At 39.0% G+C, this 121,256-nt stretch overlaps 3 protein-coding genes across 4 annotated transcripts; 1 reads left to right on the top strand and 2 right to left on the bottom strand.

The window, feature by feature from the left end:
• The first annotated feature begins 13,903 nt into the window (after positions 1 to 13,903).
• On the top strand, positions 13,904 to 38,883 carry prkg3 (protein kinase cGMP-dependent 3). Of its 2 annotated transcripts, none has more exons than XM_059499147.1 (21): positions 13,904 to 14,040; positions 14,124 to 14,186; positions 14,574 to 14,700; positions 15,217 to 15,383; positions 22,121 to 22,234; positions 22,322 to 22,427; positions 22,607 to 22,670; positions 25,295 to 25,372; positions 25,582 to 25,670; positions 25,874 to 25,939; positions 26,057 to 26,104; positions 26,431 to 26,472; positions 27,971 to 28,082; positions 31,019 to 31,155; positions 31,247 to 31,336; positions 31,673 to 31,814; positions 34,770 to 34,933; positions 37,472 to 37,588; positions 37,712 to 37,774; positions 38,004 to 38,079; positions 38,421 to 38,883. In XM_059499147.1, exons 1-21 carry the CDS (start codon positions 13,947 to 13,949, stop codon positions 38,505 to 38,507), a joined length of 2,046 nt encoding a protein of 681 aa, XP_059355130.1. In that variant the 5' UTR covers positions 13,904 to 13,946; the 3' UTR covers positions 38,508 to 38,883. The 2 variants fall into 2 exon arrangements, with proteins under 2 accessions (XP_059355130.1, XP_059355131.1); XM_059499148.1 differs by having other exon boundaries at positions 31,676 to 31,814.
• A 19,781-nt stretch (positions 38,884 to 58,664) lies between these two features.
• smyd2b (SET and MYND domain containing 2b) lies at positions 58,665 to 101,039 on the bottom strand. Its single transcript, XM_059499150.1, has 12 exons — positions 100,785 to 101,039; positions 99,817 to 99,880; positions 96,306 to 96,416; positions 96,166 to 96,226; positions 69,638 to 69,762; positions 68,676 to 68,743; positions 65,834 to 65,936; positions 61,988 to 62,098; positions 60,619 to 60,739; positions 59,969 to 60,143; positions 59,763 to 59,871; positions 58,665 to 58,929 (listed from the first exon to the last, which is right to left on the bottom strand). Exons 1-12 carry the CDS (start codon positions 100,958 to 100,960, stop codon positions 58,849 to 58,851), a joined length of 1,305 nt encoding a protein of 434 aa, XP_059355133.1. The 5' UTR covers positions 100,961 to 101,039; the 3' UTR covers positions 58,665 to 58,848.
• A 4,070-nt stretch (positions 101,040 to 105,109) lies between these two features.
• Positions 105,110 to 112,796, bottom strand: si:dkey-121j17.6 (uncharacterized). Its single transcript, XM_059499151.1, has 4 exons — positions 112,575 to 112,796; positions 112,312 to 112,477; positions 112,107 to 112,222; positions 105,110 to 106,056 (listed from the first exon to the last, which is right to left on the bottom strand). Exons 1-4 carry the CDS (start codon positions 112,737 to 112,739, stop codon positions 105,253 to 105,255), a joined length of 1,251 nt encoding a protein of 416 aa, XP_059355134.1. The 5' UTR covers positions 112,740 to 112,796; the 3' UTR covers positions 105,110 to 105,252.
• Positions 112,797 to 121,256: the final 8,460 nt, after the last annotated feature.

Raw genomic sequence — 121,256 nt, forward strand, 5'->3', positions numbered from 1 at the left:
AGTAGATGACGGGATTCCTCGTAGTGAGAGGGTGTGGGACAGTGCTCATGTACGTCTTCAAAGGGCAGTCAGGAACCCAGAATTTCAGGCTAATAGGCGACGTCCCCAACACTCTCCCTACCAACCTGGACAGAGGGTCTGGCTCTCTACACGGGACCTCAAGCTGCGGCTACCAAGCAGGAAGCTCACCCCAAGGTATGTACAGTCGTGGCCAAAAGTTTTGAGAATTACATAAATATTAGTTTTCAAAAAGTTTGCTGCTAAACTGCTTTTAGATCTTTGTTTCAGTTGTTTCTTTGATGTACTGAAATATAATTACAAGCACTTCATACATTTCAAAGGCTTTTATCGACAATTACATGACATTTATGCAAAGAGTCAGTATTTGCAGTGTTGGCCCTTCTTTTTCAGGACCTCTGCAATTCGACTGGGCATGCTCTCAATCAACTTCTGGTCCAAATCCTGACTGATAGCAACCCATTCTTTCATAATCACTTCTTGGAGTTTGTCAGAATTAGTGGGTTTTTGTTTGTCCACCCGCCTCTTGAGGATTGACCACAAGTTCTCAATGGGATTAAGATCTGGGGAGTTTCCAGGACATGGACCCAAAATTTCAACATTCTGGTCCCCGAGCCACTTAGTTATCACTTTTGCCCTATGGCACGGTGCTCCATCCTGCTGGAAAATGCATTGTTCTTCACCAAACTGTTGTTGGATTGTTGGAGGAAGTTGCTGTTGGAGGGTGTTTTGGTACCATTCTTTATTCATGGCTGTGTTTTTGGGCAGAATTGTGAGTGAGCCCACTCCCTTGGATGAGAAGCAACCCCACACATGAATGGTGTCAGGATGCTTTACTTTTGGCATGACACAGGACTGATGGCAGCGCTCACCTTTTCTTCTCCGGACAAGCCTTTTTCCAGATGCCCCAAACAATTGGAAAGGGGCTTCATCGGAGAATATGACTTTGCCCCAGTCCTCAGCAGTCCATTCACTATACTTTCTGCAGAAGATCAATCTGTCCCTGATGTTTTTTTTTTGGAGAGAAGTGGCTTCTTTGCTGCCCTTCTTGACACCAGGCCATCTTCCAAAAGTCTTCGCCTCACTGTGCGTGCAGATGCGCTCACACCTGCCTACTCCCATTCCTGAGCAAGCTCTGCACTGGTGGCACTCCGATCCCGCAGCTGAATCCTCTTTAGGAGACGATCCTGGCGCTTGCTGGACTTTCTTGGACGCCCTGAAGCCTTCTTTACAAGAATTGAACCTCTTTCCTTGAAGTTCTTGATGATCCTATAAATTGTTGATTTAGGTGCAATCTTAGTAGCCACAATATCCTTGCCTGTGAAGCCATTTTTATGCAACGCAATGATGACTGCACGCGTTTCTTTGCAGGTCACCATGGTTAACAATGGAAGAACAATGATTTCAAGCATCACCCTCCTTTTAACGTGTCAAGTCTGGCATTCTAACCCAATCAGCCTTACATAATGATCTCCAGCCTTGTGCTCGTCAACATTCTCACCTGAGTTAACAAGACGATTACTGAAATGATCTCAGCAGGTCCTTTAATGACAGCAATGAAATGCAGTGGAAAGGTTTTTTTGGGATTAAGTTAATTTTCATGGCAAAGAAGGACTATGCAAGTCATCTGATCACTCTTCATAACATTCTGGAGTATATGCAAATTGCTATTATAAAAACTTAAGCAGCAACTTTTCCAATTTCCAATATTTATGTAATTCTCAAAACTTTTGGCCACGACTGTAGGCTTCTGTAATGCCACATCAGCAGAGGGAGCCCTCTCCTGAGTATTGACTGTGTTCTGCTCCCTCTTCTGCACAGGTTCACTTCCTGTTTTGCTATTTAGCTGGACCTGGCTAACAGGCCAGTGCGAAGTATTGTCAGATTTCAAAGTGAGCAAGCAAACCCTCTAGTACCCCACCACTATGTCCCCATCTGATCCTGCAGATAAATGTCCAAATCTACTCTAACACTTTTACAAGCTAAAGATTAACTATTTCATCCAGTACTCCCAGTTGGTGCAGCCTCCCAAGAAAATATTTTATAGGGATTAGTCCTAGATAGAATTACTTGAATATGCTTCCTAGACAAAGCATCACTGTTCATCAGACTCAGAAACAATGGTTCTTTTAAGCACTGTACTTCAGATTCATATTTTATGTAATATTAAATGTTTAATGTGTAATCACAGGATCTTTAAGAAAACTTACATCTTAAATTGAAGGTCATAATTTATGTGCTATTATATCCAAACTGAATTACAGTAAAAACTAGATCTTTTAACTTCTGCAAGGTGTCTGCAAGTCATATATAAAAGTCATAGCTACTATCTCTTCATTAATCTACACAGTTTGAAGCATCATTGACCAAAGTATGATGCAAAGTAGAAACAAGTAGGAGACTTGATAATAGTAATTCAAGCACCACTAATGACTCATATAGAAAATGTTTTATCAATACTCCCCTCATTTGTCACTGAGCAGAGAAACTGATCAGTCCTGCCTTAATCTAATGACATTAATAAAATCAGAAGCTGACATGTCAGATGCTCAAACAGACCATTGGTTTTAATTGAATTAAGAGAGCATTAAACTTATTAGTGTAACTCTTTTTACAAGTTGTTGCCTAATGGTTAGAGAGTCAGACTCGCAATCGAAAGGTTGTGAGTTCGAGTCTCGGGCCGGCAGGAATTGTAGGTGGGGGAAATGCATGTACAGTTCTCTCTCCAACTTCAATACCACGACTTAGGTGCCCTTGAGCAAGGCACCGAACCCCCAACTGCTCCCCGGGCGCCGCAGCATAAATGGCTGCCCTCTGCTCCGGGTGTGTGTTCACAGTGTGTGTGTGTTCACTGCTCTGTGTATGTGCACTTTGGATGGGATAAATGCAGAGCACGAATTCTGAGTATGGGTCACCATAATTGGCTGAATGTCACGTCACTTTCACTTTCACTATTTACTGATTCATTTTGGTGATTTGTGAGCTCCCAGATGATGGTGCCGGTCTGCTCCGCAGCAGACTCAGTGTCTCATCTGGGACCCCTGAGGAGGATAAGATGTTGATCACAGCATCAGAGGAGGGGCTATTGTCCCCTGATGCTGAAGACTCTACTGAGCAGCCCCCAGCTTTGGCGGCTGCACAATCAGAGTCGGAAGCAGAGTTGATGGCCATGCTCTTTGGCCTGCCAAGATCATCGGGCCGGAGATTAATTCACCTCCATCCCCTGAACGCTCAAGGCTGGACAATTGTTATCTGGGCTCCAGGCGTGAGTCTCAGCCACTCTCCATAACAGTGCCCATTCAAGTTGTTGATGCAGAAGTGCATTCTTTCATGCATTCTTAACCAGGATTCCTCCATTTGCTTTTGAGGGTCGACATATCAGTACAAAGTCCTACCCTTCGGACTGTCCCTATCCCCTGTATTTGCAAACGCTGCGGAGAGTGCCCTGTCCACACTTTGGGAAAAGGACATCCGAGTCCTCAACTGTCTCCAAGACTGGCTTATATTAGCTCACTTGTGAGATCTGTTGTGCGAGCACAGGGATATGGTGCTTCAGCATCTCAGCCAGCTGGGGCTTTGGGTCAACTGGGAAAAGAGCAAGCTCTCCCAAGTGCAGTGCATCTTTTTTCACAGAAGAGCAAGCTCTCCCCTGTGGAGAGCATCTCTTTTGTTTGTAAGGAGCTGGAATTGGTCAACATGACAGCACGTCTCATGAAGGAACATGCTCAGTAGGTGCTGAACTGCCTGAATTTGTTCAGGGGGGGGGGAAGCAGTTCCTCTAAAACAATTTCAGAGGCTCCTGGGGCATATGGCATCTGCAGCTGCAGTTATTGCCGATTTGGTTGTTAGTCGCATGTCACAGCTCTCCAGCCATCAGATGCGTCACAAACCACTCCTTGCCATTCATGTTCTGGGGTAACTCAATCGTGCAGCCAAAGTGCTCTCACGACAGCTTACCTTTATGGGAGAATGGAGACTTCTTCCCAGATGGTCCAGCTGGTTTGGAGTCAATTCAGGAAAGCCAAGGTGGACCTGTTTGCTTCCTAGGATTCCTCACACTGCCAGTTGTTCTACTCCCTGACCGAGGCCCCACTTAGCACGTATGCACTGGCACACAGCTGGCCTCGGGGTTTGCGCAAGTAATGCTTTCCCCCAGTGAGCCTCCTTGCACAGACTGCAAGATCAGGGAGGACAAGGAGCAGGTCCTGCTGGTTGCGCCATATCAGCCCCCCCAGGCCTGGTTTTCCAATCTCATGCTCCTTAAGACAGCCCCTCTCTGGAGAATCCCCCTGGGGAAGGACCTTCTTTCTATTTGGCACCCATGTCCTAATCTGTGGAACCTGCAAGTTTGGCTTCTGGACAAGATGCAGTGGATCTCGATGGCCTCTCACAGGCTATGCTAAGGTGGAGGAGGCGGGGTTGCAAAAGAGGAGGGGGTTCAGAGTTCATTGGTGCCTGGGGCAAAAAAGGGGAGGGGGGCAAGTTAAGAAGAGTGTTCAGCTTCTTGACAGCCTGATGGATGAAGCTGTACTTCAGTCTGCTGGTCCTGGCTTGGAGACTCCACAGTCTCCTCCCTGATGGTAGCAGACTGAAGAAGCTGTGTGTTGGGTGGGTGGGATCACCTGCAATGCAGAGGGCTTTGCGGGTGAGAAAGGTTCCATAAATGTCATGGAGGGAGGGGAGGGAGACACCAACGAACTTCTCAGCTGCTCTCACTATGCGTTGAAGTGACTTATGACCAGACACGTTACAGGCGTCATACTATACAGTGATGCAGCTCATCAGAATGCTCTCCATGGTGACTCTGTAGAAGGTGCACAAGATGGGAGCCAGGGCTCATCATGTTCTCAGTTTACAGAGAAAGTAGAGATGCTGCTGTGCATTCTTGGCCAGTGCTGTGGGGTTATCAGTCCAGGAGACTCTCCACAGTTACACCAGTGGCGGTCAGAGGAGCATGTTAAGTGTGCACTCTCCTGAAGTCAAGGAATCACTGGTTGTGCTGCAACCAGTCTCACTATCACATTCCTATTTGTATGTGTCTCTGCACCCCAGCGGAATGGCAGGACAACCTTTTTCCAGCTTCCCTGGTAAGCCTGTATACTTGATATGTGATCTGCCTTATGGGGAATTGGGTAGGTTACAGATTGAGGTGCATCTCACAGTTCTTGCAGATACAACAGTTCTGGTTGTGGCACTTTCATAGGGAACTCTAATGTCAGAGTCTATGCAACCTTGAACTTGACTGATTGAAAGGGAACGTATCAGAACTGTGCTTAATCCTCAGTGAACTGTGCTTAATCCTGGGATGCTCTCTGGGCTCTCGAGTGGATCCATGCCGCCATTTTGGCATGCAAATTCCACTCACCAATTGTCATTTGCTTTCTTATAAAGATGTGATTGGGGCTCTCAAGTGAGACCCCTAACGTTAGTGTCAATGTAACGTCTTCAGGGAATGAGAGTTACATACATAACCAAAATGTTTTCTAAAGAAATTGTGTACTTAGTAATTTTCTATCTTTGCATTGTGTTTTGCATAAGAACATTTTGTGTTTGTTTGTGTGTGTGTGCATTTTAGATGTGAAAATGCATATGAATGTGAATATATATATGCATCTGTGTTTGTGCTTGGGACATGCAGCCATGTCTGTGTGTGATTAACAGACTACTCTCTGGATTAAGAGCCTGATTCTACCACAATAATCTGGTGTCAGATTAGCAGATTTTACTAATCTGGTAAACTGTCTGTAATGTAGACACACCTCCCACCTGTGCAAAGACAAACAGCATTAAGACGAAATGAACAAAAATATATTTTTCAGTCATTTACTGCTATACTGTGCATTATATGCTACTCAAGACTATATACATATATATATATATATACACACACACACACTGTATATGATTTTACTAAAATGACATTTTAAATGATTATGTCTTAATGTACTTTTAGTTTTTGCACTTTTTGATCAACAATGTAGTGTACCCAGATAGCAACATTGTGTCGGCCCAGATCCGGCCCACATCTGGCACCCATGGAAAGATGATCTGGCCCACATGTAGCGTGGAATGATGGCACTTGGGCGGACCGCTCCTGTTTGCCAGAACTGAGCCACAAGCAGGCCATAGCAATGCCATATGTCAGCCAAGAGTAAAGAAATTAACCAGAACTGGACCTTATCTGAGCCACAAAATTTGTGTGTATTAAATATGAAGTAATTTCAGCCTTAATAAGCCTGTTAACAAGCAGAATCACTGAAGGAAAGAAGAGAACAGAAAAACAGAAGAGCAGAAACACAAGAACTACAACTGACTTCAGCCACAACCTTAGATGAAATCAACTGAAGATATAAGAAGACATGAAATCTCTCAAGATCTCAGCATAGGAGGATTAAACTACTCCACAAACAGCTTTACCAGCTTCTCTTATTACTAACCAGATTGACTTTATTTATGTTAGACATCTACAAAAGTTTTTTATTGAGAATTAACAGAGGTTTAACTCTAATGTGTTTCACCATAACAGTGATTAGTGTTTCCATTAGTTGGGCTCTTAACTCTTATTATATAGTTTGTCTTTTTTGGCCACTGTGACAGTGTGTTTGTTAAACACATTTGCAGCTTCAAAGAAAGCTAGAGCGACATGATATCAAGTGTCTGTTATCAAGTGGCTGTTATCTGTTGATGGTTTTTTAATCGTCATGAAGTACACTGGTTCATTGATGTTTTTTTTTTAATCGAACAATTATGTTGTTCCAGTAATACATTCATATTACAAACCCTGTGTTTCTGCCGCATGAGATCCAGCAGTATTATAACAATCAGTTAAAATCTTTTAACAAACATGAGTTTAAAAAACTTAACCTATGCTGACACACACAGATATAAACAATCAACACATGAATCTCAATAATGGTTACAGTCAAAAATATTTAGATAAACTGATCAATTCAGAACTTCACTGAAAAGCTACTGTCACAACAAAAACAACAGCAAAATATAAGCAAATATTTAGAATTAAAATAATAGGACAATTCAGCTGCATAATTTATTCATGTTGCAATGCATGCTGGGAGTTTTGTACTATGCTAATACCCAGCATGCATTGCAGCAAGGTACATTTGATTGTCACCATTGTTGAGATTCATGTGCTGATTGTTGATGTCTGTGTGTGGCATCATAGATTGAATTCTTTATAATCGTTAAAAACTTCTAACTGATTGTTGTAATGTTGCTTGACCTCATGCTGGAGAAACTCATGGTTTGGGATGTGAATATATTAATGAAACAATTGTTAGATTTAAAAAAAAAGTAGCAAATCAGCATGTTTCATGAGGATTATAAAACCATCAACAGATAACCGCCATCACCTGACCTCAATTCTCTTTAGCTTTCTTTGATGCCGCAAATGCGTTTAACAAACACACCATCGCAAAAACTAAAAAAGACTAAAGATAAAATAAGAGTTAAGAGTGCAACTAATGGAAACGCTAATCACTGTTATGGTGACACACATTAGAGTTAAACCTTTCTTAATTCTCAATAAAACTTTTGTAGATGTCCAACAGAAATAAAGTCAGTCTGGTTAGTAATAAGTGAAGCTGTTAATGCAGTTTGTGGAGTTGTTTAATCCTCCTCTGGTGATATCTCCAGAGATTTAATGTCTTCTTTTATCATCAGTTGATTTCATCTAAGGTTGTGGCTGAAGTCAGTTGTAGTTCTTGTGTTTCTGCTTATCTCTTTCTCTGTTATTTTCTTTACTTCAGTGATTCTGCTTGTTAACAGGCTTATTAAGGCTGAAATTCATATTTAATATATAAACAGATTTTGTGGCTCAGATAAGGTCCAGTTCTGGTTAATTTCTTTACTCTTGGCTGACATGTGGCATTGCTATGGCCTGCTTGTGGCTCAAATCTGGCAAACAGGAGCGGTCCGCCCAAGTGCCATCATTCCACGCTGCATGTGGGCCAGATCATCTTTCCATGGGTGCCAGATGTGGGCCGGATCTGGGCCGACACAATGTTGCTATGTGGGTAATTTTTAGAAGAGATAATTAAATGTTTGTTATTTAGGAGAGAGAAATCATCTCGTCTTTATTTTATTTTTGTCTCATCTTTTTTTTGTCTCATCTTAATTATTTAATTTAATTAAATTATAATAATTTTTTTTCACTAAGCAAAGTCGTTTTAAAAGTTTTAAGTTTGCAATTATGTTAAGCTATAGAGTTAGGCTTAAGGTTATGATAACTATTGGTACAGACAGTGTTTGTTTAATCCTAATCATGTGGTACAAAGCTGTAACCATATAATTAGTATAGACATAATTAATTTATCAGCACTGAATATATCCTGAATCTACAGTAAATATTTGAAGTCCCTTTGTGTGCTGGTTCCCTCTGGGCAAAGTTACGTCCAGTGGACGCCTTTTTATGTCTTTGCAGAGGTTGAAAAGGCGTCCACTGAGGAGCCAGAATGAATGTTTTTATGACTTTTTTTTTTACATGTTCTGTACGTCCGATTTAGACGTTCACAGAACCTCCTTACAAGGTTAAAAACTAGTTCAAAAGTCGTCAGTGGAAATATTTTCAACATCATTTAAGGTTCACTTGTACATAATTTTTACTCAGGACACTCAGGATGCGTTAACTTTATACTCTGAAGATCTCAGCAGAGGAGGATCAAACATCTCCACAAACAGCTTCACCAGCTTCATTCATTAGTTTGACTATTTCTGTCAGACATCTAGAGAAGCTCATAGTGAGAATTAACAGAGGTTTAAATGTTGATATTTGATTCATTTGAAGTCACCATTGCGGTGGACAGTGTTTGGTTTAGTTGGGATCTTGGTCCTCATACCTTTTACGTTAGCTTGTCTCTGGCTGTTGTAACTGTGTGTTATAAAACACTCTTATTGTGGCAGAGAGCGTTGAAATCAAGTGTTCACATCTTGCTCTTATTGGTGACAAAGTTATAGCAAAATATGATCTTAATGTTTTGTTGCAATTATGTATTTATTTTCCATGGATAATCCTCATAAGGCTGCGGTTCTCTCGGTTGGTTGTGCATCTTTTTCTTCCACACTTTTTCCTTTTACTCAACTTTCTGTTAACATGCTTGGATACAGCACTCTGTGAACAGCCAGCTTTGGCAATGAATGTTTGTATCTTACCCTCCTTGTGAAGGGTTACAATGATTGATTTCTGGACAATTTTCGGTGAACTAACATTTTAACTTGTTTGCCATTTGTCGTTTGGATAATTAGCTGTAAATTTGAGGCATGGGTAGCTTAGTCTTTTGTTCATCACCACTCACCTCCACACCAAGACAAACACAACTGGAAAGGGAGGGAGTTCTGCCTGTCTGTGATGTGCATGTGCCGATCCATCGTGCTACACTGATGTGTGCCTGCGCCTGCACAAAGACAAGGAAGGCATCAGAACTCTCAACATTTCCCAACCTGACCTGATATCTTATTTTATTATTTGTTTGACAAGGAAAGCTGCATGCAAACAGAAACACACACATGCACACATATATACATACATTCATTCATTAAATAAATTAAATAAATAAAAACTTCTCTAGGCTCTCGAGGAAGAAAAAGGGCAGGTGCTCAAGCCCCCTTTGATGTCTATGTGTTGCTCATGCCTGGCCAGCTTCTCTGTTCTCTATTGTACAAACCTGTCCTTTGAATTGATACTGTATATATTTTGACATTGAGTAGAATAGATAAGACAACCTGGAAAGCTGCCTAGTTGTTGCAAGTGGAAATACAGCTGGTCAACTAAGGTAAAATTAGTCTTGTGAATACCAGATTAATTTTATATATATATATATATATATATAATCACAGGTTAGTAATATTTTAGAAGCATTTCTGTTCTCTATTTTACAAACCTGTAACACTAACTGTCCAAAGCTGCACGTATGTATATGCTAATAACTTTTGAACTATTAGGGCTAGAAACTAAATTTGGTAATACTTTAGTTAAAGCCTTTATGTAATGCATTATAAAAGTAGTTTGAATAAATTAATTTTGCCTTGTAATGAACCTTATAATACATTGTATGATCTCATGAATAATTGTAACCAGCTATACATACAATCATTGTTACATCAGTAAAAAGTACAATGCATTAAAACACGACAATCAAACCTCAAAATATTATAATGCATTTTAACTTTTCATTACAATTGTTCATAAAAAAATATATAATGCATTAGTTATGGAAAAAAAATATTTATTTGTCAGCCAATCTTGAATAATGCGCAAACAGATTCAACAAAGAGCAAGTTAAAAAGGATGTGAGGGAATATCTCTGCAATGCTTTAGCATATTGAGACCAAACTTGGGTGTGACATGCCAACCATGACTTCCCTGCACACTTTCAGCACAGCGCCACCTCATAGTCAGGAGTTAGGAAAAATTGCTATTTTTGCTCATAACTCCTGTACTGTTTGGCCAGAAATATATACAGTATTACAGTAATATATAGTATTATTATGCAGTATTAAATATTGGGTAGTATAAAGGCAATAAGTCAATTTTATAGAGATTGTTTTAGTTTCATGTGTTTATAGTTTATTATTATTGTTATTATTATTAATAATTTTGTTATTGTTGTTATAGAACCATAAAATCATTTTAATGAGGAGTGTGGTTTTTGCCTGAGCCATGATCTCACTAACACTATACAGTACATTTAACTCTAAGGTTAATTAAGGCAGCTACAAAGGAGATAGTAATAGTTCCAATAGTTTAATTGAAGTAAAATATTAATTCAACAATTCTAAAATTTTGCCTGCAATATAATGGAATATTAATATTGATAATTGCGTTTCCAGTATATTAAAAAATCTATAAATTTTTAGTTTTTGTCATTTATTTATTGATGCATCATTTATTTATTCCATTTTTGACTCCAGGAAAACATTTATGGGGTTATGCTGTAACTATTCTACATTCTTGAGCTGATTTATTGCGGGGGTATTTAAATATGCCATTGCAGTATAACAAGCAGAATGTGAATTTGCTATTTGTCATTGTAAAAAAAAAAAAAAAAACGCCCTTCTGGACAAACCTAGTGGAGTACAGGAAACTTACTTTCACTGTGGAAAAAAGTGACTTTTGATCTGCCAATAAAAGTGATTCTTCAGCGAATCCCAGAGGTGTTTTCAGACAAGCTTAGTGCTGTACAAAACTTTAAACCATTCTTAATTTTTCTTTCATTTCTATATAGTATTCTTTGTTTTAGGCACATTTGAAAATTCTCCTTTACAATTCTGATTAGGGACTGTTTTGGCTGATGAGATGCTGGCATATTTAACTCCTAGTGTTTGCATGCCTGCATTGCTGTGTATAAGGGTACATTATAATAACACTGATGGATCATTTCTCAATAGCCTTCATTACTATTCTTGGACTCCTTTATTTTACTTCTCTTAAATGTACTGTTAGGAGACACATCTGAAGTTGGTAAAACATACCTGAAAGCTACAATAAATCTGCTGAAAGTGTAATGTCTAACCATGAAAAAATTTGTAGGGTTTTGTTCTAGCATTCCTTTTTCACCTGTGTAAAAGGGTGGAGCGTCAGGTTAATGATTTATACCCCGCCAAGCTGATCTTTCTGCCAGAACACACATCGATCTGGAGGGAGTGAGAGCGTGAATGTTCAGGTAGGTTTCATTAAGAAATTAAACAGAGATTTGATTATGGTCAGGAGAGATGACAAACTGGTATTATTTGCACAGATTAGAAGTGTGTATCTGTAGCTGTGCTGTTTCAAGGACCTTTCATTTATCTGCTATGCCTTACAATTGGCAATTTTCTAGACACGTGACAGGACAGAGAGCTTTAATCCAAAGATCATTTTATATCTTTGCACCAGTGTAAACAATAGTGTTACCACCAGCCCTATCTAAACCCTCCAGTTTTCTTTAGCAATGGTGATGGCTGGGCACCAGCAGGATTTCAGTAGACCCTGACCGCCTCTTCAGTCATAAAGTGTACAGCATAGAGGGTAATAAGGCTAGCTAATCATTTCCTCAAAGGTTAACGATGGTTTTGAAATGCTGCTATCAAACACACTGCTTTATAAAATGGATGAATGGAAGTCATTCCTAGTTAGCCTTACTTTTTACTAGCAGCATAAAATCTGGCCCATTTTGTAGCTTATTCTGGCCAAGAACTGTCCACGTCAACAGGAAGAGACTGTCCGAAAGTGTCCATTTAGAGTTTGTTTTGTTTCTACACTTAGAAGTAATTTTAGTTGAAATAGACAATACTTAAATAACAGACCTGCATGGGGAAAAAATGAAACCCAGAAATTATTGCAAAACAGGGTCTTTTTGTGACTGGATGTGTAAAAAAATACATAAGAAATTAGAGGAAATGTGTCCTTTGTAATTATAATTTCTGTCCATCTGGTGATGGCTGATGACATGCTGGCTGATGTAATGAAGGAAAATAAACAAAAACATTTTCTAATTGAGTTGTCAATAAATTTATTCAAAGAAGCTCCCTATAGCTAAACTTTTACGGAATGCATTCAAAATAATATATATATATATATATATATATATATATATATATATATATATATATATATATATATTTTTTTTTTTTTTTTTTTTTTTTTTTTTTTAAATACAATGCCTATAATTGTATCTTTTTTCTTTTTTTTTTTGACAAGATGGGATTTTTAATTTTATCCCATCTTGCCCTATGATTATTTCACGAAATGTGTCTGAGCTCTTAGGTGGATCCCAGCAGCCAATAAGTGAACCAGGAGATCCACCTGCTAGTACATTAACTGTACATTAATATTTAATCATTGAGCAGACGCTTTTATCCAAACGACTTACAAGTGAGGACAATAGCAGCTATCAAACCAATAAAAGGGCAACAATATAACAATATAAATGCTGTGACAAGTCCCAGTTAGTCTAACGCAGTACATGCAGCAAGGGTTTAGTTTTTTTTTTTTTTTTCAAATAGAATAGACAGAGCTAGTGTTAAAGGGTCATTTTGTGTCTCTTTGGGTTGGCACATAATGCACTGTTCACTTCTGGGGGTGGGGGGGGACATATAAGTCTGAAGTAGTGATTTAGGTAAAGGGATGCAGACTCCAGAGCAAATAAACAGAGCCAGTGGTGTTTTTGTAGGCAAATATCAATGGCTTAAATTTTATGTGAGCAGCTATTGGTAGCCAGTGCAAATTAATGAACAGAGGTGTTACATGCATTTTTTCATCTTTCTGCCACATTATGGATTAGTTCTAGAGGTTTGGTAGAACTAGCTGGAAGACCTTTATGTTGTGCAGTATGTTTTGCTTTTAAGCACAAAAGGTAATTAGTGGATTTTATCATGTGAGAATCCATGATATCAGTTCATTCTGAATGGCAATCATTTAATAGTATTCTTGCTTTTTGGCGTTTTTTTATTTTTATTTTTTTATTTTTTTTAATCCACTAACTACGTATACTGTAACTACTACAACATAAATCCTAAATGCTCCTGAATCTGGTTTCATATTGGCAATGATTGCTTTGCAAAGACTTATTGATGCAAATTGTATACCTTTTATATGAATCTATATAACTTAGTCTCTAAATCAATATCGGGTCAGAATAAGAGGTTAAATCTGTGTTCCGCAGATAAACTCATTTCAATCCCATCCATTTGTGCAAATCCTGGTAAAAAAAAAAAAAATCTCCAATTAGAAATTAGAATACTAGAATGTGTTTTAATTTCACTCTCTTCCTAAAACATTTTTGTTGTGTGTATTTTTGTCACTGTAACGGATGGTCATTCATCATTTTGAATTTTTTTATTTTTTATTACATGGCAAAAGTTTTCTGTGTGACGTGTGAGTTTATACTGCTCTTTGTCAGTGTCATGCTGCTCTAGTAAAGGTGAATCTCATCATGCCAATGGAAGCACAACTGAAGAAATTACGACAAATGCTGGAGAAAGAATGCCAGCTCAACCAGGAACTCCAGAACCAGAACACAGAGCTAAGTAAGACCAGATCTGAGCCATGACTTTTTCACTGTTAATCTGATGTGAGTTGTGCACACTAGAATATTGTTTTCTTATTACAGAGCGACAGCTTGAACAGAAAGAGAGATTGTTACAGAGGCTGCAAGGACAACTGGATGAGCTTGGTAAGACCCAATAGACTAATGACTATATCTGCATCCTCTTTTATCTGCTTCCTTCATATGTTTTTAATAATAGAAACGTATTATATATATATATATATATATATATATATATATATATATATATATATATAAATGACAAAGGTTTTTGCCTAAAGACAGCACAAATCATATTTCAATACATGTCAATGATGCCCATTTGGTGATCAAAATACATGGACAAAAAACTAATGACAAGAGCAAACTGTGTAGCATCTGCCATTCTGTATATCCTAATGTTAGAAACATTCAGCTGAAGTAGATTTTTCATAATATCCCTGAACATTTCAGTCTGATCTTTAGTTTCTATAAAATATTATACATTGAATACCTTCTAATGTTGTCTGTCAGATTGTGCACCTCAACGACACAGTAATGAAATGCCTGAGGTTCGACAGAGTCGGGCAGCTGTCATGGCCAGGGAGCGCGTACCAGAGGTCCTGGAAATCACTGCCAACAGAGTCAATAAAACTGCCAGGTTACTTTATACACATACTAATCAACAACCATGCGAATCCAAGGCTATGTTCAGACTGCAGGCAAACTGGATTTTTTCTCAAATCAGATCTTCTCAGGCAGACTGTCCAGCACATAATTGCATATGATCAAAATCAGATTTGTGTATCCAGACATAACTGACTTATCTGCATGGGTTACTCTGGTTACAACACAGACGTACCCATGTATGTGACGAAGCTTTCAAAACAGATGCAGGAAAAAAATCATCTCAATTTTCAGATATGCGCCTGCAGAGTCGAGAACTCCTCTGTCACACAAGGAAAACTAGTGTGTATTGTGATGTTAAATGCTGTCCAGACTTTCAAAATCTATTTGGATAATATATGGATATACAAAAAATCAGATTTTTACTGACAGTCTGAAAAAGGCATAATTAAACAGCAGTGGTATAATCCAGTCTCAAAATAACTTAATAAATTATTTTGTTTTACTAACCCCAAAAGTTGTGCTTTGTTCATATGTGTCTGGCCATCAGTGAAAAAGCTCAGATCGTGAAGGCCATTGGTAAGAATGATTTCCTCCGTCGTCTGGATGAGGAGCAGCTCAGTATGATGGTTGATCTGATGAAGGTTATGGACTGTCGTCCTGGCGAGGACATCATACGAGAGGGCACAGAGGGAGACAGCATGTACATTGTTTTTGGTGTGTATGTATAAAAAGACATAAGAGAGTTAACTGTTAATTCAGAAATGCATACTTGCATAACACCCTTACTATTTTTGGTTCTAAATATTCTAAGATTTTTAAAATAAGTCTCTTATGCTCACCAAGGCTGCATTTATTTGATAAAAATACAACAAAAATAATGTTATTGTGAAATATTATTAAAATTTTAAAATGTATTTTCTTCCTGTGATGGTAAAGCTGAATTCTTCAGCAGCCATTTCTCCACTCTTCAGTTTCATATGATTCCTCAGAAATCATTATAATATGCAACTGTATGTTCTGAATATAAGACAGTGTTTTTTTTTCTCTTGAATATACATCTGCATTATCTTATATTCACTGTCTAGACCAGGAAGAGTTTTGCTCCAACTTGGCTCAACACACCAGCCTGGAAGTTTCTAGTATGCCTAGTAATAGCTTGATTAGCTGGTGCAGGTGTGTTTAATTAGGGTTGGAGCTTAACTCTGCAGGACACAGGCCCTTTAACAGGGCCGTGGACAGGGTTTTAAAATACCAAGGTCAGGTTAGGTCCCTAACCCTATTGATATTGGGTTACTGACACATTAATTTACATTACTGAAGGCTATCAGGAAAGCTACGTATTTAAGTTTAATAAATTCCAAATTCATTATTAATCATATGCCACATTACATGATGCCAATATAGGGCTATTTTTAATTCAAAATGGCTAAATTAGACAAGTTTATTAGTTTGCATTGCTGATTATTTTGTCAGTTATTTAACATTCCTATAATAAAACAGCTGACAAATTCTGAAATGTTTGACTACTTGCATCTTATCTCGCACTTTATGAGAAACTTAACTGAAGTGTTGCTTTGAAATTTGCAGCTTCTGTTTAAAGCCTGTCTACTTTGATTTGATTGGTTATCTGAAATATTGTTTATACATGGTTATCTCAAATACTGTGACAAACAACTGTTTGGAGACCCCTGGCCTTTTACATGTCAATAATACACCCGCAACAATAGGTGGCGCCAAACATGTGTAAAACAAGATGTGCCCTCCAGGATTGAAGCTGGCCATTTAAACTAGTTTAGAGTGCTGGGGACTGCTCGCTGGTGGGGGAAAGTACTGAACAGAGCGGTTCAAAAGTCATTTCTCCAGCAGTTGTACCTGCACTCACATCATTAACACATCCCTCCTGGTGTTTTTCCCTCAACATTTAGAGAGGCTCGTATAACTCCACTACTTAAGAAACCCACCCTCAACCCATCTCTTTTAGAGAACTACAGACCATATTCCCTTCTTCCTTTTATTGCAAAAACACTTGAATGAGCTGTGTTCAACCAAGTCTCTACCTTTCTCACCCAGAACAACCTCCTTGAAAGCAACCAATCTGGCTGCAGAAGTGGACATTCAACTGAAACTGCCTTGCTGTCACAGTGTCTGGTCTCTGTTTCCCTGAGTCTCCACTAGTGGTCTCACTTCCCCATAGGCACCTCACCGCAGGCACTACAATTCCCCACAAAGCCTTGTCCCTTCATCACAGTAATTGCACTCCTGTTATTTGCACTCAGGTGTCTTCACTTGATAGTCATTACCGTGCCTTTATTAACCGGTCTGTTTCTGTTTGTTTTCATGGAGTCCTTACTTTCCGTCACCCAGATTCCTCGCATTCCTAGTTTCTAGTTCCTATTCCTATTCCTTTTCCTGTTCCTTTCCCTGTTTATTTGTTTGTTTTGGATGGATTTTTGATTTTGACCCTCTGCTTGTTGGATTCTGAATTTGGATTACCCATTAAACTCACACTGCGTTTGGATCTCTCGTCTCCTGTGTTCCTGTGTTCCGAACGTTACAGAAGGACTCCATCATGTCGAGATCCAGCGGTGTGGGACTTCATTCCCGCTCCCCAGCCAGTATGGTGGAGTGGAGGGCAAAATTCATTAAATGAGGTGGGTGGTATGGCACAAGTGTTCTGGACCCTGGTGGATGGTATTGGATATAATGATGTGGCCCTGAAAGACATTTTCAACACCGGTCTGGATGACCCGGTGCCAAGAAAGGAAATGGATCAGTTAGACGCTTTTGATTTCTGGCAATTCGTTTTCTACCGACAACATCGGCCTCCGTGGGATACCCCAGCCACACCTGTCTCTCCCGGTGGGATGGACGACTCTAGACCGGGGTCTACAGACAGGAGGACCGCCAGCCCAGCACCACTGCACAGTATGGCCGCCAGCCCAGCGCCACAGCACAAGGTGGTCGCCAGCCCAGCGCCACAGCACAAGTTGGCCGCCAGCCCAGCGCCACAGCACAAGTTTGCCACCAGCCCAGCGCCACTGCACAAGATGGCAGCCAGCCCAGCGCCACAGCACAAGGTGGTCACCAGCCCAGCGCCACGGTGCAAGATGGCCGCCAGCCCAGCGCCACAGCACAAGGTGGTCGCCAGCCCAGCGTCACGGCGCAAGATGGCCGCCAGCCCAGCGCCACAGCACAAGGTTGCCGCCAGCCCAGTGCCACAGCACAAGTTGGCCGCCAGCCCAGCGCCACTGCACAAGATGGCCGCCGGTCCAGAGTCATGGCACAATATGGCCACCTGTCCAGCGCCTCTGCAAAAGATGACAGCCACAGTTGACCCTCCAGAGTCGAGTCAGGTTTCCGTTGACCCTCCAGAGTCGAGTCAGGTTTCTGTTGACCCTCCAGAGTCGAGTCAGGTTCCCGTTGAGCCTCCAGAGTCGAGTCAGGTTCCCATTGACCCTGTTGGAGTTAAGCACTACCACAGTTAGACCTCAGGAGTTAAGTCAAGTCACCGGTGATCTTCAAGGACAAAATCAAGTCACCAGTGTTCTTCATGGGCAAAGTTAAGTCACCAGTGTTCTTCATGGGCAAGGTCAAGTCACCAGTGTTCTTCATGGACGAAGTCAAGTCACCAGTGTTCTTCATGGACGAAGTCAAGTCACCAGTGTTCTTCATGGATGAAGTCAAGTCACCAGTGTTCTTCATGGGCGAAGTCAAGTCACCAGTGTTCTTCATGGGCGAAGTCAAGTCACCAGTGTTCTTCATGGGCAAAGTCAAGTCACCGACTATCTTCATGGGCAAAGGCAAGTCACCATTGATCTTCATGGGCAAGGGCAAGTCACCAATGATCTTCATGGGCAAAGTCAAGTCACCAGTGTTCTTCATGGGCTAAGTCAAGTCACCGACTATCTTCCTGGGCAAAGGCAAGTCACCATTGATCTTCATGAGCAAATGCAAGTCACCATTGATCTTCATGAGCAGAGTCAGGTCACCAATGATCTTCATGAGCAGAGACAAGTCACCAATGATCTTCATGAGCAGAGTCAAGTCACCAATGATCTTCATGAGCAGAATTAAGTCACCATTGATCTGCCTGAATCCAGTCTTAATGCCACGGAACTACCAGAATCTCTCCACGTCTCTGCCGAACTACCAGAGCCTCTCCACGTCTCTGTCGAACTACCAGAGTCTCTCCACGTCTCTGCCGAACTACCAGAGCCTCTCCACATCCCTGCTGAACTACCAGAGCCTCTCCACGCCTCTGCTGAACTACCTGAGCCTCTCCACGTCTCTGCTGAACTACCAGAGTCTCTCCACGTCTCTGCTGAACTACCAGAGCCTCTCCACGTCTCTGCGGAGCTTCCAGAGCCTCGTCACGTCTCAGCTGAACTCTATTACCTGGCCCTCCGTCCCTCCCCCTGGTCCTCCGCCCATCCACCTCCCTCCTGGTCTCAGAGTTTTTGTTTTTTGCACTTCTTGTGTCTGTTTCCCTATATCACCTGGCCCTACATCCCTCCCCCTGGTCCTCCGCCGCTCCACCTCCCTCCTGGTCTCTGTGTTCCTTGGTCTGTTCTTGTGTTCGGGTGGAGCATCTGGTAGCTGCTCCGTGGAGGAGGGGGTAATGTCACGGTGTCTGGTCTCTGTTTCCCTGGGTCTCCACTAATGGTCTCACTTCCCCATAGGCACCTCACCGCAGGCACTACAATTCCCACAAAGCCTTGTCCCTTCATCACAGTAATTGCACTCCTGTTAATTGCACTCAGGTGTCTTCACTTGATAGTCATTACCCTGCCTTTATTAACCGGTCTGTTTCTGTTTGTTTTCATGGAGTCCTTACTTTCCGTCACCCAGTTTCCTCGCGTTCCTAGTTTTTAGTTCCTATTCCTGTTCCTGTTCCTTTCCCTGTTTGTTTGTTTGTTTTGGATTTTTGGTTTTGACCCTCTGCTTGTTGGATTCTGAATTTGGATTACCCATTAAACTCACACTGCGTTTGGATCTCTCGTCTCCTGTGTTCCTGTGTTCCGAACGTTACAGAAGGACTCCATCATGTCGAGATCCAGCGGTGTGGGACTTCATTCCCGCTCCCCAGCCAGTATGGTGGAGTGGAGGGCAAAATTCATTAAATGAGGTGGGTGGTATGGCACAAGTGTTCTGGACCCTGGCGGATGGTATTGGATATAATGATGTGGCCCTGAAAGACATTTTCAACACCGGTCTGGATGACCCGGTGCCAAGAAAGGAAATGGATCAGTTAGACGCTTTTGATTTCTGGCAATTCGTTTTCTACCGACAACATCGGCCTCCGTGGGATACCCCAGCCACACCTGTCTCTCCCGGTGGGATGGACGACTCTAGACCGGGGTCTACAGACAGGAGGACCGCCAGCCCAGCACCACTGCACAGTATGGCCGCCAGCCCAGCGCCACAGCACAAGGTGGTCGCCAGCCCAGCGCCACAGCACAAGTTGGCCGCCAGCCCAGCGCCACAGCACAAGTTGGCCGCCAGCCCAGCGCCACTGCACAAGATGGCAGCCAGCCCAGCGCCACAGCACAAGGTGGTCACCAGCCCAGCGCCACGGTGCAAGATAGCCGCCAGCCCAGCGCCACAGCACAAGGTGGTCGCCAGCCCAGCGTCACGGCGCAAGATGGCCGCCAGCCCAGCGCCACAGCACAAGGTTGCCGCCAGCCCAGTGCCACAGCACAAGTTGGCCGCCAGCCCAGCGCCACTGCACAAGATGGCCGCCGGTCCAGAGTCATGGCACAATATGGCCACCTGTCCAGCGCCTCTGCAAAAGATGACAGCCACAGTTGACCCTCCAGAGTCGAGTCAGGTTTCCGTTGACCCTCCAGAGTCGAGTCAGGTTTCTGTTGACCCTCCAGAGTCGAGTCAGGTTCCCGTTGAGCCTCCAGAGTCGAGTCAGGTTCCCATTGACCCTGTTGGAGTTAAGCACTACCACAGTTAGACCTCAGGAGTTAAGTCAAGTCACCGGTGATCTTCAAGGACAAAATCAAGTCACCAGTGTTCTTCATGGGCAAAGTTAAGTCACCAGTGTTCTTCATGGGCAAGGTCAAGTCACCAGTGTTCTTCATGGACGAAGTCAAGTCACCAGTGTTCTTCATGGACGAAGTCAAGTAACCAGTGTTCTTCATGGATGAAGTCAAGTCACCAGTGTTCTTCATGGGCGAAGTCAAGTCACCAGTGTTCTTCATGGGCAAAGTCAAGTCACCAGTGTTCTTCATGGGCAAAGTCAAGTCACCGACTATCTTCATGGGCAAAGGCAAGTCACCATTGATCTTCATGGGCAAGGGCAAGTCACCAATGATCTTCATGGGCAATGATCTCCTGTGTTCCGAACGTTACACTTGCTCTCAGTTGTTGATGCTCTAAGACTGGCAAGAGCAGAATCCAAATCTTCAATACTTATCTTGCTTGCTTGCTTGATCTATCCGCTGCTTTTGACATGATTAAACACCAGATACTCCTGTGAACCCTACTGACAAAGGGCATCTCAGGAACCGCGCTCCAGTGGTTTGAATCTTACCTATCAGATAGGTCCTAGATAAGATAATGAAGAGAGACGTGAAAACGGACATCGCGTTGTTTTCATATGGATTACTTTATCACAGAATATTTGTTTTCGGCGACACTTGTTTAGTTTAAAAGTAGACATGTCAAGCTTTCTATAGATATATCTCTATTAGTTACAGTTCATTTTAATGACAAGTTTTTAAATGAAGATCAGCGCAGACAAAGGCTGCAGACAGCACACCTTGTTTGTTATCTTTATTTTATAAGTGCACAAAGTTTTGTTGTTATTATGTCTGTATACAAAAAAATTAGACCCTTTACAGATTCGATTGATGTATTGCCCTTATCTGTACGATTAAAACTGAAAGTGTAATTTAAGTTCTTTTCGGGGTTATCAGGAGAAAATGACTCAGATTTCTTGATTCAACATCAAGAAGATCAAGCCCTTTCTTTCGGAACATGCTGCACAACTCCTTGTTCAAGCTCTTGTTCTTTCCAGGATGGACTATTGCAATGCTCTCTTGGCAGGTCTTCCAGCCAGTTCTGTAAAACCTTTACAATTAACCCAGAACACGGTAGCAAGAAAATTTTTTAATGAGCCGAAAATAATACACGTCATACCTCTGTTTATCAATTTGCACTGGCTACCAATAGCTGCTTGCATAAAATTCAAGGCATTGATGTTTGCCTACAAAACCACCACTGGCTATGCACCCCTTTACCTAAATTCATTACTTGCATTCTGCAAGTGAACGTCGCTTGATTGTGCCATCCCAAAGAAGCACAAAGTCAGGCATGGGCTGCAGTGCCTCAAAAGAGCATTCTCAATGGCTTCAAAAGATGCTTCATCTCTCATGCTTTGGATGAGAGCGAGGATGACCTTCTGTGTAAATAATTGATGAACCTAAATTCCATTATTTTTCTAGAGGGTGAGCTGAGGGTTACTCAGTCTGGACGTGATCTGCGAACTTTGAGCCCCGGTGATGTGTTTGGGGAACTGGCCATTCTATACAACTGTAAACGCACAGCATCTGTCAAAGGTCAGTTAGTATTTTGGAGTGATGGCTGATTTTGGTCGCCCTCTGCTAGTGTGGTACATTAGTGTTTTGATTCTCTCCTTCCCACAGCCATCACTGCAGTAAAGTTATGGTGTATTGAGAGACAAACATATCGAAGCATCATGACCAACAAATCCAAGAAGAAAAGAGAGCAACTCATGTACTTCCTGAAAACGTAAGACATTCTGGCATCACTTTACATCAAGGCTGTAGTAGTAATATATCAGATGCTTTGTGTTTTGTGTGTTTTGGATTCTTAGACAACGAAGTTGTCCTTGTAAATGTGTTTTGTGTTTGTATATATTAGTGTATTATTGCTGAGTAAGTACTGTTGTTTTTGATTGTTTCCACCAGGTCTCGCACTTTGAAAGCCCTGAATGATGTTCAGCTGTCAAAGATCATTGATTCCATGGAGGAAGTCAGTGTGATTTTACCCTTATAAATAGTAAAATATAGAATAGAAGAATATAAACCAGACTTTGTGTCAAATTAAGACATGTTTATTTAGTTGTAGTCATGTCTTTAATTTTGCTAACCTATTTATGAGATATAGTGCAGGGGCGTAGATTACACGGGGGACACGGGGGACGTGTCCCCCCACTTTTAATATCACGGAAATTCGTCCCCTGCACTTTTTCGGTCAAATGTGTTCACATTGAGGTTTTCCAGAGCTGGTGTGAATAAATATAGATTTAAACTCAAAGAGACAGGATAGTCTGTGCATGACCTGATATTTTATTCGGACCCAGAATACAGCGAATACAGGAAACTTTTGGAAACACTAAGACATTAATATATGCTTGCGACAATATATGGTTTTACAAGTCATCTCCAGCAGGTGATAAAGTATATGAACAATGCAGTGCTAATTGACATAGCATTACAGTATAGAAACTATTCTGCTTTATTATGTGATAAAAAAGTGTTTGTAGTATATAAACAAATCATTATTATTTGTTATTGTCCAGCAATAATAGATTTCTCAGCCAATTACAAGCTAGACATTAGAGAAAATTTAAAAGTTGCCTATAGTCAAAAGTTTTTGAACAGAAGCTTGTTAATATTTTTTTAAAGAAGCCTCTTCTGTTCACCAAGCCTTCATTTATTTGATCATAAAGTACAGCAAAACAGTAAAATCATTACTCCAATGACTCCATACACACAATCCTTCAGAAATAATTATGTTATTCTGATTTGCTGCTCAAAATTTGTTTTATTTTTTATTTTTGATAAATAGAAAGTTCAGAAGAACAACATTTATCTGAAATATAAATCTTTTGTAAAATGATGTCTTTATCATAACTTTTGGTGAATTTAAAGAATCCTTGCTAAATAAAAGTATTTCTATAATTTCTTTAAATATATATATATATATATATATATATATATATATATATATATATATATATATATATATATATATATATATATATATATATATACTGACCGTAAGTTTTTGAATGGTATAGTGTAATGTTACAAAAGCTTTTTATTTCACATGAATGCTAATCTTTGGATCCTTCTTTTCATCAAAAAATACTGAAAAAGTTTACTATTATGTTTCAAATATGGCTAATCAGCAAATCAGCATTATTAGAATGATTTCTGAACGATGTGACACTGAAGACTGGAGTAATGATGCTCGAAATTCACCGTTGATCCCAGAAATACCATATATTCAAATCGAAAACTTATTTGAATTAGTAAAAAATATTTCACAATATTACTGCTTTCGTTGTACCTTGGATCAAATAAATCTTCTTTAAAAACATAAAAAATCTTACTGTTCAAAAGCTGTTGGCTAGTAGGCTATATAGATTACAGAAATGGTATATTGTAATGTTTTATATTATATTGTAGTGTTTATATATATATATATATATATATATATATATATATATATATATATATATATATAAAATTTCTGTCCCCCTCACTTCTGAAAAGATGGCTACGTCCCTGATATAGTGCATGTTTACATGGAAATGTCAAATCTCCTTCACACTGCCAAAAGTGACAGAAATCTTTGCATCGTAAAAGTATTTAAACTCAAATGAGACGCTGTAGTCACTCACTGACCAGCTAGGATATTATTTCCGTCTTTTCAGGGGGCGCACTTCGTCAGAAAAGAGATGTATTTGCAAGGGGGAGAAGGAGATGTTTTTCTTTCTTTTTTTTATTACTATTAAAGATATGAGGGCACATGAATTCTAAAAAATAAAAAAATATATATCAATAAAAATAATGATGTGAACATATAAATCATTTATAATGAACTGCAATATTCGATAAAAATAATTATCGTGTTTCACTTTAAGCAAAGCCTGCTATGCACAGCACAGTTTTTTGGAATCCTGTTGTGTAAGAGAGATAGACAAGGCAGATGTTGGGATTTGTACAGACTCTTCAGTAAATGGTATCCAATATATCAAGAATATATCAAGCCATGATTCAGCAGTGACAGCCGGTCGCACACCACACACTTCATTCTGTACTTGTGTTCTCAAATTCGAGCGACACTCCAAGACTGTGAATCTATACAGGCAAGTCTATGCAGCAGGATTTTGTACAGCCTCTGGAGCCCGATGTGGTGTAGAAGTTCATTAATTATGAAATTAGTTCAATTCAGTTCAGCCCTATAGAAGACAGTAGTGTAGTTATTCAGCTCAAGTCAGTTATTCAGTTCTATAATGGTATTGATGTAGCACAATTCTTAAATTATTAAATGCAGCCAATTCAGCTATAAAGCAGCTCTACAGAAGTAAACAGTGTCATCATGCAGCTTAAATCAGTTTAATTCTCATCCAGTGGTGTCAAGGCATTTAAATCAATAATGCAGCATTACTGAATATTAACTGAATATGTTACTGATTTTGTCTTGTGAGCCCAAAATAGAAAGCTAATTTTACATGAAGGCCTCAATATTTTGTCACAAAGAACAGTTAAAAAAAATCTTATTTTGACACAAAGTCCAGTATGTTTTCTTCTAGCAAAGCATGATATGATTACTCAAAGTCTTTTTCATGTTTGTTCCCTTCCAAGGTGAAGTTTCAGGACAATGAAGTGATTGTCCGGGAGGGAGCAGAGGGCAAAACGTTTTATATCATTCTCAAAGGAGAGGTTAAATATGTGTTTTTTTAAGCACTTTTACAAACACAAAATATGCAAGAATCACATTTGCACATATTTCTGAGCTTTATTATGAAAGATGCTACAAAATGATTTGTGTGTTTGTGTTTGTATTAAACATAATACATTTAAATAATGTTACTTACAAAAATAAATCTTAACTTACAACAGCTGGTCAGGATTTTGTCAATTTCCCTTAGGTTTTAGTGACAAAAAAAGTGAACGGACAGCAGAAAATCATTCGTACGATGAGTGAGGGGGAACACTTTGGAGAACTGGCTCTAATACGGTAACAGTGGTCCCTTAGTGATAACATGCGATCATTAGAAATACAAAATCAGGAATAAATATTTGTTAAACTGATCAGCTGGTCTCTTTAAATGTTTATCTTTTCTAGATACAATTATCAGGTAAACATAAACAGTTCTGAATTATGATATCAAAGTCTGGTTTAAATGTAAAAGTCAAACAGATCTTCTGTGTGTAATCCAGAGATATCCTTAGGACAGCCACATGCACAGCTGTGGGAGCTGTCACTTGCTTTTCCATTGATAAAGAGTAAGTTTGATGTCAGTGATGACAATATTGCTTTACTTAATTTGTACAAATGTAATTGTATAATTCCCTTGATTTCGAATTTTTGATAAATGATCACTGTCCCTTATTTTCTCACAGGGTTTTTGAGGAGACCATTCCTTTTGAAAGCCTTGAGCTCCATGACGAGTGAGTTTTCCTGCTTTGTGATATCTACATTTGTAAAGATTTTTAGTATAGTCTTCGACACGGTCACTTTTAACATTCTTCACTAGTTATATGAGTGGTTATAAAGTGTGACATATCTGTCAGGCATTAGAAAAGATTTGTGCCTCTCCAGTGACATGTTTCCAGATGGCTATTGTGCATTCTGTTCTCTGGCTGGATTCATGTTTTAGATCGCCGAGCGTATATTGTTATTCTAGTGTTTTGCCACAGCGGTTTAGGTTATTTTGGTACTGAAGTATTGTTCTTTATCAATAAGGATTTTTTTTTTGTGTGTTTTTTTTTTGTAGTGTTGATTTACTGGAGGATGATGTAAAGCCAGAGAAGGTTGGGTAAGTTGGGTATTTTGTAATATTTATAATAATATTTGTTTATTATATATATATATATATATTATATAAAGCGTGTTTCATATACTGTTTTAGAAACTCTTTTTTTAAGAAATTTATAATTTTATTCATTGAACTTATAAAAAAATGACAAGTAAGACATCAACAATGTTAGATTTCTGTTTCAAATAAATGTCGATCCTCAAATTATCTGTTCGCCAAAGAATCCTTAAAAAGACACCGCATCACAGTTTCCAGACTTTCCAGGTTTCCAGAAAACCATTAAAATAATAATAATAATAATAATAATAATAATAATAATAATAATAAAGGCTTCTTGAGCATATTAGAAAATAATCAGCGAATGGTTTCTGAAAGATCATGTGATACTGAAAACGATGCTTTGCATAAGAATAAATTCATATGAGAAGCGGTCTCATATGAAGCAACCCCAGTGGCGTAACTGCCACTGCAGCTGCCATATTCCCCAGGAGCCTTTGAAACTATTTTAGTGGGACCACTCTTCTGCTCTTGAACATATTCAGGCAGTTCTGTTTGACCAAATCCAACTCCATACCGAAAAAAAAAGAGATCCTCTGTGACAGGGAAAGTTTGCTCTTTTCCCAGTGGACCCGAAAGCCCAACTAGCTGAGGTGTGAGAGAACCAAATTCCTGTGTTTGCACAACTGATCCTGAGACTGAGCTAGTATGAGTCAGTCGTTGAGGTAGTTGAGAACGCAAATGCCCTCTTCTATCAGGGAACGAGGGCTGCCTCCGCAACTTTCATGAAGACACAGGGTGACAGGGATGCTCATCTGGTATGCTTGCCCCTCGAACATGAATCACAGGAATAGACTGTGTCGCAGAAGGATTGAAACATTAAAGTATGCATCCTTCATGTTGATCGCTGCAAACTAATCTCAGGGATGGATGCACCTGAAGATGCACTTCTGTGTGAGCATCTTGAATGGATTCAAGATTGTGAAGGTTGTGTAGATCCAAGATTGGCCTTAATCCACTGCCTTTCTTGGCCACAATGAAGTAAGGGCTGTAAAACCCTGCTTTAATATCGGCTGCAGGGACTGGCTCCATCACATCCTATGCTAGTAGGACTGCAATTTCTGCACACAAGAAGTGAAGTGAATGCATAAGAATAAATTATATTTTGAAACATTTTAAATTGTAAAAATATTTCGCAATATTACTGTTTTTTTCCTACTTTTGAATGATAGTTTAGATGCTACAATTAATCTCCATACTAAATCCAAACTATAAAGACTTAGGAAATGCTAATTTTTGCATAAATGTTCAGTGGCATTTTTTAAGCCTTTCATTTGAGTTTTCATGAATCTGAGTTTTTCTATTCATACAGCCTGTGTGCTGCTAAATAAAGCCTTATTGATTCTTAGTTATAATTCTTATTGAACTTAGTTATAATATGAATTATATATTATGTTGTGATTTTTGTTGAATTATGTATTACAAGTATTACTGTCTCCAGGCCAGAAACATCTCTAAAGCTGAAAGATCTCGTCCCTGTACTGTACCAGGAGGGAAGTCATCAAGGAGATCCTGTCACTCTCGGAGTCGGGGGGTTTGGAAAAGTGGAGCTGGTATGAGAGGAGAGCATAGATGATGGAGTCCCTTTAATGTTACAGTTTTTTACAATCGCTATGACAGATTTTTCAATACATTTAACAAATTTCCTAAACTCTTAACACACCAACACACCTAAAACACACAATTGGCAAAACGGTTAATTTCATGCTCAAAATCACACATTGTAAACTAAACTCCAAATCTAATTTTCAAAATACAATAATACACTAACACAATACACTATGTCTACCAAAACACTGCAAACATGTTTCAAAATCAAATAATTATTCAAAACACTAACACATGTTCTCTTCCAACAGGAACATTTAGTCAATCATAACACAATGACAAAAAAAAACACTATCATCAGCTGAAATTACAGAAACTGCATTATTTTATGTGACAGGTCTGCCCTTATACAATGGACAGTACAGTATATTGTATTGATCAGAGATTGTGTTTTGCACTGTAGTTTCTTTTGAAGCCTCTCTACATTTTTGTTTTGTTGGGTTTAGTAAATGCATGCATTTTGTCACAAAAAATGAATGACCATCTCAGAGTAGCTTTATAGAATGTACAGTTACAGTTCTTAAAAAAAGACAGAGACAGAATTGCTGCAGTAAAGACTTTATTTGCAAAAGGACATTACTGCAAGATATACAAACAGAAAAAGCACCGGAATAATAATTAAAAAAAACAAAGTAAACTTCTAATCTGCCCGGTCTTCTGCATTTGGCCACATGTTCTCATCCACATCACACCTGATATCTTCTCTGGCAAGGCATCGTGGGAAGAATCTTTTTGCATGCCTTATCCACCCCTGGCAGTGTTCAGCTGTGATGTCTTGGCATGCAGCATCCATTGCATCCAGGAGGGACATTTGGTCATGTGGGCGATGGTCAAAAACCTTCCATCTCCAGGATGAGAAAAACTCCTCAATGGGGTTGAGGAAAGGGGAGTAAGGAGCAAGGAAAAGGGACACCATCCTAGGATGGGCGTCAAACCATGCTGTGACTGCACGGGAATGGTGGAATGCCACATTGTCCCATGTGATCACATATATTGGCAAGTGGTCTCCCACCTGTCCCCTTTCTACCTCTGGCACCAATCTTTCGTGCAGGTCTTCTAAAAATAGGAGAAGGCGGTCGGTGTTGTAGGGGCCAATCTCACATTTATGCAGGAGTGCACCATTGTTGGAGATTGCGGCACACATGGTGATGTTGGCTCCTCTCTGGCCCGGCACGGTAACTGTTGACCTTTTGCCAATTATGTTTCTCCCACGGCGACGCCTTTTCGCCAAGTTGAAGCCAGCCTCGTCAACATAGATTATTTCATGTGGGACTTGATTGGCCTCCAACTCCATGACTCTCTGAAAGTAATTAGACACAGTGTATGTACATGCTGTGCTGTACTGTATATCTACTGTATGTCCTAATGTACTCCAGGTTTATAGAGTAGTTTACTGCAAAACACACTGTGTATAGTACAGTAATGACTGTATTGCATAACCTTACCTGGACGTATTGGTGACGGAGTTCTTTGATGCGCTCACTGTTCCTTTCAAAAGGAACTTTGTATAGTTGTTTCATTAGGACTCTGTGTTTAGCTAGAGTCCGAGAAATGGATGTTATGCTGATTGCTGCAATGTTCCCAAAGACAAGGTTGTCCTCTACAACTCTGGACTGAATGTCCTTCAGTTTTATTTCATTGTCAGCAATCACCATGTTGACAATAGCAAGTTCCTGTTCTTCATTCAGGAGCTTTCCTCTGCCCCCTGAGGGAGGTAGACGTTGAATCCTTAGAGGAACAAAATACAGTTACATATTAGAGACCGGAGGCATACAGTCACTCTAATACTGTAAATGGTAATATTACAGTATTTACAGTACACTTTGCTGTAGGAGAAGCAATATCCTACCTGTTGGTTTCTCTGAAAATACGGACAATGGATGCCACTGTGTCCCGGCTGAGATTTGGTTGTACTCGTTCACCAGCCTCTCTATATGATAGCCCATGGTTTATGACATGGTCAATGATAGTTGCTCTTATTTGATCAGTTACCCTAGCTCTGGTCCTTCTTTGAGCGCCACCACGCATTCTAACTCCTCTCCCTCTCCCTCGCCCCACTCCTCTGTCTCGTCCTTGTCCTCGCCCCACTCCTCTCCCTTGTCCTTGTCCTTGCCCCACTCCTCTCCCTTGCCCTTGTCCTTGCCCCACTCCTCTCCCTTGCCCTTGTCCTTGTCCTTGCCCCACTCCTCTCCCTTGTCCTTGTCCTTGTCCTTGCCCCACTCCTCTCCCTTGTCCTTGTCCTTGCCCCACTCCTCTCCCTTGCCCTTGTCCTTGCCCCACTCCTCTCCCTTGTCCTGGTACTCGTCTTCCTCTCCCTCTTGCAGGCATTATTTCTTTCTTTCTTTCTTTGTGTTGCTCTATATTGTTTCTTTTCCACACAAGATCAGCCCAAAGAGTCCTCTTTTAGAACATATGATCATGTGATTGAAAGAACCTCAACACCTGAGTGTGCTTCCTAGATGGGAATAAGCTGTGATTTATATATTTGCATAACTTCAATAAGCTGTTTCTCATTAGCAAAGGAATAAAATACAGGGAATATATTTGTGTTTCAATTCACAATATGAACAGCTGTTTACCTTGACTTTAGCCTGTAAGGTTAGGTTTAGAACATGGTGTTATCTGTTCTGACATACAGTGTTAAATCATTGGTAAATTTGGCAGTAAAAATCCATTGTTTTGGTCTTGTTTGAGCTTGTGTGTAAAAGAAGTTCAAGCATTTTAAATTTGTGTTAATTGTATGCATTTTGTGTTAAAGCAACAAGAAATGTGTTAATAGTATAGCTTACACAGGCGGATGTAGTGCTAACTGTGTTAAGAGTTTTGGAAAATTGTTAAAAGTATTGAAAAATCTGTTTATTTAATCTTGTTTATTTACCAGGTAACTACCTTGCAGCACAGAACGTACTTTGCTGTGAAGAAGATCAGTAAACAACACATTGTTGCAAAGAAGCAGGAAGCACACATTATCCTAGAAAGGAAAATTCTCCAAGCAATCCAATGTGACTTCATTGTCAGGTTAGTGCTGTACCTAACCTATAATCATATCAGATTTTTTTCAAGCCGTTCACATATAAAATTCAAGTCTGAATTTTCTGGTGTTGTTCAGGCTGCATGCTGCCTTCAAAGATTCCCGCTACATCTATATGATAATGGAGTTTTGTCCTGGTGGGGAAATCTGGACCAAGCTGAAACAAGCGTAAGACATTCACAAATGCATTAATGTTGTTTGCTAAGGCAAGCATCCTTATGACAGCTGTTGTTACTGTGTTGTTGTATTGCATAGAAACTAGCAGGAAAACCCTAGCAACCACATAACAATGCTTAAAATATGCATGGCAACACTTTGGCAATTAACCAGAGCATATTAGTGTCATCTTTCTTGCTTATTTTGCTGCCCATAACATGGTAGACCCTAAATTAGAATCCAGTTCATGTCTCTGTCAAATGTTTGACTGCAGAAAACTGATATTACATTCCCTAATTAGAGCTGTTTGAATATCTGAATGTGGGCACATGTGTTGTCATGTTTCAGAAGACGCTTTGAGGAGAATATATCTGTGTTCATAACAGCGTGTGTGGTTGAAGCTTTTGCATACCTCCATAACAAAGGGATCCTGTATCGAGACCTAAAACCGGAAAATCTCATGCTGGACTCCAAAGGATATGTGAAATTGGTAAAACAAATGAAATTCCCTTTTCCTTGCTATATCTAGTTATAATGTGATGCAGCATGCAACTGTGTATTAAAACAAGGATCTGTTTTTCCACAAATATAGCAATAACAACAATTTACATCGACAAGCTGTTAATAATACATTTAATAAATTTAATAATAAAATAATTTTCACAATTTAATATGGCCACTGAAAGATTATTATTTATATTGTATTATTATTATTTATATTATTAATAATATTATATATTATTATTTAATCAGTCCTCATTCTGCCAGGGTGTCACAGGTCCCCGTTACCTTAAGGAAAAAGGATGGTATACATTTATATACTGTAAATATACATGATATATTGATACATTTCAATAAGATTTGAAGTCTAGGTTTGACACCAAAACATTACACATGGCATCTGAATTCATTGAGAACTTGATTGGGCATTTTTTTTCTTGCCTTTCTTATTTATAAATTCAATTAAACTGAATATTGTTATATTTGGTAGGAAGAGCAGAGTCATACCCACTTCCACTGATCAACCAACTGTCTTTGATGATTGCTAATTGCTTAAGAAGACCTGTCTGAATAATTTATTTGTATCTCAAAGAAGGCTGTGTAGCTGAAAAGCATAGATCTACTTTTTAAACATTTATTTTTATATATATAATTTATCCCAGAAAATGCCTTGGAGTATTTCATCTTCTTTATTTAAATCTACCTCCAATTTATCCAAAGAACACCGGTGGCTATATGAAGAGTCTAGTGCAGTATTCTCGTCTCCTGTTGTTTAGCAAATAATTTTATTTTTACTTTTTACTTTGAAACAATATAGTTCAGCACAGTGTTGGGGAAAGTTACATTACTTTTGCATTATTTTTTCTCATCTGGGCTTGGCTTGCTTGTTTGTTTTTAATATAAAAACTTTCTGTTTTTGGCAAATGTAAAAGCGGTTTCAATCCAAAAAAAAATGAGAAAAGGACACAGATGAAACACACCTTTCAGCTGTGCTGCCATTTGGGACTGCATGAAGAATAGGACACAGAAGAAGAAAGTTCAACACTCTTACTTCAGCAATGAAACACATGTTAAACAAAAATCATGTTTGCATTAAACTTTTTTTTATTCGTTTTTATTTATTCTGTTTTTGTGTGAGTGACATGAGTAAATGTTCACAATTTGTCTAAAGCTACAGAAAGCATCATGTTTCCACCATGCACACAACACCGCTGCACTTACTCCTGATTTCTCTCAACATGGGGACAGGAGAGCTGTCAGTCAATAAATGGGAAAACAAAGTAACATCTCGCTTTTGTATTGTAACCCTTGTTCCCTGAAGGAGGGAACAGAGACATCACGTCGGGGACTGACAAATCGGAAATCTTGCTAGCGAGACCAATCTACTTCAAATATAAACTAAACGAGCCAATGCACACTGGCTTGTGATGATTACATCCAGTTGCCACTGGAGAAGCGGTCTCATATGAAGCAACCCCAGTGGCGTAACTGCCACTGCAGCTGCCATATTCCCCAGGAGCCTTTGAAACTATTTTAGTGGGACCGCTCTTCTGCTCTTGAACATATTCAGGCAGTTCTGGTCTGTTTGACCAAATCCAACTCCATACCGAAAAAAAAAGAGACTGAGCTAGTATGAGTCAGTCGTTGAGGTAGTTGAGAACGCAAATGCCCTCTTCTATCAGGGAATCCTTCATTGTTGATTGCTGCAAACTAATCTCAGGGATGGATGCACCTGAAGATGCACTTCTGTGTGAGCATCTTGAATGGATTCAAGATTGTGAAGGTTGTGCAGATCCAAGATTGGCCTCAATCCACTGCCTTTCTTGGCCACAATGAAGTAAGGGCTGTAAAACCCTGCTTTAATATCGGCTGCAGGGACTGGCTCCATCACATCCTATGCTAGTAGGACTGCAATTTCTGCACACAAGAAGTGAAGTGAATGCCCCTGAACTTGGGAGGATGCCGGGCGAACTGAATCACATAGCAAGTTGGACTGGGGAGCTCTAGTCACGCTCCCAGATACCAGAGGAATGTTTGATCTCACTCTTGAATCACCCACAGTTGCTCTGGCGAGAGAGAAGGGTAAGTGTGATCCGAGACTTGCGAAAACCTGAGTATGCAGTTCATCTGCTGCCTATGTATACTCCTGCTGTGATCAGTGGCAGCTGGATGCAATTATCGTATGCCAATATGCATTGGCTTGTTTAGTCTACACTCAAAGTAGAGTGGTCTCTCTAGCGAGATTCCCAATTTGTTGGTCACCAACGTGATGTTTTAGGGTGACCGGCTGAAAGGGAACTGGTGTTACTAATTTGTAAAAGAAACTCAGATATTTTTCTTGTAAATCAAAAAAAATGTATTGAATTTATTTACCACTGTAGTAACTTGAAAAAAGTAATCTGAATGGGGCAGTTGTGGTTAGAAAGTCAAGACATTTTAGCTGGTAGCATTTTAGCTTGACTTTTTACAGCTAAAAAGTCAAGACATTTTAGCTGTAGGTTCAAGTCTCAGCACCAGCAGAAATTGTAAGAGTGAATGACTAGTGCTCTCTTCCACCCTCATTACCCACATCTGAGGTGCCCTTCAGCAAGGCACTGAACCCCCAATAACTCCTCGGTTGCCGCAGCAGAAATGGTTGCTCACTGCTCTGTGTGTGTGTTCACGGTGTGTGTGTGTGTGTGTGTTCCCTACTCACTTCTTTATGTGTGCATTTGAATTGCAGAAGGCCTACATATTTAAATGCAGAGCACAAATTCTGAGTATGGGACAGAATACTTAGCCATCACTTTTAACTCATGTTACTTGTAATGTGTTACCCCCAACAGCAAATATTCTGTAAATAGGTGACAAGCTTGTCAGAGTAAAAACATTCAAAACAGTAAAATTCAATATATTTGATGCATTAATTACTGAATGTTTTACTTTCTTATTGTATTATTTTCAGGTTGATTTTGGTTTTGCAAAGGAGCTTTCTTGGGGTGAAAAGACATATTCCTTTTGTGGTACTCCTGAGTACATCCCTCCAGAGATCATTCAGAACCATGGCCATGACTTCGCTGCTGACTTCTGGTCACTTGGCATTCTAATCTACGAGCTGCTCGTGGGCAGGTATCAAAGTTTTCTTATGTAATCCACATGTGCTGAATTATTATTTATTTTATTTTTTTAGTAAAGAAGTTAAATTGGGTGAGGGGATTGTTTTACAAACTCAAAAAATGTGTAGGAAAGGTATTTAATAAAGAAGCAAAGTAAACAAATGACAAGGAACACTGGGAAAAAATGAACAGAAGCATAGGTAAAAGTATAGACATTACGTTCAGACACTTACAAAGAACAAGTGAAACACTAGGGCTATATATACACACAAAGGGGTAATGAGATAAGACACAACCGAGGATACTAATCAAAGGCAAAGGCTACAAACTGACTACAAATACAGCACAAAAAAAATACAAAATAAATGTCAAAATAACAAAAGGAACCTACACAGAACACATGTAACAGAATTTGAAAAAGTGGAGATGGGGTTTTCAGATCTTTAAGTTAGACTACTTGTGCAATGTATCAAAGTTTGTGTGCATTTTGTGAGATACATCAGTATCATTGCCTTAACAGCGTTGAAAATATTCAAATCAATTGTCGATTTCGCGATTGCATGCGCAATATGTAAAGGGAGCACATGCTAAAATATATTTATCAATGAGCTTGGGATCTGTTGAAGGGAAATCCTCCAGCATCTTGTCTGTTATCTCTCATATCTTTTGACCCGTGATCAGTCAAATCTGACTTCTTGTAATGACGAATGGAGGTGAGGAAGCAAGTGCAAGTAAATTGGATATTTAATAAACACAGTCAGAAACACGAGTAACATAAAACAGGATAACAGGTGGGTGAAGCGAAGTCTGATGGCGATCCGGGAAGTAACAATGTCCGATGGTGATCCAGGAAGTGGCGGTGAGGAGATGCAGCAGGATAGCGTGACACAGGAATTGAGAGGAGCGAGCCGTGGGGGTGAGAGGTATAATCCGTGGGTGGTGAGGAGTGGATGGGATTCCAGAGACACAGACGATCCAACGAAGAGAAGAACACAGAGAACAGGAACGAGAGACCAGGCATAAACACAGGGAACTGCAAACAATTCTCTGACAAACACAAGACGAAAGACAGGGCAATAAGTAGGGATGGAGTAATGAGTAGCAGCTGGTGTAGATGAACAATTAACGGAGACGCCCACATGAAACAATCAGTGCTGACGCGAGACACACACAAACTCCATCCACATAGTGCAAATCCCGAGGCCACGGTTTACCAACCGTGACACTTCTGCAGCTCGTTTTGGATGCATGAAATTGGACTGCTTTTAAACTATTGCCATGGGTTTATTTTCTCCAGTTGGTTAAAGGTTTGAAATACTGCATAAATTACATTTAGTTGAAATGCATGTAATGAATCATTTTGTATTCTACCTGTAATAAAACTGTGCTAAATGTTTTGGGCCACACTGAAGCATTTGAGCTGTGTTTATGATAAATGTACATAACAGTGACTGTAAAATATGTATTTTAGGAATGAAAATGACATGTTTATATTAGGACATGGACTGTAATTGCGCTACTTTGGGCTATTTTTATTTATTTATTTATTTTTCTGGCATTGGCTTGGAATGTACAATTAAAATGTAATAGTTGTGATCATTATTTTACCTTCCATGGTCAGACACAATCAGGTCCAGTATTACTGACAGTCTGTCAAGTCAGCATCAAATCAAGCACTCCGTAATCAGGTAAACTGTCTGATCATCAGTCAGATGTTTGTAAAGAGAAGTGTTCCACAAAACAGCTATGGTTTGCAGACAGTTATAAGAGTTGATGTTAGAAATACATCTTTTGAATTTACTGTGTGTGAACGCATTGCCCCTTTAGCTCGGAGAGGTTTATTTTCCCCCCTCAAATTGTCAGTTGTTTTGTTTATTGTTCGAATTCTTTTTTCTTGGGTTGCATTGGATAATCACTCAATTAATTCATTTGTGCTTCGTTCCCTGTTTCTGAATTATGTTGTATTGATAAGGAATTATCACAAAGTAAGTCTGTTTAGTTGTGTTATCTTACAGTCAATATATAGTAAATGTAAGTTAAAGTGTGTACGATGTAATCATTTAAAACTTGGAGTGGTGATGAGTTTTTAAAATGCATGGATAGAGTCTTAAAAAGGTATTAAATTTAACTCCATGATTCCTGTATATACTGTACCCTGTTCAAACTTAAATAATTTTGCATCACATTGCATAATCAACAAACTGCATTTTGCGTGTGAATAGAGCAACACACTTTAAGAATGCAGTCCTTAGTCCTGACAGTTACTACAAAAGCTGTCACTGGGGCAGGACCTTTTCAAAAGGCACACCTTTGTACCTAAATAGTCCATATTGGTACCTTAAAGGTACATATTAGTACATTAGTACCTAAAAGGTACAAAAGTATACCTTTTTTTCTGAGTGTCCATGTTCTATCAAGTTTGCACTTGTTATACATTTTTAAGCTAATTAATAAGTTGTCACATGTCATCTATTTATGTTTACATTTGTATTTCTCTTGTTTATGGCAAAATTGAATTATTATTAATAATAATGTTTTATTTGTCCTAAAGTCCGCCATTCTCTAGTTCAGACCCACAGAGGATCTATGCCAAGATCTTGGATGGTGTGCTGAATTTCCCATCATATATGGGGGAAGGTGCCAAGTCTCTCATCAGTAAATTGTGCAGGTTATTTCTGAATCCATCTAATCTTAATTTATTTATTTTTTTAATTTAGATATCACCCCTAAATGTCTTTAAGGTATTTACATTTTTAATCTTCAGTTTATGTGTTGTTTACATGGCATGCAGGCCACGTCCTGGACAGCGTCTGGGCAATACAAAAAATGGAATCAAAGATGTCCGACATCACAGGTAAGCTTTATGAACGTATATTGGGCTTAGTTCAGTGTGTATTAAATTTAAATGTGCGTGTGTGTATATGTGTGTGTGTGTGTGTGTCTGTATACACACACTGAGTAGTACTGAGATGAGTATGGTTATGGTATTGAGTATGTTTATGTGACCTTTGTGCCATTTTTATTGTTATTAATGTTTTTTGCTGTTATGTGTGAATTGACATCTTCTATCCATTATTTCTCAGATGGTTTAACAGCATTAACTGGCATAAATTAAGAATGGGGCAGATGGAGGCACCTACTATTCAGCTTATAAGAAAGGTCAAATTTTAAACAAAAATTATGTTCAATTCAGTTTTAGCAAAAGTGTAATGTCTTACTGTTTTATAATGATTTGAACTGTAATGATATATTAGCCATCCTGAGTTGTATGTAGCACTTTTCTGGTGTCTTACTCTGCCACAGTGGAAAAACATTTTGAACATGTGGTAACTGTCAAAATTGTAATAATTTTATCTTGCAGAACATCAAACAAATACAAGATAATGTCTTCTTTTTAAAAACTGCTTCAGGATGAAACAGCTGTATATCTCAAGCCACCAAGTAACAAAAAATGCAAACTGTTTTATTGATTGGATCTTTGTGGGTTCTTTGGTTTACAGGGTCCCTGCTATATAAACTTTGACCGCTTTCCCTATGATACGACCCAAGCAGAGGAGGAATTTTCAGGCTGGGATTGTGATTTCTGAACAGCTGACAAATCTTAAGGTTCCTGATATCTAAAGGAAATGTCTACTTCCCAAGTTATTTACTCCGAAATATACTCACAGTTTAATCTATAATCTAATTTAAGGGAAGATAAGCTCTTTTATCTTCTTCAGTCTTGGCTTATGACTGAACTTTAGTATATATATATAAAAAATAAAGTCTTTCACAGAGAGTAAGTAAAAATGACTTCAATAAAAACTATTTTTGAAGGGAACTCCCAGAGCCCAGTCACACTAGAGAATATTTTATTAGTAATGAATATTATGTATATTACTTAATTCAATTTAATTATGAATATTTAATTTAAATAAATGTGATTGTAGTTTTGTACTGTTATTGCCAAGGTATTATAATAAAGAATTATAGCTAAAAATTGAATGGGAAATGTAATTGAAAGAATGTTAAATGTCTTCTTGAACTGAAAAGCAATATTTTTACTTGCAGTTATGGAACAAATTAAGTTCTTACTGTGATGTTATAAGGAATAATCAAATCAAGTCATCAACAGCATCTTTGAAGAAACTCACACCATTACATCTATAATTTACCACAGAGCAAGTTTGAGGTTCTGGGTGATATGACAATATGTAAGGATGAAACAAGTGATCCTCTGGATTTTAGATCTAGCTATATTGTAATCAGTGTTCACATACATCAGTGCTTAAATGCATGAACAAAACAATGCATTCAAAATGTTTCACAAAATGAAATACCATTAATTCCCATTTACTGTCAAGATTTATTGCCACAGAACAGCCACTGAAAACAAATTGAATGTATGTGATTAAGTTTATTTGAAAAGGGCTGGTGCAGTTAAGAACCCATTATTATTAGCTTTACTCCCTCTGTTTTGGCTTAAAGATGCAGAGCATCAATAAACAAACAGCATGTACTGTATAAGCTACATACAATCAATTGTCAACTATATAATTTTTCTTATTTCATCCCTAAAACATTTGACCTTTGCCATGAAGTGATCAAGTGTAGAAAGTCATATACTGTAGAAATACTAGACATACAGTATAAATTCTTACTGCAGAATTTGCATGCATACATATGGTAGATTTCTCAAAGTATCTTTGCTTTTAGAGAAACTTGATGGACATTTGGTAAATAAAAGATTCAGTCTGCAATAAATTCCATCCAAGAACAGGAATGTATATGCTTCGAGGTCAATTTCACATGTCAATATGTTATGATAACACTTTTCTAACCTATGCTTTTCACTGTTTGATGCTTGAAAATGCTCACTATGATCATCATCATCATAATTGATTGTGAGGGTTAAAACCATCTTAGACGTACAACCAATATCACAAAAATTAGTCTCTCAAAAGCCTTCAGAAACTAGTTGGGCTGCACCTCTATGACTATGATTTTCAGTACGTGAGTTTGTCACTAACAGAATCTGGTTCACACACAACAGAAGTGTAAAGTCCAGGGATCAGAAAGTAAAGTCCTGCCATATGTTTATTCCACCTAAGAACTCAGCAGCTGATTACACTAGATGCGGAACCAAGCCGTTCCGTTCAAGTCACAAGCAAGTCTCAAGTCAAATCCCAAGTCCCCAAAGAGTTAAAGTTAATGAGATAATTAAATCACTATTTAAAATGATGATTGTGCCTAGGTGTTGAACACCTGCTTTTATTGAGAATTACAGATGATGAGATTTTGATGTTTTATAGGGTAAAATGTTTCCACCATCATGGAAATCAGTGTTTGCTTTATTTGGGCTCTTGACTTCTTGTGTTAAATCTCTCTCAGGAACACTTCATGATACAGTGACGAAACTATTAGCTGTTTTATATGAGTTAATTCAATTCAATTCAAGTTTATTTGTATAGCGCTTTTTACAATACAAATCGTTACAAAGCAACTTTACAGAAAATTATGTTTCTACAATATTTAGTAGTAGCTAGTAGTTTGTGCACGTTTGACAGGATTTTAGAAAAATAAAAATAATAATAATAATACAAGACGTAGTCAGCTAGATGATGAACTATCAATATTATTAATTAATAGTAATTATATGATGCAGTCACACATGTAGCAATAATTGTTAGTTCTGTTTGTTGATTCAAGGTTAGGATCATCTGGGGTCCTCTGAGGGTCAGCATCATCTCTTCTCAGGTGTTCTGGATCCAGACTGGAGCTTGTGTAAATCCTAGTTACCACGGGATGTAAATCCCGTGGCAAAACATAGAAACAAAATAGAGACATCATTAGCATAGCTGCTGATCCAACAAAGTAAAATTAGTTTAACCCAAGCTAAAGAATAAAAATGCAGATGCAACTACACTCACAATTTAAGAGATACATTATTCGAATGCTTGGCGAAAGAGATGCGTTTTTAATCTAGATTTAAACAGAGAGAGTGTGTCTGAACCCCGAACATTATCAGGAAGGCTATTCCAGAGTTTGGGAGCCAAATGTGAAAAAGCTCTACCTCCTTTAGTGGACTTTGCTATCCTAGGAACTACCAAAAGTCCAGCGTTTTGTGACCTTAGGGTGCGTGATGGGTTGTAGCGTGGTAGAAGGCTAGTTAGGTACGCAGGAGCTAAACCATTTAGGGCCTTATAGGTAAGTTATGATAATTTGTAACAGATACGGAACTTAATAGGTAGCCAGTGCAGAGACTGTAAAATTGGGGTAATATGATCATATTTTCTTGACCAGGTAAGGACTCTAGCTGCTGCATTTTGGACTACCTGTAGCTTGTTTATTGACGAAGCAGGACAACCACCTAGAAGTGCATTACAATAGTCCAGTCTAGAGGTCATGAATGCATGAACTAGCTTTTCTGCATCAGAAACAGATAACATGTTTCGTAGCTTGGCAATGTTTCTAAGATGGAAGAATGCAGTTTTTGTAACATTGGAAATATGATTTTCAAAAGACAAATTGCTGTCTAATATAACACCCAGATTTCTGACTGTAGAGGAAGTAACAGTACATCCGTCTAGTTGCAGATTGTAATCTACAAGATTCTGTGTGGTGTTTTTTGGTCCAATAATTAATATCTCTGTCTTATCCGAATTTAATTGGAGAAAATTATTTGTCATCCAATCTTTTACATTTTTAACACACTCTGTTAGCTTAGATAATTGGGAAGTTTCATCTGGTCTCGTTGAAATATATAGCTGAGTATCATCAGCATAACAGTGGAAGCTTATTCCGTATTTTCTAATAATATTACCAAGGGGCAACATGTATATTGAAAATAGAAGGGGACCTAGGACGGATCCTTGTGGCACTCCATATTTTACTGATGATAAATGAGATGACACCCCATTTAAGTAAACAAAATGGTAGCGATCGGACAGGTAGGATCTAAACCATCTTAGAGCCTGCCCTTGAATACCTGTATAGTTTTGTAATCGATCTATGAGTATTTCATGATCTATGGTGTCGAACGCAGCACTAAGATCAAGTAAGACTAGAAATGAGATGCAGCCTTGATCTGACGCAAGAAGCAGGTCATTTGTAATTTTAACAAGTGCAGTTTCTGTGCTACGGTGGGGCCTAAAACCTGACTGAAATTCTTCATACAGATCATTTTTATGCAGGAAGGTGCTCAATTGAGCAGACACAACATTTTCTAAAATTTTAGACATAAATGGAAGATTTGAAATAGGCCTATAATTTGCCAGTACACTAGGATCTAGTTTTGGTTTCTTAATAAGAGGCTTGATAACCGCCAGCTTGAATGGTTTTGGGACGTGACCTAAAGATAACGACGAGTTAATGATATTGAGAAGCGGTTCTTCGGCTACAGGTAACAGCTCTTTTAGTAATTTAGTGGGTACAGGATCTAATAAACATGTTGTTGGTTTAGATACAGTGATAAGTTTATTTAGCTCTTCCTGTCCTATATTTGTAAAGCACTGCAGTTTATCTTTGGGTGCGATGGATGAAACTGTGTTAGACGCTGTAGAATCTACATTCGCTATTGTATTTCTAATGTTATCTATTTTATCAGTGAAGAAATTCATAAAGTCATTACTATTTAACGTTGGTGGAATATTTGAATCAGGTGGCGTCTGGTAATTTGTTAATTTAGCCACTGTGCTAAATAAAAACCTTGGATTGTTTTGGTTATTTTCAATGAGTTTGTGGATATGCTCTGCCCTAGCAGTTTTTAGAGCCTGTCTATAGCTGGACATACTGTTTTTCCATGCAATTTTAAAAACTTCCAAGTTAGTTTTTCTCCATTTGCGTTCAAGACTACGAGTTACTTTCTTGAGAGAGTGAGTATTACTGTTATACCATGGCACAGTACGTTTTTCTCTAACCTTTTTCAATTTGATGGGGGCAACAGCTTCTAATGTATTAGAGAAAATAGTGCCCATGTTGTCAGTAATTTCGTCTAATTCATGTGTATTTTTGGGTACAAATAGCAGTTGAGATAGATCAGGCAGGTTATTTGCGAATCTGTCTTTGGTGGCTGGAACAATAGTTCTGCCCAGACGGTAACGCTGAGACATATAGTTAATATCAGTTATACGCAGCATGCACGATACAAGGAAATGGTCTGTAATATCATCACATTGGGGTACAATATCTATAGCAGTAAGATCGATTCCATGCGATATAATTAGATCTAGTGTATGATTAAAACGATGAGTGGGCCCGGTGACATTTTGCTTGACTCCAAAGGAGTTTATTAGGTCAGTAAACGCAAGTCCTAATGTATCATTTGCATTATCAACGTGAATATTAAAATCTCCCATGATTAGCGCCTTATCAACTGTAACTAGAAGGTCTGAGAGGAAATCTGCAAATTCTTTTAGGAATTCTGTATACGGCCCTGGTGGTCTATACACAGTAGCCAGAGCAAGAGATACATTAGATTTCTTTTGCATGTCTGACAGTGTAACATTTAGCAGAAGTATTTCAAAAGAGTTAAACCTGTATCCTGTTTTCTGGGTAACATTGAGAATATCACTATATATTGTTGCAACACCTCCTCCACAACCAGTCTGACGGGGCTCATGCTTATAACAGTAGTTTGGTGGAGTAGACTCATTTAGACCAAAATAATCATTTGGTTTTAGCCAGGTTTCAGTCAAGCAGAGTACATCAAAACTATTTTCTGTGATCATTTCATTTACAATAACTGCTTTGGGTGTGAGTGATCTAATATTTATGAGCCCAAACTTTAAAAATTGTTTTTGTTCATTTACTTTACATTTTTCTGGTTTAATTACGATAAGATTTTTTCTAGATCCTACATTATATTTTGACCTCACTATTCGGGGAACAGACACAGTCTTAATAGTTTTTACAGCACAAGTACTTTTATCATTTAAGCGGGTGGAACAAAACTCATCATAATAGTTATTAGAGAATTGTCTTACTAGTCACATGGAGCGAAGTGTCCTGGAGATGTTGTCAGAGAGCAGCTCCGCTCCGATTCTGCTGGGGTGTAATCCATCAGCGCAAAACAGCCTAGGACGCTCCCAGAAAAGATTCCAGTTATTAACAAGTAGCAGTTTCTGTTCTTTACACCATGACAACAACCATTCATTTAAAGCAAAAAGTCTACTGAACCTTTCGTGTCCTCGTCGATACGTGGGCAGTGGTCCTGACACGACGATCGTCGTCGCGGGCGTCGTGCTGCGAACCGTCTCGATCAGGCTGCTGAAGTCCCTCTTCAGCGTCTCCGTCTGCCGCAGCGTGGTGTCGTTAACCCCGGCGTGAAGCACGACCGCTCTGGGGCTCTCGTCGACCTTCAGGATCGCGGGTATCTGCGCAGAAACATCGAGAACACGAGCACCAGGCAAACAATGAGTGTGCACTTTACCTTCGGCTAACGTAGCACTTACGTGTCGGACGATGGAGTCTCCGATGATCACAGCGTCGCGTCCTGTCTCGCGGAGGGGAGCGAAGCGGTTCCGGATGGAGATGTCGAAGGCAGGAGGGGGAGAAGTCGTCGCCCGGGACCCGGCTCGCGTCCTCCGCTGTGGATGCACCCAGGGTCCGTGGTGTCCCGGCGTCGCAGTGAAGGACATCTGGGAAGATCGCGTCCTGGGTGCACCGGGCCTGTGCAGAGAAACACACGGAGTAGACGTGGTGGGACTGTTAACAGATCGCTGTATACTTACCCCGGACTTGTGAGCGTCAGCCCGGGATGATTCCAGCGCGGTTCTCCGCTCTCTCAGCTGGGCCTGCCTCACCTCCAGGTCGCGAATCTGCTTTCCCACGGCCTCGAGCTCGAGCTGCACAGAGTGGAGACATTCATCCGCCATTAAAGCAAGTAACAGTGAGTACAGCAGTGGTAATGTGTGTGAATAGAGTATTAGCAATGTTAGCGCAGTTAGCTGCAACCACGCCGCTGATGCTAACGGGCTAAAAGCTAATAGCGGACCCGGGAGATCAAAATAAAACTAGTGATAGCGAGGCGCTCTGATTGTTTTTGTTGTAGAATACAATAGAGGATATATTCACACGTTATATAAACGGAAACGATGATGTATACAATTGTTTTTTGAGTTAAAAATAGTCAATGAAAAGAATATAGTGACGGAGCTCAAACGCAGTACAGCCGCCAACAACAAACAGGAAGTGACGTCAGCCAAAGTGACCACAAAGAGTTAATCATTATATCATTATATCATATATATATATATATATATATATATATATATATATATATATATATATATATATATTAGCCATTATTATGTTTAGGCTTTGTATTATAAATCCTTTAAACTACAACATGCAAGCAAAATTTTGCTCAAATAACTATAGTAATATTTTATTTATTTTTATTTTTTTGCTGTATTATTTAGATACACACAGACATCAAGAACCACGCATACAAATCTCAACAATGGTGACAGTCAACAAACTGCTTCATGCTGAAATGCATGCTGGGCAACGGCATAGTAAAAACTCCCATCATGCACTGCAGTATGAAAAATTATTGTAACCACTGATGAAGATCGAATGATAAGTGTTTAAAAATGGTTTAGAGTCAAGTGACTCCAGTAAACAAGATCCAGATCTTCATAATGGTGGCATCATTTTAACCAATACAACATCAACATCCAATACTCTGTAGTTCTCAGTAACAGCAGATGTTCATCACTAATGCACAATAATCATTTAATTAGTTACTTAAAAAGGTTAATTCACCCAAATAACAAAATTATGTCATTAATAACTCACCCTCACGTCGTTCCAAACCCGTAAGACCTCCGTTCATCTTCAGAACACAGTTTAAGATATTTTAGATTTAGTCCGTGAGCTCTCAGTCCCTCCATTGAAGCTGTGTACGGTCTACTGTCCATGTCCATCCAGAAAGGTAAGAAAAACATCATCAAAGTAGTCCATGTGACATCAGAGGGTCAGTTAGAATTTGTTGAAGCATCGAAAATACATTTTGGTCCAAAAATAGCAAAAACTGTGACTTTATTCAGCATTGTCTTCTCTTCCGTGTCTGTTGTGTGAGAGAGTTCAAAACAAAAAACAAAGCAGTTTGTGATATCCGGTTTGCGAACAAATCATTCGATGTAACCGGATCTTTTTGAACCAGTTCACCAAATCGAACTGAATAGTTTTAAACGGTTCGCGTCTCCAATACGCATTAATCCACAAATGACTTAAGCTGTTAACTTTTTTAATTTGGCTGACACTCCCTCTGAGTTCAAAAATATCTTAAACTGTGTTCCAAAGATAAACGGATCTTACGGGTTTGGAACAACATGAGGGTAAGTTATTAATGACATAATTTTGCTATTTGGGTGAACTAACCCTTTAATTATCTAATTAACTTGAACTCTTTGAGGACTTTGGATTTTACTTGAGACTTGCTTGTGACTTGAAAGGAATGACTTTTGGTTCCACCTCTGATGAAATCAACTGCTGAGTTCATGGGTGGAATAAACATATGGCATGATTGTTACTTTCTGATCCCTGGACTTTACAACTCTGACACACAATAAAAAATAAAGAAAAAAAAAAAAAAAATCTTAAGATCTTAAATCTTAAATCTGAAGATCTTAATCTCTTCTTTTTTGTGTGTTGTTATTTAAGAAGCGATGAAACAGAATAGCAATTTAAGATCACAATCTAATTGAAATCAGTGTGTTTTGTTCAACCAGAGCTACAACGGGGCTAGGCAACTTCAGTCCTTGAGGGCCACTGTCCTGCAGAGTTTAGTTCCAAACTAAATCAAACACACCTGCCCTCCAGAACCGAAGTTGCCCATCGCTGCTTTACAAGAAAAAGACATTTGAGTTCCCTTCAAAACAGTGTACAGCCTTTTTAGAGAGAGAGAGAGAGAGAGAGAACAGTAGAATTCATTCCAGAATGCTTTCAGCTGTGAGTCTACTTCAAGAGAAATATCAATTCCTGCCTCTTTCAGAGTGCCTATGAGACCATTGGAACCTCAAATCATCTGAGGACACATTTAATCTGTAAACAGTCTTGTGTCTGATTTGTCTGTCTCTCTTCATTCCCTGAATAGGGTCAAGTGGGTACAGGAAAGACAAAATCTATGGTCACCATGGCTTGGCAACCATAGTTTTCCTCACAGCAGAGTGGAGCTGTGGCTTAAAATGTGTCTCAGATCTCCATGTTAACTGCAGTCTCTGCAGTCACAGCCCAGTGATCTGGATGTCAGAGGTTGCAGCGCTCTGTTTTCATGTTTGTTCATATAATGTCAGCCAGACATCTGACAATAAAATATTTACTTGAAATATAATTCAAGTAATTTAACAACACATTTGCATGTTTATAATTTTGAAATTGCCATGTAGGCAAATTTTGTGTTCAAGTGTTTCAATAATTTTTTTATTTGACATTTTTATGGTTTAAATTAAATATTAACTTTTTATCAACTCCCTATTCTATGGAAAAGGATTAGGGCCAAGCAATATAACAAATAAAACTATCTTGAGATTAAAGTCTTAAATTTTAAAAGTTAAATTTCAAGAAAATAAAAAAAAGTAACTTTCAAGAAAAAGTTGAGATAAAATGTTTGGATTAAACTCATACAAATTTGAGAATAAAGTTATTATTATTATTTAGATAAAACTTGTTAAATTTAGAGAAAAAATTGAAATAAAAAGTTGAGAATAAATTAATTGAATTACGAGAAAAAAATATTTTACAATTTGAGAAAAAAACTGTCACGGCTGGAGTAAGGACAGGAAGCAGTTGCGAGTAATAGATGTTTATTAAGAGAAGTATCTTCAGGCTCGATGATGGTGGGTGATGCAGGGACCTCAATGGCAGCACAGACAGGTGAGGAGATGATTGAGTGCGCTGGTGGTGGTGGTGAGGAATCCGCGTGATGACTGGTAAATCCAAAAGCGACCGAACAGGAACAAGACACAATGAAGCAGAGCTGGTGGAACACAGACAAGAAGCACGGAGGACCTCGAACAACGATCTGACAAACAAGAGACGAAAGACAGGACATTAAGTGGGCTGGTGGAATGAACTGCAGCTGCTGCTGATCAGGTGATCAGATGTCCAGGGTCTCGAAGGGACCGGCAGAGGTTGAAGTAACCCATCAGGGGGTCGATTGGAAGTCTTACCAGTGGCACAAACCGAGCAAGCCAAAATAAAACTGTGAATGTCACGAGCCATAAGTGGCCACCAGAATCGTTGCTTGACTAAGAATTTAGTACGGTTAACTCCTGGATGACAAGCCCCATTAGAGCAATGCCCCCACTGGATGACGTTGGACCGTAATCCCTCCGGCACAAATAATCGATTCGGTGGGCACCCGGGCGGAGGCATTACCCCTTCTAAGGCCGTCTTGACCTTCGATACGATCTCCCATGTGAGTGTGGAGACCACTAATGTATCGGGTAAAATACACTCGGGAGTAGACGGCGTTCGGAACGGTCAAAACCCTTGGAATTAATTTAGCTATTTTTGCTCTTGGAACCCGGGCTTCGGCTGTGTCTGACCACCTGAATGTAGTTTTGGGGGAGGTCAAGGCGGTCGGAGGTGCGGCTAGTTGGCGGTAGAAGTTGGCGAACCCCAGAAACCTCTGTAGGGCCTTACGGGAATCTGGACTTGGCCACTCTACCACAGCATTAACCTTCTCGGGATCCATGCGTATTCCCTCAGTCGACACGATATACCCAAGGAACGGAACAGACTGTGCATGAAACGCGCATTTCTCCGCCTTGACAAAAAGCCCATTCTCTAGGAACCTCTGAAGCACTCGTCGAACGTGCTGCACGTGTTCCTGGAGAGAAAAGGAAAAAATCAATATGTCGTCCAGGTAGACATATATGAATTAATCGATCATATCTCGCAGCACGTCGATGACGAATGCCTGGAAGACCGCTGGGGAGTTGGACAGCCCAAAGGGCATGACCAAGTATTCAAAGTGCCCCCTGGGGGTGTTAAAAGCGGTCTTCCATTCATCCCCCTCCCTGATACGGACCAAATGATAAGCATTATGTAAGTCCAATTTCGTGAAAATCTACGCTCCCTGCAACCTCTTGAAGGCTGAAGACATCAACGGCAAAGAGAAGTATTCTTTACCGTGATGTTGTTCAGTCCCCGGTAATCAATACAAGGTCGCAGCGATCGCAGCGATCTCCAGCGGGGGCGGGTTGAAGAGCGGGGTGAAGAGGAAGGGCGGATGAACTTCGAAGCTAGAGAATCAGAAATATATTTCTCCATAGCTTCCCTTTCTGGGACAGAAAGTGAATATAATTTGCCTTTAGGCGGAGACTTACCTGAAAGTAAATCTATGGCACAGTCATAGGGATGATGCGGAGGAAAAGAAGCAGCACGAGACCTACTGATCACTTCCTTCAGGTGGAGGTACTCCGCGGGCACGTTAGACAAATCCACTGCCTCCTCCTGAAACACAGACATAGAAACAGACGGACAAGCAGACACTAGACAAGACTCATGACACTTGTTACTCCAGGCCAGGATGGTATTTAATTGCCAGTCTATTTTGGGGTTGTGCAGGAGGAGCCAGGGGTGACCGAGTACTATGGGTGCAAGAGGAGAGTCAAGGATGTAGAAGGAGATGGTTTCTAAGTGGTTGCCTGATGTGATGAGGGTGATGTTTTCAGTGATGTGTAAAATGACCGGCAGTCAGGGACGGCTCTAGGTTATTTGGTGCCCAAGGCGAGAGAGCCCCCCTCCCCCCCCCAAGGGAAAAAGAAACTCCACAGTTATTCCATAGTTATTCATTTTTTATTTTAAATGTTCACACAACAACTCTTTAAAAACAACAACCTGAAGGATACAGTAGAAAACAATAGAGAAGCATTAAGATCAGAGTGACTAGGATTGTAAATCTAGTAAAAGAAATGGACAAATACAAGCAGTGTGTGGACAGTGCACAGTAAAAGTGTACAGCGTGTGCGCAAATTTCATAATACGATACATACATTTAATTAACTTTTTTTTTTTTTTAATTCTGCAATTTTTCGCCCCGTCCAGCAGATGGCGCCCCAGGCGGCCGCCTGTGTCGCCTGTCGGCAAAGCCGGCCCTGCCGGCAGTCTCTGTCCATTGAGGGCGTGAACCGTGATGTGGTGCGTGAGGGGTCTGAGGGGAATCTGAAGTCTGCGTGCTAGGGCATTGTCCATGAAGTTACCTTCAGCCCCAGAGTCCAGAAGTGCTTGACAGTCGTGAGTCTGTGCTGACCATCTTAGTCTTACCGGGGGGAGCGTAGATGATGATGAGGTCTTCTCGGTGGAGATCCCACCCGATAGTAACCTCATACTTACTACCAGGCTTGGCCTTTTACCGGACAGATGTAAGCGTGATGACCGGTCCCCCCGCAGTAGAGGCACAGACCCAGGGACCTCCGCCTCTCTAAGCTCTATAGAAATTCGGCTCACCCGAGTAGGTCTCTGGAATGGGGAGGCGTGGTTCCGGCTGGGAGGGGGTCTCCGGTGGTGTGGGAGGAACGGGCGGTGTGAGCAGCGCAGTGGGAGCTCGTACAAGCTGTAGTTGCTGGGTGAGCTCGGACACCTGTGCCACCAAAACCTGAACAGCGCGACCAGTGTCTTTAAGATTCCGTTCCTGGGAGTCCATCCTTCGAGCACTGGCGCTGAGGATCTCTTCCAATGCTGTTGATGGGTTACATGCTGCTTCCATGGGTGGTCAGATCGTTTTGTCACGGCTGGAGTAAGGACAGGAAGCAGTTGCGAGTAATGGATGTTTATTAAGAGAAGTATCGTCAGGCTCGATGATGGTGGGTGACGCAGGGACCTCAATGGCAGCACAGACAGGTGAGGAGGTGATTGAGTGTGCTGGTGGTGGTGGTGGAGGTGGTGGTGAGGAATCCGTATGATGACTGGTAAATCCAAAAGCGACCGAACAGGAACAAGACACAATGAAGCAGAGCTGGTGGAACACAGACAAGAAGCACGGAGGACCTCGAACAATGATCTGACAAACAAGACATGAAAGACAGGGCATTAAGTGGGCTGGTGGAATGAGCTGCAGCTGCCCACCCACATGAAACAATCAAGATGACGTAACATGAGACAAGCAGGAGACGGTGCATTCATGAACCGTGACAAAAACTTGTTAAATTTTGAGGAAAAAAATCTATTGTTTAATGACTGTTTAATAATAATGTATTAATTAGGTAGGTTTAGTGTTACTACAGTAAATCCACTGTAAATATTAATTTGTTTATTGAAAACTATTCTAACTGATTGTTGTTGCACAATGTCTTCCACATCAGTGTTGTTGAGCAGCACTCCAAAAAGAAAGGAAAAATTTAAATCACATCATATGACCCCTTTAAACACATGTTTATTATATACTAGTCCATTACTCTCCAACCTCTGCCACTACAGACTTTTTTCTCTAAACATAATGACTTTATTATCGAAATTTAATGAGTTTTATCTCAACATTTTATCTAGACTTTTTTTCTTGAATTTTTTTTTTTTTTCTCTCGAAATTTAACAACTTTAATCTTGAGATGGTTTTATTTTTTATAATTGCTTGGACCTAATCTTCTTCCATATGATTCACTCACTATCAACTCATTAATGTATTGTTTAATGCATTTTATGATGCTGATATATAAAGTTAAATATATATTTTCTTTCCCTTTTTATATATCAATATGGTACGTTTAATGGGAAGTTTAAAATAAGTTTGATTTAAAAAAAAAAAATTATCAAAAAAGTAGTCTGAATACATCACCTAAAATGAGTAACCTTTCATCATGTGATCTGTAATTAGTAACAGACTACATTTTGTTAGTAATCTACTGAGCTCTGCTGGTTACAGAGGGATTTTGGAGGACTGTACAGTATATATTTTAAAATATTGCTTATTACTTATAAAACCCTAAATGGTTTAGCACCTCAGTATTTGAATGAGCTCCTTTTACATTATAATCCTCTACGTCTGCTACGTTCTCAAAACTCTCAACTGCGGGCGGCAGATCCTTTTTTCTATTTGGCGCCTAAACTCTGCACTAACTAATAAGACACACTCTTGCAGTTTAAATCTAGATTAAAGACCCATCTCTTTAACCTGGTTTACACATAACATACTAATATGCTTTTAATATCCAAATCCGTTAAAGGATTTTTAGGCTGCATTAATTAGATAAGCCTAATTTTTAGGCTGCATTAATTAGGTAAACCGGGACTGGGAACACTTCCCATACCACCCGATGCACTTGCTACATCATTAGAAGAATGGCATCTACGCTAATATTAGTCTGTTTCTCTCTTATTCCGAGGTCACCGTAGCCACCAGATCCAGTCTGTGTCCAGATCAGAGGGTCACTGCAGTCACCCGGATCCAGTACGTATCCAGACCAGATGCTGGATCAGCACCTAGAAAGGACCTCTATATCCCTGAAAGACAGTGGAGACCAGGACAACTAGAGCCCCAGATACAGATCCCCTGTAAAGACCTTGTCTCAGAGGAGCACCAGGACAAGACCACAGGAAACAGATGATTCTTCTGCACAATCTGACTTTGCTGCAGCCTGGAATTGAACTACTGGTTTCGTCTGGTGAGAGGAGAACTGGCCCCCCAACTGAGCCTGGTTTCTCCCAAGGTTTTTTTCTCCATTTTGTCACCAATGGAGTTTCGGTTCCTTGCCGCTGTCGACTCTGGCTTGCTTAGTTGGGGTCACTTCATCTACAGCGATATCGTTGACTTGATTGCAAATAAATGCACAGACATTATTTAAACTGAACAGAGATGACATCACTGAATTCAATGATGAACTGCCTATAATTGTCATTCTGCATTATTGACACTGTTTTCCTAATGAATTTTGTTCAGTTGCTTTGACACAATGTATTTTGTTTAAAGCGCTATATAAATAAAGGTGTCTTGACTGATTGAGTGAACTGACATTCAGCCAAGTATGGGGACCCATTCTCAGAATTCGTGCTCTTCATTTAACCTATCCAAAGTGCACACACACAGAGCAGTGAACACACACTCACACTGTGAACACACACCCAGTGGGCAGCCATTTATGCTGCAGTGCCTGGGGAGCAGTTGGGGGTTCGGTGCTCAAGGGCACCTCAGTCGTAGTATTGATGGCCCAAGACTCAAACCAACAACTCTAGGGTTAGGAGACAAACTCTCTAACCACTAGGCCACGCCTTCCCGGTTAGGGTGTGTTACTGTTAGGCAGTTCGTGTCAGGATTGCCCAAGATGACTTTTAGTCCAGGGCAGCAGAAATATGCAAGTGACCAAAAGAAACAGTGAAGAGTAAAAATAAATAAATAAAATAAAACCCTTTTGAACGGTAGTTTATGTAGGTTTGTTATGTAGTTTGTATGTAGTTTGTTTCAATGTATTATCTCATAATATCAAAAGAGCTTTAGTTGATTACATACTGGAGGGCCTTCTGTGAGCCCGTCACTGATGCCATGGGAAATATTAAATAACCATGAACTGAAGGCACCTGTTTCCAATTAAACACATAGCATAAGAAGCAGCAGGAGAAAGGCTAGTATATTCTCCCAATGACATTACTCTCCTCATATCCTTCTTCACCTTGTCTTCATGGGAAAAGGTCAATGGTTTGAGCTTGTCAAATCTGCATATGTTGAAGCTGCTTATTAACTCTGGATCAGCTGAGAGTTGGGGGATATATATCAGCAAAGTAAAATTTTATTTTTTATCCAAATTCATTTTCAGTTGAATCCATTGCAATGCACAGTAAAGTTGATTTGGTAACACTTTAGAATAGGGAACATACTGTATACTGTATTCACTATTGATTAAGACGAGTAAGAGAGTCCAGAGTCTGTTGTGTACACTGTGAATTTTTAAAAGCATAAACGGCTGTTGAGAGTATTCTCACTTAAAATTGAGTCTTGGCCCCAGAAACAGTATTCAATTTGCCATGATGCAAGGACACAGTAAAAAGGGCCTGGAGTAGTCATGCAGCACATTGTTCAAATCACTCAAACTGAAGCTGGACTGTCACAACAAGCAGTGTTAAAAGCTTTGCTGATTATATTTGGAGCAATCTGGCTTTGCTCTGGGAATATGTTACATGAAAATCACTTTTATAGCTGAACCCGCCTTCACAATGACCCACTACTCTTGAGGACGCTGTGCTCAGATAGTTTTGAGCACTTTAGACCTCAAGTCACAAACCAACAAATCCAAATTGTCTGCTTTAGCCCCCAATAATGGCGCTTTTCCACTACACAGTACCAGCTCGCCTCGGCTCGCCTCGACTCGGCTCTGTTTGGTTTTCCACTGTGTAAAAGTTGTACCTGTACCGGCTTCCAGGTACTTTTTTTCGTACCACCTCCGGCGAGGTTCCAAGCGAGCTGAGGCGATACTATAATGTGACGTGAAAACACAGCAGACTGCTGATTGGTCAGAGAGAATCGTCACTATTCACTGCGTCATCATTACACGCGCCAGCAATAGTATCCAGATAGTTTTTTCAGTAGTGTTTCGTTTTGCTGCCCTCAGCCTCTCCTGAAACAACGTTTGTCTTCTTGCTGTGAGAAACAGCCACATCCCAAGGATCAAAAACAACATGCACTCGATTTCCTCCATTGTCCTGTGTGTGTGGGTAGCGGGTGTGTGTCGCGTAGAAGATTACGTCACGGCAGTTTCCTGCAGCGTCGCTATGACAACCAGGTACTATTGTGGAGGTACTATCTGCAATGGAAAACGGAGCGAAAAGCGAGCCGAGCCGAGCCGAGCCGAGCCGAGGCGAGCCGAGTCGAGCTGGTACTGGTAATGGAAAAGCGCCATAAATTTCAGTCATTTGCATTTTTATAAATTTTGGTGACCTAATCAGATAAACAATCTAAAAAAAAAAAAAAAAAAAAAAACTGGCCTTCATTTGATGAGTGGTCAAGAAGAGGCACTCATTGGCTGTCTGTGGTCAAAGTTGACAAATCAGAGGAAATCAATAGGAAGGACTGTAACAGAGAAATATTTAATTATGTTGAGTAAAATCTATATATCATCAACACTGTTGAACAAACACAAATGAAAGGGTGAGATTTTAAAACATTTAAAAGAGTGTTATGGTTGGCTTTGGCAGAATGCATTAAGTTGAGTCAAATTTATGTGCATAGTATTTTTCACAATTCACAATTTCAAAGCAGCTTTACAAAAATACATACTTTTATGTCTGAAAAAAAAGTGTGCGTGTGTGTGTGTGTATATATATATATATATATATATATATATATATATATATATATATATATATATATATATATAAAATCAGGCTTTGTAGACATTGTCTCATAGTGTGGTAGACACTCAGGAAGCGAGCTTTCCGGTAGCATTCCCATAAGACTATTCTTGCAGCAGAAAGACTGTCATGCCTCGTAGAGCCTTGCCACAGAAAACTTGTGAAACATCTACAGTATATTAATCTGTAAGCATGTAAATTAAAATAACACTATATGTTGCTAACATAAATTAATAATTAGAATACATGGCTACTTTTGCATGACTATCAGTGGAAAACAATTATTTTTGTCCACATTAGAAGTTAGGATAAACAGTATATTGACTTTATATAACATTTAAAGTCTATTGCTTGCATCCTAATTTTTTGTTTTATTATTTTTTTTAGACGTCTTATCTTTCCACAGTTTATCTGTGAACATTTTCAGTTCCAACTCATTTTGTTTGTATTTTAGTGACATCTCAATGGTCAGCGCAATCTGGGATAAGACCGTTGAGGAATAAGCTTCCGTTTCGTACAAGCGTGTATCCCTACGCCTCTCTCTCATCTCCAAGGTTAACTGAATGTGCACGTTTCCCTGCTGTCATCTGCTGATTGATAGGTAGGCTGAGGTTTATTTCAGCAGACAGTTTGTGCTTGATTGATGCAGCACACTGAAATTTGTCATAAATGTCGACACTCAATCGTCGACATGTCTCTTTAAACTCAGCAGACACATTAGTAGTCCATTCAGCACCAAATATAGTCCCTCCATTGAAGCTGTGTGAACGGTATACTGTCCATGTCCAGGAAGGTAAGAAAAACATAATCAAAGTAGTCCATGTGACATCAAACAGTCAGTTAGAATTTTTTGAAGCATCGAACACATTTTGGTACAAAAATAGCAAAAACTACGACTTTATTCAGCATTGTCTTCTCTTCCGTGTCTGTTGTGAGCGAGTTCAAAACACAACAGTTCAATGATATCCGGTTCGCGAACACACATTTTCAATGGAGGGACTGAGAGCTCTCGGACTAAATCTAAAATATCTTAAACTGTGTTCCGAAGATGAACGGAAGTCTTACGGGTTTGGAACGACATAAGGGTGAGTTATTAATGACATAATTTTAATTTTTCGGTGAACTAACCCTTTATCTATTGCATAAATACTATTTAAACTGAACTGAATGATAACATCACTGAATTCAATAATGAACTGCCTTTAACTTTCATTTTGCATTATTGACACACAAAGAACATAGAATCAACATGTTGTAGCAAATTAGCTCAAAAGGGAAATGTATATAAATAATTTCAATGAATTACAATTATTTACCTCAGCTGCTATTAGTAACTGTAGCAGAATTTATATTATAATCAACTAATCTGTTTGTCCAGCGAACATCAGGACTATCAGACTTAGATTCACTGAGTGCACCTGACTCAGGACCACCAGCAAAAGCATGATAACAAGATGGCAGAGTGACATTGTTATGGAATATGGACTTAGATTGAAGAAGCAAGCAAGAGTCTAAACATTTTGAGCAATACGGGAAATGGAAGGCAAGTAAGAAGTTCAATGAATGTTGATGTTTGGAATGAGCAACGAGAATAATAACAGGACTTTTTATTACATTGCAGGTGCAGAAGATATTCGCTGGAGTTTGTTGCTGGAGATCAGGTAAGTAGTCCAATTTTCACGAGATGACAAGGTGTATACTTAAGTAGCAGACTTAATATGGTGCAGGTGTGGCTGGTTAGTAATCGGGTGAGGGTAAGAGTTGTGACTGGGTGATGTCAGAGCCTGGCCGATCCTTGACTTTAACTCATTTGTTAGCCTTATCAACATGGTTCAGCCCTGTGGTGAGTTCAAAGGCATTGTACATCATCAGTGACTGGCTCTCTGCAGACAAAGAAGAAAAATCTTCTGCAGACTGACATTTCTAAGCATTTACTATTGATACATTTTGCTATCTTCTTATCAGAAATAGTAGAAATAAAATGTATTCTACAGCCTTTATAATCCTCAGTATAGGCCATGCCAAATGAGAACACACCAGTGGATGAGGATGATTTTCAGCCTCCACGCATTATAATTTCAGATGCCCATGGAATGCATACAATTCATATTTCCATTACATACAAATAACTGATTGTACCTCCCATACCACCCTTTCTACAAGATGTTTTTCCAGCCTGTCTGCTTGAGGTGGTTTAAGCTGCAGTCCTGGGGATGAGTCTATGCTCTCTGGATGACAGTTTCAGTTCTACACATGCCAGTGGCTTTTTTGGGCCTGGATAAGTTATCTGTTTCAGGCAAGATTCTGATACAAATCTGTTTATGATGCCACCATGTAAGGAATTAACAGAATTCTTCACTGCACAGGTTTCATGTTGCCTACAAGTAGACTTAATAGGGTGCATGTTGTCTCCTATTTATTCTCCCTGTGTGCCGTCCTTTGCAGATCCATTGTTAAAAATCAAAAATATGATACGCCAGAACACTCAGCAAAAAAAAAAAAAAAACAGAAAAAAAGAAGAAGACATAATTCATCTGTTTATTACTTTTGGGAAATATATTCACAAACAGAAACAGGCAAATAGTAAGCATTCACCAATATAAAACAGAATTGATTCATTATGTATTTAATATTCTCAAACAACTGGCATTTGTAATAAAAAATGAAATTAATGCATAGACTATTTATACAGAAAATAGTTCCGGTCCTCAAATTTGATTGGTTAAGTAAATTTCCTATAGTCGTTTCACTCTTTGTACACAGTATATATTGTGTGTGGTGCTGATTTGAAGCATAGCTGTTTAAGACATTAAGTGTATAGTGTTAGTCCTGGCAGGTCGCGTGAGTCAAGCTCGAATCGGCTGACTCTCAGCTGATCCACATCTACCTATAGGAATATGATGGGGGGTTGGGGGGGGGGGGGTATTGATGCCAAATCCACATTGCAGACTGGGGCAGCTGTGGCCTAATGGTTGGAGAGTCGGCCTTGTAGCCCAAAGGTTGCGTGTTTGGTTCTCAGGTCGAGCAGGAATTGTCCGTGGGGGGAGTGAATAATAAGAGCTCTCTTCCACCCTCAATACCAGACTTAGGTGAGACCCTTTAGCAAGGCAATGAACTGAACTGCTCCCTGGGCGCTGCAGTAATATGGCTGCCCACTCCTCTGGGTGTGTGTTCACTATACACTTCTGTGTGTGTGCGCACTTGGATGGGTTAAATGTAGAGCACAAATTCTGAGTTTGGGACGTCATTTCACTTCACCCGAACTGTATGATAAGTATCAATCATGTTGATGATAGTGGTCCTAAAATAAGTCTCTTTTCTTTTGCTTCCTGATGGAATTCTCCTTGTACCTGTCCCTCCATTCATTTCTCTGTGATTTCTGTTGTGTATTGATGTCTGCTCAATTGTATAATTATGGTATATTTTCTTTATTTTTCTGTTTATCTGCTCTTACTGTTCTACTTGCCCAGCTGCTTAAATTATATGAATTACTTATTTTGTTTTCCATTTTTGCACACTTGTTACACTTGCACTTCTTTCTTTTTAGAGTTATATCTTTTACAGAAATACTTTATCAGCCTCTTAAGCATGTTACTGAAGATGCAGAAGTCTCTCCATAAAGTGAAATTGAAGTACAGTCTGAAACAGTACACACTATTTACATTATTCTCCTCTTATTTCCCGTTTAAGCTCTGTAACATATGTGTGGTCCTTTCCATGAACAACCTCCATGATGGCCAATGCCTGTAACACAAACAGAATTATCACACACTTCTGGCATTTACAGAGTAGTAAAGGAAAAATAAAGAAAAAGAAAAAATCTGGGAAGCAATTAGCACATTAAAGCTGTAGATTAAAAAACCTGACTAACCAGTGAACCAAACTCATTACACAGCATCTGAAATGTTATTATGGTCATTCTGAAATGCCCGAGCAGATCTATAATTAAGTATTTCTGTATAATTGACTCCCAGACCTGACTTACACGACTGTGTTCCCAAACAGCAGGCCTCATCCTTCAAAAGCAATGACCACATTTATTGTGTTTCATCTGCTTGCTCTGAGGTGCATTTAATTTATTACATATGGAAATTATTATATTTAATGGCCTCTCCTACTTTTCTTAGTGATATTTAGTGCCAGTTTATCAGGAAGTGATGATTTTGTTCTCTATGACTTATTGGATGCAAACAGTGCTATTTTATGCAACATTCCAGTTTTGTGACTTTGGGTGGAATCTGGATATTCTAAATAGAGATTTATAGTTTCTGTTGTTATATTTCAAAAGCCATAGTATAAATCACTTATTCTCACATTTACGTTCATGTAATTGCAAACCCATATAACACAGTGTTGACATTGGCCACAACCCTTGACATATCACCTTGCACCACAACAATTTCAGACTGTCTACACTTTCTCCCATGCAACACAAAAAAACTTCCACACAATGAAAGAGAAAAGGGACTGGGGATGTCATGCTCCAAATAGTTTAGATTTGTGCACTACATTTAAAGTCTTCCACAAGAGAGCCATACATGTTTGGAATGACAAGTTAGTTGTGGGGGAGTTTGTACCTTTTGAAGTGCACTTATGCCAGTGGACTTCCTGTCCAGAGCCATGTAGAGTCTGCCCATCTTTAGATACATTGATGCAATATTTAAAGAGTATGCTGGGTAAAGGACACTACAGATAAAAAGAAGACATTAATATATTGGTATATGCACAAATATTACATAATTCATGTACCATAATATAAACATGAGAATGTGTGTGTTCTTACGTGTATGGCTTCATGACTTTTTCTCCATATCTAACCGCTCCATCATAATTCTCCATGAAAAGACAGATGCCCATGGCCTGGTACATCATATGAAGGATGTAGATGTTAGTGTCATCAAACACTGCGCTCATCTTATCAATGCTGAGCTCACACATCTCTAGCAGCTCAGCGGGACGTGAACGAGTCAAGATTCAATAAACATTTGATTTAAGCTTCAAATTATTTAATGACCTTTGACTAAATAACATCAGTGGTGGGCTAAGGTGTTCTGGGTGGTTACTAAGGTGTTGCAAACCTGATCTAAGTGGCTATATTCATTTAAGATTTTGGTCTCAAGATATGGCTTTGGACAAATTAAAGCAACACTTCTCTTCAAAAAGCAACATAATTTGAGACACTGAGGTTTTTAAAACAAGTGACAGGTTTGTTTAAATCACTACTAAATCACAACCCAGAAGGCAGTAATAATAGTGATGCTTTACTTAGCAAACATTAAAAAATAAAAAAAATACCAGATTTATACAATGATTAATATTTTGGATACCTCAGTACTGTAATGACAGATTTATGAATGATGCAATTAAGCAGCACTGCAATTATGCAATCAAATTTGCACACTTCAAGAAGTAAAAAGGGTCAAAAAAGGATATTTTTCTCAAGTTTGGCCCTGCGGAAGTCTTCCATGGCATTCCGAGCATAAAACACCATATCCCTGATCTCCTTTTGACTGATTTCATCACTCAGTTTCCGCACCTTCATCTTCTCCATATCCTACAAAACCACAAAAATTATATAATCTACATGTTATATTATAATAATATTATAAAACAAAACCGTAAGTAATTTACTAAAAGCTTTCTCTTGTACATGTGATGAAAACACATTTTTACTTTAAGGTAGATGAGGCATCCTCAGTCAGACATTTGAATTAGATTTCTTGAGGTTCTGATTAAATTAGGTTTTTAGTAGTGTTAGTTATAGTGTTAATCCTTATAATACCAAATGTCCTTATCGTGTTGGTACGTAAATTGGAGAAATGACCTTGTAATCCACCAAAACCAACACACACACACACACACGTTGGTATTGGTGGTTTACAGGGACTCTCCATAAGTGTAATGGTTTTTAAACTGCACGAACTGTTTTTTTCTATCGCCCTATGCCTAAACTTATCCATGACAGAAAACTTTGTGCATTTTTTGATTTTCAAAAAAACACAATTTAGTATGTTTTTAAGCCTTTTGAATTACGGGGACACAGGAAGTGTCCTCATAAACCACCATCATATTGTAATATCTATGGCATACACGTCATTATACAAATTTGTGTCCTCACAAACCACCCAAACCAGTGCACACTCAGGCACACAAACAGTCCTTGTCAGTACTCCTAAAATGTTTAGACATTAAGAGCTCTTTTAAGGGTGAAGATGCTTTCTGAATTACTTTTTTCTTTACTAGGATTTTTTCTTTAATTTTAAGAGAGTAAACGCCCACATTTCTAAGAATTTTCTTAGAATTTTGTCACTAGGAGCTACTTTTTCCATTAAGATTCTTTATGAATACGGGCTCAGTAATTTTCATCAGCCATTAAAGTCATTACATTTCAGTGTCACATGATCCTTCAGAAATCATTCAAATATAAGGAACTGGTGCTCAAAATAGTATTATCAATGTTGAAAACAGTTGAGAAGTTGAGCTTAATATTTTTGTGAAAACCATGATAACTTTTTTTCAGGATTATTTAATAAAATTTATTTTTATAAGAAAGTGCAAAATAACTGTTTATTTTAAATATATATATTTTTTCTAATAATGTAAATGTCTTAACTATCTTTACTTGCTTTTTAAAATCTTCTTGAGCTATAGCATGTATTTTATTTTAACTATTGCTATTATTTATGTTATTTTACGTTATTTTATGTTTTTTGTTGTTTATTGTGTATCTGGCTGCTGTGTAAATGGGTCAAAGACAAATTTTCCCAAATGCAACAAAATAGATTCCATCCATTCCACACACCATGGATTTGGTTGTGCACTCTTTGCAGTCACAGCTGAAGTAGTAGATGTCTCGGAGTTTCTCGATCCTGTCCTCTGTAGGGTACAGCAGGTCTATGTAGCTGGTATATATCTGTGCATACACAGAACAAGTACAGAGAAAGCTGTCAGTAACTTCAATTCATGTTCTAGACAAGTTCATGACAATATCAGTTTTACCTGCTATTGACTTTGGGCATGCTGGGTAATCCAAAAGCATGGTCACTCATGAAGCATATGACCACATTACAATGTAAAAAAAAACAACTTGAAAAAGTTTAAAATGACTGTTTAAATTTGTTATGTTGGCTCAGTGAAATTCAGTTCAACTAAGTTTAATACAAGTACTTTATATTTAATAGAATACTATTTAAACAAAGTTTGTTTTTTTCTCATGAAGTAAAAAACAATATTAATTTCGTGAATAACACTTCACGCAAGTTCATCCAAAAAAAGAAGAAGAAAATTTTTTGCCATTGACAACCTAATTTGAGCTAAAACAATCTAATTTAGGAACTGCCATCCCACATTAAAGAAAAAAAAAAAAAAACACGCTAAAGAAATAAAATAATTAACATAAAATAAAATGTTAACATTTGCTTACTTTGGGGCAATGAAGAAAAATGGTGGTTAAGTGATTTATGCCGCGTTCCAGGCAACCCGTAACCCGTGTTTTTCCAACTTTCTACCCGTGAAAGTGCACTGGAACAGCAGTCAAACCCATGACTTCCCACCCGTGAACTCGTACTAGATAGATGTACTGCGAGTTGCGAACTCTGACGTCACATAGCCTGCGAAACAACAATGGCAGCCTCTACGGATAATATTGCCTATGGATGCAGTGTTTACGCAAGTGGTGCATGTTACGATTTTAGGACAATATAACATTGCAATAAAATTAATAATCTAGCTACAATTGCTTGCGCTCAGGAATTTTGGCGTGACTTGCCTGGAACGCTATAAAGTCGTGAGTCGTGGTTTGAAATCGTGACTTACTGGCTCAAAAACTTGCCTGGAACGCAGCATTAGTTCCCACCTGTCGTCATTTCAGTTAATTCCCTGTTCCTATATGTTAATCTTCATTCATTAGTTTCCACCTGTTTTATATTAATCATCTCATTTGCTCCTTAGCTTGACTTTCCTTTATAAGCTCTCAGTTTCTGTTTCTTCTTTGTCTTGAGTTGACGTTGATAGCCCAGGACACAACAATGCGATGATTGCTCAGTAATTGTTGGGCTAGTTTGTTTGGTGTTCCACTCGGCGGCTCTGATTGGGCTCACATCAGCGTCAGTTTGCCCAATTCAATATTGGGGCCATTGGTGAGAGGGAGAGCTCTGATTGGATGTTCAGTTTAGTGAATAAATTAACGGGAACATGATAAAAACAAGCATGTGAATGAAGGCGGTAAAAAATCTTTTGCTTCAGTTTCTCCTTTTGAATGATGTGTGTGTGTGTGTGTGTGTGTATATATATATATATGTATGTATGTATATATATATGTATGTATGTATATATATATATATATATATATAACTATTAAAAGCTGCTGATGTGAACTGCTCATTCCTCTCACGCATGCACAGAATGCCCATTTGCTGTCGGCTGTAGACTGTGTGGTGTGTTCCAGCACAGCTTTTTGGTCCGATGTGAGGTGACAACACCATCGGGTTTCGTCATCGCTAGTTCTTTTAAGTCTTTTTGATGTATCCATGCTTTAATGGTAAATGTGGTTTATGTTCACTAAAAAAAGACTCCTTTTCTTCCACTCCTTCGTCGTGCACCATTTCTAAAACAACTACCGCCTGACAGAATTCAAGATCCATTACAGAATGAAAATGATGGTTAAGGACAAACTGTGTGCGCTGCGGCAGAGTGGTTGGACGTTGGAGAGATATGTGGGGGAATTCCGTGGCAGAGTCTCAACTTTGATAAAGAATATATCTTTGGATTTGAGACTTTACTCTGCAACTTTACAAATCTTCTTTATGCGCCAAGAGCTTGTAACACTCCAAAGAGAAAGGAAAACCTTAAATCCCATCATGTGACCCCTTTAACCAAAAATGCCTAGAGACCACAACATGTGCTGTGCTCTGCATTTATCCCATCCAAGTGCAAACACACTGTAGTGAACACACACCCGGAACAGTGAGCAGCCATATTGCTATGGTGCCCGGGGAGCAGTTGGGGGTTCGGTGCCTTGCTCAGCTTCTTGTGCACTATTTAGGTCCAGTTAAAGTTTCCCTTGAGTGGTGAACCCTGAACCACCCTATTCCTTAAGCCCATTTGAGTTCAGTGGAGGAATTCATTAACCGACCCATTACCTGTGGTATGACCCTTTCAAGGTAAACCCTAGTATTGGATTAGTCCTTCAAGTAGCAACTCCTTTATGGCAGTCCGATATGTGTATTCTTCCACAGTTCAGTTTCCCTTATGTGAACCCCGTGTCCCCTGGACAGAGCTCTGATCTGTAACCAGTCTCCGTGTATGGCAGTCGCTCCACTAGTAGGCGGAGCACACCACAGTTCCCTATGTATTACTTCCCTTAAGGTAAGTCAAAGACTACAGATATACAAATCACTTCCATTACTTTTGAATAGGAGAAACTGCAACACGCAATATGGCAGAATAGGCCTGCCATCTGAATAAAACAGACAATCACTGATTGGTAAAGTCATTGCGTCATGAAGCTGCCATTAGAAGCTCCGGTTCCCATAGAAACCTGAGACTCACGCTTCTGACTGCCCATGCACATTGGCTGCCCTTACGGAAAATATTTATTCAAGTGTGCTATTAGTATACTAATTTTAAACAAAAAATTGGAAAGTATAATTTCAGTCTACTTTTCATGTACTTCTCAGAAATGCACTTAAAATGAAAAAGTCTAATTATATTTGAGCTACAGGCTATAGCTACCTGTGCTCCGTGAATCCACGTTTTCGTTGTTATACGGTAGGGGGTGCTATTACACCTCTTCTGTACAGAATTCCCCAAACACAAGGGAAGAAAAAAAAACATAATAGATGCTTCCACATGTAATGTAATCTCATCAGACATAAAACAGCATCAAAACTGTAACGTTATGGAATAAAACGTCAACCAATGAAGAGCTGTTGATCGACGTTTTAAAGGGGTCATATGATGCTTTTTCAAACATCATTATTTTGTGTATTTTGTGTAACAGAATATGTTGACATGCTTTAATGTTCAAAAAACACATTCTTTTTTCAAATACTGTACATTATTGTACGACCTCTATGCCCTACATTCTCTATTTTTCTACAAAGTCCCTCCTTCCATCCAGCGCAGTCTGCTCTGATTGGCCAATTGACCCAGTGAATTGTGATTGGCTGAACACCGTCTAAGCACCAAGCACTTGTCAAAAATGGAACGACCCTTTCCATAATCACAAGCTTCAAACAAGTATGGTCAGTTGTTAAAAATATAATTGTTTTGAAACTCGAAGAAAAGGCTATGAACAGCTGAGGTGATATCTTCCCACTGTAATGGTAAGTTTCCTAGAGGCGATGTAAAAGTGAGGCCACGCTTCCTTGTTGTTGGAAGGTTACAAAGAGGTGAAGTGCACTTGTTGGTTGACATGCCATGCTTGTCAGCATTTGAGCCACCATAGATTTATAGTGCAGTTCAGCTAGTTCTGGCATTTATAGAGACCACTAGTGTTGGATCTTTGACACAATATCAAAAATAACCGACAGAAAGGAAATATAATGGTTACCATTGTAATTCTTGTTCCCTGAAATAATCTGTTAATGAACATTTTGTTAGTCATTTCACTACTTTAATGCTTATAAGAGAACAGTGGCATACTGACCTCTTGTCCTTGACTGATTTTCTGCACAGCCCGTACTTCAGCGTTGATACCCCTGTATGTGACTATGACGTTGGGACAGCAGCTGTGGTTCAAGAGGGCAATGCTGAGAGAGCAACAGAAAAACAATACAGAAATGTGGCAGGTGAAAAGTGGATAAAAGTATTGTTAGAAAGAACCATAGAGAGTTATGAGAGCTAGTAAAGGAATAAAATAGAAATGTGAAATACAAAAGGCTGTAAAGGAGAAAAATGTCCCCACTCAGACATACCAAGATATTTCTCTAAGAACACAAAACGTTGGATTACACTTTCAGCCCAAATGCTGGGTTGAAACTGTTGGGTAAGGAAGCCAGGGGTTATTTGTGCCAATTTAAGTAATAAGATAATCGTTTGTAATCAGTAACCCAGTGGTAGAATGTTGGGAATGTGGATGTGAACAGGAGAAAACATTTCTACTTGTTTGAACTAGAGGTGCTGGCACAGGTTTCTTAATTCCCTCAAACAAGTGTTTGTCATCACATATATCTGCCAGTTTTGCATCTCCAGTTAGTTTTTCTCTCTCATCAGTTTCTTTTTTTTTTGAATGTGAAACAGTGGACCGGGAGAGTGTTACAACCTTGTTGACAAAGTAATTAGCTGAGCTTAAAGAGTATACAAGGTAGTGAAAATGCTACACTGGCACACATAAAAAAAAACAATTACACTTTTTGGGGTTAAGGGGCATGTGCTTTGAACTAGTTTTGAAGTATTACCTTTTTAATGTCAGTTTGGTTCCCGTGCAACTTAAGGCATGGCCAATAAGGTATGGTCAATTCCTCTCAAATTCCACCTCACTGGAAGTTGAGACAATTCTTATTTTTCTCAAACAGCAAGCTTTCCATAATTTCTAATTTTTTGCCATGGCTATTTGCTTGGCCAATGTCTTGCTTTACTTCATTTCTTTTGATGTGTTAGGTTCTAAGACCTACAAAATCAATCCCTTAACAATGCCATAATATTGATAATCTTTGCCAGAATTACTCGGGGTGCTCCTCAATACTGAAACTGATGCTTCCTTGTTTCCTTGCTCCGTCCTCCAGCATGTGTTCCAGAAACCGATCAAACTTAGCCATCTTGAAGGGCATCTCAATTCTCTAATTGCACTGCGAGGTACGAGAATCAAGGAAGCTTCCTGAGGAGTCATGAGAGAGCATACACTGGTGTACCCTTCCCTCACATCCTAAGGGATGGAGGTAAGATGCGAGAAAAGTTAGTGAAGAAAGGAAACGAAGATGCACAAATAAGAAATGAGAAGCACCCCTTATGTTTTGTTTTATCTTTCTTGTCCAATGTTCATTTTGTTAACGAAATTAATGAAAATGTTTGTTGACAGAGTTTTTGTTTTGTCAACAGAAATATGAACAGGAATTTATATATATCACAGCACAATATTTCAATGCATTAGCAATGTTTTCTTAGAAAAGTAAAAATGTAGAAATTATATTGTTAATTCCATAGGTCTTTAATCCTGCTCCTGGGATTAATTCAATTACTTTATGCCTAGATGCTTAAGAGCTCATGCGATACTGGATTTAAATGCAATACTGCACTTACGCAACCATTTTCAAGATCAATTTATTTCTGAAACAAAATAAAGACACGAGTATCTGTGAGTATCTGTTTTTAAATAATCAATCCATTACCGATAATCACTAATAATAACAAAAAATAATTTATAATAATTTAATTAGTGACTAATATGGAGTGTTTTAAAAAAAAATGCACTGCAGCTCAAAAGTTTGGGATCAGTAAGATTTGTAATGTTTTTTAAAGAAGTCTATTCTGCTCATTATGACTGCATTTATTCTTAAAAACAGTAATATTGTGAAATACTTTATTGTATGTGTTTGTTGTTTTGTTCTTATGTTTATTTGTGATTATGATTACTTGCCAAGGGACCACTGATGAAAACCAGCTACAGGCTAAATTCGGTACAATGCATGAAATGGAAACATTTATGTTAAAATTGTATATGGCCCCTTTTCAAATAAATGTTTAAAATAATTGTTTTTCTATTTTATTATACTTTAAAATATAATTTATTCCTGTGATGCAAAGATGAATTTTCAGCATCAATACTCCAGTCTTCAGTGTCACATGATCCTTCAGAAATAATTCTAATATGCTGAATTATCAATGTTGGAAACAGTTTTGCTGCTTATTATTTTTTTTGGAATCTGTGATATTTTTCAGGATTCTTTGATGAATAAAAAGTTAAAAAGAACAGCATTTTTTCAAAATAGAAATCTTTTGTAACAATATACACTACCGTTAATCATGTTAAACTGGTAAAAAGTGGTAATAAAAACTATTGTTAGAAAATATTCTATTTTGATGTAATGCTGTTTTTAATTTTTTATTAATCAAAGAATCCCAGCTTTCAAAAAATTATTCAGCAGCAAACATTTAGCAGGTTTTGTTTTCTTTAAAGCAGGGGTCTCAAACTCAATTCCTGGAGGGCCGGAGCCCTGAAGAGTTTAGATTCAACCCTAATTAAACACACCTGATCCAACTAATCAAGTCATTCAGACTTATGGGGAAACTATCTGGTATGTGTGTTGGTGTAGAATTGAAACAAAAGCTCCAGCATTAGTATCAATTGCAAATAAGATATCTAACAAAGCTAATATTTTAACAATAGCAGGACACTTTTATGAGCATTAAGGACTGCTCACACACCATGTCCAAGAGAGGCTGGAAATAGTCTTGGACCATCTAAAGTTCCCTATTACAGCAGCATATATGATTATTCATCATCCAACAGTCTTGTAACACAGATTGTGTATGTGTTTTCTTGTGCTTACTCTGGAAAAATTGCTAAACCCAAGCTTGAGAGTTCCTCATCCTCCACAGTAAAGCCATTACAGTGAACCTGTGTAAATAAGACACAACACATCATGCATCATTGCTTTACTTGTGCGTTTACTTTAATTGGACTATTAAGTGATTAACTGACCCTTTGCAGAGACCCCTTTGGTTACCGTTGCTCGCTTAGACATATTTTGCAAAATGCTCCAAAGAGTACATCTAGTCTCATTGTCACTATAATATGTTCATAAAGTGCACAGTTTTGGGGGGCATAGGTAGAATGATGTGTAATATTCCAAAAAGCATTTTTATTTTCTGTTGTTTCGGGCTACATCTCATATCCGTACTGGCCTGATAATTTTTCCTGGATGTATTTCATCTATTCTAGTGCTCCAAACATTAACAAGGACCATTTAGACACACACATCATTATTCATCAAATTGTCTTTTACTATTTAAAAGTATTTTTATTAAAATATTCAAAAAATAATAATAATTTAAAAAAAAATCAAAACAAACATTACATTTGATTTTGTTGAATTCAAACTCAGAGGTAAAAAACTAAAATAAAACAAAACAAAAAAAAAAAACCATAAAATGATCCGACAGAAAAACAAAACTCACCCTACACTTCTTTTTAAGAGTTATTAAAACAAAAACTACAACAACTCTGTAATCAATTATCTATACACAACTATTTACAATAATAAAGTGGATTATATTCCATGTCTCCCTTAAATCAGAAGTTTTCAAACTTGAAAATTGGCAACATTTACAAAATTATTATTTTTAATCCATAGCCTCTGCAAATGACCTGCTTGCTGTTGCATGATGAAATTTGCTCTGTAGACAAATCATGAGTGAACTGATGGCATGTTATTTATTAAAGAAGGATTGATCAGTAAAGCAGTAAGGAAGGGCATTGCTAAGCGTCAGCTGTCAAAACTTCTGTGTTTACCTGTGATAAAAGTGTGAGCAGGGCCTGATGATCAGGGAAATCCAGGTGTTTGGAATAGAAGTGATGGAGACCGGCTATATGTGCTTCATTCAGCTCTCTTTTCTCATTATCCATATCCTCCATGTCTGCGAGAAAATAAAGACATAATAACATTATATGCAGTAACAGCTTTACATGCTTAAAGTTAACATAAAATTACATTTGCAACTCACTGTAAAACCAGACAAGTCAAAAATTATTCTACGGGTGTTAATCAAGGACTGATAACACCCCTCTTTAAACATGGAGAAAAAAAATGGGTCTTTGGAGGGCCTTGGCTTTCGCTCTTGGTGAGCCTGGGTGTTTGTGCTGGGCCATTCTCTGGGTAGACATGCCCTGGAATGAACATGGAGAGTGGGCACAGTGTGGTGGTGTCTACATCTTCTTCAATCACCCCCACGGTCATGGGGGAACTGATCAGCCATGACATAGTCGATGTACTGTTGCAATGTGCAACTTGATTTCCCCCTCATGATGTATCTCAGATTTTTTTATTTAGTTAAACAGGCTGGGGCAAGAGTGTTATTTTAGTATCATTGAGACACTATTATAGTTTATATTAAAGGGGTCATATGACATTGCTAAAAAATAAGGTGTATTTAGTGTAATGCAATGTGTTTATGTGTAAAAACACATAAACACATTCACGTCACTTCCTGATTCATTCACGTCACTTCCTGTTTGTTGTTGGCGGCTGTACTGCGTTTGAGCTCCGTCACTATATTCTTTTCATTGACTATTTTTAACTCAAAAATCAATTTTATACATCATCGTTTCCGTTTATATAACGTGTGAATATATCCTCTATTGTATTCTGCAACAAAAACAATCAGAGCGCCTCGCTATCACTAGTTTTATTTTGATCTCCCGGGTCCGCTATTAGCTTTTAGCCCGTTAGCATCAGCAAGCGTGGTTGCAGCTAACTGCGCTTACATTGCTAATACTCTATTCACACACATTACCACTGCTGTACTCACTGTTACGTGCTTTAATGGCGGATGAATGTCTCCACTCTGTGCAGCTAGAGCTCGAGGCCGTGGGAAAGCAGATTCGCGACCTGGAGGTGAGGCAGGCCCAGCTGAGAGAGCGGAGAGCCGCGCTGAAATCATCCCGGGCTGACGCTCACAAGTCTGGGGTAATTATACCGCGTGCTGCTAACAGTCCCACCACGTCTACTCCGTGTGTTTCTCTGCACAGGCCCGGTGCACCCAGGACGCGATCTTCCCAGATGTCCTTCACTGCGACGCCGGGACACCACGGACCCTGGGTGCATCCACAGCGGAGGACGCGAGCCGGGTACCGGGCGACGACTTCTCCCCTCCTGCCTTCGACATCTCCATCCGGAACCGCTTCGCTACCCTCCGCGAGACAGGACGCGACGCTGTGATCATCGGAGACTCCATCGTCCGACACGTAAGTGCTACGTTAGCCGAAGGTAAAGTGCACACTCATTGTTTGCCTGGTGCTCGTGTTCTCGATGTTTCTGCGCAGATACCCGCTATCCTGAAGGCCGACGAGAGCCCCAGAGCGGTCGTGCTTCACGCCGGGGTAAACGACACCACGCTGCGGCAGACGGAGACGCTGAAGAGGAACTTCAGCAGCCTGATCGAGACGGTTCGCAGCACAACGCCCGCGGCGACGATCGTCGTGTCAGGACCACTGCCCACGTATCGACGAGGACACGAAAGGTTCAGTAGACTTTTTGCTTTAAATGAATGGTTGATATCATGGTGTAAAGAACAGAAACTGCTATTTGTTAATAACTGGAATCTTTTCTGGGAGCGTCCTAGGCTGTTTCGCGCTGATGGATTACACCCCAGCAGAATCGGAGCGGAGCTGCTCTCTGACAACATCTCCAGGACACTTCGCTCCATGTGACTAGTAAGACAATTCTCTAATAACTATTATGATGAGTTTTGTTCCACCCGCTTAAATGATAAAAGTACTTGCGCTGTAAAAACTATTAAGACTGTGTCTGTTCCTCGAATAGTGAGGTCAAAATATAATGTAGGATCTAGAAAAAATCTTATCGTAATTAAACCAGAAAAATTTAAAGTAAATGAACAAAAACAGTTTTTAAAGTTTGGGCTCATAAATATTAGATCACTCACACCCAAAGCAGTTATTGTAAATGAAATGATCACAGAAAATAGTTTTGATGTACTCTGCTTGACTGAAACCTGGCTAAAACCAAATGATTATTTTGGTCTTAATGAGTCTACTCCACCGAACTACTGTTATAAGCATGAGCCCCATCAGACTGGTCGTGGCGGAGGTGTCACAACAATATATAGTGATATTCTCAATGTTACCCAGAAAACAGGATACAGGTTTAACTCTTTTGAAATACTTCTGCTAAATGTTACACTGTCAGACATGCAAAAGAAATCTAATGTATCTCTTGCTCTGGCTACTGTGTATAGACCACCAGGGCCGTATACAGAATTCCTAAAAGAATTTGCAGATTTCCTCTCAGACCTTCTAGTTACAGTTGATAAGGCGCTAATCATGGGAGATTTTAATATTCACGTTGATAATGCAAATGATACATTAGGACTTGCGTTTACTGACCTAATAAACTCCTTTGGAGTCAAGCAAAATGTCACCGGGCCCACTCATCGTTTTAATCATACACTAGATCTAATTATATCGCATGGAATCGATCTTACTGCTATAGATGTTGTACCCCAAAGTGATGATATTACAGACCATTTCCTTGTATCGTGCATGCTGCGTATAACTGATATTAACTATATGTCTCAGCGTTACCGTCTGGGCAGAACTATTGTTCCAATAGTTATAATAACCTGCCTGATCTATCTCAACTGCTATTTGTACCCAAAAATACACATGAATTAGACGAAATTACTGACAAAATGGGCACTATTTTCTCTAATACATTAGAAGCTGTTGCCCCCATCAAATTGAAAAAGGTTAGAGAAAAACGTACTGTGCCATGGTATAACAGTAACACTCACACTCTCAAGAAAGTAACTCGTAGTCTTGAACGCAAATGGAGAAAAACTAACTTGGAAGTTTTTAGAATTGCATGGAAAAACAGTATGTCCAGCTATAGACAGGCTCTAAAAACTGCTAGGGCAGAGCATATCCATAAACTCATTGAAAATAACCAAAACAATCCAAGGTTTTTATTTAGCACAGTGGCTAAATTAACAAATTACCAGACGCCACCTGATTCAAATATTCCACCAACGTTAAATAGTAATGACTTTATGAATTTCTTCACTGATAAAATAGATAACATTAGAAATACAATAGCGAATGTAGATTCTACAGCGTCTAACACTTCAGTTTCATCCATCGCACCCAAAGATAAACTGCAGTGCTTTACAAATATAGGACAGGAAGAGCTAAATAAACGTATCACTGTATCTAAACCAACAACATGTTTATTAGATCCTGTACCCACTAAATTACTAAAAGAGCTGTTACCTGTAGCCGAAGAACCGCTTCTCAATATCATTAACTCGTCGTTATCTTTAGGTCACGTCCCAAAACCATTCAAGCTGGCGGTTATCAAGCCTCTTATTAAGAAACCAAAACTAGATCCTAGTGTACTGGCAAATTATAGGCCTATTTCAAATCTTCCATTTATGTCTAAAATTTTAGAAAAAGTTGTGTCTGCTCAATTGAGCACCTTCCTGCATAAAAATGATCTGTATGAAGAATTTCAGTCAGGTTTTAGGCCCCACCATAGCACAGAAACTGCACTTGTTAAAATTACAAATGACCTGCTCCTTGCGTCAGATCAAGGCTGCATCTCATTTCTAGTCTTACTTGATCTTAGTGCAGCGTTCGACACCATAGATCATGACATACTCATAGATCGATTACAAAACTATACAGGTATTCAAGGGCAGGCTCTAAGATGGTTTAGATCCTACTTGTCCGATCGCTACCATTTTGTTTATTTAAATGGGGTGTCATCTCATTTATCATCAGTAAAATATGGAGTGCCACAAGGATCCATCCTAGGTCCCCTTCTATTTTCAATATACATGTTGCCCCTTGGTAATATTATTAGAAAATACGGAATTAGCTTCCACTGTTATGCTGATGATACTCAGCTATATATCTCAACGAGACCAGATGAAACTTCCCAATTATCTAAGCTAACAGAGTGTGTTAAAAATGTAAAAGATTGGATGACAAATAATTTTCTCCAATTAAATTCGGATAAGACAGAGATATTAATTATTGGACCCAAAAACACCACACAGAATCTTGTAGATTACAATCTGCAGCTAGACGGATGTACTGTTACTTCCTCTACAGTCAGAAATCTGGGTGTTATATTGGACAGCAAATTGTCTTTTGAAAATCATATTTCCAATGTTACAAAAACTGCATTCTTCCATCTTAGAAACATTGCCAAGCTACGAAACATGTTATCTGTTTCTGATGCAGAAAAGCTAGTTCATGCATTTATGACCTCTAGACTGGACTATTGTAATGCACTTCTAGGTGGTTGTCCTGCTTCATCAATAAACAAGCTACAGGTAGTCCAAAATGCAGCAGCTAGAGTCCTTACGAGGTCAAGAAAATATGATCATATTACCCCAATTTTACAGTCTCTGCACTGGCTACCTATTAAGTTCCGTATCAGTTACAAATTATCATTACTTACCTATAAGGCCCTAAATGGTTTAGCTCCTGTGTACCTAACTAGCCTTCTACCACGCTACAACCCATCACGCACCCTAAGGTCACAAAACGCTGGACTTTTGGTAGTTCCTAGGATAGCAAAGTCCACTAAAGGAGGTAGAGCTTTTTCACATTTGGCTCCCAAACTCTGGAATAGCCTTCCTGATAATGTTCGGGGTTCAGACACACTCTCTCGGTTTAAATCTAGATTAAAAACGCATCTCTTTCGCCAAGCATTCGAATAATGTATCTCTTAAATTGTGAGTGTAGTTGCATCTGCATTTTTATTCTTTAGCTTGGGTTAAACTAATTTTACTTTGTTGGATCAGCAGCTATGCTAATGATGTCTCTATTTTGTTTCTATGTTTTGCCACGGGATTTACATCCCGTGGTAACTACGATTTACACAAGCTCCAGTCTGGATCCAGAACACCTGAGAAGAGATGATGCTGACCCTCAGAGGACCCCAGATGATCCTAACCTTGAATCAACAAACAGAACTAACAATTATTGCTACATGTGTGACTGCATCATATAATTACTATTAATTAATAATATTGATAGTTCATCGTCTAGCTGACTACGTCTTGTATTATTATTATTTTTTATTTTTTCTAAAATCCTGTCAAACATGCACAAACTACTAGCTACTACTAAATATTGTAGAAACATAATTTTCTGTAAAGTTGCTTTGTAACGATTTGTATTGTAAAAAGCGCTATACAAATAAACTTGAATTGAATTGAACATAATGTACATTATTGTTTCTCCTCTATGCCCCAACTTTCTGAAATGCATCAATTTTAAAGATCATCATTCTAAAAAAGTGAGGTGTGCTCTGATTGGCCAGCTATCCAGTGCACTGTGATTGGCTGAATGCCTCAAGCGTGTGATGGAAATGTTATGCCCCTCAACACTGTGAAGCAGAGGTGGGACTTTCAAGTCACAAGCAAGTCTTCAAGTAATACCTCTCAAGTCCTCAAAGAGTTAAGTTAATGATATAATTAAGTGACTAATTAAATGACGATTGATTGTGCATTAGTGGTGAACACCTGTTGTTACTAAGAATTACAGAGGATCAGACTGATGTTTTATCGGTTTAAAAATAAAACGTAATAGATCAGTGTTAGTTTTAGTTCGACAGACACCCACTCACACACACAAAGAACCAGCATATGAATCTCAACAATAGTGACGATCAACAAAATGCTTCATGCTGCAATGCATGCTGGGTAACACCACAGTAAAAACTCCCATCATGCACTGCAGTAATCATTTGATAAGTGTTCATGTCTAAAAAAATGTTACTAGGAATAAAAATATTGTGTTCTTGGATGGAATATAAGACATGGGTAAAAGGAGTGATTTCAGGGGTTCTGACAGATAGGTCAGTTGAATAAATTAAGGAAAACCTGTCAGGGGTAAGGGTGATTGATGCGAAGAGACTGAAATATGTTAAAGATAAACAAAAGGTGGATAGCTTGTCAGTTATGTTGAAGAAAAGTTGCCGGGTAAAGTGTGTATTGGGTATGTAAGTTATAGAGTTCGGCCATATGTACCACCACCAGTTAGATGCTTCAAGTATTAGAGATTTGGTCATATTGCTGAAAGTTGTTAGGGAAAACAGTGCTGTGCAAGGTGTGGAGGTGAGCATAAATATGGGAAATGTGGACATGGAGTTCTTCCAAAATTCTGCAACTGTGGAAGTAATCATAGAGCAGGTTATGGGGGTTGTAAGGTAAGCAAAGATGCTCAGAAAGTTCAATGTTTAAGAGTATTTGAAGGAATTTCATATGCAGATGTGTAACTGAAAACACAGTCCCAGTGGAAGATTCTTCGGTAGGGGTTGTACCACATGTAAATAGTAGTAAAATAAACGAAAATACCTAGTTGGTTGATAAGATGTCTTTTATTCCATTTATAGCAGAAGTGGTTAATTGTTCAGCGCAAACAGAAAGCCATACGGAAAAAAGCAGAATAATTCTAAGGGGAGCTGAAAAATACTTAAATGTAGAAGAAGTAACGGTGGATAAAATAAATGAGAAATTAAAGGTAAAGGTAACAAATTTTCAGACAACATGTGGTGGATCTTAATGGTGTTAGCAATTCTTCAATGGAATGCTAGACGTTTGATTTCAAATGGTCAAGAATTTAAGAAATTTATGGCAGATATTAGTGATAAACCTCATGTAATTTGTATTCAAGAGTCATAGCTTAAGCCACATTTACAATTTGTTAAAAGTGTACTCAGTAATTAGAAGGCATAGGGAAATTGGTACTGTTGGTGGAGTGATAACGTTTATAAAATCCGAGGTAGCATATAAGAAAGTTGATGTGGAGGAAGAATGCGAGTCAGCAGTAGTAGACGTTTGGGCAGGAACACAAAAAAATTGAATAATACATTTTTACAATCCATGTAAATGATTAAATAATGAAGCTTTGACTAAAATAGGGGGACAACATAGTCTAATCAGGTGTGGTGTGGAGATTTTAATGCACACAATACATTATTGGGTATCATACAAACAGATAATAATGAAAGAGAAGTGAAGGAACTGGAAACAAATAATCTGGTATGTATAAATGATGGAAGTGCTACTAGGTTGGATGTATCCAAAATGAAATATTCAGTTTTAGATTTAACAATTATCTCAGAAAATCTAGCTAAAATAAGTATGTGGAACATAATTGATCAAAACATGATGGGTAGTGATCATTTTCCAATTAATTGTAAAATTGGTTTAGAAATATCTAAAATGGATATTGGAATGATTAGTAGATGGAAATTTAAATCAGTAGATTGGGACATATTTCAAGAAGAACAGAATTTAATTAACTTAAGGTGTTTAATAGAAGATGTAGAGCAATATAACAATGAAATCTGTGAATGTCTTTGTAATGTTGCAGAGAAAGTAACAGGAAAAAGTATAGGTAGAATAAAGAAAAAAAATTTACCTTGGTGGACTGCTGAGTGTAGCGAGGTAATTAAAATAAGGAATGGGTTTTTAAAGAAAGTAAGGAAATCATATTCATTTGATGTTTTTATACTGTATAAAAGAGCACAGGCTGTAGTAAGGAAAGTTATACAGTACGTGCAGCTAAAAGAAAGTACTGGAAAGAATACTGTGACAAAATAGGTAAAAAAAAATATATAAATATTAGCGTGGCTCGTTTCTCCCACTGATGAGCTGATCAGCGCCAGTTGGTTTGAATGAGAATATCCTATATATTGTTTGTCACCTCGTCTTGTCTTTGACAGATGGTTGTGGAGGTTCTCTGGTCACGATACTCACCATCATTTCTCCTCGCTCCAGTTCCTGGTTTCCGTTTGTATTTCTGCCTTGTTCTGAGGATCGTGTTTCAGGTCTCCAGCTCGCCGTCTGCCCCCTGAGTCCTGCGTTGCCTAGCCTGGTATTCTGCTGCCTGCTGTTATTGGATCTACACTACCTCTATTTCTATTTTTGTGTCATTAAACACCAGTATTCACTTGCTATTGAATCCTTGACTGTTCTTTCGAGCCATGACAGAACCATCTGACCAGACCATGGATTCAGCGAGTGCAGCCAGCTTCGAACAGATGTTCGCCGTTAACCACGCCTGCATGGATCATCAGGATGAACAGATCGGAGCCTCGGGTCGGGCGATACAGGCTCTGTTAAAGCAGGTTACCGAGCTCACATCTCAATTACAATGTCTGAGAGGTCCCAGTGCGGCAGCACCGCCCCCGCCTGTTTCCCCGGAGAATCCCAACTTCAACCGGCCGGAGCCGCGCATCCCCACGCCTGAGAGGTATTCGGGGGAACCGAATTTATGCAGCTTTCCATGACTAAACCCTCGAACGCCACCTCCTCCCGGTGAGACTCCTGGGGGCAGGCAGCTCATTTAACGGCCAGGCACTGGTGGATTCAGGAGCGGAGGGTAACTTGATGGACTTTTCATTGGCTCACAAACTTCACCTCCCTATCACAGCACTGGAACACCCCATCACCATCTACGCACTAAATGGACAGGAACTCCCGGGCATTACTCACACTACTGGGCTCATCACACTTATCACCTCGGGTAACCACACTGAGAGGACCTCACTCTATCTCACCCAGTCACCTCACGCCCCCATTGTCCTGGGTCATCCGTGGTTGGCTAAACACGGACCCAGGATAGAGTGGGGTCTGAATTCTGTGTCCAGTTGAAGTAATCAATGTTATGCCTCATGTCTTTCGTCTGCTGTTCTGTCTGTTTCTTGTTCTCTGTTGCAGGAGGAGCCAGTGAATCTGTCCAACCTGCCACCGGAGTATCTCGACCTGAAGGAAGTGTTCATTAAGTCCCAGGCTGCTTATCTTCCTCCGCATTGTCCCTATGACTGTGCTATATATTTACTGCCAGGTACACCTCTGCCTAAGGGCGAGTTGTATTCACTTTCTGCTCCAGAAAGGGAGGCTATGGAGAAATATATTTCTGATTCTCTAGCATCGAAGTTCATCCGCCCTTCCTCTTCTCCAGCGGGGGCGGGATTCTTTTTTGTGGGTAAGAAGGATGGTTCTCTACGACCTTGTATTGATTACCGGGGGTAGAACAGCATCATGGTAAAGAATACTTATCCTTTGCCGTTGATGTTTTCAACCTTCAAGAGGTTGCAGGGAGCATCAATCTTCACAAAATTGGATTTACGTAATGCATATAATTTGGTTCGCATCAGGAAGGGGGGTGAATGGAAAACCCCGTTCAACACCTCCAGGGGGCACATATTTGGTTATGCCGTTCGGTCTTTCCAACTCCCCAGCGGTCTTATGTTTGTTTACCTGGATGACATATTGATTTTTTCTTCGTCTCTCCAGGAGCACACTCAACACATCAGACAAGTGCTTCAGAGGTTGCTAGAGAATGGGCTTTTTTTCAAGGCGGAGAAATGCGCTTTTCATGCACAGTCTGTTCCTTTCCTAGGGTACATCCTTTCCGGTCTAAGCCTCCCGCATACGTCACTGGTCAAAAGGTGTGGCTTTCAACCAAGAACATTCCTCTCCACTCCGTTTCTAATAAACTTGCTCCCAAATTCATTGGCCCGTTCACTGTCACCAAAATTTTTTGTCCGGTGGCAGTCCGCCTCAACCTTCCTCCAGTATACAGGAGATCCCATTTTTCATGTGTCTAAAATAAAGCCTGTGTTTCATTCTCAATTTAATTTGTCTGCCTGCCCCCCCCCGCCTTGACTCATAGATGGGGAACCTACATATTCGGTTAGTCGCATACTGGACTCGAGACGGAGGGGACGCGGATTCCAGTACCTGGTGGACTGGGAAGGTTATGGTCCAGAGGAGAGGAGTTGGGTTCCTGCTAGGGACATCCTGGATGGTCCGTGTACCTTCGTATAATTAGTTTTTTAATTTAATATTGAAATCCGAAAAATGAAAAAACTGCACGTTTTTCTTTTTTTCATTTGTCCAAACAAAACGAAAAATTAAGACTTCGGCTTCGTTTTTTCGTTTTTATGTTCAGGGACAGAAAACGAATAAACAACTTGAATATCCGATCCCTACATGTGGGCGGTAATGAAACGCCCCCCTCCGCTGATTGGTCAACCAAACATTACAACATATTTTTCAGATTTCAATATTAAATTAAAAAACGAATTATACGAAGGTACACGGACCCTGGATCATGTTGTTTAATTGGATTATGGATTTCTTAAAAGAACGAAAAATACAGGTAAGAGTAGGTAAAGAATACTCTGATACCTAAATAATTAATAACGGAACTCCTCAAGGTAGCGTTTGCAGTCCTGTACCTTTTAATATTATGATAAATGGTATATTTGAGGAAATAGGATCAGATATAGGAAGGTCATTATATGCAGATGATGGAGCCTTATGGGTAAGAGGAAGAAATTTAAGATATTTAGAGAAGAAAATGCAGAAACCAATAGATATTGTTGAAAGCTGGACTAACCAGTAGAGACTCAGGTAATTTGTTTCTCAAAAAAGAAAAAATCTCCTAAAGTAAAATTTAAGTTGTATGAGCAAACTTTAGAGCAAGTATCTATTATAAGATATTTGGGAGTATGGGTGGACTCAAAATTAACATTTGGAACACATATTCAAAAAGTAATTGATAAATGTAAAAAAGGAGTTCATGTATTGAGATGTTTGGCAGGACTGGTTAATTTATGGATCAGCATCAAACGCTTTGCTAATAAAAATGTATACAATTCAAAGTCAAGAACTAAGGGTTTGCTGTGGAGCTGTTAGATCCTCTCCTGTAGCATCACTGCAGGTAGAGATGGGAGAAATGCCTTTGGATTTACATGAGCTACAGCTAAGACTGGTATACTGGTAAAATATTAAAGGCCATTTTTCAAATCATCCAGTTAAAAATGTTTTGGGAAACTGCTGGGAATATGAACATATTAATGATGTTAATATTAGTCCTAAATTAGCATTGCCAGTATCTCCACCTTGGTTTTTCTCAATGCCTTCTGTGGATCTCCAGATATTTAAAACTATAAAGGATAAACAAAATCAAGTTCCTAAAGCAATAGTAGTGCATCAGCATCTTGAGAGTGAATATTTCCACTTTTTACAAATATATACAGATGGTTCCAAAGACCCAGTAACTGGAAGAACAGCTGCAGCTATGTATATCCCTCTTTTTAAGTATAAAGCTGCAAAAAGAATCACTAATGATATATCTGTATATACTGCAGAGATGGTGGCTATTTTGATAGCATTACAGTGGGTTGAAGAAGTTAAACCATCTGCTGTAGTAATTTGCTCAGATTCGTTTTCAGTTCTTACTAGTTTAATAAGTGGGAAATCAGATTCAAGACAAGATATATTAATAGAAATGTATATTTATAGAAATGTATAATAATGTTATTGATTTAGAAATACCTTTGGGTAAATCTGAAATGAAAATCTTAATTAAAACAGCTATTAAAAATATGTGGCAGGAGAGGTGGGATAAAGGAAAAAAAGGTCGCCATCTGTATAAAATACAAAAACAAGTTGGTTTAGTTAGAATTAGTTATGGCAACAGAAAGGAAGATACAGTAATTTTTCATCTAAGAATTGGTCATTTTGCCCTAAACAAATCACTTCAAATGATAGGGAAACATGGTTTTGGTCAGTGCAATAAATGTGGACTTCCAGAAACTGTAGAGCATGTAATAATCAATTGTATGGCACATGAAAGGGAAATAATTCAGTAAAAATTCAGTTTTTTTCAAAGGATATGAAGGTCTTGTTTTTTTTTTTGGAAAGCAACAAAGTTATATAAGAAAATATAGAAAGGTAGGGTAGGTGGTAGTAATATAGATATATATTTTTATTTTTTAATATAGATTTATATTTTAACTTTTTCTCCGTCTCTCCAGGAGCACGCGCAACACGTCAGACGAGTGCTTCAGAGGTTGCTAGAGAATGGGCTTTTTGTCAAGGCGGAGAAATGCGCTTTTCATGCACAATTTCTCTTCTGATATCAATGCCTCACACTCCATCCCAGTTGGTGGCGGAATATGCACCAAAGCTGGTTTGCTAACCACCATTAATCATTGAATAAGAAGATTGAGTTCTTTTTTTCTTCAATATTGAAGCATTATGGTGCCATTTATTTAATTATTATTATTATTATTTTTTTTTTTGCAGTTCGGTAATAGCTGAATGTCAGTCAATAAATCAAAGAAAAACCACTTCATGATGTTCATTCATCATGTGTTATAAGCAGAAAGTGTGAGCATACTACTATGCTCAAACTACTTTGAGCTTTTGAATCAGCAATGCACAAATGTTCATTGTGAAACAATGTTGCAAGTGCTTGATAGCATTACTTTGAATTAATATAAGGATCAAGAGACAAACTAAAGCAAAGCTTTACTACAATTATGGTGGCATGTTGTGTGTATCTGTTTTTTTGTTTGTTTTTTTCATCTAAGGGTGTGACAGTTGTAGTTCTTATGTTTCTCTTTTCTTCAGTGATGTATCTTACTATCACTCACTGTTGCCTAAAGTGATAAAATATAAACTTAATTCCCACCACATATCCAATATTATCTATCACTCTAATTTGACTAATCTGACGGTTCGATTAAAAATTTTAAATTGCGAGTGCAGCACACCTGCAGCGAGTTAGCATTTGTTAGCCGGTTTGCTTGACATTCACGTTGCGATCTGTATTTCTTTTTGCATCTGTAATTGTTTTCTTTTTTCTTTTGCCTCGTTTATTTTCTCGCACATCATTTTTCATGAGTTCATCAAACAACAGTGGTGAATCAGAATCATTCTTCAGTCACGGTGAGTAATGGCTACTTCTCCTGCCAGTATTGAGTACTCGAGACTCGGACTCGGTCTTGAACTCTGCCTCAAGACCGTTTTTTAATGGTCTTGGTCTTGTCATGGACTAGTGTGCATTTTGACTCGGACTCGAACATATTAGGAATCTGACTTATTCCCGAGTCCACTCGAGTCCCAATCAAAATATTTCATAATTACTGTATGCTAATATTTCTTTGAATTGATATATGATTGTAGGGCCCTATGATTTCTGCAATGCAGAAATAACTTCAACGTCTGTCGTCTCACTAAATGAGGACGTAAACACATGAAAAACATCTCCAGAACTGCTCTGAGAGTCACTTCATGAGCATTTGACTGTTTGATTTGAGTAAAACTAGCGTCATATCACATACACAGAACTGTAAAGTGTTACGTTTTCCTGATTGGTCTAGGGGAGGAATGAAACAGCAAAAATGGATGGTGGTGAAATGAATGTGCAGCAGCATGAAGCCACCCTGTCTCCAGAGCCAGAGTCGTTTCACAATAACCACATAGTTATCTCATTAAAGAAAATAGTTTATTTACAAATTAGGCAAAAAGAGGGGTATCCAAATCAGAAGGGGGTATTGCCAAAACAACAAACATAATCAGTCTTACTCCTTTTTAACTAAACTACTTAAACTAAAAGAAAAGTACAGCAAGATAAACTAACTCCCTTACTAGCATAAACAGGAGAAAAAGGTCAAATTCAAAATAAAATGGCACCCACCTCCCTACTAACCCCACAAATAAAGAAATAACTGTTTAACAAGCAAACCTCAAATAAACCAAGAGAAAAAACAGATTTTTTAAAACATACAAACAATTATTAGAGATAACGTTCACTTCTGCCTTTTTAATCTCAATCAACAAGTGTAATAGAAAGACTAAAAAGAAAGAACTACTTCAATAAGTAGCGCACACGATATAAGGTAGAAATACACAGTTAACCACTGGCTTCAACAAAGTATCTGGTCTGGGGTTGAAGATGGGACCTCAAAGCTGCTGCTGCATAGTCAAGCCACCACCAACACGGCTCTGATGGTGTTTGCAGCTTAAATACTCCCAGCATCCAATCACAGCAGGGCATTGATTAGCCGAATCAGGTGGAAACCATTTCTCCTATGAAGAGACAGGGAGGGAGAGAAACCACACAGCTTGATCACACAAACAGAACCTTACGGCTCTGGACGTAACACCCCCACCACCAAAGACTATAACCACCCACTGGTTATAGATCAACGCACGAATCAAAACATTTTAATTGTCCAAGGAATGAGCTCTGGACAAGGCATCAGCAATGATGTTGTCAACTCCTTTCTTGTGCCGAATGTCAAGATGGTATTTCTGCACAATTAAAGACCACCGCATTAAACGTTAATTAGTGTTAGACATGAGAGTTAAAAACACCAATGGATTATGGTCTGTATAAACCAAAATGGGGCCATCACTTCCACCCAGATAAACCTCAAAATGTTGAAGGGCTAGTAACAGAGCTAACGCTTTCTTCTCAATTACACTGTAATTTAGTTGACAGTTGACAGGATGGTCAACTCCTGCTCCATCCTCCTGTATCAGGACTGCCCCGGCTCCTGCAGCACTGGCATCAACCTGTAGTTTGAAGGGCTGTGAGAAATTAGGAGCAGAGAGAACAGGTGCAGTACAGAGGAGATCTTTTGCAGAATTGAATGCATCCATGCACTCTGGAGTCCACACAAACTTCCTGGATGCACTCAAAAGATCAGTGAGAGGAGAAACAATAGCAGCAAAATTCTTGCAAAAGCTTCGATAGTACCCACTCATTCCCAAAAAGCGGCACAACTCCCGTTTGTTAGTGGGCTTGGGAAACTCAACAATGGCAGCTACCTTGGCTTCTACAGGTCTTACTTGTCCTCGGCCAACACACTTACCAAGATAGGTAACTGTTGCTTTGGCAAATTCACATTTAGCCAAATTCAGAGTCAGAGATGCCCTGCTCAACCATTCAAAAACAACATTTAACTTTGCAAGATGTTCCTCCCAAGTGTTAGAATATATCAGAACATCATCCAAATATACCTCAACATTGGTCACTTCTGAGAAAACTCTGTTCATGAGCCTCTGGAACGTAGCTGGTGCATTTCGCATACCAAAAGCCATGACAGAGTACTGCAAGAATGAATCAGGTGTGACAAATGCAGATATTTCAGAGGCACGAGAAGTTAGCGGAACCTGCCAGTACCCTTTTAGTAGATCTAACTTAGTAACATAATGAGCAGCACCAACTTTGTCAACACAATCTTCCATCCTTGGAAGAGGAAAAGAGTCTGGTTTGGTCACAGCATTAACTTTACGATAGTCAGTGCAGAATCTGAATGTAGAGTAGTGACTTCGGCACTAAAATACATGGTGAACTCCATGGACTCTGACTGCGAGTTGCAAAACCATGCTCTAACAAATATGTTACCTCAGATTTCATAATGACTCGTTTCTTTGGATTTATTCTATATGGATGTTGTTTAATGGGCTGGCGATCTCCTACATCAATGTCGTGACGCAGTAAAGTACTCTGGGAAGGAACGTCAGAAAACAGGTCAGAATAGTTACCAATTAAGTTACTAACTGCGTTACGCTGTTCTTCTGTTAAGTGGAAGAGATGGGATTGCAGATTACCCAGAATAACTGAATTCTGCAAGTGGGCACACAAGGTTTGAGCATTTTTTTCTATTACTCCATCCTCCTCCAAACATTCAGTAGATAACAAAACTGCTGCAGACACAGGTTTAACAGGGACCTCCGGGTTAGCAGTTCTTATGGTGTATGCCTTCAACATGTTTACATGACACACTCTGCTCTTACGTCGCCACTCAGGATACCAACAATATAATTAGTGTCACTAAGTTTTCTCTCAATGATGTAAGGGCTGGCCTGCAAGGTTGTTCCAGACTCAGATAGTAGGGCCAGAACAGATTCACCTGGTTGAAACTCACGCCTCACACTTTTGTGGTCAAAACGGGTTTTCATCCTCTCTTGAGACTCCACCAGATGAGTCCAAGCTAACTGACAAGCTTGGTGGAGATGTTCCCTGAAGAGACAGGGAGGGAGAGAAACCCTCCCTATCCCTCCCTGTTCACAGCTTGAACACACAAACAGAACCTTATGCCTCTGGACGTAACAAAAGGTATTCATTTACATTTTATATTTATTCATTTAGCTGATGCTTTTATCCAAAGCGACTTACAATTGCTATATATGTCAGAGGTCACACGCCTCTGGAGCAACTAGGGGTTAAGTGTCTTGCTCAGGGAGGGATACATTGGTGTCTAACAGTGGATTCGAACCCGGGTCTCTCACACCAAAGACATGTGTCTTATCCACACTTATCCATCTTTGCCAGAAATGTATAACTGTTGTTCAGCAGAATGTACATAGCATACTACTACGAAAATGAAACGAACATTATTTTTTTTAAGGAATAATCACACAATATTTTTTCAATGTTTTATTTTTAATAGTAAATCCCCTTTGTTAACCAAAAAAATATGTTTGCTTAATTTTTAATAATTAAAAGAGAAAATAAACGAATGTTTAAAATGTTAAAGATTCTCTCTTCAGATTTTTTCTTCATAAGGCTATTTTAAGAAAACAAAAATAATAAATTAAGTTGTTTTATGCATTTAAATAGTTAGACATGCTAAAACACAGGATTAGGTAAAAATAAAACATATGGTGAAGAAAAAATAAAACATTTCATAGGGCCCTAAAAGTAATTTTTGTTAAACTTTTAATAAATTGTTGTGAAAATGTGTGAAAGTGTTATGATTTTAATTAATTAGACATGCTTATTGATTAACACAATTAAATTTAACCATTAAAAAGGAGTTAAGAAAAATTAAAACAGAAATAAATGTAATCCAGAAAAATTAAAACGGAAAAAAACGGAATTTTGAAAAAAATTTAATGGAATTTGGAAAAAATTAAAACGGATTTCATAGGGCCCTATGATTGACAAGTTCAATGATTGGTGATTTTTTTGTGACATGAGATGTTAGCATAATGTTAGAGCAGAGGCAGCAGGACTCAGTTCAGGATGTCTCATGAACTTAACACATTAACGTTTAAAACGTCTGTTACATCATCTATTATTCAGTTTGCAAATAAGAGCCAAAAAGAGTTTGTGTGCAGTAAGACTCTAAAAAAGAATTCTGTGATACAGTATGTGGCCTTTTTACCCTTAACTGATAATATTTTTTAAACCTATATCAAGTAAATAAAATAGTGTACATGTTATATTTTATATACTGTTTGCGTATGGTACCAATTTTATTGTTTCCACCAAACATTTTACATTCTCTTGAAGATTTCTTTAGGTCTTGTCTTAGACCCAATCTCTCTGGTCTCGGTCTTGACTCCGACTCAACCCTTACTGAACTCGATCTTGACTCGGACTCGAATGAGCTGGTCTCGACTACAACACTGTCTCCTGCTATTGTTGTTTTGCGCCGCTTGCCACATGTACAGTTTAGCTCTCTTTGTCGGCAATGAGGGATTCACAGGTGATTAAATGGAGGGAAATAGTTAGGCTGACAGAGAAGGTTTCAAAATTAGAAACACGCATCCAAACTTTAAGGACAGTAAGACAGTAAACACAAATTAAAATATTTAGATTTTGGCAGACATAATGTTATTTTGGCGGAGGTGGAGCGGTAGCGGATTTACCTTAACAGGGCTATGCAGCAGTATCTAATAGCCACGAGTCTCCAAAACATGAGCAGCAGACAGGTAATGTGGAAAATGGACATTTATCCTACTGTAATGTGGTTGTAAATTTAGAATGCGAGTTATGCTTAATTATAAGTATCACTCGATTGCTGCCACATTTTCCACTCCGATCATTAGGATCGAGTCAGTTAGAAATACCAAGGGTTCACATAAAAAAAGGGGAGTCCTCCTTTAGTTACTAAGCCGCCCGCAGTTGGAATCAGCTTCCAGAAGAGATCAGATGTGCTAAAACACTAGTAACATTTAAATCTAGACTCAAAACTCACTCGTGAACAAGACCCCAAGATACTTAGGAGGATGGAACGGGAGATTGACAGACGGATCGGTGCAGCTTCTGCAGTAATGCGGTCGATGTACCGGTCTCTCGTGGTGAAGAAAGAGCTGAGCCGCAAGGCGAAGCTCTCGATTTACCGGTCAATCTACGTTCCTACTCTCATCTATGGTCATGAGCTTTGGGTCATGACCGAAAGGACAAGATCCCGGATACAGGCGGCCGAAATGAGCTTTCTCCGCAGGGTGGCTGGGCGATCCCTTAGAGATAGGGTGAGAAGCTCAGTCACCCGGGAGGAGCTCAGAGTAGAGCCGCTGCTCCTCCACATAGAGAGGGGTCAGTTGAGGTGGCTCGGGCATCTGTTCTGGATGCCTCCTGGACACCTTCCCGGGAAGATGTTCCGGGCGCGTCCTACTGGGAGGAGACCCCGGGGAAGACCTAGGACACGCTGGAGAGACTATGTCTCCCGGCTGGCCTGGGAACACCTCGGTGTCCCCCCAGAAGAGCTGGAGGAAGTGTCTAGGGAGAGGGAAGTCTGGGGTTCTCTGCTTAGACTGCTGCCCCCGCGACCCGGCCCCGGATAAGCGGAAGAAGATGGATGAATGGACTCAAAACTCATCTGTTTAGTTGTGCATTTATTGAATGAGCACTGTGCGATGTCCGAACTGATTGCACAGTATTTTACATATTCACTGTATTTTATGTAAAATCATTTTCTATTTTTAATTGTTTTAAATTAATTTTAAATAAGTAAATTTTTAATCATTTCCAAAGTTTTAAAATAGCTTGTTCTTATTTTTTATTATTTTTCTTCATGATTATTTTACTTTCCTTTATGTAAAGCACTTTGAATTATCATTGTGTACGAAATGTGCTATATAAATAAACTTGCCTTGCCTTTAATATAAAAAATAGAAAAATGAAGGAGAGGTTAGAGCCAATGAGGAAGAAAGTGAGATAAGTGAGGAAATACGAGACATAAGGCCCATTGAGGAAGAGGAAGAGATGATTCAAGAAAAGGATAGAGAGAAAACAGAGGAAGGAGCTGCAGAAGTAGATATTGAATACCAGGTTCAGGGTACAAATGAAGAAGACAATTACCCATCCTTGCTGGTCTTACCGTTTCCAACAGACACAGCTCATGTTGATCAGCTTAAAAAAAGGTTAATAGCAACTATATACCGTACTGCTGCTCTTTTGGGCCATGTCAACCAGTAGCTTGCTTTCCAAAAAATTCACAAGGATGGTATTTTCAGAGCCAGTGGTATGCTGGTAACAACTGGCTGGGGTATTCTGTGGAAAAAGATGCCATGTACTGCTTTAGTTGTTGTCTCTTTTTGACAGAAGAAAAGTTAAAACCAGGACTGCATGGAGATCAACTGGAATTGTCAACTGGAAGAAGGCTGTTGAAAAGATCCATGAGCATGCAGCCACTGATTCCCATATGATCAGTATGGTGAGGTGGGCCAACTATAGAAAGGGGCCTTTAGATGAAGCTTTTAAAGCTCAGGCTGCAGAATGTGAGTTACAAAATGAAAAAAAAAGACAGAAGAACAGAGAAATCCTGTTTCGCTTAACAGACATCACAGTATATTTGGCAAGACAAGGACTGGCATTTAGGGGACATGATGAAAGCAGCAACAGTTCAAACAGAGGAAACTTTCTTGAGCTTGTGCACCTCTTAGCGGAATATGACAGTGTCCTCAGAATGCATCTTGAGTGTATACAGATCGCTCAGTCCCAAAAGAAGAACCCTGGTGACACTTTTATCCAACAGGACCCAAAATGACCTAATACAATCTCTTGGAACGCAAGTGAGGAATGTCATTCTGAAAGAGATTAATGAGGCCAAGATATTTACAATTCTTCTGGATGAAACTACTGACGTGTCACACTCAGAGCAAGTATCCTTTGTGGTCCGGATTGTCCATGACAGGCAAATAAAGGAGCGTTTCATCCAAGTGTGTCACGTTAAATCCACAACTGGCCAAGACTTGGAGGAAGTGCTAATAATAATAATAATATGTTTAATTAATATAGCACCTTTCTCGAGCTCAAGGACGCTGAACATGGTACACCAAAGCAACAAATTTGCCCAATTCAGTTGCATATAACAAAAATTATGTAGTAAAAAACAAAACAGACAAATAAACATGTGAATTAGGGATAGTGATAAACAAATACGTTTTAAGTTTTGATTTGAATTCACTTAAAAAGGTGACTGTTTTGAGCGTCAGGGGAAGTGAATTCCAAAGTTTGGGTGCAATAACGGAAAAGGACCTGTCGCCCATTGAAGATAGGCAGATCCAAGGTACACAAAGAAGTTCAGAATTAGAAGACCGGAGTGTCTGAGAAGGTATATAAGAAGAGAGTAGGTCGGAATGATAGGAGGGAACAAGACCTTTAAGTGCCTTAAAAGTGAGCAGAAGAATTTTGTATTGCACACGAATAGATACAAGCAAATAGTGAAGATTAAATAAAATAGGGGTGATGTGAGCAGATTTTTTTGTGGAAGTTAATAATCTGGCAGCAGAATTTTCAATATACTGCAGACGAATGATGGAGTGAACTGGTAAGCCAGAGAAAAGAGCGTTACAATAGTCTAGAGGAGTGATAATAAATGCATGCACTAATGATTCCGCATCTTTTCTACTGAGAATAGGACGAAGTTGTGCAATTCTTTGGAGGGTTTGCTAATGTGATCATCCAAGGTTAGTGATGGGTCGAAAACTATACCAAAGTTTCTAACAGTAGCCGATGGAAAAATAGAAACAGCGTCAAGGTCAAAGCTAGAAAGATCAATTTTATTGGTAACGGTGGCACCAGTAAATCAATTTTAGTGGTAATGGCTCTTCTTTCAGAAAATGGGTTGAATGCTGAAAATATCCAGGGTCGAGACTATGATGGTACAGCCAACATGAGCGCTAGTTACAAAGGGCTGCAGGCTAGAATTCAGAGGCAAAATGAAAAAGCACTCTTTGTGCATTGCCACGCACACTGTTTAAACTTAGTGTTAGTGGAGACTGCTAAATCAAACCCCCATTTTGTGTGTTTTTTTTTTTTTGGTAGAGAGACTCTACACTTTCCTGTCTTCTAGCAAGTGTAATGCTGCATTCATAAGTTGTTGTATGCTGGAGAGAGAATGTGGGAATTGAAACAGCTGAGTGACGCATACTGGGCCTGTTTTGAGAAAATGCCTCAAAAGCACAGGAAAAAGAATTTCCTGCAGTTATGCAGCTGTTGAAAAAAAAATTCAGACAGAATTCCACCTGATCCAGCTGCAGGTGATGCTCTAATTTTGTTTCACAGCATACATTTTGAGTTTATGCTTTGTTTGGAGGTGGACACTAGAGGTCTTCACGGGTCCAAAAATTTGTGCCCGAACCCGAAAGAGACCCGTAATGTACTACACCGAACCGACCTGGAACCGTCTATTATTTCAAAAGCTGGACCCGTACCCATGTAGATCCGAGAAATGCCTACCAGGACCCGACTGGACCCGATTGTCACATATTCCACCTTAAATTACTATAACAAGTCAATAAACCTGTTGCGAAAAATACAGCTTTTTGTCTTACATTATTTAAGGAGCCTTAGTCTCTCTTCCCTGACTGCCTGTGATGCATTACAATACTCCGACAAGAAAGTTATCCAGATTTGATTTTGGATTACCCCATTAAAACACTGCATTTGGATTTCTCGTTTCCTGTGTGCATTTGTGACAGAAGGACTCCATCATGCCCAGATCCAGCAGTGTGGGATTTCGTATCCGTTCCCCAGCCACCATAGAGGAGCGGATGGGGAGACTCTCGAACTTAACCACCCTCCGTCAAAAGGGGAGTGAGGTGGGTGGTTTGGCGCAATTGTTCTGGACCATGGGGGTACATTTATGAGGCACTTAAAGACGTTTTTAATGCCTGTCTGGATAACCCTGTGCCTGAGTGGGAGATGAAGGAGCTGGAGATCCTGGATTTTTGGGGGTTCACCATTTACCTACAACATCGGTCTCAGTGGGATACCCCAGCCACACCTGTCTCTCCAGGTGTGATGGCCGACTCTAGACCTGTGTCTCCAGACAGGGTGGCCGCCAGCCTAGCGCCACTACACAAGATGGCCGCCAGCCCAGCACCACAACACCAGGTGACTGCCAGGCCAGCGCCACTGCCCAAGATGGCCGCCAGCCCAGCACCACTGCACAAGATGGCCGCCAACCAAGCGCCACAGTCGAGTGTTGAGTCGAGTCAGGTCCCCGTTGCCCCTCCAGAGTCGAGTCAGGTCCCCGTTGACCCTCCAGAGTCGAGTCAGGTACCAGTTGACCCTCCAGAGTCGAGTCAGGTCCCCGTTGACCATTCTCAGTAAGGTCAAGTCACCATTAACACTCATGAGTCAATTACTACCACAGTTAGACCTCAGGAGTCAAGTCAAGTCACCAATGATCTTAATGGGCAAAGTCAAGTCACCAGTGTTCTTCATGGGCAAGGTCAAGTCACCAGGGTTCTTCATGGGCAAAGTCAAGTCACCAAGAATCTTCATGAGCAAAAGCAAGTCACCAATGGTCTTCATGAGCAAGGGCAAGTCACCGTTGATCTTCCTGAGTCAAGTCAAGTCACCGTTGATCTTCCTGAGTCAAGTAACCATTGATCTTCCTGAGTCAAGTCAAGTCACCGTTGATCTTCCTGAACGAAGTCAAGCCACAGTTGATCTTCCTGAACCCAGTCAAATCACCACTGATCTACCACAGCCTCTTCACGTCTCTGCTGAACTACCAGAGCCTCTTCACGTCTCTGCTGAACTACCAGAGCCTCGTCACGTCACAGCCGAACTTCCTGAGCGCTCGTCCTATCCTGTCATGGCCATGGAGGTCATCCAGGAACTCACCGCCTGCCCTGTCATGGCCATATAGACCATCCACCATCTCATCAGGGCCACGGAGGCCACCCTTAACCTGTTCATGTCCACACGGCTGTGGTGGTCCTCTGCGCCACCCTAGTGGGCTTCTGTCTCGACCACACGGAGGTGGTGGTTCTCTGCACTGCCCTGGTGGGCGTCAGTCCCGTCTGCTCGGCTGTGGTGAGTTCCATCTGCACCATCCCGGTGGGCTCCAGTTCCACCTGCTCCACCCTGGATTCCTGCCCTGTCGGCTATGCCCTGGGCCCCTGAACTTTACGTTCCCTCCTGGCCTCTTTTTTTTCACTTCCGGTCTGTTTCCCTCTATGGACCTGGCCCTCCGTCCCTTCCCCTGGTCCTTCGTCGGTCCACCTCACTTACCCCATTAAAACACTGCATTTGGATCTCTCGTTTCCTGTGTGCATTCGTGACACAGTGTTTCCGGATACTGCTGTTGCCTCAGCTGCTCTTCAGCGTAAAGATGTGGATCTAGCAGTGTCATACACACTGGTAGAAGGAGTGCTGAAAAGGCTTCAAGAACTGAGGACAGAAAGTAAATTCAAGGTTGTCTTTGAAAAAGCAAAGAAGCAGCCCGAGGCTGCTGGAATTGAGTTCCTGACAAAATACCTGGCAAGTCAAGACCCAGAAAAATACCTGCAAGATATAAGTACAGTTCCAATTCAACAGGAGAAAACCATCACCCTGAGAATTTGGAGGAGTTCTACCGAACAAAGGTGTACTACACCTTTTTGGATACCATTACTCAAGAGATGCTTGATTCTAAGGAAATGATACTAGTTCAACTGGCATTATCCTCAAAGGCTTACACAGTCTGACAGTAGCATCCAAATGGTCAAAAGGAGTAGAAACTGGTGATGCAGAACTTATCAGAACAGTTAGTAAGTTATACGGGATTGATGAAGAAAAGGTCTTCACAGAACTTAAAGTATTTCATGCATCCTCCTCCAAAAATTGAATTTCCAGGAAATGCTAAAGTGCCTAAAAGACAATGAGATTGAGTCTGTTTTACCCTCTCTTTCTTAACTGCTAAATATTTATGCAACATTTCCTGTTTCCAAAATTGTTTCCATTGGGAAGCTTCTTAAAAAAAAAATTCCCTGAAGCAAACCCGGGGGATTCAGCTGCATCCATGTTAGCACGTCATGTTTGATGTGGTAATTTCTAGGGTTTGGGCATCGTGACGTCATTACTTGGCGTGGCCGCCATGTTGATGGCCTTCTTTACTGCTACTTGGACGTACTCCCTCTCATCCGTGTGTCTTAATTTGATTAATTAAAAATCTATTTAAATCATGGTAAACCGTTGCTGTGTTGTGGGGTGAAAATAAATTGCCCCCTACAGTGCAATTCGGTTAGGTATACATCCGCTAGGGCTGGGCGATATACAAAAAAAAAAGATATCTCGATATTGTCAAATTTTTTACGATATTCGATATATATCTCGATATGTTTGCATTTGCATTTAAATAATGAAAAATAAAACATGATTTTCTTTTGCCCATAAAAAAAAACAAAAAAACATTTAGATTAAACCGCTAATTTAAGCAGTTAAAAAAATCTAGACCAAGAGACCAAGAGATCACTTAATGCTTTTTATTAAATGAATACATGTAGGCCTATATGTAACTGAAGCAGTGCAAATTAAGTAACAGTTACAGAAAGTGCATTCTGTCAACTTTTTAGTGCATGCAATTCACAATTTAAACTATGCAACTGGGATAAGTATTTTATTTTAATTTTTTTAACAAGTTTTTAAGCTAAGAACACAAGTCTGTCAACTGTCTGTGGTTTTAAGAGAAGCTCTGTGGCATGAAACTGTTCCTACTGACACTAAAAACCCTCTTAGATGGGGAGCTAGTTGCTGAAGCACATAGCTATTTCTTATATATAAATATATATAAATGAATACCAAAGACTTTTGCACTTTCTCTATCGAAACTGGTAAACATATCAGTGAAATTCCCCAATAGTAATTCCAAATGGCCATAGCCTATGTTTCTCTATTCAAACATCAGCGGTCGAGTAAGTGCATTTATTTTGCGATCACAAATGCAAACAATACAGTTGAGATCTCACAACAGAACACAGACCGGCTGAACGACGCTTTCATTAGATCGCTCAATTCCAGCTTGTTAGTGTTTTCAGATTATCGTCAGCGGCTCTTCCGCAATGAGGAGTGAGCACGTGCGCATGGTTGCCAGATTGCTTAAAATAAGCAAACACCGGGCAGAAAATGTATCCTTGTAACAGTGGAGCTCTGACTCGGAGATTTAAACTCTTGTTATCTGGCAACCGCTATCATTACAGCTCTCGTAGTGGTTCCTTTTTTGGACATTCACGCGGCGTTCTTTTGGGAAAGTATGCTTGAATTTGAAATATTCGATATTCCCGATATATTCAAATTGTACATCGTCGTCAAAATTATTCCGATATTATCGCTAATATTCAATATATCGCCCAGCCCTAACATCCGCGCTAAAATATCAAGGTGAAAGTCATCATACCTCGCCTAATATAGACCCAGCTCTCAACCCAACTTTGAGAATAGATTAATGGCGATATTTTTTTTATCGCCCGATAAGAGTCTCCCGTTAACGCAGCACCTTAATGCCGATAACGGCCCACCACTAATATATATATGATATGATAATGTGAAAAGCTACTAGAGTTGACAGCTGTACATTTAAAAAAGATGAAGTAGATAAAATGCACAATAAAGTAAACATTGCAATAATTAATCAACAGTAGATCATAAGCAAATCCTTTTCATAAATGCGTACTCATTGTGTCAGGATCCCAGCTAGAGTGCCCATGAGATCCTCTAGAGGGCACTCCATCATTTACCTGTACCATTGTTTCACAGACTACATCTCCCATAACACCCCATGTCAGGAACTAATTACATGCACAGCTGTTTTCATTTAGGAGTACTATTTAAGTTACACACAATCACTCTCACATGGTGAAGTATTGTTTTGCTGTTGCAGACTCTACCAAGCATTTTCATTTACCATTGCATTTGCCTTGTTTCGTTGATTTGTTTATTTTATACTTTGCCTGTTCCTTTGGATTATTCTTTTGAAAATTTGCCTTGGATTACACTGTTTGTTGGATTTTGAGCTTACCTCACCTTTGTATTAATAAAGCTTCCACTTAGATCTATCTAAAGAGTCCCTATTACACATTAATTACAAACTGCTTTGAAACCACAAGCATGTAGAATATGCAACAGTGCAACATTTTTACTTTGTACTTGTAGCTTACATATATTTAATCAAATAATATCCTTTTGTATCTTAATAATTAGATTAGGCCACCAACATCCGTATCGTGATTCCTGTTTACCATCCCCAGTTTTAAGACCTAAAGAGTGGTAGTTAGGATCTGTTTTATACCATTTAAAATTACTTTTTATGAGCTTAAATATGATCAAAATAAAAATAATACAACATAGCACCACTAAAGGGCACCTCTAGATAAAAATACTTGATGTGTGAAAATCAATTTGACAAAATAAAATGTAAAAAATACAAAACACAGCATGCCCTCTGTCAGATGCACTGAATGATTTCTGGTACTTACGTGCTTCCATATCCCTCAGTAAGAGTAGTTTTTCTGACGGGCTTCTCTCTTTCTGGTGTCTCTGTATCAGTAAGTATGTGTCAATCACTCATTGATTCTGTATCGACAAAGAGAGTAATAAAATGGTGTTTGTATCTGACCAGCCTGGCGATGATTCTGGCCATCAGTCGCACTGTCTCTGAGGGGCACCAGTTCTCTCCATACACACACATAGCATGACACTCCAGCTTATGCATGGGCCAATTTGTTTTCTGTCAAATACACAAAACAATTACACATGAAAGACTCATTACTGCATATACAGTACACTATACACATCATGAATGTCTCTAAGGTATAAAGACATGCAGAGATAAGATGCTTATTGTATGCCATGCAAGATTGCAGATTATGAAAATCATTAAAAGATTTTCAGGAAACAATGGTTACTGATTTTCAGATAACTGTAGAATTTGTGGAATATACAATGCTTTATAGCAGGGGTGGTGGGTCCTGGAGAGAGCCCTCCAGAGTTCAGCTCCAACCCTAATTAAATCTCACCTGCCTGTAGCTTTCTAGTAACCCTTCAGACCTTAATCAGCATGTTCAGCTGTGTTTGATTAGGGTTTAAGCAAAACTCTGCAGGGCTGCGGCTCTTCAAGACCGACGTACGCCAGCCGTGCTTTATAGTGTATACCAAAAAAAAAAAAAGTGCATTATTAAAAAAAAAAATTACATTTTTATATTAACAAATAGTATTTTTCCTAATTTTATTTAAAATAAATAAATAAATAAACCAAGAGCAAATGTAAAAATATTGTCACAATTTTGGAATATATTAAGATGGAAAAATTTAGCTATGTCCCCCAGCCCTGATGAATAATATGGATAAACTAATTAAACTGATTTGTGTGGACAACCAAATAGTATTGTGATGTGATTGCTGTGGACAACTGTACACATAAAATTCAGAGGGAGATGAGATGCTATATTTAAATCCTAATGTGCTTTGCAGATGGAGCCTAAAAAAAATATGGGGAAAAAACATATCAGTGACTTGCTGCCATGCATGAGGAGTTACTGATGTTTCTAAACTTCATAAACCAACAGCCACTTAAAAGGGAAATACACTGCTGACCTGGTGGACTTTTCATAACTTGGCTTTCTCCACAGTAGAATGTTGAAAAAACAAATTCTGAAATTGCATTTTGTACATGACTAGGGAAAACATATAAAGACCTGTGACCTTCTTATGTCACCAATAATTAATAAGGGTGTAACGGTACGTGTATTCGTACTGGACCATTTCGGTACAGGGCTTTCGGTACGGTGCACGTGTGTACCTAATGACGGAATGCAATATTTTTGCGCGGAACATAAGTTCATTTTTATTTTTCCAAACGAACATATTAAGTGGCGGAAGTCTCTGCGTTCAGCGCAAATCCCGCCCTGCAGCTGATTCTAATGCTGTGTTCACACCAAACGTGAATAGAGCGTCAAATCCGCGTCTACTGCGTCTAGTTTGCCGCTTGAATATTTTGAGATCATTCGCTTCATTCGCAAGTGAAATTCGCTTCATTTCGCGCGTGAAATTAACTTCACAACAGACGCGTATTCGCGTCATGGGGGGCTACTGCCAGCTTAGTTCACGCAGCATTTTCAACCGCCATTTTTATTCAGATAATTTTCAAAATATTACTGTTATAGTGTCATGAAATGTAGTTTTAAAAGTATTTCAGGCGAGAATGTAGTTGTTTTAAACTCAAATATGCGGTTTATTTATAAAGACAGTGTCTATTTAAAAAATGTGTTTCGCCGATTTCGGAGATGAGCTCCATGCGATCAGTGGGAGCTCCGTCATCATGTATCCGCCGAGAGCAGCCTCACCTCGGCTAGATCTTCTGACATTTGCCGCTGGCTCTGATGTCTCTTTAGTGGTTCAAGATAAAATATAATTTGTTTGGGGTAAAACGAAACGTTTCTTATCTTTGGCCTTTATTCAATTAATCTATTAATATGTTTATATATATAGGTCCTTTTTATTCATGTCTCTATAGAAATAAGAACTTTTTAGAAGTCGGCTGCGTGCCGCCATCTTGTAGCAGAACTTCACTTGCGTTAGCATTCCCATTGACTCCCATTCATTTTGGCATCACTTTGACAGCGAATAACTTTACATCTGAGGCATTTAAAGACTCTGTTTGTCCATTATTAATTTCTAAAGATACACGACAATGTATAAAGGGCTCCATTACCTTCTATGTTACATTATGGCCCCGTATAAACAGTTTTTGTAAAAATAGGCTAACGATTGCGTCATAACCACTCGACTCTCTGTCGCATTACCGTACAGACAGGAGGAGAAGCTCGCAGGCAATTAACTTAATATGGCGTACTGGCGTTACATTTTAAAATACTATACAAAATAATTAATCGGAATACTTACTCCTGCTCACTCACGCCAAAGAACTCCCCGCTCAAGCTCGCCGTCTCTGCAAGATTAACGATGGCAGTTTGCACGCACAGCCACTTAGAAGATTTACATCTGTCAGACAGGTTGCTGACGTCGTCAAGCTTCGTTTGAGTCTGCGCGTCAGAAACGGAAGTGCTAAAAAACGCTAAAAATGGGCTTCACTTGTCTCAATTGAGTTCCAATGGGTTCGCTGTGTCCATTTCTTTTACTGTCTATGTTGACTGCTCACTGACAACATCTGTCGTTCCTCCATGTTGAATGAGTGACTCCTAGCAGGGCAGGCTCCCGATTGGTTAACGCGGCGCGAATTGACGCCCAAGGTTCACATTTTTCAACTCGGCGGCAGAATATAAAGTTAAGATATACATTCAGATATAAATGTAATTAAAAAATAAATTAATAATTATCAATTTTCAAATATTGCACCTGTCAAACATAGTCTATTTTGCCGTTATTACTGTTGACGGTGTCCTTTATCAGTAGGCTTTATATTTATGCTCAACATGAAGTATAGATATTGTTGTCATGAAGACAAGAGCCTGGTCTGTCGGCGGTCTCCCTCTATGTCACCTACAAAAGGAGCAGCGCGCCAGCGCCGCGTTCTGGTGAGGCAGGCCTACAAGCTGGGATAGGTAATGCTGCACTGTAATCATAGTTATTTATTTATATTTTTCATTATATTTTATTATATGATATTGGTTTGAGACTGAGAGTATTTTATTTAGTGGAGAACTTTGCAGCAGTATTTTATTTCTTATTCTTTTTTATTTTATATATATTTTATTAAAAAGTATTTAAAAAAAAAACGTGTATAGTAATAAACAACCTGCAGTTTAATGTTGGCATTTCTTTCTCTTACTGTACCGAAAATGAACCGAACCGTGACTTTAAAACCGAGGTACGTTCCGAACCGTGATTTTTGCGTACCGTTACACCCCTAATAATTAACCTTTGATTTTGGCACCATCCCTCTGTTGATCCAACTGAGCAGGAATACAAAAATGTGGAAGTTTGATCTATAGTTTTAACAAAGGTCTTGTGATATGAATTTCATTATCAGCACAGTACATGCATTGCCCAATTTTCACTCATGTATGTCTTTCTTCCAGTTTCCTTATCAGACCTTTTGCTTGCAATTTGTTTCTTTGTTCTTTTTATTACTGTTAGTATTTATATAATTGTGTATGTGTGTGTTTTACCTGACAGTTCACATTGCAGTAGAATGCTTTTTTGCACTTTCCACATTTTGCAAGACCCTTTTTCCTGTACATGACAGAGAAAAAAAAACACAACCACCAATGTTCATTAAAAAACTTCATGTTAACAAATGTGTTTATGTGTCTGAAAAAACAAGAACTATTTTCATGTCACAGTAACCATGTTTCATATGTAAATTACTGAGTTTATTACTACATCAAATATATAACGTCATCATTGACAGGCATTAACTATATTTTCAAATTGACTCACGGTACATTTATAACTAAGAGAGACAGGAACAGAATGTGATAAAGAAAGGTATTAGAGCAGCAATCTCTCTTTAGCAGCTGTCACAATGAGTGTGCTGTCACCACACAGGGCCAGAGCAAATGTCCTGAGTTTGGGCAGCTGCTTCAGGACATTCTGCTGTATTTTTAGATGTGCCCTTTTGGAGCTTATCTGCTGGTCACGACAGAAAAGTGAAATAAATCTAAAAGTAGAAAAGGGCTTGTTTATATTGTCTACTGCTTCTTCTTTTCTGTTTCTATATATATTAACTTTAGACCATGCCTTAGACATCATTCACACTAAAATCAAGAGAACTGACAGATAAGATTTATTTAAACATTACTCTCTCTCTCTCTTTCTCTCTCTCTCCTTCTCTCGCTCTCTCTCTCAAAGATGTGTAAATCTCAAAGCTTGTTTGCACCTCTACTCATGCTGTGAAGTCCTGCCATTCATTCAGCTTCATAAGAAAGTTCAAACTAAGCTGTAGAAATACATTAATTCCAACAAATGAGAACGTACACATCTCTATTTACAAATTTTGCTGCATATATTATATTTCCATTAAGAGAGTAATTTGTTAGAATATAACTATCATAAAAATATAGCCTACGTAACAACAGTAGTCTATAAGACAAACCATCATACAATAAAGTGCCTGCATAAATAAATAAATTCAGACCTTGTAAAGCATTGTTCACAGATGAATCCTCTCTCGCTGACGGACAGTACGTATGAATAAGCGGGACACGAAAAGAGCAATTCACCGACTTCATACGCTCTGCTCACCCGCAGTCCTCTGCCCTTCCCCGGGCTGCTGAACTGCTCAATGCCCGCGATGCCCTCACACTCCATCATCACACACAAACCTAGCACCTAACGGTAGAACGCACCGGTGTTCCGACTTCTGAGCTTTTCAATGTAACTTAAATGGGTGGAACATATATGAATATTTATGAGGTTCCCCACCACGCCCGACTCTCAGAATTTATTTCGGGAAGGTAATAATTCTATTGAATAAAACATTTAATAAAGTAATCAAGCGTCACGTATGCATTAACTACAACTGGTAACACTTTTAACAGTTTGAAATATTGTTGTTACCGTGCATGCAATCAAAGGAAGATGTTGCAGGTCAATCACGAAATGGTTTTGTGAACTGTGTCTACACTCGTGGATCAAATGACACGCGTGGCTTCTTTTAGAGTCTGCCCTTTTTAGACTTACTCTTCACTGTTTTTGTGTTGCACGAATTCATCTACAAATATAGCATACCACACGTAACTGTGCATTAAGATACCACTAGTCTAGATGACGGTAACATTTCAGAGATGGTCGGTCATGATCTCACGCGCAAGTAGTTGTATGCACGTGGTTCATCTCTGAGACGGTAAGTTTTAAAAGTAATATATTCAATACCTCCGGACTTTTTGTCGGGCTTCTTTGGGCATTTCATTAAAGAGTTATGTTCTTCTGTGGGTTTACTTACATTTTATGAGAAGCAGTATACAGTGCTAATTAATGATTTTCTTAGTTTTTTTCAACTCAATTAATCCTAATGTTAATATGAAAATATAACTTAATCAATATCAAGCTTAAGCTACAAAATTAGTTGCAAAACCCATTAGTTTCTTAGGGGTTGGAAATGTTTTGTATTTCCAAATAAACAGATTATGATCTACAAATAAATGCAAAACAGGTAAGCATTAAACAAGCTTTGGAGGTCTGAAATTGTGACCTTCTGTCTCCTTTTTGCCATTTGCTAGTTCTTCTCCAAATAGTATTTTAGTTTGCCAACAGGCAAGTTTTAATAACAAGAAGCAAGTATTAATGTCACCTCCTATAAAGACATACTAATCCAAACTAGACCAAATCAAAGGTTTGAATCACATCCAATAAAAGATGTACTGTACTGTAATAGCCTACTTAAAGGGTTAATTCACCCAAAAATTCAAATAAGGCTGCGTTTTACTCATCCTAGGTGTACATGACTCTCTTTCAGAAGAATCCAGTCGGAGTTATATTAAAAATTGTTTTTGAACTTTCAAGCTCTATCATTGCAGTCAGCAGGTGCTGCAGTGCATCAGTTCAAAAGAAGTGAAATAAGCACCCTTCCATAAAAAACTGGATGTCCATGTCTCACACGGCTCCGGGGGGTGAATAAAAGCCTCCTGTAGTGACTTTATGCGTTTTTGTGAGAAAAATATCCATATTCAAAATGTAAAAATAATTTTAATCTAGCTTGTGCCAACAGTTGTACACAGAAGCACGTATGACATATGAGGTCAGCTTTGCTCATGCACCAGCGAGTCTCGTGAAAACCAACATTTGTTAACAGGAGAAAAGGAAGCAAAGTTTCCTTACTTTAGCAAAGCAAAACCAGTCTCATCATGGCTTATATCTAAACTGAATGCTGAATGCTGGCCTTTATTTGCTATTTCTGTTGAACTGTGATGTTCACTGACACCACTCCTGTTTCATCAATCTGAATTAAGGCTATATTACAAGACAACATAACCAGGTGGAAAATGAACATGACAAGCATGATTAATGATATTCAAGATGCTGAAAAAAAAAAAAAAAAAAACAGATCTTCCTCCACAGAAGCACACACAGTACAGTCCCACCCACACCATGGTATTATCTGGGATAATTTTCCCTACAGTATGATCAGAGCCGGATTATCCATAAGGGCATTTGGGCCAGTGCCCAGGGGGAACCAACCATTCACAACAACTAGTGGGGCACCACATGACACAGGCTTTAAAAATATTTTTCGTAAATTATTTTATTATTAACTTGAAATTCTTGAGAGACCATACATAACTCGTTTATGAACACTAACTTAACAACAACAACAATAATAATAATAATAATAAATTATAAATAAATAAAGATTACATGACCACTATCAGTCCCCCCCCTTCCGTCCCCAATCTGTCAGAGTTGAGTTGGTCCACAACAAGTACGCGCAAATGTGAAATTTTTTTAACGGCTACAGAAAATGAATCAAAATGGACAGACATCAATTGAGTGGTTTTGCAAAACAAAGTTAAAGAAATACAAGGACGCAACAATTCAACATGTCCCAGGGATCTAAAGTTTTTTTTAAAACGAGTGAAGAATGAGCTCAGGACGACAATGACACAGAAGCGATTGACTGCACTCTCCCTGTTTACCATTGAAGTTAAAGTTAAAACATTACCGTCTCCAGCCGCGAGAGGGCGCTCTATGCTGCTCTGTGTTCCTGTAGTCTAACACTGAAAACATAGAGCGCCCTCTCGCGGCTGTAGACGGTAATGTTTTCTCTTGGTTCTTGGGTCTAAATAAATGTGACTTATAGTTCAGTGTGACTTATATATGTTTTTTTCCTTGTCATGACGTATTTTTGGACTGATGCGACTTATACTCAGGTGCGACTTATAGTCCGAAAAATACGCTAGTTGGACAATTTAATAAATTACATTTGAAAAATCACATTAATTATGTCTGGGGGGGGGGGGGGGGTCTTTTGAGGTATTGTGCCACACTGGGGCACCACACCGTCTTAATACGACCCTGAGTATGATAAAAGGGAAGCTGAGGAGGAAGAAGAGGGAATCTCTCCTGCAGCATCAGAAGCATCAGCGCTTTGATCAGTGGTCTGCTGTCTGCGTGTGTTTGTATGTTTGTCTGTCTCTTCTCATCTTTTGTAGTGCAGAAGAATCAATGGATGGATGATCTTTATCACACAAACTTTGCAGAGATGACAGAACAAAACGGAGGCACAATGCACTCGCTCTCAGTCTCTTTTCTACTTCAGTTAATTAAAGTGGCGCGTGTAATGAGTCTATGTGCTTCACTCTAACTGAATTAAGTAGACAGATAAAAGTCCCTCTAAATTCAGACGGAGTCCCTGCACTCAGACCAACACACACACACACACGTTTGTTTTTGTGAAAAGTGGGTTCATCCCATAGGAGTAATGGTTTTTATACTGTACAAACTGTATATTCTATGGCCCTACACCAACCCTACACCTAACCCTAACCCTCACAGGAAACTTTGTGCATTTTTACTTTCTCAAAAAAACTCATTCTGTATGATTTATAAGCGTTTAGAAAAATGGGGACATGGGTTGTCCTCACAAGTTACCCTCTCCTTGTTATACCTGTGTCATACCCATGTCATTATACAGAGTTGTGTCCTGATATGTCACAAAAACAAGAGCACACACACACACACAGTGCGCTACAATAGGACACACATCATTGTGTTTGTGTGTGATCTGTTCTTTATTCAGAGAGCTTCCTACTGCAGAAAGCCCCGAAATGCCCCGCCTCCTTCTCCCGCTCTTTCTATGGATGGAGAGAAGAACAGAGAGAAAAGAAGCTGCGTTCAGATTCACAGGGTCCTTATGCAGGGCATTCACTGCTCTCTACACACACAGTTTTTTCCAAACACTGCCACCCTTTGATCTTAATGAAAGCCAGAGAAAACGTTTCTGCACAGTACTTGTGTGTGTGTGTGTGTGTGTGTGTGTGTGTGTGTGTGTGTGTGTGTGTGTGTGGATTGTTAGTAGCGAAATGGTTACATTGTTGGTTTGTTTGTGTAAACAGGGTTACATTTTTTTTAACGGATGTAAAATACATAAGCAATGTTGACCTTACAGTGTTAGGTCAACATGTTAAAAACTTGTATCACTTTTTTGAATCTGTACACTAATATACGTAAAACTTTAAACAATTATTTTATACAATTATTGTACAAGGTTACAAAAAATAGTTTTGTAGTTACATGCAATTGAATTAATGACATCAAAATATTAGCAATTTGCATGGTCTGAAGATATAGTATATACAAGTCATTCTGTACCAAAAGCACATAAAAAAAGAAAAAAAGAAAATGATTTTTTTTTTAGTAAATGCACTTTTCTGTAAATAAATAACTTAAAATAAAATGCAGTTAAGGCAGTAAAAAAGTGAGCATCACACACACACACACACACACACACACACACACACACACACACACACACACACACACTTTTATTTCTGTAAAGCAACTTTGAAACAATGTGTATTGTGAAGAGTGCTTTACAAAAACATTTGATTCTTGATATTTGATAGTGTTCTCCAATACAAAAAATCTACTGTAACATTCCTACAATGCTAAATGTTTTCCTCTTGTGAAGGAATACAACCTGCCGGCGAGACAAAATAGTCACACAGAAGGTTTCGTTGCAGTTCTGCCGTAACTGACACATTGGGTTTCCTTCTTTGCTCCACCGTCTGACAAGACCCATTCCCGTAATTCCTGCAGGTTACTTCAATTATGCTTTGGTCACCATCTGCAAAGGCTGGAGGTGTATGTGCCACAGACCTGCTCTTGTGGAGGAAGTTATGGATGCATAGAGAGGCCATAGTGATCTTTACCACTTTTTCAGGCTCCAAGAATATGGTCCTCCTGAAAACCCTTAACCTGTTTGCTAGAATGCTGAATGCATTTTCGGCAACTCTCCGTGCCCTTGAAAGACGATAGTTCAGCACCTGCTGACTGTGGTCCATCTGCTCCATCTGATATGGTGTCATGAGATCAGGCCTTAGAGGACACTCCTCATCACCCACAAACATGTACGCCATTGCTATGTCACTGTTGGGCAATAGTTCAGGTGGAGGAAAGTTCAGCAGACCCTGATCCATCGCTTTACACAAGTCCGAGTGAGTGAATAGTCCAGCATCAGAGACCTTATCCTGGGTTTGCACGCTGGCATAAATGAACTTGTAATTTGCATCCACTGCAGCCATTATTGTCACAGAGAATCTGCCCTTGTTATTATTGTCAAGGCAGCCACTCTTTGCTGGAGGCTGTATATGAATCTGTTTCCCACCAAGCGCACCTAAGCAATGTGGAAACTGCCACTTCAATTCAAAGTCCTGGGCTATTGCCCGCCATTCTGCCTCTGTTGATGGTGTCTTGCAACAGAACAGAAAAACAGTTAAGTTTTTACACTAAGGGTGCTTTCACACTAGCACTCTTGGTGCACACCAAGGTTCGATTGTGTCAGAGTTTGGTTCGTTTGGATGATTGTGAACGCTGTCTTCTGAACTCGGGTGCACACCGAGCGAACCGTACCCGAGTCAGATCTGGAGTACGGTTCATGTGAACTCCGGTACAGTTCGCTGCTGATGTGAACGCAGTCATACCAAATAGGGGAAGTGTACTGCTATTAATGACGTATTATTTGATGAAAATGTGTATTTGTGTGCCTGTTTCACTCACTTTCCTGACAAGCGTGACTGACGCGCTGCAAGCAGAGAGCTGTACATCTCATTTCTGTTCACCTTCAGCGTTCTTTAGAGCAACTGCAGTACCATCGTAAGACAGACGCAAGTGCTGTTATGTACCGAAGCTTTGTTAACAAAACGAACAGTTCAAAAACGTAATTACAAAAGTGCAGAGAGTAATGTTGCATTTGCCACCACCTCCTGTGCCGTCATTCCTAAGCAACGGGGTAAACAGCTGCTGGCTTGATGATGCAAGTGAACCGCGGTTCGGACCCATATAAAATAATATGGCAGTGGGGAGCAATCGAACTCAGGTTTGGACCAAGCAAGAAAACCAAGTGTGAAAGCACCCTAATTCTTGTATTTCTCACATGAAAAAAAAAAAACTACAGTTCTGTAAATATGAATTCATGACTTGAGACATCATTGACTTTTATTGCAATATAATTACATAACAATATCAATTAAAGCAGGACCCTGTTACTATGTAGATACTGTGAGATGAGATTTAAGCATATTATCTTCATGTCTAATAATGGAAATCAATAGTGAAAGATGTCTTCAGATCCTAAAATACGGTGAGCAGGAAGGGACATGTTCAGTGTTGTGTGGCCACAACAAATTAACTTCCCGGTATGTGTTATTGTGTTGAGGTAATGACATCCGTTTTATTTTGAATTAAGAATGACAAAGTCAGTTATACATTATATTGTGCATATGTGTGTTATATTGTGCAATCTATAGATACCTTGCATTTTAGAGTTTGAGTTTATTAATATATGTTAAACAATGCATATTCTTCTTCTTTTTTATTATTCTTTAAAAGTCTATTAAATCCATTTACTGATCATTTCTTTTTATGGTTTAATATTTATGTTTAACCCCATATCAGCAATAATGGCTATATTCATGGCAACATTAACAATATAATTTAAATACATAATTTACAATAATGTAAAATTTTCTGAAGAAACAATAATTATACAAAACATGCAAAGAACAATCTTTGTTTAATCAGTGATAAAAATTCTAAAATTCTTCCAGGAGAGAGAGAAAAAAAGAAAAGTATTTTAGTATATTTTCTGAACAATATCGTTATCTTAATCATTTGGGCATTCTATTAAAATATGTTTTACACTCAAAAAAATCTCACACCAGTCACAGACTGGTTCTTCTTCTCCTTTGTATAAATATGAACGAGTGAGTCTCAAGTGTTCAATTTGACGTCTTGTGTCATATCTATTAACCTAGTCATATCTATTTTCAAAACAGTAATTACATCATTTACTACTGGATTCACATCATATAGTTTGTTGTACATGCATTCATTCCATTCACCATTTTTTATTAATGTACAGATTTGATATAGGTTTAACATCAGATCCTGGAATATTGCATTCTGTTATTTCCAGCTGAAGATCTTTCTTAGCCACTTTATCTGCCATATGGCCGGTATCCAACAAAAAACTATGTTGAAATACTGTTTCTTTAAAAAAAAAGTCAACTTTTTCTAGCAAACATACTAATAATTGTAGGTTGTAGGCAGTTTTCATAGACTCAAGCGCTTGTAGGCAGCACATAGAATCTGTACAAAAATTCAGAAATAATGTTTTTAATATTTAAAATATGGCTTAATATTTGTTATATCTTTATATTATTTACCCTTTAATTCTTGTTTCTTTTTACCTAATTAATGTTCTACATTATATATTTGAATACGCAAGTATATGTTTTGTAAATACTGAAATTCATGCCAAAAAGCTTTGATTTTGACTTTTTCTGTAGGACTACGACAGTGAGCGAAAATAAATGATCACAACTTCTCTTTACGGTAATGTAACATTTGTTTTAGGCAATAATATTTCACTTCACACTTATCATTAATAGGCTTTTTACCAAGGATTCATATAAAGATATAATTAGTTGTGTTTTATTGAGAAACTAATCAGCATTTGTGAACAAATAAGTGAACCTATAGTTTCATTAATGTCTATTTTTTCATTCTGTGAAAGATTCACTATTTTTAACCAATCATTTGAGTGAAGGATTTAATGATACAAAAAAAAATAATTCAAACCTCATTTGAATGCTGTGCATATGTAATGTAATATAGCCATATCTTAGCCAGTTTAATCCCACCGGTCACAACAGTGACCATAAAAAGGTTTTCATTTATAAAGCTCTAAAAACCTAACTGACTGATGTTTTAGTGTACTTCCTGCAAATATGGAAAAAATAAAGGGTCTCAATTAAATACATGCACTTTTGCCTGATTAGTGCAAATTGTCACACGACCAAAGCAGCTTATTTCCTGTTTGCACCTTGAGAAGATGATGGCTGTATCACAGTTCCAAAACTAAAGGCTAATAAAGTGTCTTAACATAAATATATGACAAAGATTTTTGAAAATGCTCACAATAGTGACCGGTGGGATAACAGTGAACTTAGGTATACAATATAAATCCAATTTCAGTTACTAGTGAAAATGACAATAAAATCTTGCAATGACAAAATATTGTACTAAATATAAAATTCAAATGTTACAAAAAATCTACAATGATGATGTTATAATACTCCAAGTATTAATATTAAAATTTTATGTTATATTTTGCTAAAAAGTAAAAATTTTGAAATGCTGTTTTTTTCTTCTTCTAATCTCTGTATTCCTATCAATGTTGCATTTTTTTATGCATAATAGAAACCACAGAATTTGAACAAATAGTTTACAATAGCTGGGTTAAGATATCTAACCTTTTTTGTGACTGCAAAAATATGTTATTTCGGTACACATATTATCCCACCGGTCACAATTGTGACCGAATTTAAAACACAGCTTTTCACACACTTTTCCAAAAAAATCTATACAAAATAATTTATTATTTCAAAGGGTTACTACTTGCCACTACTTACAACTTTTTTTAGTTGATGATCTGCACGAATGGGGCTTTATTAGTGCTGTTCATTGATTCGAGTAACTTTTTTGACATTTGAGTATAAAGTGTTCTAATTCTACAATATATGGTGTAAAAACGTCTGAGTGCTGCCCTCTTCAGGTTGAACGGTGGCTACTGCAGTTGATTTTTCCTATTGGATGTTTGCAGTGGCAGGTGACGTAAGCGGTGGCAGGTGACGTAAGCGGTTTCCAGCTCACCACGCCCTTGGCAGTATAAAATCATGTTGTTCCGTCAAAATTACTGTAGTGAGTCAGGAGTTGAAATTGCGAGTATTAAAAACGACCAGGATAGACTATTATAGCATCTATTTAGCATAGCATTTATATAGTTATTTAGATTATTTCATGTAGCCTATGAAGTTAATTAGCATAGTTTTTTAGTGTAACGTTAGTATTGTTAGAAGCATAGTTAGTAGCATAGTATTGCATCAGTTAGGATAGCTTCAAGTTGGCATAGATTTATCTGTATTTAGTACAGTGGTCAGGATGGTACGCATGTTGCTGGTTGCGACAGCACTGCTGGACTGCATAGTTTTCCTGCAGACTTTAAAATTAGGCGCCAGTGGTTGCATGCACTTGACCTGGAAGACCGCGAGTTCCCGCCTAGAGCTGGAGTGTGCAAACTGCATTTTTATGCGGGATTGCTTCTCCAACGCAGTGGAGGTGGAAATGGGCTTCTCCACACAGCTCGCGCTGAAAAGTGTCGCGGTGCGGGAGTTAAGACCGCAGTTTGCAAGAGGGTCTGGCTGCAGGCTTGCACTTGCACTCTCAGACTTGCACTCTCAGACACTTGCAGTCTATATTTTTTATTTTGTTTAATTTTTTTTATTAATTTTTGTTTGAATTTCCCAACATTTTATAACAGTAGCCAGGTGGCGAAGACAAAAAAATAGAAACTAAATTACAATGTCACTTGCAATCGCTACTTGCACTCTCCGCTACCTGTGACGTCACTTGCAATCAACACAAATCGTGTTAAGGTGATTAAACGATTAAAACTAATTTAGTACTATAACGTACAGGGTCCTGCAAGAAAAAGACAAGACTGGCAAATCCGTGGCCAGAACACCAGAATATGAACGTTTTCGCAAAGTCTCTCGCTAAGCGTAGAAAAAAACACTTAACATGTCTTAATATATTAAGATGCTATTAAATTATCAAATTAAATATACAGTTCATTAATATAATGAATATGTATATAGTATTTTCCTCACATACCGCAAAATGTGGCATAATGGACTAAGATGATAAAGACCAAACTCAATATGCTTCTCTATTAAAATACGTGAGCCCAGAATAAACGCAACATGCAAAGTTTCGCGTTAAGCATTTTTCCATATAGAATAAACTGTCGACAACTCGTTTATATCACTGTCTTTGTCCATTAACCTACATTATGTGTTTTATTTCTAATGATTTTCTATAGGAGGAAAGCGTTTAATGTACAATTTAACGCACTGCATTCTGTACTCGTCTGCTTGCCTGTATGGAGTTGATCCTTTTAAAATCACTTAATGCATTTCATAATGCACGTTCATATTTGCTGGTCTGTATATACGTTGAGTCAAAAACAAGACATATAGGCTAGGCCTACTGAATTGTCTTTATCATCTTAGTCTGTTATTAGGCCACATTAAGTGTTTTGTTGTATGGGAGGACAAAGTTTGCGCATTGTGTTCATAGCCATCTGCTTACCTTGTAGTACTTTAAATAATAACTATATATCGAATTTGTATCGAACATTTATCTTAATACATTATGCCATATTAAGTGTTTTTTCTACAGGAGGAAAACGCTTAACGAAAGACTTTGTGCATTGCGTTCATATTCTGCTGTTCTGTGGCCACGGTCCGGGCTTGTCTTTTTCTTGCAGGACCCTGTACGTTACAGTACTAAATTAGTTTTAATCGTTTAATCACCACCACAGCGTCTTGTCTCCATTGGCAACAAGCACGATTTGTGTTGATTGCAAGTGACGTCACAGGTAGCGGAGAGTGCAAGTAGCGATTGCAAGTGACATTGTAATTTAGTTTCTTTTTTCTTGTCTTTGCCACCTGGCTGCTGTTGTAAAATGTTGAGAGATTCAAACAAAAAGTAATAAAAAAATTCAACAAAATAAAAAATAAAGACTGCAAGTGACGCCGCTAGCGGAAGCACAAATGTCTGAGAGTGCAAGCCTGAGAGTGGAAGCGCAAGTCTGCAGCCAGACCCTTCTCGCAGTTTGAGCCAGCGGCTTGAATTGATATGAACAGACACCTCGACATCCTCCACTTCAGGTGAAGGTGGGGGAGAAAAGTCCTCTACTTCAAATGAATGCTCTGTTGCAAAGCTACTTGCGTCACTACAGTCACTCTCCATTTTAGAGACTCTGACAGCAGCTGTCAATCAATCCGTCACTGCGGGTCTCAGGTTCACGCCCCACGCGCTCAGCCTCGCCCTCGGTTCATCCCCTCTATCTCCGCTGTGCTCTGCCACTTTTCAGCATTTTTCAAATATTGCCAGTGGGTGGAGTCAGGCTCTGACCAGGGGTTTAGTTAGCCTTTAAGATTTGTTCCCTCAACATATGATCTTGATGGCTTTGCATTGCAGGGTCATGATTCGTTATCATGTCCCCACAAGTTCGAAGGTCAACAAAACATCTCCCTTCCCAGTCACTGTACTACGATTATTTTGTCGTGTTTTGCAGCAGATGTTTATGGTGGAATTCATTTTACTGATTTTTTTCTTTTAATTAGCAAGCAATAAATGAAAACTACTTGTGTAAATAGTGGTAATTAGAGCTTACGTTCAGGTAGTCTTTCTTCATGAGCTGGTACAGAGCGCCACAAGTCTCCATAACTATCTGTGAAATAGTGCTGGCCCCAATCCCGTGATGAGAACTGAGGGAACTGAATGTTTCCCCTGCATAACAAATAAAATAAATACAAAATATACAGTAACAGACAACAGCTAAACCAGTGGCTATTTTTCTGTTGCCCTGGCAGACCCACCTGTTGCCAAAAAGCGCAAGGTCACAGACAGGCGATCTCTTGGGGGTATGGCTCGTCTCATTTTTGTGTGTTGTTTGGTTATGAGGGGTCCGACCATCCGCAGCAGGAACTCAAACTCCTCTGTTGTCATCCGCAGCAGCTCCTTGAACCCATTCTCATTAGTCATCTATTGTATGGAAAGCACAAACACGTAGTTTCTAACAGAATAAATTCACATAGGCTTTTCAATGATTCGAAAATTACGCGGTACTTGATTTCTTTACCTCCAGCTCCCTCTGCAGAACAGACAATCCGGGCTGCTCGCGTCGTCGTCCCACACATTCTCTCTTCCATATTCGTCTGTTTTTATTTTTATTTTTTTCGCTGCAGATCAGTGCACAGACAACTTGAAAGGCACGCTGTTTGCTGACCACCGTGTCGGGGTTCATTGATTTGGAGTATTCCAGTCTCGCGCGAGAACACCAGACAGTAAAGGAAAGAGAACCCCGGCTCTTCTTCTTCTTCTTCTTCTTCTTCTTGCTAATTTATTGGCGGTTAACAAACAACAAAATGGTGTATTTCCGCCACCAACTGGTATGAAGTGTGAATCAAAATGATACCTATTTGTTTTTAGAAAACGCATCATGTTGTCACACACAGACATCAAGATTTTGGATATGCATCATTGGTGACAATCAAAACAAAAAAGCCTGGACAATAAGGAAGAGTTTGTGCTATGAAGTGGTTTTGTTTGTTACCGTTGTTGTGATGCATATGCTAAAATCTAGATTTCCGGGTGAGTTGAATGATGCTTTTTCTCAAATTATTTTAAACACATCCATTTTGTCCATCTTCAAAATAAGCAATAGTAATTATGTGATGACTTTTTCACCATCAACAAAGAGCTGATAACATCTGAGCTCTCTGAATTTTGCCTTTCTTTGCCAAAAAAAACAGTGTTTCACAAACACAAAGATATAGCTGCCAAAGACAAACTAACACAAGAAGTACCTGGACCAAGATCCCAACTAAACCAAACACTGTCCACCACATGGTGACTTTGTGACACATGAATTAAATAATCAACATTTAAACCTCTGTTAATTCTTAATAAGAGCTTCAGATGTCTGACAGGAATAAAGTCAATCTAATGAATGAAGCTGGAGAAGCTGTTTGTGGAGATGTTTGATCCTCCTCTGCTGAGATCTTTAGATATTTAATGTCTTTGATTTGCAGTTGATTTTACCACATGCGCAATCATCAGGTATTTCATTATTTTATAGGGCCAGTTGTTCAAAGGTAAGCTGATTGGATTTTGGTTATCGGATTGGATCAAAACTTGAAAACAAGTTGTTCAAAAGGGAAAGAAGGAATATGAAATGACATTAGATCACGGAATCCAATCCTAGTTTTAATCTGGATCAAACCTATGGAATGCCAAAGCTGCCAATTTTAAAAATAAATAAATACATAAATAAATATACAAATAAATGTAAATAAGAATACATAAATACATAAATATATAAATAAATATACATAGAAAAGTTAAAAAACGAAAATAAATAATTATTTATACATTTATTTCCATATTTATGTATATATTTATTTTTTTCCATATTTATTTATTTATTCTTTTATTTATTTATACATTTATTCATTTCTACATTTATTTATTTATACATTTATTTATTTTTTAAATTTATTTATTTATACATTTATTTATTTATACATTTATTTATTTATACATTTATTTATTTCTTCCTACATTTCTTCCTGCGTAGGGTAATGAGGAGGGCGTGGTTTACCTCAGACATAGCAATCGAGCTCAGAGTAAGCGAAGGCGAAGGGTTGAGGCCACAGTGACGCCTATTGTGTGGCGAAATTCAATTAGTATAGCTCACTGACGTTGATACGGTCTGTGACTGCGAGGTATATAGTCAAAATCCTAAATCTTACTGTGTGCTTGACTGCATGCATCAGTTGCTTTTAGGGTCTGTATGTTCATGAATAACATGGAAATGCCATGCAATTTTAAAACAACAATTTCCAGGCCTAAAAACGTTTTGAAAAAGTTGTGGAATTTTATTTTACAAATCCCTGTATAATAGAGTCCTAAATTTCGGTGGGGGACTGTGTAGCTATGTCGCATGGTTTTAATAATTCTCACAGTTTTCAAGTTTATAATGAGGAAAATTCCTGCATTTATTCAACATAGCTTGTAGGTTTGAATAATAAAATTAATCCACGCAAAATTTAAGATTAAATAATTCATTCGAAACCAGTCTTCGAATCCATGAACTCTCTCGCGCGCTTCTCATCATGACGATGTTCTACGGCCATGTCCGGGATAAAGAGTAGCCTATCCATGTCACACAGTAAGATTTAGGATTTTGACCATATACCTCGCAGTCACAGACCGTATCAACGTCAGTGAGCTATACTAATTGTATTTCGCCACACAATAGGCGTCACTGTGGCCTCAACCCTTTGCCTTCGCTTACTCTGAGCTCGATTGCTATGTCTGAGGTAAACCACGCCCTCCTCATTACCCTACGCAGGAAGAAATGTAGGAAGATATAAATGAAGAAATAAATAAATGTATAAATAAATAAATGTAAAAATAAATAAATGTATAAATGAATAAATGTAGAAATGAATAAATGTATAAATAAATAAAAGAATAAATAAAAAAAATATGGAAAAAAATTAATATATACATAAATATGGAAATAAATGTATAATTATTTATTTTCATTTTTTTGCTTTTCTATGTATATTTATTTATATATTTATGTATTTATTTATTCTTATTTACATTTATTTGTATATTTATTTATGTATTTATTTATTTTTAAAATTGGCAGCTTTGGCATTCCATACAAACCTTCAGTTTGTGTTGTTCAAAACTTGTCAGTAGGATTTGGATAACTTTGATCCAATTTTTTTTTTTTAATTGGTCAAATAATACATTTGTATCAACTAGTGTATATACTTTTATTTATATTTTGCACTTGACTTGTGTAACCGTTGTAATAGTGATAAAGTAGATGTAGTAGACATAGGCTACCAATTAAGCTATTCAGTATAGTAAAGTAAAAATAATGAAATATGAACTAATCCCCCAAACAGATTTCAATAACAAACAAATAATATATTGCATTTTTTCTGTCATTCATCACCGTATATTAATTTCAAAGAAACAATCATCAGAGATTAGCCTGTCAAGAATAATGTATAACAATTGATATAAGTCCAGTCAGTCCCTCATTCGACGAAGATTTTTTCACATTTTTTATGTGACTAAGACGAGACGTTGACGAGCTAAAAATAATATCTGATAACGAAATTATGACGAAATGTATGTCGCGTCTTCGTTAACTAGACGAGACTGGACTATATTGTTATCTGAGGTCTAATGGACGTTCAAAATGCATCCTATAGGCCAGTGGTTTTCAACCTGTGGGTCGCGATGGTATTGCAGGTGGGCCGTCAATTACTATTAAAAGAAATAATAGTAACACTTTAGAATAATGGTCCATTAGTTAATGTTAGTTAATTCATTAATTAACATGAACAAACAATGGACAAAACATTTATTATTGTATTTATTCATCTTTCTTAATGTTAGTTTATGAAAATGCAGTTATTCATTATTAGTTCATGCTTATTCACAGTGTATTAACTAATGTTAACAAGCACAACTTTTGATTTGAATATACATTAGTAAATGTTGAAGTTAACATTAACTAAGATTTATAAATGCTGTAGAAGGATAGTTCTTGCTTAGATCATGTTAACTAAAAAAGTTACCTAACATCAACTAATGGACCATTATTCTAATTGTTACCGAAATAATAATATTGTTCATATATGTAAAAATATCTAGGTCATAACATAATAACATCATTTAATACATAGAATTAAATAAGAAAAATAAATATTAAACTGTAACTATGCTTCCACTATTCGAGCTCGCTGATTGGGTTAAGAATAAACCGCAAATTTTTCTTAGATATTTTCATTGACAGTAAAAGAAATGGACACAGCGACCCCATTGGATTCAACGGAGACAAGTGAAGTCAATTAGAAGCACGCACTTCCTGAGGGTCGGGCGTAATGCGCAGACTCAAAATGAACTTGATGATGTAAATGTCATGTGAGCAACCTGTAAGTCTTCTAACCGCTGTGCCAAAAGAAATCTAAATCACCCACCGAATCTTGGAGACGTTGTTGAATAATTTTGTCCCGTTGCTTTTATGGACTCTCTATGGGCTTCTCCTTTGACGTCATGCCTCCACGTCTCCACAATTGCCTCATAGACAGTAAAAGATTGCCTGCGAGCTTCTCCTCCTGTCCATACGGTCAAAGGTTATGACGCAATGGTTAGCCTATTTTTTACAAACACTGCTTCTACAGGGCCACAACGTAAGATACAAGGTAATAGGGCCTTTTATACATTTTCATGTTTCTTTAGAAATAATGAATGGACAAATGGAGTCTTTAAATGCCTCAGATGTAAAGTTATTCGCTGTCAAAATGACTCCAAAATGAATGGGAGTCAATGGAATGCTAACAGCAGGTGGGGGTCCGCTAGCCAATGGCAGCGCTCAGGGGTGCTTCAAAAAAATATGAAACCCTGCCCCCCTGGATATTTTTGCTGCATATGCTACAGAACAACAGCAGTTGTGCCAAGGGGTGCCAGCCCGAGTTATTTTCTGTTCATTGCCATTTCATTCAATAAAGACAGTTAACAATCTAGCTTCTGAGTACTAAGTTATTAACCCAACAATAGTGGGGTCAGTTAATTTTTTTTGCAGTGGGCTGCGCAAACATATGTGTTTGGTTGTGTGGGCCACGAGGTTAAAAAGGTTGGGAACCACTGCTATAGGCTATTGTCCTTCAAAATGTGCGCCCCTTTCATTGGATTGCGATTGGATAAGGGCCTTTCGCACATGGCACCAAACAAACACAACACTCACAGAAGACAGTGACAGAAAGATAGAAGACTGTGACAGAAACCCCTCCCTTAAGGAGTGGATTCCAGACACTCCAAAGTTAGAAATCACGGATGGAGGTGGATCAGGGGGAGGGATGGTGGGCCAGGCCCGTGTAGTGGAAGAGGGCCTGGAGAAAGATGTAGAAAGGTTCACCCCAGGGGAACCGAGAGCGGATGACACCGCCTTGGGGGAACTGAGAGCGGACGCCGCCACCGCCTCGGAGGAATTGACATCGGATGCCTCCGCCACCTTGGGGAAACAGAGAGCGGACGCCGCCGCCACCTCCGCTTTGGAGGAATTGACATTGGATGCCGCCGCCGCCTCAAGGGAACAGAGAGTGGATGGCACCACCACCTCGAGGAGACTGTGAGCGGACGCCGCCGCCTCGGGGGAACTGTGAGCGTACTCCATCTCGGGGGAATTGACATCGGAAGCCGTCGCCTCGGGGGAACTGTGAGCAGACGCCCCCACCGCCGCCTCGGGGGAATCCTGAGTGGCCACCCCCACCTCGTGGAATCCTGAGCAGCCACCGGTGCCTCGGGGGAATCCTGAGCGGACACCGCCGCCTCGGGGGCATCGTGAGTGGACACCGCCGCCTCGGTGGCATCGTGAGCGGTCACCGCCGCCTCGGGGGCATCGTGTGCGGACACCGCCGCCTCGGGGGCATCGTGAGCGGACACCGCCGCCTCGGGGGCATCTTGAGCGGACACCGCCGCCTCGGGGGCATCGTGAGCGGGCACCGCCGCCTCAGGGGCATCGTGAGCGGACACCGCCGCCTCGAGGACATCGTGAGTGGACACCGCCATCTCTGGAGCTCTCCGAGCGCACACCGCCGCCTCGGGGGAATCGTGAGCGGACACAGCCGCTTCAAGGGAGAAACACAGGTGTAGCAACTAAACAGTAATGAGGTGACAAGGTGGGCGGAGTCAGAAAAAGTTAGGAGAGAGCACATGGCACCAAACAAACACAACACTCACAGTCTTCTGTCTTTCTGTCACTGTCTTCTGTGAGTGTTGAGTTTGTTTGGTGCCATGTGCTCTCTCCTGTCTTTTTCTGACCCCGCCCACCTTGTCACCTCATTACTGTTTAGTTGCTACACCTGTGTTTCTCCCTTGCTCCTGGACTCATTTACCTTCACTCCGCACACCGTCTCTTAATCACACACACAGCTGTTGCTCATTGTCATGGACTATATATTCTTGTCTCACACACCACTCTGTCTGACTGTATTAATTGTTATTTGTTACTTGTGTCTTGGGGTAGCTTCTGATCCTGATCTTGTCCTTGTTATCTGTTCTATTTTGTTTTTTCCCTTGTTTGTTTTTTGGTTTTGTTCTAATTAAAAGATTCTTCCCTGCATTTAGACCCAGACCCTGTTCTTTCTTTGCCGGCCCTTTTGGTTGATGTACTCCCAAACTCTCTCATGAGGTGCTTGGATATGTACATGAGTGCAGTCAATAACCCCAATAGGGTTTATTCGATCTACGTCATCAATGTTTACCATTTTGGCCATTTTGTTGACATCCAACTGTCAGTCTGTGAAAAAAAAAAAAAGCAAGGCATTGTCGGTATTATCGCTGTATTTATTTATTACCGGCGCAATGGTGTGTTGTGTAGTACACGGCTGTTCTAACAACAGTAATAAGAATCCCGGAGTGAGTTTTTATGCAATACCGACTGTAAGAAAATGTGAAGGGAAGGAGACAGAGGAGTTGAGCCAGCGCAGGAGAGACTTGTGGCTAGCTAGAATAAATAGTCTAAACTTTCAGCCAACTCCCCACAGCAAAGTCTGTTCTCATCATTTTGCCACGGGTAACATTAGGGAAATATGCCTCACAGCAAGGTCTGTTCCCATCATTTTATCACATGTAGCTAGGCTAACGTTACAGTTTTTAGATAACTTAATGTTACCTCACAGCAAAGTCTGTCCCCATAATTTGTTAACATATGGTTAGCTGTAACATAAAGTGTAAGCAGTTGTTGAAACTGCTCTTTCAAATAGAGGAAGCTACTATAAATTGAGACAATTATTAAATTTGTAAATTTGGACTTGTATTAGGTTAAGGGTGAACAGTCCCTTTTGTCGGGATTTCTTTTAGGTAAGCCATTATATCTACATGACCGCACTCATCCTGATTGGGCCCCCTCAATGAAGCTGGCAGGAGAGACAGGTCAGATAAGAAAGGCTGAGAGAGCAACAGACTTCCCAGAAAAGAGACCCAGAAAAAGATGTGCAGGGAACTACACTAACCTTTTCCACTGGTGGCACTTGCGCTACTAACTTTTTCAGTTGGGGTGCAATACATGATTTGGTCGCACAAATTATTTATAGTAAGCCGCTCTGGATAATAATGAACAATATTTAAACTGTATTGCATACAGATGTGCTTTTTATTTCACTTGCCATCTTTTAAACCACATTCCCTCTTGTTTTATTTCTTACAGTACACACATTGCATTGCTCTGTCTTGGTACCTTTACCCAGGGTCGCAGCTGGGGTTAGAGGGGCCCTGGTGCAGGTTGTACAGTGGGCCCTGTTTGAAATGGTTTAATTTGTATTGTATGTTCGTTCTATTTATTTATTTGTGCTATTTACACAATGGTTACGGTTTTTTAAGTTTGTTTTTCTTAATTTAAAATAGCACTGCATAGTCTTCACTGTAAAATAAAATACACAGTCAAACCAAAATGTATTCAGACACCTTCAGCATTTCTCACATTATCACAGTTTATTTGCTATAGTTTTGAAATTGGTAATAAAATATGACAAGAACTCAGAGTTAAACTGTGTCAGAACAAATTCCTCTTAATAATGTCAGATAACTTTGATAGAAAGATATGTAATGGAATCAACCAAAACTTCAGACAACTGTCAGTATGACAATATTTACACAACTATCAATACTTTTGTTGAACAGTTACCAAGCAAGCAATGCTTAATTTTGTTCAGGCTGTGGTGTGAAAAGGTTGCATGATCGATTAAAGAAAGCAAAACATGGTCAGGTCCCTAATTTAATTTATTTTTTTAAATCAATTTCACTGGTAGTCTACAGTATAAAGAAATTTTTGGGTATAATATTTCACAGATCACTGTATTTTGCAATACTCACTTACTGCATTAATGAAATAGTGTCCTGCACCCACTAGTAAAACAATATAATCAATTATATCAGATTTTTGGAATGACTGTAGATAAATTCTTGTTAAAACTACAAAGTAATTCAGTCAAGAGCAGTGAGTGATTTACTTTCATTTTCATACATTAAAGACACTGAAAGCAGAGCTAGAGACAGTACATCCATTATAATGATACACATCCGATTTCTTTCTCAACTCTTTACTTTCACTTAAGACATAACCACAGACTTTTTTGAACACACTCTCCAAGACGGGTATTTTGACATTTTTGTATGTATTTGTTGTCGGTACAAAAGCAAGAAGACTTTGAGACGCGTCTCTGCGTGTGCCCTGAACACCAGAACACTGTGGTGCTGAATTGAGCTCTCTCGCTCTTCGCTCTTTTTCCCTGTTTGTTTAAACTGCGATTTGTATTTGTTTGTTCAGGTGCAGGAGGACGCAAACGTACTGAAGGAGAGCTTGGTTCAGTGTTGCGGTTCATGAGACGTGGCTCTCTCGTGCGCACCGAACAGAGCGCGTGAGTTACCAGCTGCTCAGTTGAGCTTTCCCACGTCTTGTGTTTGAATGCTTTAAACTCTTTTGAACGTTTAAATTGGCTAGCCAGCTTGATGTGTTGAATGCTCGGAGCACGTTATAAAACGCATTCTTAAAATACACATTTCGGTTTTAATAAATGCTCATATTAAATCATAGCATAACACATAAGTAGGTAAAAAATAATTAGTGATACATTTGCCACCCCATAAAAACTAGGGTCGCAATGGCATTTCAAAAGGTTGCATATGTGACCATTTTGGTCGCAGTGTAGTTCCCTGATGTGTAATGGCTAGG

This window comes from Carassius carassius, chromosome 18 (genome assembly GCF_963082965.1).
Source record: "Carassius carassius chromosome 18, fCarCar2.1, whole genome shotgun sequence".
Classification (NCBI taxonomy): domain Eukaryota; kingdom Metazoa; phylum Chordata; class Actinopteri; order Cypriniformes; family Cyprinidae; genus Carassius; species Carassius carassius.

What these genes read in the sequence shown, in the direction of transcription:
- prkg3 (XM_059499147.1), top strand. Translation starts at nt 13,947, where the DNA reads ATGCCAATGGAAGCACAACTGAAGAAATTACGACAAATGCTGGAGAAA. An exon ending in TGCTTTTCCATTGATAAAGA is followed by an intron (nt 25,940 to 26,056) that starts GTAAGTTTGATG and finishes ATTTTCTCACAG; the next exon opens with GGTTTTTGAGGAGACCATTC. An exon ending in GTAAAGCCAGAGAAGGTTGG is followed by an intron (nt 26,473 to 27,970) that starts GTAAGTTGGGTA and finishes TACTGTCTCCAG; the next exon opens with GCCAGAAACATCTCTAAAGC.
- smyd2b (XM_059499150.1), bottom strand. Translation starts at nt 100,960, where the DNA reads ATGATGGAGTGTGAGGGCATCGCGGGCATTGAGCAGTTCAGCAGCCCG. An exon ending in TGTGAACAATGCTTTACAAG is followed by an intron (nt 99,881 to 100,784) that starts GTCTGAATTTAT and finishes TGTCATGTACAG; the next exon opens with GAAAAAGGGTCTTGCAAAAT. An exon ending in AAAGTCATGAAGCCATACAC is followed by an intron (nt 59,872 to 59,968) that starts GTAAGAACACAC and finishes TTTTATCTGTAG; the next exon opens with TGTCCTTTACCCAGCATACT.
- si:dkey-121j17.6 (XM_059499151.1), bottom strand. Translation starts at nt 112,739, where the DNA reads ATGAACCCCGACACGGTGGTCAGCAAACAGCGTGCCTTTCAAGTTGTC. An exon ending in TTCTGCAGAGGGAGCTGGAG is followed by an intron (nt 112,478 to 112,574) that starts GTAAAGAAATCA and finishes TCCATACAATAG; the next exon opens with ATGACTAATGAGAATGGGTT. An exon ending in TGAAGAAAGACTACCTGAAC is followed by an intron (nt 106,057 to 112,106) that starts GTAAGCTCTAAT and finishes TTCTGTTGCAAG; the next exon opens with ACACCATCAACAGAGGCAGA.